General features: G+C 46.4%; 7 protein-coding genes and 1 long non-coding RNA gene across 11 annotated transcripts; 4 read left to right on the top strand and 4 right to left on the bottom strand.

Annotated features, from left to right (window-relative positions):
* Positions 1 to 4,062: 4,062 nt before the first annotated feature.
* On the bottom strand, positions 4,063 to 4,296 carry LOC149362696 (uncharacterized). The gene has a single exon (XM_089569792.1). The coding sequence runs from the start codon at positions 4,294 to 4,296 to the stop codon at positions 4,063 to 4,065; it is 234 nt and encodes a 77-aa protein (XP_089425918.1).
* A 17,328-nt stretch (positions 4,297 to 21,624) lies between these two features.
* On the top strand, positions 21,625 to 41,171 carry LOC149362697 (uncharacterized). Its single transcript, XM_089573174.1, has 4 exons — positions 21,625 to 21,757; positions 31,146 to 31,621; positions 34,813 to 34,987; positions 35,547 to 41,171. Exons 2-4 carry the CDS (start codon positions 31,146 to 31,148, stop codon positions 35,871 to 35,873), a joined length of 978 nt encoding a protein of 325 aa, XP_089429300.1. The 5' UTR covers positions 21,625 to 21,757; the 3' UTR covers positions 35,874 to 41,171.
* On the bottom strand, positions 36,419 to 45,821 carry LOC149362698 (BEN domain-containing protein 5-like). 2 transcript variants are annotated; one of them, XM_089573176.1, is made up of 6 exons: positions 45,520 to 45,821; positions 44,684 to 44,763; positions 43,353 to 43,536; positions 41,341 to 42,947; positions 38,750 to 38,975; positions 36,419 to 36,593 (listed from the first exon to the last, which is right to left on the bottom strand). In XM_089573176.1, the coding sequence occupies exons 1-4, from the start codon at positions 45,524 to 45,526 to the stop codon at positions 42,790 to 42,792; spliced, it is 429 nt and encodes a 142-aa protein (XP_089429302.1). In that variant the 5' UTR covers positions 45,527 to 45,821; the 3' UTR covers positions 36,419 to 36,593; positions 38,750 to 38,975; positions 41,341 to 42,789. The 2 variants fall into 2 exon arrangements, with proteins under 2 accessions (XP_089429302.1, XP_089429301.1); XM_089573175.1 differs by lacking the exons at positions 43,353 to 43,536; positions 44,684 to 44,763; positions 45,520 to 45,821 and having other exon boundaries at positions 41,341 to 42,779.
* Positions 45,822 to 49,247: 3,426 nt separating this feature from the next.
* On the top strand, positions 49,248 to 67,955 carry LOC149362699 (uncharacterized). The gene is made up of 3 exons (XR_016289040.1): positions 49,248 to 49,502; positions 62,762 to 63,823; positions 65,125 to 67,955. It is a non-coding gene; the product is annotated as an uncharacterized LOC149362699 (long non-coding RNA).
* LOC149362700 (uncharacterized) lies at positions 49,704 to 59,231 on the top strand. Its single transcript, XM_089573170.1, has 3 exons — positions 49,704 to 55,549; positions 56,135 to 56,252; positions 56,607 to 59,231. Exons 1-3 carry the CDS (start codon positions 54,446 to 54,448, stop codon positions 57,872 to 57,874), a joined length of 2,490 nt encoding a protein of 829 aa, XP_089429296.1. The 5' UTR covers positions 49,704 to 54,445; the 3' UTR covers positions 57,875 to 59,231.
* LOC149362701 (BEN domain-containing protein 5-like) lies at positions 49,974 to 54,609 on the bottom strand. Of its 2 annotated transcripts, none has more exons than XM_089573173.1 (13): positions 53,819 to 54,609; positions 53,629 to 53,759; positions 53,427 to 53,537; positions 53,081 to 53,333; positions 52,929 to 52,970; positions 52,593 to 52,631; positions 52,468 to 52,512; positions 52,320 to 52,358; positions 52,195 to 52,236; positions 52,008 to 52,094; positions 51,884 to 51,921; positions 51,104 to 51,323; positions 49,974 to 50,625 (listed from the first exon to the last, which is right to left on the bottom strand). In XM_089573173.1, exons 1-13 carry the CDS (start codon positions 54,009 to 54,011, stop codon positions 50,495 to 50,497), a joined length of 1,371 nt encoding a protein of 456 aa, XP_089429299.1. In that variant the 5' UTR covers positions 54,012 to 54,609; the 3' UTR covers positions 49,974 to 50,494. The 2 variants fall into 2 exon arrangements, with proteins under 2 accessions (XP_089429299.1, XP_089429298.1); XM_089573172.1 differs by having other exon boundaries at positions 52,195 to 52,239.
* Positions 67,956 to 91,934: 23,979 nt separating the features above from the next.
* Positions 91,935 to 103,321, top strand: LOC149362702 (uncharacterized). 2 transcript variants are annotated; one of them, XM_089569794.1, is made up of 4 exons: positions 91,935 to 92,045; positions 93,839 to 94,314; positions 98,611 to 98,719; positions 100,946 to 103,321. In XM_089569794.1, the coding sequence occupies exons 2-4, from the start codon at positions 93,839 to 93,841 to the stop codon at positions 101,321 to 101,323; spliced, it is 963 nt and encodes a 320-aa protein (XP_089425920.1). In that variant the 5' UTR covers positions 91,935 to 92,045; the 3' UTR covers positions 101,324 to 103,321. The 2 variants fall into 2 exon arrangements, with proteins under 2 accessions (XP_089425920.1, XP_089425919.1); XM_089569793.1 differs by having other exon boundaries at positions 98,611 to 98,809; positions 100,946 to 103,320.
* Positions 103,322 to 108,781: 5,460 nt separating this feature from the next.
* On the bottom strand, positions 108,782 to 118,233 carry LOC149362703 (uncharacterized). Its single transcript, XM_089568357.1, has 5 exons — positions 118,005 to 118,233; positions 116,889 to 117,069; positions 111,276 to 111,419; positions 110,492 to 110,601; positions 108,782 to 109,057 (listed from the first exon to the last, which is right to left on the bottom strand). The coding sequence occupies exons 1-5, from the start codon at positions 118,134 to 118,136 to the stop codon at positions 108,782 to 108,784; spliced, it is 843 nt and encodes a 280-aa protein (XP_089424483.1). The 5' UTR covers positions 118,137 to 118,233.
* Positions 118,234 to 120,832: the final 2,599 nt, after the last annotated feature.

The following is a 120,832-nucleotide window of genomic DNA, read 5'->3' on the forward strand; positions in this document are numbered from 1 at the left end:
GGCATGTGACCACAGGATAGTGCCGCAATCATTGTGCGCTAGAAACCAAGCCAGATACGCGCACAAGGCTGCGGCTTCAGTCGTGGCGCGTTCAGCAGATTCCGGAAAATATTAATCGCTCCCTCGGAAACGTTCGCCCATCCTAGATCTGCAATTTAGGTTCAATGAACTGGTGGTCAACTATGTGCGTGTTTAAACGTCAAGGAGTTGCTCGTCCGTTGCCACAACTTGACGAAGAAATGGAATATGGTTGCGAAACATCGTGTTTTTTTCTTTTTGCGAAAACTTGGTTGGCGTTCATATCTCTATTAAATTTGCAAACGAAATATGAAGCAGACCTCTGTCGAACGTTTACTTTTTAATCGCTTAGTTAGGATTAAACGAGACGCTGCACATGAATAGTTTCGATGCTTTGCTTTGCTTCGCTTCGCTCGCGATTTATTTAAATCGCGATGACAGGTAGAGTGATGACAGGTAGAGTGAGGGGAATCCCCTTCTCCACGTTTAGAGGAAATTAAGGAAAGGGAAAGTGCGAGAGAGAAAATAGAGAGGGTTGTAGTCCTCGGGTAGTCTAGTGGATTGGCAGGTTCTGGAAAAGAATCCCCGGCGTCCTAGGTACGTCCAGTCCAGCCTGAAGATTAACAGTAAGATCAAATCGTTTGTTGTGAATTGGATGACTGAAAAAGCGAATAGAATTATACATGCACAGTTTTTGGTGGTTTGATTACAGATGAATTTTGAGCATGAGCAGAGAGAAGATGGAATTCAGAAAGATTTTAGGACCGCAGCCGTTTAGTATATAAAACGAAGCTTTAAATGGCGGAGAGCACATTCCTGTTGCTGTGCCCAAGGGAAAAGACAATCCCAGCAGATAAACTCACACCGAACTGTCGAAACGGATGTTCTAGCAGGCGCCTCTGTAAAGAAGAGAAGCGGCGGCAGGACAACAAAAGATGAAGAGTGGTTTCAGGTTCAGCAGAGAACGGCACCATGGGGATACCGCCAGACCAGATCTATGGAGGAGAAGTTCGTGATGCCTTGCATTTTATGGCACGTACGCAATTTAGGACATCATGCGCCCAGCTCAAGCTATGGAAAGATTGTTTTCTGCAAAATGTTATGGAAATATAACTAACGATGGTGTAGAGGGCCTGGAACACTGGTTTGTATAAGCTAGTGATGAAATAAATAAATTTTATGAAAGGCTAATATTAAAAGCTTTAAAGAAGGTCGGGTAACCTCAGCAGCAAAGAAGACATGTGAAAGAAACCTTAAGCTTGCGCGATCGTAATTCTTTACTGCATCAAGCGAACAAACGATGATGGCAGTCGAGAGAGGAAGTAAGTACTGAGGCAGAGAATTCTTTTAATAAGGCATACATGCGAAATCTGGTCGTGTCAGCACCAGAAGTGTCAGCACTGACAGCATGGGGCCTAGAGGCACAGAAGGAAGGTAGAACAGTTTGCAAGAGTTCAGTGAGGGAGGTCTCACTTCAGGTGGGTTCAGGTAATCAAATAAAGTTCGCCGATTACCGGACTTAGAAATTCGCAGTCTGACAAGATCGTACTTCTCCTTTTCATGAGATACGGTGCGTTTAAATGCAGCTGCAATGAATTTAAAATACGTCCAGCATTCGGGGCACTGATTCCGTAGAAGCTTCTTCCAGACTGCTTTCCGGCGCCTGCAATCCTGTGTGTACTGCGCATTACACCAGATAGATGGCGATGTGCATTTATTTACTTGAACCAAAAACGCTGATTTCTTTCGAGATCCGTACAAAATTGAGCAAACGTGGATGGCCTTGTGCCCATAGTTTGAAATTAGACAACGCGTGAAGATATGATTTGAAGGCGTTTTCAAAGAATTTCTGAGTAATGAAGTGCCCCGGTGGCCGTTGGGAGTGGTAAATTGGCACGCAACCTGGAAACTGATCGGAAGGTGATCGCTGTTCGTGGCACAGTCAGCATGCATCAAGGAAGAAAGTTACCATGTATGAAACAATGATATGAAATCATGTATACCATCTGCACCGTCGGCTGAGTTTAACAAATAGCGGTGCATTTAGTAAAGCAACTGTATTACACCTAATTACTGTTGTTGACTGCTAATGGCATTACATTGCTTCTGACTGCCGTTTTCACGACGAATAATTTTTTAATACTCTTATCTGCGCTCAGGCCCACAGATTTTTGTGAAAGTTTCTGCTCGTAGTGAAAAGGCAATGTTTGCAGCGGCACACAGTTGATCTGGTCAAGTTAGAATGAAGTGGAAACCGCTCCGTGATAATGGAGCAACTCAGTGTAATGTGAAAAAATATCTAGTGACTACGGCGGACATTATTGCGCAGGACGGCCAAAAGGCGATCTAGGCGCTTGAGTGCGAATCCAATCGAATATTGCCTGATTTCACTACGCGAATGAGAGTTCACTATTTTCGTCTAGAGCCATCGGCCGATAAAGCAGCTATACGCATTAGCTACTGCTGCCCCGTCCCGGTGACCTGTCACAAATGGGGCAACTGGTTGGGTAATTTAATGGAGCTGAGCCATCCGACTCCTGTTACTGGACACAGCTCTGAGTTGCTTGCGCGCGCTGTTTGGCTTGCAAAGGACGCTTACGTTGCTTGCAAATAAATTCATGCCTGAAGGTGAGCGCATCTTTGTTTCACTTCAGAGAAGCCACCAAAAGTGCATAAGAACCCTTAAAAACTGGGGGATATATTCTGCATAGGTCATAAGACGGACTCTTCACGCGCTGCCCTCCGCAGCATATGAGTGAAGACCTGATGATGAATTTTTAAGGCAGAAGGGTATATATGGCCAAAGGGCGCCATGGCACAAGGTTTAGTCTTCTACTCACGGTGAGGTCAAAGACCCAGTAGAAGACCTCGGAATAATTTTTGGTAGCTGCGTTTCTTGAATATGCCCCGAAAATCTAGTACTGGGGTGTTCACACATCCAGCCTCTACTGAAATTCGGTCGACGCGGCAGAGATCGAATCTCCGAACAAATTTACACATTTACACAAGCGGTCGCAGGTGTTTCAACCCAGGCATGAGAGACCGGCAAAGCCCATTTGGTTTATGGTTTATGGGGGCTTAATGTCTCAAAGCAACTAAGGCTATGAGGGACGACGTAGTGAAGGGCTCCGGAAATTTCGACCACCTTGCACTGTCATCGCACAGTACACGAGCCTCTAGAATTTTGCCTCCATCGAAATTCGACCGCCGCGGCCGGGATCGAACCCGCGTCTTTTGGGTCAGCAGCCGAAAACCATAACCAGTGAGCCACCGCGGCGGCGTCAAAGCCCATTGTCGGCAGCTTCACGTCAGGCCAAATTTCTTTATTCTGTCAGTCCATCGCGATCAATAACGTTCCTTAACAGATAGCCAGGAGGTGAAATTCGTCAAAGCCCATTTAACCTCCTGGCTATCTGTTAAGGAACGTTATTGGACGCGATGGACTGACAGAATAGAGAAATTTGGCCTGACGTGAAGCTGCCGACAAGCAGCGTGGCGCGGCACGAACAGAAGGTAAGGAAAGATACAAAGAAAGAAAGAGGCGTAACGCTGGTTCTCTTGAAGCAAGGCCATGGACCACACTTCTGAAGATGTCCAGTGCAGTGCTCGTTGGGCGCTTTCTGACGCTACACTTCACGGACGTAAATTGGTCGGCATGACGCACTAACAGCCGCGAGAGCACCGGTTAGGCGCTACGAGTCGATGACACCGATGCAGTCGTCGATCCCTGGAGCAAGTCCCAAACTCCCCAAACCGCCGCAGCTAGGTCTAACGCAAACAATCGCCACTAGGCAATCAAAACAGGTCCGCACCATTTCGCTTTCAGCACGCCATTGTCATGAAGCAGTATTCTTCAGAATGGCCCCGCTTGCGTTCTTCAGGCGCTGGTCAGCAGCCAGTTAGTCCTCACCAAAGGCGGTCGACCGGGAAAGCGTTGCATGGCCATCGCGTGTCCAGGGTACAAGCTTGTAGGTTGAGGCTTCGACGAGGCGACGACGCATTAGGCCTAGCAGCAGAGGCGGCGGACGGGGTCGGCGCTTTTGGCTACTTGCATCGGGAGTGCCGCCTTGGTAGACCGGAAGAGCCGGTCTTGGCGGAGAGTCGCCCGAAGCCGCACTTTCGGCGCCTCAGCGAGTCCAGGATCACGGTGGCTGGGCTCCAGGGGTTGGCGCCCGTGTTGGTCGTTCCGCGGTCCTCGCGCATACGTTCCTTGAAGTCTCCCAGCTTCCTGTCCAGCTTGTAGCTGAACAGTGTGAGCACCCGGTTCATGGAAGACATGGCGCTCGCTGGGCTGCTGCTTCGCCTCGAGCGAGCGCTCTTGCCTTCGTCTTCGTCAAATGGGTCGCGTTTTCCTCATAGGCATGTGTTATGGTTTGGAGGTCCAACGAGGGCGGAAGAAATTAAGGACTCTCGAAAAGAAAGAGAAAAGAGAGGAAGATACAGCGAGATCAAATAGCATTCCCTGATGTTGGCCTTACATTCCCATTACGTATTCTGTTTGCCCAGGACGGGCATCTTATAACGGACAAGCTAAGGAGTCAGGGACATTGTGACAAAGGAATTCAGGCAAAACCATTTGTCGTTAATATTTCTAGATCAAGTTTGTAATCATGCATTTATGCTTAAAGGTATTGTAAGCTTCGTCGGACGACCACGCCAGACTACTAGATGCCTATGGCATGTTGAAGAAAGGACTAGCTTAAACAGAACACATCTTGAAAGTGATACCAACAAAACACATCCACTGAAATTACAAATAAGCGAATAATCCAAAAAGAACTTATTTGCATTCTTTTTCAGTGGCTGTGACGGTGTTAATGGGAAATTTCGAGTGGAGAGGAAAATGGACTGCACGTGTGGAATATGTTTTCAAAGCATCTGGATGAAACAAAAATCAAAAACTCCAAGGAAATCAATGCAATAGATGCGGAGGGATATGCGTTAGCCATGCGATTCTGGTTGTGCGACCGATTTCTTTTGATGAACCGAATTCCCTCACCGCTGTTGGACCGAGCCCTGTGGAAAAAGCAGGAGTTGAGTCCTCAAACGCTGACAACGTCCAACAGATGGCAGTGTGCGGAGCACGTGACAGTGGCGTGGCGTCCAGCACGCGGCAAGAGATCACGCCATCCGCATGAGACATGGCTGCGGGCAATGGTTGAGCGATGACCTTTGCGGAATAGGCTCAATAGGGGTCACTGCGCTGCTCCCTATGTCTTCTCTCCCCATCTCCTTATCTACATTTTTTCCACAGTCCCTCATAACCTGAGTCGCTTTGGAAGGTGAAACACCATAAACCATCTTCTTCAACAACCCACTCTGGCTTCGCTTTCTGCGCGACACTGCCCCTCTCTCTCCTCTACGCCACTCTCCTCCTTGCTCACCTACAGAGAGTGCAGTTTCCAACAGAGCGTTTTGCTAGTTTGCTAGGGCAGATTGAGGGTGAGAATGATAACGTGATGATAAGGATGATAAGGCGAAGTATGTATGGGCGTCGAAAGAGAAAGTGCCTTTTGTTAAGGTAACACTTTAACAAAAGGCACTTTCTCTTACTTCTTCTCTTACTTCTTAGTACTTCTTCGAAACTAAAGCTTTCTTTTGATTTTACAGTTATAAATTCTCTTCCCTTTATCCCGGATTGGCACGACTTTGAGTAGGCAGCGTGCTCTCCCTCACAGTTTGTACAGTGTAGCACATCGTCATCGCACTTTTCAGAAGGGTGATCCTTCGAAGCTCGTTTCGCGCACGTATGGCGGCCGCGGCAGCTCTGTGAGCCGTGGCCAAACTTCTGGTAACTGAAACGTCTCCGGTGGTTAGGAAGTAGTGTCTAACATTTACCTTCAGGTATATTTTGGTGCTCAATTTGAGGATCAGGTGTTTTGTATCTATTTATTTGCTATCCGTAGCGATGTTAACGCGACAGCGTTAAAGGCCGTGTCGCCAGAATATATGATGTCGGCATTGTGAGCGAAAAATCACGGGCAGCTGGTCCCCAGAGAGCAACCTAGGAGGCAGGGAGGCCGCCTAGGTCACGTGACCTTGCTGCGTCATCACAACCTGTCCCCCATATAATCGAAAACTTCCCACCGTGGGCAGTTTGCTCCCCGCTCGGGAAGAGAAACGTGGGCCGCGTAAAGCCCACCAATTGGAGCACCTGTCATTGCAGGGCAGTGGAGAATCGCCTAACCGCTACACCACTGCGCCAGAAGGGGTTATGAGGATTCCCAAGAATGTACGAATGTAAACTAGAGAATGACCGTCATCTACGGGGATTAACCCATTACGCTATCGCGTCATATATCTTTAAGGCGGAGCTTAAGCGTCGCCTCCAATTTAGATCCCGTGCACATCTACATGGAGAGTCTAAAAATCCATGAGCCGTGACTGAGACAGGGAAGTCCCGAAAGTGTTTACATTTTTTGGAATTCGGGGCACTGCCACGGAGTTCGAGCAATATGTTGCCACTGGCCATTTTGGATACCTTATATCCAGCGCCAACGCAATCAGTTATACACTTAATACTAATAACGGAGATAGGATTACAGTTTGTTTTCCTTCGCCTTCACTGTGGATAATGTGGAACATGGAAAATGTTACCTTCCTTTGTAGCGTAAACTACGCTACGCGGCTCCGAGCCGAGTTTTGCGTGAGTGTGCGCCGCCCATTATGCGCATGCGCAAGAGCCGCGTGACGTCACGAGAGGCGCAGGTGCGCGCTCCTCTCTGACGCGTGACCTTTAGCCGGAGCCGTGTTGACGACAGTTGCGCCGCGTGCTACTGCACGTGCGCGAAGAGGGTGCGCCGCGTGTATATAATGCGCTCGGCGGAGAAAATACGGTCGCGCTCGACATGGAAGCTAAGGAGAGTCGAGCCGCTGCCCAACGGCGCAGAAGGCTGGAAAATTTAAATCCTTCCGATCCCGAGGTTGTCGACTGGCAGTTGGCCGTCGAGCAGTGGAAGAGCGATCGAGCCAAGGTGAAACGTGCGGCCAAAACACCGGAGCGCTTTACGCTGCGTATATCCAGGCAAAGCATAGCTAAGCCACTGCCAATTTTTTTTTAGAAAAAGTCAGCTGCGTCGTTCCGCACTCTTAAGAGAGGGCGATGATGTGGGGAAAAATTAGGAGCATCGTTAGAAGCCATAAAATGTCATCCCCGTTGGCCTAGGCGTTGCCGGCAGAGCAAACGAGCGGCACAGCGTAGGATGAAATAGAGCGAATGCGAAGCGCAACGAAGGATAAAAGTGCGGAGATAGCGAAGAAAGGGCGAGGAGGAAAGCGCAGGCAGAGGGTACGGTGGTAGATAACGGTACCCGCGGCGGCGACGAGATGGCGTTAGCGCGCCGTCGTCCGTTCGCCCGATTGGAGACTCAGCCAGCTCAGCGGCGGCGGACCGCTGTACAGTGGCTATCAAATATGAGGGTGATCGCTCCAGCGGCGACCGAGGCAAGGAACAGCGCCATGTTACGTCATCACCTTCCATGGCGAGGTGAACATCAGAATAGCTTCCCTCTCTCTCTTCGCTGTTCCTTGAGCTGCGGTCACTCCCTTTTAGCAAGTCCCAAATTTCGTTGTTTTTTTATGCGAAGCATACTACTTTAGCTACCACTTCAGCCCTTCACCGTGGTTATGCGCCTCCAAATCACGTGATATGTGACGTCACACCACGTGACACGATGACGTCACGACAGTAGAGAAACGGGGGCCCACCTCGCGCCGTCGCTGTGGTTGTGCGCCTCCAAATCACGTGACACGATGATGCCACACCACGTGACACGCTGACGTCACGGCAGTGGAGAAACGGGGGCGCACCTCGGCCTCCAAATCACGTGACACGATGATGCCACACCACGTGACACGCTGACGTCACGGCAGTGGAGAAACGGGGGCGCACCTCGCGCCGTCGCTGTGGTTGTGCGCCTCCAAATCACGTGACACATGACGTCACACCACGTGACACAATGACGTCACGACAGATGAGAGACGGGGCTCAAACTTGTGCCGTCGCTGCGGTTGCACGCCGTGTGAATCACGTGGTATGGTGACGTCACACTCCCGCGCATTTCGAACGCGCGTTCACACTCGGTGTAGGTGAAACGCTCGCTCCACCGGGCAGGCGGACGCGGCTTCCGTGGCAATCCAGGCGCTCACCCAACGCGCGTCTCGGGGTTAGTCGGCGTTCCGCTGTAGCCATGCCGTTGTCTTCCCCCACGACGAAGGCTTCTAGTGGTTGTACTAAATTAACCAAGTATTCAACCAAGGAAAGCCATGTATTACCAAGCCTAGCCATCAATATGCTTCGCATCTGACTAGGCTTAACCTTAGCTAAGCCTCAGCCATTTTTTTTTACGCGTCAGCAGACAGATACGCACGTGTCGCAATCTTGTGTATACTGTTAGACCGGACGCAATCAATTGGAAGTTAATCGTGCGAGCGTCAACCTATGCTAGAAAAAGCCACCTTGCGCGGCATTTTCATTGCCATGCTTCAGTGCTTCATTCAACAGCCGAAGGGCGAGGGAAGCTATCATAATTCCGCATTTGTGTGGTAAAAATGTACCACGCGAAGACTTAAAGATTCGTCACCCTTCGTGAGATAACCTTCAAACTCATTCATTATCAGCCACGATATGAGGCAACGACGCGGACACATGATTTCTATGAAAGCGAACAAGCACAGAAAAAAGGTGGCGAGGTAGTCATAGGGCTGACGGTTGTAGCCCGGAAGAGCCTACGAGGGAAAGAAGGCAGCGCAATCTTTATCGTCGCAGTTCCGATATCGGCCGCTATGCAGCTTGAAAGGCCCGCCGGTCGATGCTCGCGCGATCACCTTCAAATTGATCGCGACTGTACGCTGGTCAAGCCGAAACTCATAGACGCCTTCGTTCGGCACTGTATGTTCCGTATCTGGTCCCCTATGGACTGAATACCGCATCGGCTGCGCTCAAAACTCGCGTTATCGAGTACTGTAACCGTCGGCCAGTTTTAAACTGCAACTTGACCGTCCCAGTTGCCCGCTAATGTCTCTAGGATGCGTGGTGTTATAGCGCTGCGGCAAGCATGCTGCCGCTAATGCTGCAACTCAATCTTCAAAACAAAGCTCTTCTGCTTTGTTGTTCACTTATTTGATTCACGGTGGTTGTAAAGCGCGGCTAATCGGAGGATGAGGGGGTATAAGAGGAAAGACAGGGAGGTTAACCGAAAGAATAATCGGTAAATAATAGTCGGAAAAAATATGAAAAGTCGCGCGCACAATCGCACCCGCTGTGACGCAAAGCGATAATGCAATGTCTGTGAAGGTAAATCAGTCGAAAATTATGAAGTGATGCAACCTTCCGCCTTACACCCATTCTAATTACCATCTTTTCGAAGCATTAAAAAACCTCAGTGTGGTTAGCGTTTCCCTAACATTCGCGAATTGTAAACGTTGTCCGTGCCTGGGAGTCTTCCACTCCCAATCTTGGGTGTGCTTCCAGGAAGACCTAGCGAGGCTCCCGCACCATGTTGTAGCAAAAGTCCTCTGTTCTCCATGACGGTTGCGCTGAGAAAGTAAACCTTCCGACAGATGTGTAACACTTTTTTGTATTGAAAAAAATATCAAATCAACATGACGCTTCCCTAGCAGTGGACGACAGTGCACGAGTACGATTCGTTGGGTTTCTTAGACTGTTGTCCATATCTTCCAAACTGATAACAGGGCGTGAAATTCGCAGCGAGCCATGCACCTGCACTGTTCTCTTTGGTGGCACTCCAAGAATGCAGCCGGAGTGAAGTGGTTGATAAATCACAAAGATAAACCCTTGGCGACCGGCACGGAAGGCATGTATACGACACAGTTACCGCGCACCTTCTGTGAACGCCTCGGATTGAGGAGGTAGAAGGCAACGATTGGCCTAGTCGCTTTAGTCGCTTGAGTGGTTATGGCTAAACCAAAGCTACGGCTGAACCATAATATGGCTAAGCCACACCTATAACATCTTTGCTTGATACGTACCGCTAACACGGAATGCATAGCTCTGCAATTTTTTTTAAATCGTGTTTATTGCCTCAGGCCCTACAAAGTAAGTGGTTATAAGAATAAAACATTTGTGGCTCTGTGACCTACCATAATTGATTTCTAGTCATGCCCAGCGTTGCAAAACAATCGCACCCGTAGCGGTGGCGTTGATAACAGCCGAGCTAGAGAAGGCGAAGGCCGTCATGTGACAAACATCGCGTGTTTCCTCTCGTAATAGCATCGTCCCGTGCTCTATTCATTTCATGGAATAGCTATCGTGCCTATCATTTCTTCGTAACTCTCCTCTCCTTGGAGCGCAAAACGAGCCCAAGACAGAGTCCTCCCACGGGAGTTATCAAAATCGTCTCCAAATAAGCCCGCATGGTAATGTCAAAGTCATTCGGAAGATATTGCACACGAATTCGCTAAGCGAAGCCAGAAAGATTTGCAATAAAATACCAAAGTCTTTCAATGAACGTTTCATATATCTTATCAAAAGAGACACAAGAAATCGTTTACAAATGTTACTGAAGAGGACACGAAGCACTTCTCTTCTCAGAGACACCCTTACGGAACATCATATACGTACCACATGGATGGTCACTAAGATTCAGTAAATGTTTTGTGCGGATACGCATGTCCATTTACACGATTAAGAAGCGTGCGGATGCGAAATATTTGTTGGCGTTATAAAGAAAAGTTTCGTGCCATACTCTTGTGTGCGGCGCCGATATATATGCCAGGCAGTAAATATTCGCATCAGGCAGTAAAGTTTGTACCTCACATCGAACATATTGTCACCGGCAATGTTTTACTGCTTTTCAGATGAACACGTCGACTCGGGGCAGTAGCTACAAACTGTGGGGATTCCCCGAGCTTTTGTCTTGGTCGCCGTCGCCTTTAGGGAGAATCTGCCCCAAACTAAAGTGTGCCGACTGTGCGGCGTCGTACCATCGGTGATAAACCTATTGCCATGCAGGCACGGCGTGTGCGACTTTTGCAAGACACTGGCCCTTAAAGGTACTTCAAAATCTCCTATAGACTGAGAAAAATTCAAGAAAGCGGATTGTGGAAAATTCGAATGCTCGCTAGGAGACCTGACTGAAAGGAAGTGCACTGCCCGAACAACGGCGGGATCCGCAATGGCTGCACTTCCAGTGGGAAACTGCTCTACCTCTCGAAGCATCTTCCAGATACTGCATGCATGCCCAAGTGCAATGCCCTCAGTGTGGAGAAGGCTTCACGCGAAGAAGTATAACTGCCCACCATTCAAGATGCGAAGGCATGTACTCGCGAAGGTGAGATACATTCCCATGTTTATCGATAAAGGGAAATCTGTGTGAGAAACGAAGGCATCAGTTTATTAACGATAACTGTTCTGGCTAAGAGAAAAGGGAAGCATTCCGAACTAGGAGACATGAAATGATCACATATTGGGTAAGTTGATTACAGAACGGTTTGCAAAGAACGCTTAGGGAGGGGTTACAACCGCAGAATTTTCCATGAAACGAAACAGTGTTGCGGGTGCATATTGTTATTCACCTGATTATTTCACCCGATTGTCTGGCGACCAGTCCAAGCGGGTGTGTGATCAGATAGTTCTAAAAAAGTATCTGGAAAGGAAAAAGAAACTACTGTATTGTCACGAGTACTCGTCCCGTAACTAGCATTAGTTTTTTTGGCCTACAGTTTTATTAATAAACAGTATCATGATAGAAGACACCTTATACCTCTGAAAGAAGCCTTTTGGTATCCTAGACTGCGCTGAATCACTTCATCAATTCTTGAATTGCTTTTCTAAATATTGTTACGTGACGGCAAGCGATGAAGAAAGGACTGCATGACCGATGGCGATGATATGATTTAATGTCTGCGAGCATAGCACGAGCGCTCCTGCCCATGCCACTGCCCGCTTCGTCGTCTTCTAGTCCGTCACATGACTCGGGGCCAAGAAGCGATCGTCCCGATCGCGCGAACTAGAAGAATGCCACAGACTATGACAAGCACGACGTGACGAAGGTCGTGGCAGAACGTATGAACAGAGAAGAGAAGATGAAGGGCTTGCCGTCACGATGATGATCGCGTGAAGCCAGGTCCACGAAGACTGAGGAGCCACCGGTTTCTGGAAGGCAACGTCGAGGCCCGTGGACACACCCAACGGCAGGGGCTGGGGTACTTGTTTCTCGTGTGAGTGTCGGTGGTCAATGGGTTCTCTGGTCAGTGGCGGTGGTTTCGGTTCAGTGGGGTCGTAGGTCGTTGGGTCTTCTAGGTTCTCATGTGGGCGGTGAGTGGGGTCACAGGGCAGTTGCGGCGGTCATTGTGTCGTCTTGTCTTCTGGTCGGGGCTTGGGGCGGGGCGGTGAAGAGCGGCGGCGTCGGGGCATACCTGGCAGGCTGGGGAAGCGCCGGAAGGTGCGAAGCCGTGAGCTCTCCGCAGAGGACTTCGGTGTACAGCAGGCTCCTAAGCTCCGGGACCGGGATGAAGAAGGTACCCCGCACCTCCACCAAATGTTACGTGGCGGCAAGCGATGAAGAAAGGACTGCATGACCGATGGCGATGATATGATTTAATGTCTGCGAGCCTAGCACGAGCGCTCCTGCCCATGCCACTGCCCGCTTCGTCGTCTTCTTGTCCGTCACGATATCTTGCTTCGAGTCGAATGGGAGCCGCATTCGCGTTCTCGCTCGAGGTGCTGGTGCCCTCATTTCTTATTTTGCCTCGAAGAGAAAAGGCCACGAATTGGAAACACTGCGACTTTTAGGGTCACAAAGGCGACCACAGCTTTTGACGCGAAAGTGTTAAGGAACTCGTAAAGCGGAAAAGATGGCGTGGCCGTCGTCATAGCCGGCGTAGCCGCAGCCGAAAGCTGCCGCGGCTAATGGATGAAAAATCCCAGCAGCACCCGAGGCGGAGACCTTGCGCAGCAGCTCCGCCACCGCGCGGAACCGGAAGCCTCTATCTCCTCTCCCCGCGCGCGGCTACCGATACTTTTATTGCGTAAGCAATACTGCGCCAGGTTTCCAGCCGTCGCGTAGCTCCTGGCGGTGGCCGAGGTCAAACAGGTGGAGCGCCGTTGCCATAGCAACCATTTCAGCCGCGCTCCACCAGGCGGCAGGTCCATCGCTGCGCCGCCGCCGCTGCCGCGCGCCTAGTCGCGTGCTCTCGACGCGTAGGTCGGAATGTGGAGAGAGGAGAGAGGAAGCGGGAGGAAAACGGGGAATAAATAAGCGCGTTCGCCTCGGGCAAAACAGTTGCTGCTTGCTTACGCAACTTGCCCGGTTTAACCAAAGCTAAACCTCATCTAATCCTTTTCGAAGATGTTATTTTATTTTAGGCGTTTTTATTTTTTCATGGTGATGCATGAAATTTCGTAGGAGTCCCTAAGGTGTTTCTGTAGCCTCTACTGACTATTGATTGAATTCTATATTTGAAATGCAGTCCAAGTACTTTGATGCTCGGAGGAAGCAGCCAGCGACAATGTGGCGAAGTGCGCAGGAGGCCCAGTCCATATGAACGCTTTTTCCGCTATCAGCGCAGCAGGGCTGAAAGACTCTTGACGCTGGGTTTCCAAACAATAGACGAAGATAACTGCTCTTCATGCTAAGCCGAGGATTGTTTCCCGCTCTCTGGATATGCGTAATCTGTACTGATAAGTACCAAAGCACACTCCGAGGTTCATTCGGAAACTATAGGTTGGTCAAATGTTTAGGGGAATCCCCCAAGGTGGAGTAGATTTGTAATAAGGGAGTAATTACTCATTGGCATCCACCCAAGCGCAGCCATACGGCTGCAAAGGAAAGCTATACAGCTTTCTCAGAAACTTCGTAGTTAAAGAAAAATTCGTCCTGGTCCGGGGTTCGAACCCGGAACCACTGACACACCGGAGCAGTCGCTCTACCAATTGAGCTAACCGGGACGGCAAGCTTATGGTAGGGCGAGAGCGAATTGATCAGTAACTCGAAGTGGGAAAAGTGTTGGTCAAATGTTTAGGGGAATCCCCCAAGCTGAGAAAGCTGTATAGCTTTCCTTTGCAGCCGTATGGCTGCGCTTGGGTGGATGCCAATGAGTAATTACTCCCTTATTACAAATCTACTCCACCTTGGGGGATTCCCCTAAACATTTGACCAACACTTTTCCCACTTCGAGTTACTGATCAATTCGCTCTCGCCCTACCATAAGCTTGCCGTCCCGGTTAGCTCAATTGGTAGAGCGACTGCTCCGGTGTGGCGGTGGTTCCGGGTTCGAACCCCGGACCAGGACGAATTTTTCTTTAACTACGAAGTTTCTGAGAAAGCTGTATAGCTTTCCTTTGCAGCCGTATGGCTGCGCTTGGGTGGATGCCAATGAGTAATTACTCCCTTATTACAAATCTACTCCACCTTGGGGGATTCCCCTAAACATTTGACCAACACTTTTCCCACTTCGAGTTACTGATCAATTCGCTCTCGCCCTACCATAAGCTTGCCGTCCCGGTTAGCTCAATTGGTAGAGCGACTGCTCCGGTGTGGCGGTGGTTCCGGGTTCGAACCCCGGACCAGGACGAATTTTTCTTTAACTACGAAGTTTCTGAGAAAGCTGTATAGCTTTCCTTTGCAGCCGTATGGCTGCGCTTGGGTGGATGCCAATGAGTAATTACTCCCTTATTACAAATCTACTCCACCTTGGGGGATTCCCCTAAACATTTGACCAACACTTTTCCCACTTCGAGTTACTAATCAATTCGCTCTCGCCCTACCATAAGCTTGCCGTCCCGGTTACCTCAATTGGTAGAGCGACTGCTCCGGTGTGGCGGTGGTTCCGGGTTCGAACCCCGGACCAGGACGAATTTTTCTTTAACTACGAAGTTTCTGAGAAAGCTGTATAGCTTTCCTTTGCAGCCGTATGGCTGCGCTTGGGTGGATGCCAATGAGTAATTACTCCCTTATTACAAATCTACTCCACCTTGGGGGATTCCCCTAAACATTTGACCAACACTTTTCCCACTTCGAGTTACTGATCAATTCGCTCTCGCCCTACCATAAGCTTGCCGCCCCGGTTAGCTCAATTGGTAGAGCGACTGCTCCGGTGTGGCGGTGGTTCCGGGTTCGAACCCCGGACCAGGACGAATTTTTCTTTAACTACGAAGTTTCTGAGAAAGCTGTATAGCTTTCCTTTGCAGCCGTATGGCTGCGCTCGGGTGGACGTCAATGAGTAATTACTCCCTTATTAGAAATCTACTCCACCTTGGGGGATTCCCCTAAAACATTTGGTCAACACTGTTCCCACTTCGAGTTACTGATCAATTCGCTCTCGCCCTACCATAAGCTTGCCGTCCCGGTTAGCTCAATTGGTAGAGCGACTGCTCCGGTGTGGCGGTGGTTCCGGGTTCGAACCCCGGACCAGGACGAATTTTTCTTTAACTATGAAGTTTCTGAGAAAGCTGTATAGCTTTCCTTTGCAGCCGTATGGCTGCGCTTGGGTGGATGCCAATGAGTAATTACTCCCTTATTACAAATCTACTCCACCTTGGGGGATTCCCCTAAACATTTGACCAACACTTTTCCCACTTCGAGTTACTAATCAATTCGCTCTCGCCCTACCATAAGCTTGCCGTCCCGGTTAGCTCAATTGGTAGAGCGACTGCTCCGGTGTGGCGGTGGTTCCGGGTTCGAACCCCGGACCAGGACGAATTTTTCTTTAACTACGAAGTTTTTGAGAAAACTGTATAGCTTTCCTTTGCAGCCGTATGGCTGCGCTTGGGTGGATGCCAATGAGTAATTACTCCCTTATTGGAAACTATAGGTGCATTATACAAAGCCTTTTTCGTTGTAGCGTAAAAAAGGAGGCTAAATCAAATGAGCAAAGTGCAGGGGAACGGCAGCTCTTAGAAGGAAGCAAATGGCCTCTCAAAGCTACATACTCGGATACAGCTTGTCTGCTTTGAAGCTCCGCCCATATTCAGTACAGCCGCACAGAACTCCTGTACGACAAAAAAAAAATAGTCCGTTGTTAAATATTTTCTTGTTACGCAAACGAAGCTAATCACAAGAAAAAAAAATATAAGCTCTAAACATATGACACCTGCTTTGTTTAATAAAGCCAAACATAAAAAAGATGATTCCGTTGATTTCGTGATTGGCTAACGGAGTAATACAGGACGCCACGGACCGTTGCCCGGTATTAACAATGGCTGTTTTTTAAAGTTGCATCCTACTATAGATGGCACTTCAACGTGAAATCCTTTTCGTGAATCTCACACCGCCTAAGCTTTGTCTCGAGGTCGCGGTCTGTTTAGCCGACCTGTCCTGAAAGTTAAAGAGCATATATCTTCGCCATGTTGGTATCAGCGGAACCTTACCTTAACTCAACATCTTGTGGACATTGCTTAAGCCCCGACATCTAATAAACAAAAATGGGCCAGTTTCATGTTAGCAGTGTAGTCATGATGCGAATGGCCCTGTGCGGTTTATTGCCGATACCAAGATAAACCAAGCGATGGCTGCTATCACTTCAAGATGACCAGGAAACCTTTACTTCCGACCACCCTCCGAGTATTTACATGGCCGAAAAAAATATATATTTTTAGTGCAATTGTTTTTTACAAATTGTTGAACGCACTGATTTAAGCTTTATTTCGAAGTAGTCAGTTTTTAATTTGCTCACCTGCATGAAAGAGGTCATGGATAGTGAGGATGGCATTATAGTGCCCTGGAAGACAGCGCGGAAATATTTAAAAAAAAAATGAAGTACAGCAGCGAAATCTCTTCTGACGCGAGAGCATTAAAGCTCCCGTTGTGCAGAAAATCCAGCGTGGTCGTCGTCCGCGTTGTTAGCGAAAAATCCCCGGAGAAGCAACCTGGGTGGGCCACCCAAGTCACGTGACCTCTTGCGTCATTAAAAACAGCCCACCGCATTGTGAGCGAACTGACAACAGTGGCAGGTGCAGTTAAAATAATGACTGGTGGCCCGGAACGAGCAGTCATGGTGGTGCAGTATTTAGAATTTCGAAAACGCAATTACCCTCGCCGCTGTGGCTCGACAAAGCTTGGCAGCATCGTGCGAAAATACATGCGCTTTTCAAAGCATACAGGAAAAGCAACCCCTCTAGTGCATGTAACTAGACGAAAAAGCCAAGTTTTCTCGAGCCACATCGCCAAGGGTAATCACGTTTTTGAAAATCTAAAAACTGATATGGCTATTATTAACGACCGGCTAGAGATATCTAATTGCAACCAGGCGCCCAACTCTAACAGTTCAAGTTAATTATTAGAAATTAGTTAACCAAATTAATACCTAAGATGATTCAGTGGTTTTCTGATCTCCGCCAACACTGGTTATACTAGGCCGCGAAAGCCATATTTTCACCTCAAAAAGCCTATTTCTGAAAATTTTTAAAAGTGTTTGCTGAAACACCCGCTACATTATTACATATGCGTAGTTTCAGCATCCTGCTATAAATAGAAGTGGGTCAGGAGAAATATCTAATGGAAACCTTTCGTATGTTTGCCGTGAGGTCAGCCGCTCACCGGAAGCGGGAAATGCGGGTTTTTCACTGCGGACCAATCAAGTGCGCGATCGCGTCTCACTTCCTCCCGCCACTTCCTTCCTCCTGTCGCCGCTTGACGTTCCGACAACATGACGGCGCCCGTCGAAGCGGGGCTTCTCGCTTCTCCACCAATCCGTCGTTGCCGCTACACTCTGGCTCAGGATCAGGGCAAGCGAAAGCCGCACGAAGCCATTGCTTTGTCTAAAGCTGCCACCACCTCGAAGTTTTAGCGATGAAACACGCCAAGTTTTCAGAATACTTCGAAATTTTCAGAGCTGGTAGGCTTCGCCGGTACGCGATGTTTGACGTCAGAAGCGCGGGAACTTCAAACAAGTTCCGATTTGGGCCCAGAAAGGAATCACAAAGAATAATGTGTCCTCTTTGTCGCCATTGAATAAAGATTGGCTTAATGGTAAACGCTAGTCTGTTTCTTTCAGCATTTTACTCAGTGCATAAAGTCACGCCGTTTCTAGCAACACTAAAATCAGAGCGGAGGCGGCCGGATGGCGGGTGCAGCACGGCGACAGCACGCCGGTGTTGCGCCACACCGGTATTGGCCACGCGAAATTCGTCGTGCAAGTTCTCTCCGTGTGGTACGGCCCTAACCCAGATGTCGAATGAATGGCCTTACAGAGGCCTGTGGGCCGACCCACATGGGGAGAACTTTTACGACTAACTCCGCGCAGCCAGCACTAGCGCGGCGGATCGCCGGCGTGCCGTCGCACTATTGCACCAGCCCTCTGGCCGCCGCCGCCATGATCTCAGTGTTGCTAGAAATGGCGTGATTTTGTGTACTCAGTAAAATGCTGAAAAGAACAGACTTGCATTTACCATTAAGCCATTATGGATTCAGTGGCAACAAAGAGGACGCATTATTCCTTGTGACCTCTTTTTGGACCAAAATCGTTAACCAGGTTATAGAGGCGGACGGAAGACAGGTCAGACGCGGTTGCTTCCTGATTGTTACGCGCTGACAACTCGCATTGGCCGCTTCCGGCGAGCGACTCGCAGCCCGGCGAACAGATCTAGTCCGGCTTGATTGACGGCGATCAGCCACCAGGCGGTCGTTGGCAAGTTTTTCGGAAAAAAACCCACACCATTCATAATCGATCGGCCTTAATGACATCGCACATTATGCCAAACGACCGCAGCGGTGCACTAGCCGTTTGAGCATCCAGTTCGCATGCGGGAGGTGCGAGGTTCGATCCCCAGTGCCGCCGGGTACCCACCAGTGATACAACGGGCACCAGCTTTCCTCTGCCTGGTGCTCGGCTTCTATAGGGTGAAATGCTTGGGAAATGGGCCTTTGACCCCACCTTGCGAAGACGAAAATACCTTTGTGCTATGCGCTTTTTGGCCACAGATGCCCTTGCGCCATAAAATCATCATCATCATCATCATCATTATCACATTATGCTAAACAATTAACATGGGGCTCCACCGCACGCGTGTTGCCTCCGGTAGTTGGCAAACATCGAAAATGCATCTTCGGATTTCAGAGATGCTTGTACTTGAAAGGACTACTTCCATGGCTTGTCTCCAAAATCAGACTGCCATAACAAGCCCAGATATGACTCAGACATTACTGAACAGTTAAATGACAGCGCAGTTTAGATTAATGAGCGTGCAACACCGACACCGACATTTATTTTATCATTGCATAGTTACCCCCATATTGCATAGCGACAAATGCAAAGCATTCAACAAAAATGTGCGAGAAATTTTGAATAGTTTTTAAGTGTACTATACCTATGTGTTTATACAGCAACATTCACAAATTTTTTTCACTATCCTGCGTCAGATCATGCCTGCGGCTCACACATTCTTCACTCATGATACAAAGATAGTACTGCAATAAACATCAATATTACACCTGTTGCCTTTGCTGTACGAGGTCAAAAAGGCGCACTCTACCTCACGGGAAACTGTCATAGAAAGTAAATTTATTTTTCGTGCACGTGAGGTGATTTCCCTTGAAATGGCTCTGCTGCCACGGTGTCTCGCAAACTGCAACCGCTATTCGTAAAGGCAAACTCAACTCCAGTTTCCAAAACAGAGTTCACGCCCGGGTTCGTCAGTAGCTGCCCTTATGACGAAAGAACCCAGCCATTAGAGGTGTAGCTCAGTTTCTTTGAGCTACCGGTCTTCCGCCGTTGTTTACACATCTATAAGTTAGTCTTCTTTCTTTGATAATACGTGCTAACGGTTCAAGAAACCGCATTACAAAAGTATATGGTAATCCCCAGCGTGCGATGACGATTATATGGCAGCAACAGCCGGCAAGATCATAAGGCCCATTTCAAACTCTGACGTAAGGTCGAGCAATATTTTTCACCTCGGGAGGTCAGTAACTGGATTGTGACCTGCGGCAGTCACTGCCCGACAGTTGCACGCTAAGCATCGGTTTCTATTTGCTTCTTTAATCGGCTTCCGTATCGCTTTTGAAATAAGGTGTCACAGTTAAGCTGAACTTCAGCATGATAACAAAACGTGTGCAGTATGATAAAATAATCTTATAAAATGCAAGACAACAAAAGAGACGAGAGAGTCACTTCTTTATTTACTTAACAAAGACTTGCAGGAGGTGCGCCGAGTGGAAGCTCCTTTCGGCCCGGGAAGAAGAAGACGACACTTCGCTCTGCGCCACGGCTGTGCTGGTGGTGGTGCGTGGCTGTGGGATGAACCATGATGCCTTGGTGTGCCTGCGTGCTCATCAATGACGCGGCCGTTCTACGAGGAAGGATTTGGCCAGGTCCTAGATTAAGTCTCTAGGTCAGATTAATGTGAATTTCAGGGCGCGTTTGGCTGAGGTATGTCGTTTACCGATCTGGGTGGAGGGCACTTCAGCGCTTAAAACCGGTTTAAAATGCGGTGCTTTATCTAGAAGCCCGTATCCCTGATCTTAATTCCCGTTTCCAACGTATGGCGGTGCGTACTTTCCTCAGGTTCTTTGACCCAGGCCCCGGCATCAATACTCCCAATACTCCCGATGTCTGAGGTGTCAATAATGCTTCTGCTATGCAGACCCCCCCCCCCCCCCCCCCCCCCCATAAATTTATATTTATGCAGACGCGGGTCACAAACCTTTGTGACAGATGCGGAGAAGTTGATCGACAGAGCATATTCTTCTCTCTTGCGTGCGTTCGCACTCCAAAGAAACTTATCTGGAGGACCCTCTTTCGAGATTAGGGCTCCCTGTGAACTCTCAGTTCTTCTCTGGTTCGGTTAAACTAGTCAAACCGAGAAAGAAGGTCTCTTAATGTTCGCCCCGAAGTGCGCCGCAATTTCCGTAGAATGTTTGACAGAGTTTACCTAGAAAGGGAGCTCAAAGCATTTCATACTTTGCACCAAGGCTTATTTATAAGGATATTTAGGCGCGTGAGCAGAGTTCGAGCCAAATTTTCAGGCTTATTGCATTGCAAGAGCCTTGATTTCGTATGGGAAATGCGGAACGATATTTTTTTTAGAAGTTAGAGAACCTTATTGTTGGGGAATGCATTTCAATCTAATTACACTTCAGTAAGGAGGCGCAAACTTGAACGTCTCGGCAGAAGGAGATACAAGGTTTCCTCTGAAAAAGGTGCCGCTTTCGGACTTTTTTTTCTGACACCGGAAAGCTGGAAGAGCTGTGTGGCAGTGAAGGCATCCAACAGCTATATATTCTGAGGTGCTCCAATGTTCGCCGCCTATTCGGGAACCACTTCACTCTGGAAGGATACAGATGAGACGCGTACTGAATAGAGAGGGGAGTGCAACTTAGACACACGTCCTTGGATTTATCGAAGTTGTGTTTGAAACAAGGCTGGGATTCACTTTTAAGAATATAAGCAATTTATCCACCTTCAGACTCATATGTGCGTTTATTTGATCCCCGCGGATAGTTCGCACTGATACACCTTGAGCACAGCCTGCCTACGCCTCAACGTGTGTCAGACGCTTCATTTCACTCTGATATCGACATCAGCGTGTAGAGAGGAGAAAAAACCAACATGGGCGGCGCTGGGAAAGATAAGGCTCACTGATATAGTTTTATCTCAGCGTTTCTGACGTCTTATTCACGGCTCTGTTCGAATATGACTGATAGCGAATGACTGGTCAGCTAATGATTGGCTTGTTCTTTGCGAAATTTGCTCTTGTCTCACCGGAGCAGGATATGAGACACTTACGGTCAGACGAGAAGTTTCTGTTTCTCACTGGCTGCGGACCTTTGCGGACACAAAAGTGAGTATCAATTTCGTCGCAGAGGTACTTCGGGAAGAGATGTTTGCGCGAAGTCGCAGTGAAGGCTGCTGGCACCTACAATGTAAACGGGCTCTTTCGGAACTCCCAGGCCGAATCCATAAGAATTATTTCGTTGTCGTTAGCTACTTCGTCCACGTTAGCTGAATTCATGTGGTAGCCCGAAAATTGTGTTGTGTTGGGTTTAATGGCACATAGGCATGTAAGGCCATCAGGCACCAAGAACAAGGTATAGGAAATGTTTTCTGTGGGATTTAATAAACATGCGGAAAGTCATCAGTGGTGCAAAAGGGCCTAAGAAGTTTAACTACCCAGTAATAACGTAAAAAACGAGATTTAAAAATGGCTGATGGTAAAAGCTTCAAAAAAAAAAAAAAGGTCAGGCAGCCTCGGCTATACTTGGCTGGGCAAGGATGTCGAAGATCCCAACCGATCAAATAAAAGCCTCAGCCTTCTTCTCAGGACTCAGAAAGTGGCTGAGCTGTATCAAGCAGTAAAGCGAGCCAGTGGTTCAATATTTACAGTTTTTCAAGTACGCCTGCTTCTTTTAAAAAGCTAGAAATATAAGGTATGTTAACAATGGCATTATCATCTAAGAGCAGTGCTGGATGAAAAGGAATGCATTCATTGTAGAATTGACTAAAGTAATTTTTTTTAGTTTTTGAAATTTAAAACAAGAGAGAAAAATATGGTTAACCGTAAGTTCGTCTGCGCATTCTTCGCAAACAGGTTTGTCTTGTTTGGTTAGTAGGCAGTTGTGCGTTAGGTGCGTGTGGCCTATTCGGAGACGGCATAGGATCACTTCCTTGAAACGTTCCTGGTGCACACAAGACTTAAATTCACGTAAAACCGGTTTTACCAAGTGTAGTTTATTATTTACTTCACTGTTCCAAGCCGACTGCCGTTTTCTCTTTAGTTTCCTGTTTACTAATTTCATTCAATCATTAAAAAGTATATCTACTTTTTTTATTTCCATGCCCCGAGCTTTAGCAGCCCACCAATCCGCTCTCTCGTTGCCTTTTATTCCGACATGACTCGGGACCCAGCAAAGTTTTATGTTTTGTCCTCGAGCTGTTGCTGTTAGTATGTTGTGTATGATGTCACCAAGTATAGGATTGATTGCGTTTCCAGAAAGGAGAGCTGTAAGTACACTTGAGGAGTCTATGTAAATAATACTGTTAGGGAGGTTCTCGTTTACTATTTTTTCTATGGCCACACAGATTGCGTAACTTTGTGCAGTGAAGATGGATGCGCTCTGTGGAAGTCGCACTGTTTTCTCCGAATTTCCTTGTACCACTGCGCTTCCTACGTAGACGTCCGTTTTTGAACCATCAGTCTAAAAGTCCGTAAAACTGCGGTGTTTTGCTTCCTGCGCAAGGAATTCTGGTAATATATGTTGTTGTGGGGTTCGTTTTTCATTAAACTGCGTAAGAGTGAGATCATACATTTCAGGAAAATTGTGCCATTGAGGCAGTGGATCTCGTCTTCGAGCAATGGCAGGTAATGTGTCTAGTACACTGAGGTATTGGCAGAACTCTTCAAAACGCAGGAGGAGTGGCCTTATAGCTAGCGGTTTGTTGTTAAACACTGTTCTTGATGGGCACTTTGCGACTATGGGGTAACATAGATATTTGGGCAGCAAGCGGATTTTTAAAATGTACGAGCATGTGAGCATGGTTCTTCGGTCTGTAAATGATGGCTGGTTGGTTTCTACATAAAGACTGTTAATGGGTGACGTCCTGTATGCACGAGTGGAAAGACGCAAACCTAAGTTATGTACTGGATCCAGTCGATTAAGGTATGATGGTCTCGCTGACCCATACACTATACATCCATAATCAAGGATAGAGCGTACTACAGAGCGGTAAATTTTTATAAGGCATGTCATGCCGGCACCCCAATGTTTTCATGACAGTACGTTGAGTATGTTGAGGGATCGGGAGGCTTTCTTTTTCAGTGAATTTATATGAGTCAGGAAAGTTAGTTTTTTGTCAAAGGTTACGCCTTGGAATTTGTGTTCGTATTTTACGGGTAGGTGTGTTTTGTTCAGGTGTATGAGTGGGTCGGCTTGTAGGCCTCGTTTGAGAGAGAACATTACTGCCACTGTTTTCTGAGGAGAGAACTGGAATACGTTTTGTCTGCCCACGCCGCTGTTTTATTTACTGCCAGTTGTACTTGTCTCTCGCATGTTGATATGTTTGTTCACGTGCAGGCTATTGGAAGATCGACAACATAAACTGAGTGCATTATTTGTTTTGGGATTATTTTTGCTGAGGAATTGATTTTTACGACAAAGGGAGCTGTACTTGAAACACATCCCTATCCCATTCTTCTGAACAAAGTTCTTTGACAGTGTTGAACCTAGGCGTACATGAAAGGAATGGTTGGATAGACAATCGCTTAGGCAATTCAGAATAGTTCCGCGGATGCCAGGTTCTGCTAGATCGCAGAGTATCCCGAACCTCCAAGTTGTGTCATATGCCTTTTCAAAATCGAAAAGGACAGCAAGCAAGCCAGTGCTGTTTATGTATGACAGCTTCCCGGACAGTATTTTCGAGGTGAACTAAATGGTCTGTTGTTGACCATGCCTTTCTATAACCACTCCGGGACATGAACGTTTGAGTGCAGTAGGGCCGTGCGGGGTCCCAAGGACCGACGTGTCCAAAATTCCCTTGTTCCAAATAAAGTTTTCATCATCATCATCATCATCATCATCTATAACCACACTGATGAATGTCAAGGAGCTCACGAGAATCAAGCACAAGGGTTGGCCGGATATTCAGAATACTTTCAAAAGACTTGGCAAGGCAGCTGGTAAGAGCTATCGGTCTATAACTAAAGGGGGATGTAGGCTGTTTTCCGGCTTGCAGGATCGGTAATATTATGGCTTTCTTCCAAGCATCTGGAATTTTTCCTAGCGTCCGAATTTTGCTAAAAAATTTCAAAAGAGCTTTTACAGAAGGTTTGGAAAGATGTGCCAGCATTTGGTAATGTATTTCTTCAGGGCCGGGAGCAGTCTGCTTGCCAGCAGATAAAACTCTGTTTATTTCTTTGATTGTAATTAAGCTATTGAATGGTTCATTTGCGCAACTGCTTGTTGGAAGTGTGTTTTTTTTTTCAGCTGTATTTTCATATTTTAAATATGATTCAGTGTAGTGCGCAGAACTGGAAACTCTTGAGAAATATTCGCCTAGGATGTTTCCTTGTTCCTCCATACTTATCTGTCTATCAGGAGGGAAGTTGCCATTTAATTTATGGACTTGCTCCCACATTTTTTTGGATTTAATTGAACTGTTTATGGATGTTACACAGTTTTTCCAGGACGCTTTCTCACTATTTCGACGGATACGCCGTGCATTTGTTCTTGCTTTTTTTAAAATTAATAAGGTTCTCGTGCGGTGAATACCTGCGAAACATTCCCCAGGCTTTATTCTGCTTCTTTTTGGCCTCTACATTCTTTGTTACACCACTCTTTGTGGTGGTGTCGAACCACTGCCGAGGATTGAGAAATAGCAAGACGTGCCGCACCAATGATAGAAGATTTAAACGCTTCGTTCAGTTCATCCATACTGAGATTATCTGTAAACAGTTGATCAAGAGAGGCCCTTTCTCGATATAGCTCCCAGTTAGCTGCGTGTAGCTTTCAACGACGTGGCTTACTTGGGATGATTCATGGTGGTGATGATAAGTTAATTACCATGGGAAGGTGATCACTTCCGAAGGAATTATTCAGAACGTCCTATTTAAAATCGATAAAAACAGACGGTGAACTAAAGGAAAGGTCTATGCAGCTCATTTTTTCAGAGCTTGGAGAACAGTACGTGGGTTTTCCTGTATTGAGCAGGCAGATATTGTTGGACAGAATAAAATCCTCTAGAATATGACCGCTAGTATTTGTTTCTAAACTTCCCTAAAAACCAGAATGGGCATTAAAATCTCCAACAACTAGGTATTTCTCTGGTAATCACATAATGAACAAGGGAGGGGAACACCTCAGGTTCCTTGAGCCAACGTTTCGACAAGGGGACTTGTCTTCGTCTGGGCAAAGCGTTCATCATTGGCAGGGATTAAATAGGGCCTTCGCTCCGAGGAGGAAGGCCCCAGGGGTGGGAAGGAAAGTGGTGTGAGAGGGGATGCGTGTCAGGAAGGGGAGGGAGGTGAATCTTGATTCGTTAAGCTGCAATAGCTGTTTAAAAAGTGCTTCGAGATCATGTAGTGTGACTGTTAGGTGTTGTTCGAGGTATATAGAACATATTGTTATTGTTTTGAAATGTACAACAGTGACTACAACAGCTTCAAATATAGTTTTATGTTTCACTTCGTGGGTCGCAACACCACTGTGTACAATATTAGCGACACCTCCCGAGAGCCGACTTGAGTGCTCTCTATCACAGCGGAAGACTTTATATTTTTTCAAATATTCTTATGTTGAGGTCCTAAGTTTGTTTCCTGTAAGCATAGAGCTACAGGAGAGAATGAGTTTAAGAGGTCCTTTACATCGCTGTAATTATTCAACAGACCTCGGCAGTTCCAATGAATTAGGAATGCCATTTTTACTACTTTGGGGGGAAAGGGTCAAAGACCTCCTAGGCTTCTGGTTTATTACGGCCTGTAATTTGAGTTTTGGGTATTTTGGCACGCTCAAGTGAGCTATGCCGCGTTGCATTGTGGATGTGCTGGGGGATGTGTCCATGGCCTCACGGGAGGCGCTGGAGTGCCGCGAAGAAGCCGTGGCTGTGCGAGATGCAGACCTCCCCAGACTGGGGGATGTCTTTGGGGCTGCCGACTCGCGGGCGGGCAAGCCCTTTACAAGAAATGGCAGGAGAGCTTTCGCCGCGTCTGCCGGGGCCGCAGATGGCCCTGCCGCAGGTTCACTGTGCGTGGCCTGGGCAGGTGCCAATAGCCGGTGTGGTGCCCCGCCGCGTCGCACCACATAGGCGAATTTTGTTTTTTCACTGAAGGAGAACGTGCCAGTGATATGTGAAAGTCGTTGACGCGCTTGTCTGAATTAACTGTTTTCCTTCGTTTTGAGAGTGAACCCTTCTTTTTCGTTTTTCCATGTTGGGCAAGACCTTGAGTAAGCGGCGTGATCTCCTTAACAGTTGGCGCAGCACGGTGCTGCTTCACAGTTCTCTGAGATGTGCTCATGTGAGGCGCATTTCGCGCATGTTTTGCGGCCACGGCAGCTATGTGAGCCATGACCGCATCGCTGGCAGTTGTAGCACCGTCGCGGGTTTTGGATGTAATGGCGGACATTTATATTTAGGTAGCCAACCTCTATTGCTTCTGGGAGTGTACTAGAGTTGAAAGTGAGGACTAGATGCTTGGTTGGTATTTCTTTGTTGTCATTCCTGATTTTGATGCGGTAGACATTGATGACATTTTGGTCCTTGAGACCCTCCAGCATTTCTTGTCCAGTTAGTTTCAGGAAGTCGGCTTCACAGATTACACCTCGGACTGTGTTCAGGGATCTATGTGCAGCTATTGCCACTGCGGTTTCCCCAATTGACGTTATGGTAGATAGTTTTGAATATTGGGTACTGTCTTTAAGCTCCAGCGGAAGGTCACCACCAGGCATTTTTTTAGCGTGTAGCCCGTCCCCAAGGAATCGGTCGGGCTTTTTGCAACCAAGAGTGGGGATATTGTTCTGGTAGTTATTTCTCTCTTCACAGTGCACAATATGGAATTTTGGGAAAATTTCTTGGGATTTCTGGATGTACTGGGCTGTCACATCGGTCCGAATTCTTTTCTGAGAGCGATCATTTTGTTGGAAAGGGGGAGCCACAAAAAATGTGTATTGTTCAGCCACGGTGCCAGCCACCCACCATGGAGTCCAACAAGGGGACGGGACAGGAACTTGCAAGCAAGTTCTGCCCACGCCAGCTGTACATCGCAACTATAACCAAATATGACTCAACTCAGGGTAGTTGGCCACACAAGGTTAACCCTAGCCGCAAAGAAAAGAGGAAAAACTAAGAAGTGAACAGAAGACAGGAGAGTTGTAAGAAAGAGATAGGAAAGTGAAAGATAGAGGGGAGGACAGGAAAAGGCGACTGCCAAATTCCCCCGGTCGGGTCAGGCCGGAGGTCCCGTCTACAGGAAGCTGGGGCCAAAGTGGTGTGTTGCCTCCGCCAAGGGGCCTTAAAGGTCCAAATGCTCGGAATTTGCTCAACCACCAGGATCCCTTTTCCCCGGACACAGCGGTGCCACGCACGTCTAAGCCCGGATGCTCGGGTCCGTGGTGGCGCATTGCTCACCATCATCCCCCTGCGGGGATGTCCCTGCGGATGCTCGGGAACCCGTGGTGTCGTCACTCACAAACGTCTGCATGATGCAGACGCCCCCCTGCGGGGAGGTAGCACGAAAGTATTGAAGCAAGAGTTACAGTGTAATTGCATATCACGTTTTGGGAAGAGTCAGATCTTAGATGGACAATTAACTTGCTGCGGTTCACTTCAGTAATTTATTTCGTTTAACGCCTACTACAAAAATGCAACACATATGCGCTTGACAATAAATTTTGCATCATTTGTTAAAACGTGACCCAGTGTAACGGAGGTATCGCCGTGGTGTGCACCTAACTGTTGTCCGATAGTATCTGTAGCTGTCTGAAGCCGTTTCACTCAAGCTCTTCTTAAGTACAAGGATTCTAAGAGCAGGAATTGTAGGTCACTTCTCATAGCACTGGCGGCCGAGGTTTAACGACTGGAGATGTTGGTGACAAAATATTGGTCACAGTGTAGATAAATATGGGTTCTCAGAGACTTGCTGAGCTCAGTGAAAATGTTTTGTATCGGAAGCGTTTCGCAAGTTTAACGGAAAGTTAGCGGTGCCTTGAAATTACGGGAAACGCCCTTAAAACGCTTTGAGTCTGAAATCTGTCTAAAACATCCATTTGCTCGGCTGGCAGGTTGAAGGTCTTTCTCCCTCCTCGCTTGCTTTTTATGCACACGGCAGGTTGAAGCGTAATTATAGCGCTGTAGCTTACCTCTGTATCGTGTTAGCGTGCGCTCTTTTATGGGCAATCACGAAACAGGTCTAACGATGAGCCGCTTTTCTGGTCGACAAGCACTCAGTGCGACCGAAAAAAATATGATGAATAAATTAAGCTGTTGGTTGTCGAAGATTACTAAAGGTTTAACTTGTTTCGCTGCCGTAATCAGTCAATAATTACCAGGATATGCACGTGGGCAAAGAGCAGGCAATGGGAACGATCGCTATGGCTCTCGGCACTAATTGCAGGCCAACGTAGCTAATAAGAGAGACACTTAATCCAGCAAGAGAGATATTTCTGAGTGGGGTCACTGTGAAATAAATGAAACCACAGTGATTTGCTCCAGTATTTTTATAGCGAAAGCAATACTACGCCAGGTGTCGCCTCTTCGCGGTACCGCAGCCTACCCTTCAAGGTCGGTGGTCGGTCATGTGACTACTGACGTCATACCGAAGCGAGAGATGGGGCACCAAGTCGGCTCTTCAGCGCGCCGCAGCTAGAACTTCGCGGCCGAACGACAGTTGGCGGTCGGTCATATGACTACTGACGTCATACCAGAGCGAGAGATGGGGCACCAAATCGGCTCTTCAGAGGGCCGCAGCTAGAACTTCGCGGCCGGTCGACCACAAGCGAACGGTGCCAAGCGATTGACGTCATACAAGTTGCAAGAGCTTGCAGGCCTTGCTGCGGTGATGGATTTGTGTTGCAGCGTGTGGTATGACGTCATCCACAGACATCCAGGCGCTATCGGGTGTAGAGAAAAGTAGCGCCTGCTAGCCGGTTCTTCGGTATAGCTATGGAAGACATCGGACGCGAGTCAGATTCTTGTGTTGTGTTACCGTTTACACCACTAAATATGGCCTTTCATTTCGTGGGTACACACGGACATTAGCAATGTGCACCACCCATAAGCGAAACGCATTGCGTAGCCAAGGAGATATTGCTTTCGCAATTACCTAGGCTTAACAAAAGCTAAGCCCCAGCAATTTTTTTCACTGCCAATTGATTTCATTTCACCAAAAAAAAAACACATTTGCCATCGCATTGATCGTCGTCACAAGGTTGGTATCGTAAAATGTCATACCCAAGCTGATATTCACTCATTCCTTCCCAGGACATATTTCGAGTAGAACGCCTATCGCAACCCTACGCAACCAGTGAAGGTACAATGTCAGCCGTAAAATCATTAACCGAATTGAAGTAATTTAATTTGAATCAATTAATAGAATTAATTTGGATACCTTAACTCACTTCACTCATTTCAATTGCCACTTGCCATTGTGGGCAGGTGCCTAATGAAAGAAGGAAATCTTCGTTTTCACATTTAGAGAGGGTGGGAGGCCCTAAGGAGCCGACGGGAGACCTTGGGAGTTTATGGCGAGAGGGATGAAGGCGCAACCGGAATGAGGCTGCCACGGGAAGAACACAGAGGGTGGCTACCGTGGAAAGGGGAGCTTATGGCGAAGGCGGAGGAATGCGCGACTTGGAGTTTGCTCCAGAGTAGAATGCAGGAAAAATATGGCCGCGCCGAAGCTATAACAGGTTTCGCTGATTGAGGGGCTAAGCCAGTAAGCGTAGCTCCAGAATTTTTTTTTAATTGCGTTTTGTTGCCTCAGCCCAACAAATAAGTGGTTATATGAATGAAACAACTATTATGCCTCTGTGACCTAAAGTGATTTATATCCAGCCATGAACAGCGTTGCAAAACAATGGAACCCCGCAGCGGTGGCACTGATAACAATCGAGATAGGAAAGGCGGAGGCAATCATGTGACAAATGTCGCATTTTCCTTCTGGAAATATCATTCTCCAGGGCATTTCCACGCAAAAGCTACCGCGCCCGTTCTTTTTCATAACCCTCCTCTCCTGGGAGTGCGAAGGGCACCCATGACCGAGTGCTCCACAGGAGTTATCGAAGTCCTCTCCAAAGAAGCTCCCACAGTAATGTCAAAGTGATTCGGAAGAATACTGCACAGTCTGTTGCAAGGGGAGCCAGAAATATTGCGAAGTAAATGCCAGATTTATTTCCATGAACGTTCCGTGTTGATTAACGAAAGAGCCTCAAGGATTCTTTCACAAATATTACCGAAAAGGAAACGAGCAGTTCCCACATGCACCATTACAGAACATTATATTCGTGTCACAATGGAAGTCCCTAAGATGCACAAAATATTTTGCGCGCACATATGTATCCCTTTACTCGACCAATAAGCATGTGAATGCGAAATATTCGTTGGCGTTCTTACGAAAAGTTTCGTGACATACTCTTGTGTGCGGCGCCTATATATATACCAGGCAGTAAATATTCACATCAGGCAGTAAAGTTTGTACCTCACATCGAACATATTGTCACCAGCAATGTTTTTCTGCTTTTCAGATGACTACGTCGGCTCGGGGCAGTAGCTACAAACTGTCTGGATTCAACGAGCTTTTGTCTTGGTGCACCGTCGCCTTTAGGGAGAATCTGCCCCAGACTAAAGTGTGCCGACTGTGCGGCGTCGTACCATCGGTGATAAACCTTTTGCCATGCGGACACGGCGTGTGCGACTTTTGCAAGACACTGGCCCTTAAGGGTACTTCAAAATGTCCCATAGACGGAGAAAAATTCAAGGAAGCGGACGTCGGGAAACTCGAATGCTCGCTACGAGACCTGACTGAACGGGAAGTGTACTGCCCTAACAACGGCAGGAACCGTACTAACTGCACTTTCAGTGGGAAACTGCTCTACCTCTCGAAGCATCTTTCAGAGGACTGCATGCATGCCCAAGTGCATTGCCCTAAATGTGGAGAAGGCTTCACGCGAACAAGTATAACTGCCCACCATTCAAGATGCGAAGGCATGAACTCGCGAAGGTGAGATTTATTGCCCTGTTTATCGATAGAGGGAAATCTTTCTGAGGGACGAAGACATCAGCTTATTAACGATAACTGTAGAATACTTTCCAAAGAACACATAGAGAAGGTTATAACCGCAGGATTTCCTTTGAAATGAAACAAAGGGCTGCGGTTGCACATTTTTATTGACTTGTCCAAACGGGTGTTTGATTAGTTATTTCTGTAAAAATATATCGACAGAAAAAAAAACTCTAATACACGAACACGAGGACTGGCCCTGCAACGAACAATAGTGTTTTGGACAACTGTTTCGTAAATAAAAAATATCATATCAAAAGCTGCCAGATACAGATAAAAACGTTTAATATAGACTGCGCACCGTCATTTTATCAATTCTTAAATTTAAAAATTTTCTTGCTCCGAGGCAAGCGGCAGTCATTCGCGTTCTCACTCGAAGGGCTGAATTGAAAATCTCATATGATGCCTCTATGGGGAATGGCAAAGAACTGAAAACACTAAGACTTTTAGAGTCACGGAAATGACTGCAGCTTTTCGAACATATCCGTAATTTTCGCGCAAAACCGACATGATATGCTTGCGGTGAAGTCCTGTCATCAGTTGTTCCCGGAAAAATTGTGTTCATTCACACCAGCTAGAGAGGGGCAGGGTTTGAATCAATCACCTCAACATTCTAAATGGTCTAACAGCATCAAAACGCTGCCCATGTCGTCTGGTGCATTGTTTGCCGATTGAGTCCGAGAAAGCGAGACAAGAGGTGACGCAACCGGAGAGTGTGACATATCAGTATGGGACCCCTCAAGGGACAGTTCTCAAGTACCGCTGCATATGCAGGTGCATTAGCTAGAGCCCTGGCATAAAGCGTTGTCATCTTGGCTTGCGAACAGAGCTTGGCACTGCAGTTATCCAGTGAGGATGCTGTTCAATACTTCAGTTGCGACCGGCGACTTCTGTGCCGTGCGCAGAGAAGCGGTTTTCTGCCGCGGCTTGTACCGGGGCCACAAAAGTACAAGAAAGTTCTAATTACGAAGGGGGCGCGCATAATCGGAAAGTTCGAACAGCGAATCAAGTGTCCTCTTACTCGATTATTCGAACGAATCAAAGAGTGCGTGTTCAAAATTATTCGAAACGAATCGAATGTGTTTATATGTTTTTGAACAACTTTCGAATAATTAACGCGAGGTTAGAATCAGGTTAATTATTTTTTTTCGGTTAATGTGTCAAAAACTTGAGAAATACCGACGCCACGTATGATCTGATGCTATCAATATACGCGAAATGAAGGGTTCAGCAAAGCAACAGCGTCCATTTGTATGGCGACATTTATAATATTCATACATGACCTTTTAGACTGGACAACGCGGCAGCATATGCCAACTTCAGCAAACTCTGCCTTTATGCCTGATCTCGTAGGTCATGGCTCATACGTAGCTGTTACCCGCCTTATTTCTTGAGATATGGCTGTAGTTTATTGTTCTGCGCCATAAATGTAAAAAAGTTATTCTCCGATAAGTACAACTTGGAAGTCATAGACTTAATACGAGTATGCACACATCATGTCGCCTACTCTTAGTGGAGATGAATGTTGCTATTTTTTTACAGCTATAGCTTTAACTCAATTATAGCATCATACCACAGTTCACCACCTGCCGCATCAATGTGTCGCGCGATTGCTCGTTTTGTGCGAATATTCGCAGAAGTAGCGAAAATTAGTATACATATTCATTCAACCACTATTCTAGTCGGCTTTAGGTACGCTATTCCTATTCGATTCGGTTCGAAAAAAGTACTTTTCGCACACCCCTATTATAATGGAAATTAGAATGAAACTACGATTTTGTGATGTCAGAAGCACCGAGTAAGATAGAGATATTAGACGCGTTTAGCTCGTCCCTGCCTACATCGGTTGATGTCGCCTAAGAGATTAGCACTCCTCTACGGTACCGAAATGGTTGAAGAGGTTGGGATTACGCTCGCTAATCTTGTGTCTGTTCAACTGTTTTCCTTCCTGCCAACCTTATTCTTTACCACTTGATAAATGAACCTTTCTTCGTGTCCATTTTATATAAGTATGCAAACCAAACTAAACCAAAATGAGGCAAAAAAATGTCTTTGACGAGATGACTGCACTTCAAGTGAGGATGGTGTGAAAGTATTTTCTTGTCTATATTCGAAGCAAGATTCTGTGCCATGTGTGTTCGTTGTGGTAACCACAACTCTGATCTATTTGAACAATATCATGGCAGGAGGTTGCGGTGAATATGAGGTTTACTCGCATCTAAAAACTCCTGTGTTTTTTTCCTAACATAGTAGCAGGTGCCCTTTCGTGGTGGAGTTCAATGTAAATAAGGCTGAGGCATACGAGGTACACGCGGGCGCTATTAAAAGGAATGCTTTCGCATCAAATTTGCTTTTGTTATCAAGGAGGACAAGAAAATATTTGTGGCACATCTTACGCAAATGTACGCAAACGGAACACGTAGCTAATCCTCCGAGCGCTCTGGAGTTCGAACTCACATCATACCAGGAGTGAATTAAGGACAGTAGGCTACGGGAGCATTTTGTAATGTTAGCTGCACAATCCATGATTGATTATGCTCCAAACAGCAATCTTAGAAGCAGCGTACGCTTTGACGCTCGCATGCAGACATATTCTGTAGCCCGTAATAATATCGTATGGTCGCTGGTTTCCAACAGATTGTTTTTCCTGGGAAGAAGAGACTTCTCACAATACCTACACGCCTGTCTGACTGATCATGCCATTTCAATATCAATTTTCCAGCGACTGCACCTCTTCGCGAAAAATCTCACCATGCCATAAAGAAATTTAGCAGCAGGTGTTTTACGTCACAAAACTGAGAGCCAGGAAATTTTGAGGGCGATCGGATCAAAACACCGGAGATGCTTATCCACCTAGCTCAAAGGAGGGAAACTAATTAGGTTTCTTGTGCATTAAGCAGAGTTTATATATTGATACTTTTTAATTTGTTAACACATATGATAAACGACGTCTGAATGGGTCCGGGAAACAGACGTTTTTATTTTGTCTCGCCAATGCACGTAATTTCGCGGGAGTTTCTGAAGTTCTTTCGCTGCCTCTACTGGCTGTCAGCAACAGTAAAGCTGTTTTTATTGACTGTTGGATTTCCATGAATCTTTAGTTCTAAGTTTCGTTTCTCTTTGAAACGCAGTGCGAGTACATCAATGCCTGGAAGGCCCAGTCCATATCAACGCCCTTCCGATTATCAGTGGAACGCTACTGAAGGCCGCCGTGCGCAGGGTTTCGAAACAATGGAGCAAGATAACGGTTCTCCATGCGAAGTCGAAGATCATTTCTCGCAACCTGAATATGCCGGACCACCAGCGGTAAGCACGAAAGAGAGTGACTCCGTGCATAAGCCGCGCTTCTTTCAATTAGAACAGTTGTATTATACTAAAAAAAGAACATTATTTTTAGTTGTGGCGTGAAAAATGTGGTAGGGTTTTAACGTAACCAAACTGAGTAAACGTGCCAAAGCGTGTGTTTGGCCTGGTTGGCTTACGGTTTTGCTTTGCTGGTTCGTCGACACATCTGGCGACGATATTACCCTCAAGTTGAGCTCTGATCGAGGTTTAGCTGATCCGATGTGCTCGCGCTGCAGACGAAAGTCGATAAAGAGGACGATGTACAATGCACAGTGCTATAATGGGTCGCAGTTTAACACGAGACGTGATCGGCTACGGCGATAGCGTTTAGTATCCTCCTGCAGTGGCCAGGGAAGCTGATCTCGGGTTAGAACCCAGTCGTGGCAATATTTATTTTGTTTTTACATGGGCTGTTGCTCTTTTACGCTTTGCCAAGGACACCTTCAAGTTGAAGCTTCACACAAACTCGGTGAGGCGCACGAAATTAGTCCTCAACTTCCTCCTCGATCGGTTTTCGCAGGCGCAGCATCCACCACCGATGGAACTCGAGCGCGGGGCGGACAACACCTCCCAGTCGAAAAAAACACCAGCCCGTATCTGGTCTTTACACCAGACCGGAAATTCAGACACGGGTTCTGGTGTGACCCGGCCTGGTGTGACCCGGCCTGGTGTGACCCGGCCTGGTGTGACCCGGCCTGGTGTGACCCGGCCTGGTGTGACCCGGCCTGGTGTGTCCCGGTCTGGTGTGTCCCGGTCTGGTGTTACCGGGTCTGGTGTGACCCGGGCTGATGTTTTTGGTGTGACCCGGTCTGGTGTTTTTGGTGTGACCCGGTCTGGTGTTTTCTGATGAGATTTAATTTGGTGCCGTGCTGACCGGGTTAGGAGCCTTCGGGAACAATTTGCCTGTTTCACGATATGTGCCGCCCGCTGTGGAGCATAACGAGCATACCTGGTACCGAGAAAACAGGTTGAAAAGAAGCGCACGTGGGTGAAGCAGGCAAGGTGTGGCTCCACAAGACGCCAACTTCACACGTGAGGAGGCAAGTGTGAGCTCGACAGCTGCCCTCTTCTGTCTTTGGTACTGTTGCTGATATAAACTGCACAAGTACAGTTAAACCACCAGCTTCTGCAATGCTTGCGCAGTTGTTCACTATCACTGGAGAGCTCAAAGAGAAGAGTTGTGTGTACGCAGAGTGGCCGTGAGCAAAACGCAAATTCAATGTGCTTTGATAGCGATGCAGTGCATTAGGATACACATAACAGCATGCATACACCAGCACTCAATTTTTACACTTACCAATAGAAATTTTAGGGAAAGAAAATGAAACAAAATTTGCACGCATACGCCAATACTTAATTCGTATGATTGCCAAAAGAAATTGCAAGGGCATGTAGAAAAGAAAAAAGAAACAAAATTTATTCTGATTCGCTTAGCTCTTTGAAGCAGCGGGCCTCTTTCGGCGAAGTTCGCAAGTTTTCTGTGATAGCCACAGTCTTATGCTTTTTTCAGCTTTCGTGGCTGCTTCGTCCGTCACTCCCCGACTGCGGGCATAATGCCTGAAGAACACTGAAAGAAAATCATGCATAAGAGTTAAAAATAGCGCAAGCTTTGTTATTATTCCGGCTTCGGCAGAATTGTTGTTGTAGAACCAATTTCCAGGACATACAGTAAGTCTTAGCCTGACAATTAGCTCAGCACTACAAAAACTGCCGCATCTACTTGTAACGCCACGGCTTGTTGTAACAAAGAACAGTATGCTACATGATAAGTAAATTCATTCGCCTGATCATATCAAAGGGACACAGAGGACAACCTCATCCAGCTTTAGTTCTTTGTAAAAATTAATTGTATGGCTTTGGGGCCATGTTGATGTTGCAGAGTCATTCATTGCTGCGAAAATTGGGTTAGAAAATGAACCCATAGTTCGATTCACACATGAAAAGGGCCAAATCCTGGTGTGAGACCGTCCATGTTTCAACACCTGTAACACAATTAGGGCACAAAGCCGTAGCTCTGACGATGCACAATGCCATTCCTTCTGCTCTTAGTAAGTGTAGAAGCATGTGCAATCTCAACAGAACAGTGCAGCAGTAATGGGGAGCAAATTTAAGCGAAACACCCACACAGCACATCGAAAGAAAGTTGTAAATGAGCCTAGAATTAAGCCTAGAACACTTCTGCCTAATATGAGTAATAGTGCAACAAGGTGTTCTGATTCTGGGTAAATCTCAGCAGATATGTAAACAAATCACTTTCTCCACTCTAGAAAGGTTGCACAAAGCTATGTTGCCAAATCTTGTGCATGTGCAAAGGCCATGAGTGCCAATACTGCAAGCACGACAGCTGCTGTGACACTTTGCACTGCCGACATCATCAAAATGAGCATGTCGCCTTAATATTCACGCCAAGTGTAAAGCAGAAAAATGACTAAGGTCATCAGAAAAAAGCGTTTGTCAATTGTAAGAATGCAGGCAGTGCCCAGTGCCCTAGCACATGCATACATGGTATGGTCCTGAACACAAAGCCAAAGAACACCAAGTAAGGGCTCAGTTGCATTACTATGCATGCGAAGTGTACAACAGGTCGAACTGCGTACATTTCCTGAGAATATGTTTGTGCTAAACCATCCCATAATTAGTGCCTTTGCTAAGGCAATAAGATGAAACAATAACAAAAAAGGACAGGAAGATACATAAGAATGATACCATCAGCGTTTGCATTAAAGGTGCACTAAAGAAGAATCTGAACTCATACTTTTACCGATGGAACTCGTTCTACACATTCCGAACGTTCTTAGAAACTGCGAATTATCTCCCTGTGCAGTCGGTTTCTCTAGTTTAAATCGAATTAAACACCCGGTTCCTGCCTTTCTTTTTTAATTCCCCCGCAGACAGTGGGAGGAGTCGACTAATCTTTCAACCAGTCCTGTGGTGGCTTGCCGCTCTGCCATCGGCGGAGCGATACGGAGTGATTGGCGAAAACAGAGTCCACGCGTATTTTTATTTCTGTGGGCCTAATTTGCAGCTATGTAGTCTCTGAATAGATCTATTTATCCACGGAAATGTAAAAAAAAGCAAAATAAAAACGAAAGCAAAGCCGCCATGTGACTGCCAGCAAGGCACTCCATGCGTTGGCTGACTCCTCCCCGACTGCGGAGAATTAAAAAAAAAAGGCGGGAGCCAGACATTAATCACATTTAAATGAGGAAAATCAGCGCCACAGGGCAATAATTCAAAGTTTCTAAGAATGCTTGGAACGTGTAGATCGCGTTCCCGTGGCAAAAAGACGAGTTCTGATTCCTCTTCAGTGCACATTTAAAGGTTTTAAAAATGCGCAGCTCTTAAGAACCTAACTTTTTAGCTCAACATTGTCATGTGACAACAGCTTATTTTAGCATCACAAAACAAGTTATGTTCTTTGGTTGTTGCCACAGATGTGGAGGGCTCATGTCATACACTCATCTAGCAGCTCAGCTCTGTAGGAAGTTCTTAGCTCTACCAAATGCTTCTCATTGTGCCTGTCAAGTAGCTAACTGCACATGAATTCTCATGCACAACCAAAAGCCATGCAATGAATTGATCCATTCTAATATGAGTCAAATAGTGTTTGATAATTATTACCTTCTCATGAGCTATTGCCAAGGTCGAGATAGCCTCCTTTCATATGTTAATTCAATATGACAATATGCACATGTGCTAACCCCAGTAGAATACAATAATTACCCCTTATCGTCTCCACCTTCAGTGCCGTCAATGGCTTCTGCGGTGCCTTGTCCCCACCCTCTGCCAGGAATCTGTTGGACAGCGTTCCTGTGAAGCTGCGCTGAGCCAGCACTTCTGTTGACCACAATGTGGTTGCCGCTCTTTTGACAAACAGTGAATCTTTTGGCAGCGCCATGGGAGTATCGTACGCCTCTTTCGATATTTCGTGGCCACTGTCCAGGTGTACCTGCAGGAAAAGGAAAAATGGCATGCCGAACTGAAAGGGACGTACATAATGTACTAATTATCATTGTTTACCGAGTGCATTCTGACTTAAAACTAAGTGTTAGCACTTGCCACAGCACCAAGGTCAAAATCATTTAAAACTTGAAAATAACTGCAGAACTTAAGCGTGGACATTAACAGTGCAATGGGCATTTAGAGGCACTTCTTAACAGCAGTGGAGTATCAAAGGTAACTGCATGCAGTGCTTGCAACTGGCTAATGCTAATCTCAATTCATGTTTGGAATGCTATCGGCAAATAATTTCAGAAAAATGGCTCTACCTTGCTGGACATAGCCAATTAGTATGTGCGCACAGTAACAAATGCTAAAAAAAGAACAGCACACAAAAAAGCCGTGCTGTTTGTGCTTCACATGATATGGTGCCCCTTGTAGAGTGGAATGGTCACGAAATTTCTATAGCAACCAGATGCCCTTCTCAAGACATGTCATGATGACTAAGCAATGCGAAAGACCACCCTCAAAGACAAGCTACCCTTCCGACACGCTGGCCTCTCATGCTTCACCCTCATGCCTCCCCTTTTGCTGTCATTGTGGGGCACATGGCTGCAACACAGGCTCTTCTACTGCTCAGCCTGCACTGACCCCTAACATCTCATTGATGTGCTAGCTGCCAGTGCTCTTTTTAAAAGCAGCACTAAGCATGATCATATGGAAAAATTTTAGTGATCATTAATACTACATGGGCTACCTTTGTGGACCAAACTGAACCTGTAAAGTAACTGCACAAACCGCAAGAAATAAGCATCTGACTGTTCAAGCCTGACCAAAACTAGTCCCATATACCTGTCGTTAAACCACCAAAATAAAATGCATATAGCTTACTGAATTTTAAAAGCACTGGTAATGATGAAGGACAGAAGTGAACGGGACAAGCACTTCTCCTCTGTCCTTACTCGTGCATTCAAAGTTCAGTGTGCTAAACCAACTGGCCTAATAGACAAATTTTGTAAAGCGTCTAGCTTGTTTACTACGCATGACAATGCTAAGAAAGAGAGCACAGCTGAAAAGCATACACCAAAATATAAGACACCCACATGCATCATCATCAGCCTGATTGCGCCCACTGCAGGGCAAAGGCCTCTCCCATGTCTCTCCAATTGACCCTGTCCTTTTGCCAGTTGCGGCCACCGTATCCCCGCAAACTTCTTGATCTCATCCACCCACCTAACTTTCTGCCGCACCCTGCTACGCTTGCCTTCTCTTGGTATCCACTCCGTTCACCTCACTTCACTTCACTTTATTACCTTAAAGACCCCCAGTTAGGGGGTATTACATAAGGGGTGGGTACAAATAGAATTAAATTTTGTGTACAAAGATGTTATTCATTAAATATGGCGGTTATACAATTCAAAAATGAGAATGGACAGGTGGTTGCAGCGACGTCGTGTGGAAGGCCGTTCTAGTGTTTGGCTGAGCGAGGAAAGAATGATGCAGCAAACGTTGTGGTATGAGTCTGTGGACGGGAAACTTGCAGCGGATGACCAAGGCGGAGTGAAATACATGCTGGAGGGCTAATGTAGGGTGGAATACGCAATGAGCTGTAAAAAAACTTCTGAAATAAACACATACTGGCGATGCGACGACGACAGGCAAGGTTTGTTAGGCTGAACTCCGCTTTTAAAGATCACATGCTGATATCATATGAATAACATGAATGAATGAATCTAGTGGCTCGGTTCTGTAGCGATTCTAGTGATGTTAACAAATAGATTTGGTTAGGGCTCCAAATGGGGGATGCATATTCTAGTTTTGTTCGAACCAGGGACTTGTAGGCAAGAAGCTTAACGTTTGGCGGTGCATGACGCAAATGACGTTTCAGGAAACCAAGGGTTTTGTTAGCTGATGATAGAATGTTAGTGACATGCGCATTCCAGCTTAGATCTTGGCTTAAGGCTACACCCAAGTATTTATAGGAGTTGGTTAATTGTACTGCGACGCCAGAGATTATCTAAGGGAATAAAAGGGCAGATATAACAATTACATGTAGAGGTGAAATTCGTTTCATGAGCGTCTAGTAAATTTTCGCAGCAGGACAAATGTTGCTCGATTTGGATGGTGACCTTTTTTTTCTGTTTCTTTTTTTTCTTTCATTCTATAATCTGTGTTTCTTGAATAAAAATTTACAGATGCAAGTGAATGCTGGTGCCACGTCTTATTTATGCCGCTATAGCCAGTATAGACAAGTATCAACTTGCTAAACATTCAACACCGGTGAATAAATATATGTGCATGCTACCCCCACTGATGCAACAGCAAGCAGTTCTCAAAGTCACATTTTATAAGACATGAAATTTAGGTGCTTTCACCTTTCCACTGTCTGTCAGAGTACAAACACCCTGGACTGGTCGTGGTTCTGCTGGAGGCGGTCCAGCAGGCACTGCTGGAAGGTGTACTTCTGGAGATGACATCAGAGATGCCTCACCTCCTTCCAAAGCTGGCATGTCTGCACGCAATACGGCACAACACAAGCTTGATATTTACCTAGTAGAGATTAAGCCACAATTCAGACTAGTGCAGTAGGAACAACATTTCATACAATTTACGCTGAAATCAATACCCTCAGCCTCGAAGCATATCAAATAAATAATTAGATTATTCTTTTGTTATGCAGACATGAAATATGGAATCAATTTTATCCATACTTATGGCAAGACAGCTAGCTACCCCTTAGTACATGCGTTTAATGCATAACAAAGAAAAGCAAAATGCAGTTATTTCTGGTGGTGAACTTCATCATCCTGCCTATGCCCAAACCAGGTTAAAAGCACTACCCACTGACCCCCAATTTAGTATTGGGCCAGCTACAGCCATCCTACAGCCCACAGATTTCCTAATCTCGTCTGCAATGTTTACCTTTTTTTGGAATCTATTTCATAAGTAGTAATGGACCATTCACCACCTGTCCTCCATACCATATACTACCGCATTACTCTCTTCCTGTCTCTTAATGTTACACGCACTGCGCTGTCCTGAGGTTAATTTCAAGCCTTCTCAACATGGCTGCTGCCCGTACCGATGAATTTCCCATTAGCGTCATGAATAGTGATTTAAAAACAACATTCTCGTATGCTTCCTTTGGTTTCAATGACTGTTGGCTACCTTCTTATTTATGCTGTAACGAGTAACGAGCTCCTCATTTCTATACCCTTCCCTGTTCGTTCCGTCATTAGGTTATCCTTGCAGCTTGAAAAACGGGCTATAAACTTGCTGCGAACTGAAAAAAATGTGCCCAGTGGTAGGTTAAGGACTCTGCAACAATGTCACTGGCAATTACAGATAGTGGGCATGGTTTATTGGTTTACTGGGGTTTACTGGTGCCCAAGGCAACTCAGGCTATGAGGGACGCCGTAGTGGAGGGCTCCGGAAATTTCGACCACCTGGGGCTCTTTAACGTGCACTGACATCGCACAGTACACGGGCCTCTGGAATTTCTCCTCCATCGAAATTCGGCCGCCGCGGCCGGGATCGAACCTGCGTTTTTTGGGTCAGCAGCCGAGCGCCGTAATCACTGAGCCACCGCGGCAGGGCACAGATAATAGACATGATTCCGGAGTGCTGCTGATGACTTTCCATACCTTCCTCAGCTGATAAGCACGCATTGCGTACTTCAGATGACATCTAGAAGTGTGTGATGAGAGGCTAGTTGGTAAGACATACTGAAGACACAAAACTACGCAGGAAGCAGGACACAGAAAAGAAGCAGACAGGACGAGCGTAGACTAACAACTGATTTATTGGTCGAAAACAACCTTCCTTCAAAAGCAACGCATGCCAGCAGATGACAGCAGCGTGGGCCCTTCCAGTGACAGGGTGGGGTGGCACTGTTGTGGTAACGGTGTCACCGCCCTTGGAGGGGTGTCTTCAGCGGCATTCTCAACGAGTGCAATGCTAGCCACATTGGTCACTTCAGCAGCTGTTGACAAAAACGTTTGCTGTTTTAGGCTTCCCGTTTAGCAAGTTCATTTTTTCTTGTTTCATCATACTTTCTCATCTTTTTGTTTTTGGTCTTTTTAGGTAATTTATCTAAGCTCCACTAAGAACATGAACATATGCAGCTAAAGTTCACATTTCCACTGTGATGCAGACGTTAGGATCATTAAAGCCATGGAGTAAGGGGAAACCTGCATTTCTACAACCAATGCGGAATGTAATAAACATGCAAAATTTTTAACACTTGCTTTCCCAAAAAGAAGTCCTTTTTATAATGCACTTGTGTATTTTTAACACACTGGAGCTTACAAGAAAAAAGTAATAACTTACAGGCTGTAGCAAGCGGTATCCAGATTAAGAAGTAGGCATACTGCCATACAAGACGAACCTGGAGCTGAGAGGCATTTCAGAAGCTGCTCCTGCAGCTTCATGTTTAACTGCCACAGCTTCGAATTTTCTTTCTTGAGGACTTCCAGCTCCTCTTTTAGCGCATTGCTTTCTCTGAGTGCCACAATGTCCTCATTGGCACTTCTTTTCGCAGCCATTCTCAACTTCTTCACCTTTTTCGTTGACTAGAATTAAAGCATAGGCATAACCAATATAAATGCAGCAAATGTGTATCATGCACAAGTCATCATGCACTTCGTATATAATCAGCATACTGGCATTCGTTTGACCATTGCAAGGAGATTCACCCACTTGCCACAAGTACACTAGGCGTTTCCTCATCCATAACACGGTACTGTTGGCCGCAAAAGTTTGCAGGATCTGTGATGCGTGGCGGGGCGAAGCAAAACAACATTGCTGCGTGATCTGCCATAACAGAGCATAGTATCCAGGCTCATGTGAACCTCAACACCACGCTCTGTGATGGCAGATGGCACAGCAATGCAGTTTTGCAGATCCTGCAAGCTTTTGCGCTTGACAGTTCATGCTCTTGATACATGTTAGGAATAATAGCAATGCCAGGAGTGCATATGACTGTATATATGACTGCATTAAGCCTAAGAACCTGCAGCAAGTTCCTGTCCAGAGGTCTCTTTGAAAAGATTCAGCAGTGCTTCGATGTGACTTTGAAGCTGGCATTGTCAATGTCAAGTCCTTCACGACTCTGAGCTAAAGCCGCTTCTTACTTGGTCGCTCTTTACAACAGCAACTTAAATGGTACATCAGAGCAAACAGCTATATCATACAATTCTTTGCATATGAATTTCCAAGTTTAGATGCATGAACTAAACAAATACCAGGAAAATGCACTACATCACTCATATAAGCACATATAAGCTTTTCCTACAACTGCACGCTCTGTTTACCATGGCTGTGATTATACATGCGCCCGCATGGCAACATGCTGCTTGCTCTAAGACTTGCACATGTTTCAATAATTCAACACTAGCCAACACTTCCACAAAATATAAAAAAGGAGTAAACATATTCAGAATGACCAGGGAGATAGCAAAGGGCCCAGCAGTGGCATTAATGAAAATTGCTTATACATGGGTTGCACCGAAATCATAGCTGTTGCCATGCTTGAGATTAGATGCATACCAGAAACCTGCAAATTTTTCTAATCCATTTTTCATTACCTGCCCCAATCTGCACTGCAGAAGCTCTCTGTTAGACTCTGTATTGTGGCACCCATGACATCGCATGAAACCCATGTATACATACTACCAACATGACAATTCCTGAACGGAACATGCAGTTTCCAACACGCACATTTTCTGGTGGCCCCTGCCGCTTCAGTTTTGCACGCTGTGCCTTATCTGCTAAGAACATGTCCATATCTTCTTTGGACTCTGAAATAAATTTGTTGAAATAAATTTGAATGAACACTTGTTTCTCGTAGTAACGACCAGGCCACACAACACTCATGCTGATACATCTCAGTGCTCGCACTCATATGCTTGTGTTTTCACCAAGTGTCCAGTGTCCACATAATTACACTCGCACGCTGCAGTGTTTTTCTCAAGCATCCACATAATTAATGTTCAGCCTGGTGGTACTGATCAGCTAACATTTTTAAAAGCAAGGAAAAGATGAGAAGACAACATTAGTGCAAGGAATGCAGCATATAAATAGCTGACATTGCTGTGCAGTGTATTTCATAATACTGCAACACCAGATAGGCAAATACTGCAAAGCTTTACAGTGTATGTAAACACACAGAATTAAAAATAAAACAGGTCTAACCATTCTGCCGTCTCCCCGAAACCACGGCAAATTAATGGGCACGGGATTTCGGTACATCAAACATGCAGTACACTTGGAGCGCACAAGCGATAAAAAGAAAGTGATAGAGGGCGAAAAATGTTCGAGAAACAACGCACACAACGTGTGGTTGGGCTAGTCGGTGCAGATTCGACAACATGAAAGAGAAAACAGCGCTGACACAGGACATGAAAGGGCACCCTTCGTTTTGAATCGTGTGCCCCGAGCAAACCCATGTGAGCAGAGAGGCGGCATATGCCTGCCGACATGTTTTGCAGCAATGGTTCATGGCACAGGGATAAAAAAAAAACTTTCATCAGGGTCTTCAGGACCGTTCTCCTTACCTGACATGTGGAGTACTTTGGCGTCGTAATACCCTCCACTGGTTCTTTCGTCGCCTTCCCAAAATACGCTGTAAATTTCCCCGGCGCTAAAATCGTCCACATCGGCCGGGCGGAACCCTTTCACATGACGAGATTTCGCGATTTTCTTTACATTGTCTCCAAAAATTTCACGTAGACGTAATACTATAGTGCCTAGAATATATTCTAGGCACTATAGTAATACTCCATTGATTTGTCCGGGCAGCCCCACTGGAGATTAACGCTGCCAAAACTTGGCCAAAACAAACGACGGAGGTCCACGCGCGAGCCTCCATGATGCGCCCACGTCGCCTAGGCTTGCCGGATAGCTCATTATTTAGGCTGCTAGGGGTGGCGCTGTAATCTCGTCAGATACGCAAAGAATTCCGTAAGACTTCTATCCGCGCACAAAACAGCATATTACGATATGTTCGCTCTAATTCTTTCTGTGATCTTAGGTTAACAGGTACTGTAAGACATTATCATCACCATTTCCCTTTATTATCTGGAAATGTGTAGAAAGACAGAACAAGGTCTACCTTGGACAGAAGCTTCACACGCTCCTGTCGGCCACCAACGCCCCGTGTGTCCGCTTCACGATTTCGGGTGAAATCAAACCGCAAAATAAGCTATTTAATGTATTGGTCACTTATTCGGCGATTGCTTCTTTGCCGGCTGGTGTTTCGTGATGAAAATGGAGACAGGGCGGACTTTCGTCTCGGGCGCCCATTCCAGCTTGAAAAGCACTTTTTCGGTTGAATTTCTTCCTGGAGTGACATTCTCTCCCTGGCACTGGGAGAGTTCGAGATGGGGTGAACTGGAAGTGTAAATTTTTCAGAAAAAATTATGCCAGATGTACATGATTTCCGGTGAATGGCATTTTGCAGCTGGATATACATGCGATTCTAGTTGGAATCGACCGGTTTCCAGGTGGATGGGCATGATTTCCAGATAAATAATCACGCTGATAACGGAATCTCAATCCCAGGCAGCCCAAAGCGCCACGTCCAGCGCGAATATTGAGAATAGTGGTCGCAGAATGAACACGTCGACCATATTTATAGGCCGCTGTGTAGGGCACTGCAAAAAATTCACTGCCAGCTTCACACCATAGAGTAATTATAGCAGTATATAGACTGCAATGAACCAGAATGTATCACATATAGTTCTTGCTGTCACATTCGAAGCTATACATAGCTTGCACCGACGTCACATCCGGTGGCCGTCGGTAGCGAGTCGGCCATGCTGCCGAACCACTGCCAGACCGCCTCTAGCTTTCCGCTGCCTATGTTAGCTCGCAACGTGTCGGTTCTCGTCCATCCGTAGATTCAGCATGGCTCTGTGTGCCACCCTTGGCTGCTACGACCGTAGCGGCAGCTCCAGGCGAAAGAAGAAGCCGTTTAACGCGAACTTCATCTGCATTCGTAAGATAATCGTAGGCATGGAAGTGCGAGCGCTCCATGACACAGTACGAATCTGCGCGAGCTGTGGCTGGCTCGCATTAAGCGCGATGATTTGGACCCCGACAACCCAAATTTAATTGTGTGCGGAGTGCACTTTGTGACAGGTAAGAGGCTTGTGTCGTCAACTTAATGTTTACGATGTAGCGAACCACGACGGCCGCGCCTTACGCCGCCTAGGCCGATCGCTGCCGGAGCGCCGCCGACGACGAAGCGTCGCTGAAAGACGAAGTGCCGCCGGCCGCCGCTCTGCACGAGATCGCTTGGGTTGGACTGGCCGTCTTCTGCGCTGCCCGCCGTTCTGCTCGCCGTTTTGTGTCGCCCGCTGCCAACACCACGCCTTGTACCATTTGTGCAGAAACCCCCTTTCAACGAAAACGTGGGAAGCAATGGCTACACTCTTGAATGTTGCTGTTTTGATTAACGCCATCCAATTTGTCTGAAAACACAAACCCAGACTGGGTCCCGTGTCGCTGCATCCTAGCTACAGCACTAGGCAAGCCTTTTCGGATCGCCACGACCGCAGCGAGCAATGACTGCAGAGAAAGCGGCGTGCCGAGGCCGAGCTTTTCGTCTCGTTGCTTGCGCATCGCAGACAGGCTTCACACCCACCTGCTGTAGAAATCATTGTGTGGCCTCATTGATTCGAAGGCTTTCATTTCTCCCAACTTCACAAAGCTGGAAGGAGTACACGATATCCCGTGGGCCACTTCGAGGAACACATCAACGCCCATCGTCGCGTCGACTCCCGGTCGCAGCGTGTACGGATCTGTATCGTCGCAAATTTTCACTTTGTCTGCGTAGCGTACACGCGCCGATCGAATAAATTCAGACCAGTAGCCTGCACTGAATGGTTCATTCGTCTCTGGAGTAGGCATCGCACTCTAAAGATCAGAAAATAATCCAAAGTGTCCGAGGAGTGGTCCGGCATCGCAGGGCAGACGGGCGAGGACGGCTGAATGGTTCGGCAGCATGGCCGCAAGCGCTTGATGGAGGCGGAAGTGACGACACGTGCAACCTATGAAAAAGGAACTGCGCGCATTATGCAACTCAAAATGTGGTGGAAATAATCCAGTTAGACTGAGAAAAGCTTCTTTGGTAAAAAAAAAAAAGCTTCGCGATCATTTTATGCGAACAGCTAAGAATAATAAACCGTACGTATGACAAACCCAGAAACTCAGGCATGATTTAAGTAGAAATATGGCGCTCTTTAACCCCCCCCCCCCCCCCCCCCCAGCCAATAAAAAAGATTACGTAGGAAGGCCATGCCGAACTCCACTTTTTCGGCGAAAAATATCCAAGAAGTATACGCATGTGAAATGAGCCCTCGCTCGTAAATTACAGGCCCCTCAAATAGTGTATCTTTCTGTGGTCGCTTAATTTTACTGCCCATGATATTTCTTCACTTTTACCAGTTAACAGCAACTGAAACAAAGATCTCAGTAAAGGAAGCCAAAATAAATGGTACAGGTCGCGGAAGCAAAAGGGATGGACATCTCTGATTACAATTAAAGGAAAGCTGCTGTGGTGGTTACAGTAGTATATGCATCTAATTGTGTGCAATGTCTTGATTGTAATGATGCGCAAGACATATTTGCTCTACATGGATTATTCCGTCGTGTTCTCTTACGAGCGCTAAATAATTATAATCAAATTTCTTTCTCGTGCTATTTCGGTTTCAACAGCCTATAGCGATGGCTGTGACGCCAACGTGTGTTTATAGCTAACAAGGCAAGAGCGGGGCCTAAAGCTGGTCCTTCATAGTGCAGATATCGCGCTTACTGATACTGATAACTGTTGCTATTCTGTGCATGTGCTGTTTGTGTCAGTTGTCTTACACCGTGGTCTGCACTGTGCTTATGGTTCACAGGTCACGGGAGACATGAAAAAACTGCGATACGTTGATTAGTCGTTTTACTTCGCTACAATGCAGTCTGCTTCAAGAATCGGAATGACAACGAATCTAGAAGCAGAGATTATATTGTAGTTTTTTCATGTCTCGCGCTTCTTGACCTATAAGCCACTTTGACGGTACAGTCATCGTTCGGCTGTTAAAAACCGAAACCGAAACAGCATGACAAAACATTTCCCTGCTCACAGATCTACAGTATCTACCGCGAAGAAAGAAGAACTGTGAAAAACGGTCATTTACGCTTGTATTAATGAAAAAAAAAGGTATTGTTTTGAGAGTTCAGTGGTGCAAAGTGGCGGCGTGATGGTTACGTAACTGTGGAGGCCGAGACCGCGCGCCAATAGCGCAGTCTATTTTTCCATGGTGCGCTCCTTCGTGCCTCGCCTTCGTTGAGTGCGTCTGTTAATCTGTGTCTCCTTTTTGGTACTCGGTTCGAAGGCTTTCTTTTACCAGCAGGCCGTGCACTTTATCGCAGCATGCCTCCTGAAAAACGGTAAATTGCTTATCTTGAGCCCGGTGCGTCGTCAGCAAAAGTTCCGCGGCAAACCGTGTGGAGCCAGCGGCAAAGGGAACCGTCGAATGAAGTTTCACAGGTGAGCCGTTGCGCATGGCACGTTTCCAAATACGCCCGCTACCCCCCAATTTCTCCCCGTACTCCTGGGCTGTACCTTGGGCTTCTACGAAAAAAAATAAAAAATCGATGAGCAGAGGCAAGTAAGCCTGTTCCTAGCGTGTCGTGGGGCCCGCACCGAATCGAGGCGAGTGCATATTTGAGGGATGGGGGCAGTGGTGAATAGGTGAGGCGTGTTTCCGAAGTGAATGAAAACAACCATGGAAGAATCGTCTGCCAGCTTTTTCCGGTAACAAATTTCTCCCATGCACTGCCTTCTGCATAGCAAATGCCCTGTATTCGTGCATCGTTTATTCGCTAATCTATTTGTGCTGCGACATTGCGTATTGCACCGTAAGATCAGCGCGTGCTGTGTATGAACGCGTCCTGAGCGCAGAAAATGACAATTACGAAAGGTACGAGTGTTTTCTCGAGTGTATGCACGGCAGTCCCCAGGTGAAAATTTTCTGCTGGTTTCCTTCTGGTTTACTACTGGTTCCAGTAGTACTGGTTTATTAGCACATTCCCAGCAGCTACTGGAACCAGCAGCTACTGGAACCAGCGGCTACTGGAACCAGCAGCTACTGGAACCAGCAGCTACTGGGACCCGTAGGTGATGGAACCAGTAGCTGAAACCAGTAGCTACTGGTTCCAGCAGAAGGTTGCAGGAAGTCGGCAGAACTGTTACTCGTCAATATGGAGAAGGTGTCCAAGCGACAAGCTGGTGTCTGCACGAGCTCAAATGCATGTTCTGGTACACTTTTCAGCAAATTTCGAGTGAAGTGTGAAATCATGATTGCTATCTTGGTTGCACCATTCTAAGCAGTAAACCGGCTTATCGCGTGGCTTGGCATCATTGTGCTACGCTGACAGCGCCCACATGAATCTTGCTCTAGCACAGTCATAGTTTTTCACATTTTAATCGGCTTGCGCAGCTCTGACTAATACAACCACCAAAAAAAAATTTTGCAGTTTTCAAAATTTCATCTGCTTGCGCAGCTTGGATTTCAACAGGTCTTGAATTTTTTCGGTTAAGATTCTTGTCAAGTTCTTTTCGGTTTCTTCAACACTGATAGACTTCTGTAATCCCCAGTGCTTGAGTGTTTCTAAAAAGAGACAAAAGTCAATTTCAAGCATTACAAAAAAATAGTAGTTGTTACAGCAACGAGACTGCCAATTGTACAGCCGGATCTTGGCAGTGAGCCACAAAAGCTACAACAATGGTCAGGAATGCACATGGCTTGTCAGCTTTACAAAAGCCACCAGGGCAAGTTGTCCTGTATTCCATAGGCCTCAGTGTTGTTTCTGTGCACCAGAATATTGTACGAACACAGCGGCCTGTAATGTAACACATTCAAATTTATCTGCATGCAGAGGCTTGAGGTGAAGAGGTATACGTTTTTCGTAATTCCAGTAATACTAAGTACAACGACATCTGTGTTCACCTAATATATATAAACAGATCTTTGGCGACATGCTATGCCAAAAGCTAGATCCCGCCACTGCATTTCTGTTCATGCTGCGAAAAGATAACTTATGGCATGCAACAGTACAGGCAACAGAAAGTGTTCATGCCAGCTGTACCTGAAACGACAAGAAGTTTCTCAGGCGTCAGGGGTTGTTTTGGGAGCTCTCCCAACGCTCTCTTTCTGGAGCAAGCTGTCCCAGTGACGCTCCTTGTAATTAGGACATCATTTCCCCATATGGCTTGTGCAGTGTCTTTAACAACCAGCGTTGGTTTTTTGTTTTTAAGTATTTTTTCGGCACAAATGCCGCTTATGACAATTCCTTTTGTCAAATGGAACTGTGAAAAGAGGAAAATAATGGAGGAATTTCAATAACACCTTGTTTGAGATCGTGAAAAAAAAGCACCCAAATAAATAAAAGAAGTACACTGTGATAGCAGATGCCTTCAACATGCATGAATTCAAGAACAGAAAATGCTGAGGATCAATAACTGTACCATAAGCAACAATGAAAAATGAAAACTAGTGCATGTTACTTCTGGTGAGTGTACAGCAAAACTAAGAAACTGTTTGGCCAATGTCACTTCATACCATTATTAGGGCAGAGCACATGAATATGTGCTCCTTGCTATTGCAACACATAAAAAGGATGAATGTGTTCTGGCCATGCTGCTGTTCTTTTTTGCCTAACAGGCACGAACTCAAATTGCAAACTTGAGCATGCCTGGAAAGGCCCTCGCTTTTGTAACATAAAAATAGTAAACATACTACAGACAACAGGCTTTTGGAGTCAGTTGCATTATTTAAAATCCACTGAGTATGTATGTCCCAACAGAAAAAAAATGGTAAGCATGAAAAGTAGCCGACTTATTTAACTTATTAGCATAGTATTACTCACGGAACCGTCTTCCATGTAGGTGAAATCTCCAGTTGGAGCTACAAGTGAGGGAAAAATAAGAATCCTTGTCATGACATACACAAAACGAAGTATATAATGTTTGAGATATCAGTGTACTGCTTACCTGGACGTGTAAGGAGGTGCTGCTGCTGCTGCTCTCTATGGTTCAGAGTGCACTCCTCTGCTTCTGTAGCAGCAGATAGGCATGGTGCTGCACAACATTAAGGAATATTAAAATACGTGACCTGGGAGCATACACTGCTTTAATTGAAAACAAATTTACTGTCAATGAAAATAGAACTGCTACTTACAGGGAACAGATTTGCTGGGGGCTGTCTTGAGGATCTCCAATGCTGCTAAAGTTAGAAAGATATACTGATAACTGTAGCTCCAGTTTTGAAATGCAGGGAATTAGATGAAGAACCAAAGTACTCACGCCCAACCAAGTCTTCCGTGGCAGCCGTCACTGAAGGTGCTGCAACAAAAATGGGTTGGGAGCAACAGTAAATGTTATAAATCTGAGAGCATACATTGCTTTAAGTGAAAACAAATTTACTGTAAATGAAGACAGAACTGCTACTTACAGGGAACACGTTCGCTGGGGGCCGTGTCGAGGACCTCCAATGGTGCTAAAGTTCGAAAGATATACTGATAACTGTAGCTCCAGTTTTGAAATGCAGGGAATTAGATGAAGAACCAAAGTACTTACGCCCAGCCAGGTCTTCAATGGCAGCCGTCACTGAAGGTGCTGCAACAAAAACGGGTTGGGAGCAACAGTAAATGTTATGAACAGGTTTCATCCACGTCACAGTTTGCTGCCTGAAACCTCAAGCCTGTCAGATTTGCACACTTTGCACTGTGCAGCAAGTGCACCAGGTATAGCCAAACCTCTCATAGCACTTGCTTAGCACATACTATTGGGAAAGTCGGTTTGACAAAAAAAAATGACTTCATGAAGCAGGGGGAAAGTTGCATCATGGCACCTGTGATGCAACCCATGCACAGTTTCCAAATCATCACATGAAGTGCCAACGGGGGAACAAACCTGTAGTCATGCCTCGACTGCAACCCTTGTCTTGTTGTTCGACTGTATAGGAAAAACAATAATAAACAAATTTAAGAAAAGCGCATGAGCTGTCATGTTGAAACATCTTACGGTCAGCAAAAATATTAATGCAAAGCAAAATGCATTCTTACGTGCAAAAATTTTACTTTCCAGGCACCTTTGCAGGCCTGCAACTTGTGCTTTTAAAAACACATTGTCTTCCTGCAGTTCCTGGGCGCGAGATTTCCAATAATCTCTTTCTCTCTCGAGCTCGCCTTCCTGCAGCTCCTGGGCACGTCCTTTCCAGGCTTCCTTCAGCTTTTTCATTTTGATCAACTCACTCTTGGCACATAAGTCATCACTGTCTGATGAGCTCAAAGAAGAGTATCTTTTCCTTGGATGTAACTGCATTATGTAATGTTTAGGAGAGTTTTTGATGTCAGTACTTTTTTTTGTAACCCAAAGTGCTAAATTCTAAAGAAACACAACCACCCTTACCTGAGCTCCAGGTTTCTGCAGCTGTGCTTTTTTGTGCGCGCCTTCAAGATTTTTTTTCAAAATCTCCTCATAAAGGACTTTCTTCGCGTTGCCTTTGTCGTTCTTTTGTCTCTGAAAGAATAGGAAAGCACGGAAAACAATTTAAATGCGGCAATCCTGAAAGTTCCCATAAAAGTTTGCCAAAACAGCTAGTTGTGGCAACCTTTTTTTCAGCCCTTTTTTTTTTCGCTTGCGTCTCCTCGTCGTCGTCTGATTCTTCTTGCAAGGAATCGCGTATCTTCGGGATTATTACTCTCTTTGCCCGCATTTTTTCGTGGGCGTCGTTTTCGCTCTCTGTAAGAAATGAGAATTTATGGATTGGCACTATAACATTACAGAGGACTGACACATACCTGCCAGCAACAAAACTTGAGTGTTGTACAGTCCGCTGTTTGTATCGTCAACTGGGTCCCGCCAATAAGCAGAATATACGGCGCGGTTGTCGTAATCACTACTGTTTTTTGGTGTGAAGTCTTCAATGTCATGCACGGGAATCACGTGCAGGCGATTGTCGCGGTCACTGAGAAAACGCACAACGGCGAACATGGTGCCCAGTACTGCACAAAGAAGGTCTTGAAAAATCGCACAACGTGCACCAGACAGTTCAAGCGCGCAACCACGCTACTCCCGAAAGCACAATAACAGCCCATAGTGGCCAGTGTACCCGACCGGCCCGGCGTCGCGGCTGATTCTGGCAGATTTCCGAACAAAATAACTAATAAGTAAATAATAATTCTTAGAAACAAATAATTATAAATATGACTCGCTTATTTTGACTGAACGCATAAGTATTAGTTAATCAAGCACTTATTTTGAAATTGATACGCGTCTATTGTGGGCAATATGTCTCCTTCGGTAGCCTGCAATCCAACCTCATCCAGTCCAATCCAAGACTTTTATGGTGTGGGGAGCTGCCGGCAGTTCGAGCCAGCATTTGCATCGTGAGTTCAAGGTTTGCATAGAACTGCACTGGAGAGAGTATGGGCCGTAGGAAGGAATACCTCAACCCAGGCAGCGCCTCCTCCATCCCATATTCAACGAAAACTTATCTTCAGAGATCAGCCCGGCGCGCGCAGGAGTCACATGCATCGCAGCAGGCCACCGACGTTACTCAACCACACAGCAGTGTCGCCGACCATGCGGAGGCTTCGATAACAACTCCACATAGTGACGCGCAGCTGCCAACACAGACACAACTTATGCAGGATGCAGAGAGTACGACTGAAGGCCACTTGCACGCTGGTTCGGCGGATGAAGTGATGTCAACGTCAACTTGTGACGACCCACAGCCTCCCATCGACGCAGAAGTGCCGCAGGAAGATTGTAGCTTTTCTGCTGACGATTTGCTGGCATTGACGGCGAACTTTGTGTTGGAGTTTGGCCTTCCGTGGAAGGGAGTCGAAGCCCTCCAAAGGTTAATAATGCACGTGCTTGCTCGGCACGATATACCAGCGACGAAATATCGCTTCAAAAAGAGTGTCGGGGCTGAAATTAAAGCTGCCCGTTTCCACTTCTACTGTGGAAACTGCATGAAACTTCTTGCCGAGACCACTGGCGATCTTGCCGATAGAAATGCAGTGCGAGTAACATGCTCTGTGTGCGGGCGTGACTACAGCGGCCAGCAGATGCTTCAGGATGGGCACTTTTTTATAACACTGCCCATTGTGAAGTTGCTTTCATCTTTATTGTCTGAAAATGATATTTCCAGTGCGCTTTATCAGCGACTTGATATCATAAAGGAGAGTTTGTCTGTCGAGAAGGAAGAGATGGCAGACATAATAGATGGCTCCCTCTACAGAGAGCTTAGGCACAAATTGGCATCCAAAAATGACCTCACCCTCACTATTAACACAGACGGAAGCCCGGTCTTCAAATCGTCAAAATTTTCTGTGTGGCCAATTCAGATGACAGTGAATGAACTACCAGCACATATTAGACACAAAAATGTGCTTGTATCTGCACTCTGGTACGGCCAGACGCATCCTGACATGACACTGCTACTAAATACATTTGTGGAACAAATGGATGGTTTGTCAACCGACGGCATCACATGGACGGCAGGCAACGAAACTGTGCACTCAAAGGTAATTTTTTTCTGCTATTATAGAAACTGTTTGAGCAGGAGAGCTTCAGACCATTCTGGTTTGTAAATGCTGCATTGAGATGGAGTGCATAGACTAACTGTAACTTGAAAGGGTGTGTTGCTGGGCTAGCTGGTTTCTTCATTCAGCAGAGAATCCACTGTTTTCGGAAACAGACACAGGGGAGAATGACACGCACAACTATTGATAGTTCAGCGCAGATAATGAGGGTGCAAGTTGAGCAGCTTGTTATTCCTGCTAATTCAAGCCATCACCACTGCACCTGAGCAACTCTATGGTTTGAAGTTCTCATACAGTGCAATTCATAACGCTATTTGTGTAGAGTTGATAATGTTGCCAGCCAATACATGTAGTGCGCAATCATATTGCAGTTGATTAAAGGCAGAGTACATAGACAGGATTGCAGCAAGAGTGACAAATCAGAAAAGTACATCAAATGTTCCGTTTGTATTTAAAGGTGCCTTGATGTTGTTATAGCACGTAGAATAATCTATAGCATTTGGTGCAAATTGGCTATCTTGTGATTTTTTTTTAGCATGGAAATAAATGTTGTGCTTGCTTACGCAGGTACACTGCTTCAGCTGCTGTGCTGACGCACCTGCGCGGGCGGCCATGCAGCACTTGACCCAGTTCAATGGCTACTATGGCTGTGGATGGTGTTTGCACCCTGGGGCATCTGTGGATGGTTAGTGAAGATAACAAAGCTAAGAATGCAGAGTCTGCTTTTTGATAAGACGTGTTGAGGCAGATTTTTGGCTTTTCTTTAAGAACCTTTCCTTTAAAGACCTACTTTAGTGTACAGTGTATTTGGCCTTGCCACTTCTCAGCACTGGGGCAAAATTGTACCGTATTTGGAGCAGCAATATCATATTTCAAGATAACTGCACATTGTCAGTTTTTTAAAATGTATTGTAGAAGTGATTCTCAGAAATACTTCTGTGAACAAATGTGCGAATATTTTGAAGCACTGAACTGTGCAAGACCTTTATAAAGTTAAAAATTTGTGTGGTTTTCATTTTTTTCTTACTATGCCAAACAGGAACCGTCAAGTACCTCGTCAACACTGTTGTGCCTGACAGGACTGCTGAAGACACAAAGACAACGATGATCGAGGTTGCTACAACTGGACGACCTGTTCAGGGTGTAAAAGGCCTAACACCTTTAATTAATCTCTCACACTTTAATATAATCTGGGGCTTTACCCCAGATTATATGCATTGTGTGTTGCTGGGTGTGTCGCGGCAGTTAACTGAGAACTGGCTCTCCGATGTAGGTGAGCAGCACTACATTGGAGCACCAGAAACAGTGGCAGCCATAGATGGGCGTTTGTGCGCTATAAAGCCACATGGTTGTGTTCCACGTCTTCCGCGCTCAGTTTTGCTGAGGAAGTACTGGAAAGCCTCAGAGTGGCAACAGTGGCTTTTGTATTTTGCATTGCCATGTTTGGAAGGCATCCTTCTACGGCGATACCTTAAGCATTTTGCATTACTTGTTAAGGGTATTGCCCTTCTTCTGCAGGACACAGTGACCTTGGTTGACATAGCTGAAAGCACAAACTGCCTTGTAAAGTTTGTTGTAGATATGCAGTTTCTATATGGAGAAAAACAGATGACTTTCAATGTGCATCAGCTGTTGCACATTCCTCAGAGTGCTGTGCACCAAGGACCACTTTGGGCACATTCTTGTTTTGCATTTGAGTCCAACATTGGTCAACTTAAGCAGCTAGTCACATCAGCAAAAGGTGCCCCGCTGCAGATTGTAGAGCGCCTCATGATGGCCAGCAACTTCAGGAGTCTGAAGGCCTTAGCTAGCCCTCGCACTTTGAAGTTTTTGGCAAAAGCTGGCCAATCAAATAGTAAAGGTGCTTTACTTCTCAGCAGGCCCCGAGCTGCGTCTGACCAACTGCTTCGCCTTGTTCAAGACCAAGTTGGCAACATCATAAGTGGCCCTGTTGTGGAACATGACCGAGTTATTGTGTCTCCAGGTCTTGTGTTTCACAGTGAGCAATACTCAAGGCCAAACAAGACAAACAGCACAGCCTTGCAGACATACTTGGGAACCTGTCTAAAAATAAAGCACATTGTTTCCTTCAAGGACATGACTGGCAATATAAGGATTTTTGTACTTTCGAATAAATTCTTGTCCCGTCGTGCATTCAGTACAGAGCACATAATGACATCTGAGGATGCGAATTCCCAACAACTAGTGGAACTTTTTACTAATGTTACCCCATGCAACTATATAGAATTCAATGGAAAGTTTTTTTTTGTAAGAATTTCTTTGAAAATGCTCTCTGTCGGTTGTTAATAGGACAGTGAGAGCAACTGTTTTCTACTTGAATTTTACTTTCATTTCTTCTTTTGCTGTTTGTTCTGCACCAGAAATGATTTCACCTCTTGGAGATTGCTTGCAGTACATTTTTGACCAACTGCGGTTGATTTGTGGGTCCTACGCTTGGCATATGCAGGCATTCTGTAACATCATAGCCCATAACATGATTTCAAGTCTGGTCTGATAACAGCCAGAAGTGCATCCACTTCTAAAAATATGGAACTGATGCTACCACAGTGTCTATACTTTCACTAATATAACTTTTTATCTTGACAAAAATACTTTCCTGTTGTTGTTTTGCTTGGACTTAAATGTCCCAGAGTCACATGGCCTGTAATGGACATCTTTGTGGAGAACTCCACATTAATTTTCACCACCTGGGGCTCTTTAACATGCATTCACAATGCACAGTACATCTGTTCTTGCATTTCGCCTCCATCAATCCCATTTCCTCGGGCGTAACAGTCGAGTGATCTAAACAATGAGCCACTGAATTGGAGAAAATGCATCTGCTGTGGTATTATATTGAATCCTGGCTATAAAAGCCTCATTTCGGTGGAAAGAAAATGTGGAAATGCCTGTGCATTTTTTTCATTTTCATTGGTGCGTGTTAGCACTGGACGGTCAAAATTCATCTGAAACTGTATTCTACCAATTCCTTTTTTGCTTTTTTTCTTCTCAATTGTTTTGCTGTATTCAAGTCTGTAATGCTATAGCAACAGTGTGTTGAAAATTTATTTGCATGTAATGATTTCAGCTGAGCAGAGCAATTTATGCAGCATCAGTTGTGTGTAGGTAGCATTACCATAAATGCCTCTCCTGTTATGTCTGGTAAATTCTGGTCATGGAATAGCACTGTGTTTTTTCACGCTCAGGTGCAGTGTAATTTACTTGTGCAAGTATTTTCAAATGCTGCCTTATTGAGAATAATTTGCTTAGCTCCAAGTTGCTAAAACTCGCCATTTAATCTTCTAGCCACTCACGGACCTCTACTCTATATGGCTGACAGCCAGATGTTCCAAGAGTCACTAGTAAGACACTGTTGCCACTCTGCAGAGTTGCTACTTTAGGACCAAGTGATTGTTTCTTTGTGCTTTGTTTCTGCTCAGTTGTTCTTTTATTATGATAGTTATATGCATCAATGCATGCTTTTTGTATTCATCATTGTGTCGACATATATAGGTTGTATAGTGTACCAATACTTTTTTAGAGGAAATTAGCAATGACATTTTCAGTGTGCATAAAATTTCTGCTGTCAATTTTTGAGTGCCTCTCGAATCGACAATAAATTGCATGCATGTGAATTGTGTGCAAAGCTTGACATTTCACATTATCTATGCTCAGCTTCAGTTTGGCCTCCAGAGGTAATACTTTTTTTGTGCATAAATGTGTGCAGTACAAGTTCTAATATGCACATTTCCAAACTTTGTTCTTGAGTTGTATTTCACCATGCCACATCCTATCCTGAATGAAGCGCACAGAGTTCAAAAGCAGTAGGTCCTTAGCTAGAAACAGCAGATCCAAACACCAAGAGTGAATAGTTCGACTAGTTAACTCATTGCTTGTTTACATTTAAAAAAACAGTGAAAATAAGACAAGAACTTAAGACGCACCTCCGAAGAATTGACCCGGGCTCTTGTGCCATCATCCTTGCGCTGTTTCTTTCCTTGAAAAATCTAAACTAGTTTACTTCCTTCTGTGACCAACAGTCAATTGAAAACCAGTAAGTCATCAAATGGGACCATCAAAGAAACACAAAACCACTGAGTGCACTGCTGGTTCCAGCAGCATCTGAGGAGGAAACCAGTGAGTGTCCTGCTGGGACCATTACAGCCAGCAGGCTGCCTGCTGGGACCAGCAGAAAACCAGTGAACACCTTGCTGGTACCAGTAGAGAACCATCAGATGACTTGCTGGTTCCATCAGAACCAGCAGGAAACCAGCAAGTTACTTGCTGGTTCCATCAGAACCAGCAGGAAACCAGCAAAAAATTTTCACCTGGGTCGGCTGTGTGCGCGAAATAGTTTAACGCGTTGGTCGTTATATGTTTTTTTTTTGCTGCATCACGAAGGCAACGAAGGCTGAGCTTGCACAGTTTAGCAAACGATTGATGTATTTGCCTCAAAGCGTGTAAAAGCTGCCAGTGGGCTAGCACATACATGCAACCGTGCGCGCAGCGCGTCTCAACACGTCCCACTGCGTACGCATAGGAAGCATCCGACCGTTTACATTATTGTGGTTGTACAGCTGCAACGGAAAAAGAATGGCACAAGTGAATCATGACCGGAGCGAAAAAATCGCGACACGCGGCGCTATTGTTGCCGAGTACGCCGATAGCGAGAGTGCCAGGAACATTCCATTTCCTAAAGTGGGGGTGGCCGGCAGAAAGCAGCCCACCTAGACATTCGCCCATCAGAAATGCAACATCTTAAACGAATGCCTGTAGATGCACGTCTTATCAGCCAAACCATGAGCTAAGGCGGCTAAGCACATAATTTCGTTTTATTTTTTTTTTTGCGCTGGCGTGGCGAGCAACGTTATCTTTATCACCGTTTTCCTTTAAAAGTGGGCTGGGGAAGCACTGTCAAAAATAATGTGTGGCAGCGCCTGCTTTCGGATGGGCTGCTTTCTGTCGGCCACCCCCACTCTGGAAAGTGGAATGTGCCAGGTACTCTCGCTATCTGCGCATACGGCTACAATAGCGCCGCGTCTCGCAATTTTTCCGCTCCGGTCATGAGTCACTTGTGCTAATCGTTTTCCGTTGCAGCTGTACTTCATGCGAGTACACGCTACGAAGCAGAACAGAGTCGACGTCTGGTTGGTCTTGCGATGATGCAATACAATCAGCGGTGTTGCAGTGGAAATAAATTAGTGTTAGAAGCGAATTAACACAGCGACTGCCGTGAAGAAAGCAAGCAGGGGGAGAAATTTGGAACCGGAAGTAGCTGTAGCAGACGACTTTTCCATGAGCCTCTGCGCTGACTCTGGAAACGCACCTCACCCATTGAAAGGGGACAATCTATCCCCCTCCATAAGCCTGAAATTTTGCATAGGAAAAATTTGCTTATCCCAATTTTCCGAAGAAAAAAAAAATCTCCAAGCAGTACACAGTTCAAATGGTTTGCCCTCCCCCCCCTTACACACACACACACACACACACACACACACACACACACACACACACACACACACACACACACACACACACACACACACACACACACACACACACACACACACACACACACACACACACACACACACACACACACACACACACACACACACACACACACACACACACACACACACACACACACACACACACACACACACACACACACACACACACACACACACACACACACACACACACACACACACACACACACACACACACACACACACACACACACACACACACACACACACACACACACACACACACACACACACTGATGTACTACCCTACTGCCCTTTGCCCCAGAATGAATCTAAATTTTCGTGTAAATGTTGAGGTGTTCAGAGGCAAACTTTGAATTCAAGCGAAGCCACATAGATATGTGCACGTAGACTTGCTGTGGTGACTATGTGTTTAGGTGCTTGGCAGTTGAGCCCGAAAATGCATGTTTGGTTTCTTGCGTGCCCTTTTGATAGTTTAAGGTTAGCTGCCTGTGAACCAGGCAGATGCGGTATTATGAGAAAATGTATTATTTTATTTGCCTATGTTTCCTGCCCACTCAGTTGTGCTAATGCTTGTTCTATGCATGGGCTCATGCCGCTGTTGAGCAACTCTCTTTTTAAAAATATTAGCATCTCTTGTTGTCTGCCTTGTGTGACTGTTGTGAAATCATACTCAACGAAACTGGCAATGCTGAACTGTAAGGCGGCTTGTCGCACTTTCACTCTTGGTCCTACCTTTTTAACACTTTCCGATATAAAATTTAAAGGAGTGTAGATACCAAATTTTGGTTGCCTATGTTTTCTTGTTTGTAATGGTGCGTTAGGCATTACTATACATGGAGCACCATGAGGTATCTGGCTACAGCTGCCAAATAATAATCAAATTTCATCTCTCACCTGATTCGGCTTCTGTTACAAAAGCAGTGTGATGGCTACGATGTCAGGTCAGTATAGGTCACATGAGGCATGAAGACAGCTGCAATATAATCGCTGCTGCTTCACTCATTGCGATTCTGCTGCTGTGGTGGCTCAGTTGTTATGGTTCTCGACTGTTGACTTGAAAAGCGGGGGTTAAGTCCCAGCCACTATGATCACATTTCAGTGGAGTTGAAATGCTAGAGTCTCATGTGATGCGCGATGTCAGTACACATTCGAGAACCCCAGGTGTGGGTGAAATTATCCGGAGCCCTCCACTTTGGGATCCCTCATAGCCGGGGTCGCTTTAGGACGCCACAACTCCCATGAACCATGCACCAAACCCATTGCCATTCCAGCTCTTGCGGCAAGCTGTCTTTAGCATCACAGTGAATTAAAATTATGAAGCAGTGATTATGTTGCACTTTTTATTTGTGTCTCACGTGACTTATACTGACCTTTCACATTGTAGCCATTACTTGACTGTTGAAGCTGAAACAGGTGAGATACGAAATTCGATTATAAATTATTTATTGATTGTAGGTAAATGTCACATGGTGGTCCATGTATACTATCTCTTATGGATCATTATAAAGAAAAAAACATAAACCTGTGATGGAAATATTAAAATGTGAAGGGAATCGGAATGATGTTCATGCGGAATGATACCAACTCGGGGTATACATGAACAGGTTGCAGTCATTCACTTCGATACTGATGTTTTTTTCTTCTGTTGCTGATGTAGTCTTTCCAATGTTTTTTGTAGCAAGCTGAAGATGAGGTGCATGACAACGCCTCTACAAGTCATCCCAACTTGGATGATAAGCCCTGCATCTTGATGACAGCATTTCTGATGCACAACTGCCAAGGCTTGATGAGGACACCAATGGGCTTGACAACCATGTGCTAGAGGACCCCGATGAAGACTTGTCGGAATTTATCAGAGTGAACTCCGAGTCGAGACTTCCACACAGAACACTACCCACCTGCAGGCGATGCTGCTTGTATTAACATTATTAACATTTGTTGTTGCTGCTGGCCTTCCTTGGACACAAGTGGACAGCTTGTTGAAGCTGTTGAATGCATTTCTTGGCCAGAACGTCTTCCCATCGACAAAATATGGCTTTAGGAAGTTATGGGATTTGCACAAATCAAGGATGGTGGAAGTCCATACATACTGACCAACGTGTGAGTGCCTGACATCAAGCTGCGGCCTAGATTTCCAGCACTGCACTAATTGTGCAGCCACAATGACTATGGCACAGCTGGTGAAAAAAAGGAAGCTTTTTCATAACTGTCGACCTCAAGCATCAGCTACAGTGTCTCTTAATGAAGTTTGGGGATATAGTTGGCGCAAACCTCCAGAAACTGACAGCTGAAACTCATCAGGGAGCTTATAAGGATATCACAGATGGCCAACTGTACAGAAAGGTCCGCCGTGAAAGGAACATTAATTGGAGTGACCTGACTGTTACTGCTAACAGCGATGGATCGGCAGTGTTTAATTCGAGCAAAGGGTCAGTCTGGTCAATTCAAGTAGCGCTTAATGAGCTCCCTCTTCCCTATCGTTGGAAGAACATCCTCATTGGCGTCATTTGGTTTGCCAAAGGTCACCCACCTACTCGCCTCTACTTGAAGACATTTGTTGAGAAATTCCACACTATGGGCAGCTTCACGTGGTCATTTGCCAGCAAAGTTGTGCAGTCAACAGTGAATGTGTTGTGCTTTTGTGTTGACTCGCCAGCTCGCGCTTCACTGCTGAATGCTAAGCAATACAACGGATACTATGGCTGTTCTTGGTGCCTTCAAAAAGAAACGCTTGTTGATGGTAAGAATTGTTTCAGTCATATTACAAGCTTTGCCTCTTCTGCTTTCTGCACACTGTACAGCTCTAAGAACATAATTTTGTTGCTTAAATGCATTCACATGCAACAAGCAACATACTCGTATCCCATGTGGTTGGTGTTAACTGTTACCAGGTATAAAAATACTGGTTCATATCAGTTTGAACAAGGTTGTGTTCTAATACAAAAACAACTTGGTGTTGCAGCAACTTGGTGATGGAGGGCCATGATGATGACGTGACAATCTGTGCTTCCCCATAAAAGCAGTGAAAGAAATTTCACTTGGGAAGGATTATCACCCATATGGGGGAGAGAGAGACTCGAAGATGGTATGGCAGAGAAAGGGATGGCAAAGTTGCTTGATTGTGACAGCTGTAACTCTGCTGCTTAGTCTTTTAAAGAAATTTTTCTATTCACATATTCCAGAGATGGAGCCTGACAAGTGCCAGGGTATAGCAGTTTTCGACCATAGGGATCACAGGTCTTCTAAAACTCCTCATAAGTATTCTGAAACAAAAGGCTGTTGTGGGGTGCTTAGTTTACTCTCTAGCAGGCATAATGACAAAGGAAGGACATTTTGCGCGTTGGTGAGCAGTCACATTTAGCTTTCTGTTTACTGTGAGAAATATGTGCAGATATGCACAGGGCACTTATTTCTAGCTACGAGGAGATTGGGTGCTGTTAATTATGTGAGCAAATGTGTGCGGTCTGTTTAAACTCTTGTGATAAGTTTATTGTCTGGTGATCCAAGACGTACGAGGTGTGAAGACTGGAATCACAGTTGTCACCTGTGGTGCACATGTATGGATTCAGAATGGAAAAAATTGTCACTTGGAAGTTCTATCTTACACAAGCACTCTTGTAAACGTTTGTACCTCTTCCTGCAGAAGCTATGCACATTAAAGGTCAGGAAGATTGACTGTGCAGGTCAGATTCCATAGTGATCCTAATAATCCAGAGCTTTTCATTAGCATCTCCCGTAGCCTAGGTCTACCTCTTGGAAGTTGGGTTCTGCAGTGAAAAATAGGGCATGCAAGCTCCACATGTTGACCTATTGCCCATTTACATATTCTGAGTGTAACATGAAAAGCCTAATTTTGTAAAATGGGCTTGTGCATTGATTACAGGTAGATGTGGTACCATTGCATGTAGTTTAAGTTATTGTAGTATTTCATAACCATCACTTACATGTGCATTCATACTCTCCTGTCTGTTCTTTAGCATGTATTTCTTTGTTTATTATGCATAGTACTATGACAAATTTATCTGTCATTTCTTTTTTCAGGCACCCTGAAATATATCATGGAGGGGCGAGATATGGTCGAGCGATGCCATGACACTGTGTACAGTACAATGAAACTTGCAGCCAGGCGAGACTGTCCTGTGGATGGTATGAACGGCTTGTCAGCCGTCGCAACCCTCAGCACATTGGACCTGTCGTGGGGCTTTCCACCGGACTACATGCACTGCGTACTGGAAGGTGTCACATCGCACCAAATGGAACTTTGGCTGTGTTCACCAGGAAGTGCCTGGCACATTGGGAATCATGTTAGGGAGTTGAATGACCGCCTATTGAAAATTCGGCCACCAATTTCACCAGATTGCCAAGACTGGTAACTGAGCGCTCGTTTTGGAAAGCTACAGAGTGGAGATATTGCCTTCTTTATTACAGTGCACCTTGCCTCTTCAATATGCTCCCGCAGAGATATTTGACGCATTTCTGCCTTCTTGCACAGAGTTTATTTTTACTCTTACAAGCAAGTGTTGAAGAGACAGATATTTTTTGTGCCGAAAAGCTTCTTGTGCAGTTTGTTGAGCAGATGCCAATTCTCTATGGTGAACACACCCTGACATTCAATGTGCACCAACTTGTGCACCTTGCAAAATCTGTGCGCATGACTGGGCCACTGTGGGCAACCTCTACCTTCCCATTTGAAGGAGGGAATGGTGACATTCTCAAGCTGGTTTCTGCAGCGAAAGGTGTTCCACATCAAATAGCAGAGCGCTTCATCATGCGAGAGGTGCAGAAGTCCCTGAAGCGTCTGGTGCTACTGCCACCCTACCTGAACAAGCAGCAAAAGCTGATCTCGGGGAAGCAAGGCAATAAGCTCCAGTTAGGAGTATTAGGTTCGCCATTGCAGCCTGGCAGTCTTGAATGCCGTATTCTGGATTTGATCAGCCAGGCCATTGGTGCTGTGCCCAGTATGAGTGAATACCTCAGAGCACGTATTAAAGGGTTCACTGTACATAGTGCCAATTACAACAAGACCGAGAAAACGTGCTCTGAATATATTCTAACAGATGATGGCAAGTTCTTGCGAGTGATCAAAATCTTTTTAGTGGAAAACAGTATCTTCTTACTCTGCCAAGAACTAATTACCGAGGAAAGCTTTATGCCTTTCATGTTCACTGCTGAACACCCTCCGACTGATGTTGGGTTGTGTCTAATTTGTGAGCAGAAAGTTATTTCACCTTGTGTGCTTGTGGCACAGAGCGACCAGTCACATATTGTGAAGGTGCCCAATCTCTATGAAAGTGATTAGGAACAGATGCCAGGGACAAATTTAAATTGGCTTATAGCCAATCCCTGCGATGCTGCGTATGACCAGAAGTTTTCTATGTTGTCCGTCTAGAGCCCAATTATGCATGCTGAAGGACACTGTTCCCACAGTGTTTTTTTTTGCACAGTCCATTTTATTTGTTTGTAGTCTTATGTTTTAAAGCATTGGGTCGATGCTTCTTTGAAAGGGGAGAAATTCTGTTAACCTTTGTAGTGTTTCTTTATTCTTCAGTGTTGCCGGTGCGCCGCTTTATTGCTTTGGCTGTGATGCAAGACGCGACCAGATTTATCTCGATTGATCGCATCCAGGCGGAGCCGCTTCTACGTTATTCCAGAATGTTCTAGTAACTTTGCACGCTTTATGTCGAAAGTTCGCTATCAGCTCTAAATTCAGCATGGCCAAGAGCGGCAGGCATTCTGTCCGACCGCAGAGTTCGCCTGTTGCTACGCCGCCGCGGAGTCATTCAGTTCTTTGCTTGTGCAAGTCAGCACAAAAAGAGTTTCGGTTAGAAGCAATTTTCGCTGTCTTCTTGCTCTCCGTACTGCAGTCACCACTCTGTGACAATATTTGCCTCAGTTGTATGGAAGGTGTGCACCTTTTGCTGCATATGTCATTTGAAGTTTATTTCCTTGTGCTGTTCTCGATTATTGTGAAACATCTCTGCATCTCTGTGTTGCACTGTTATAGGTCATTGTATATAGAAGAAGCATTCTGTCTAATGTCCAGTGTGTAGTCCTGCTTGTAATTACTAAAGTTGAGTGTGGCTTGTAATCGCATTTTTCATATGCCATATTTGGCCTAAGGTTCAAATGTACGTGTTTTGGTTTATGTGAGATTGTTAGTTTGTTATCTGAGGTTTGTTAAAATAGCGCTTCATTTGTAGTGTAAATAAAGAATTATGATGTTTGATATATAATTTTCACACATGTTTATGAAAACATGTTAGGAGGTTACCTTAATTATCATTCTACTCAACATTGTTTCACAGAGGCGATTAGATCTAGAAGGGCGACGTTCTGCTGCATACGTTCAGCTTGAATTGGTATGTTGAGGCATTTGCATCAGCACATAACATCCAGTGAAGCAAAGTAAGGGAATGCTTAAGCATGAAACACTTCTGCCCTTCGCTTTACCTGAAAAATGGTTGGTATAGTTCTATACTGCACTTTGTGATCAGTGCGACGCGCGTTAGACAAGAAGTCCAGATTAGGATAGATGCACTCTGCCAATATTTGTCTTTGCTGTGTATGCCCCCAAACTGAAGTAAACTAAATTAGGTACTGCAGTGTAGTTGTATACGTTTACAACAGCACACTAACTTCCTGTGTGTGTCAGCCAGAATGTGGTTCATTGGTGTCCAAACCTTAATGCCTATTCAAAGTGTTTTGCATGCCAAAATTAACCAATCCACTCTTAAGTGCAATTGACGACCAAAACAGTGTGCACACCACAACCCATGCAGTCTGGTGTATGCACTACAGCACACTAACACTGCACGCTGTGGGTACCAAAATACACCAATCAAGTGTGGTGTGCATGCTACAACACACCAACGCTTTCTGGTGTGCACGTTACAACACGCCAACCCGTTGTGGTGTGCCCGCTGCAGCACACCAACCCAGTGTGGTGTGCACACTACAACACACCAGCCCAGTCTGGTGTGCGCACTACGACACACCAAACCGGGCTGGTGTGCACACTAAGACACACCAAACCGGGCTGGTGTGCACGTACAACACACCAAAACGATCTGGTGTGCACACTACAACACACCAGCCCGGTCTGGTGTTAACATCAGAACACACTACAGAAGCTGGTGTTCACACTAGGAAACACCAGAACACACCAAGCCATCCTCGTGTTACAGCTGTTCGTGTTACAGCTGTAACACGAAACTAAGTTTGTGGAATGTGTGAAAGGTGTGGTGTACAGAATTCCCCTCATGTGCGGACGTCACTACGTGGGCCAAACTTCAGCGTGCTTGAATGAGAGGCTCAGACAGCACCGCTGCTCGCTGGGAAGCGACCGAGGAAATCTAGCAAATCATTGCAGTCAGTGCAAAGATTGCCACCCATTGTTCCACCTTACGGCTGTGTTAGAGAACAGTCAAAACGAATTGGAGAGACTGCGCATGGAAGCGGAATATATAAATGAAGACCGTGAGAAGTGTATCAGCGACTATGCCACCTGGCAGCTTCGAGGAAATCACTAGTCAAAGTTTCGCTCCGGTCTCACTTCTTGCAGACTTGACAGTACTCCAGACATAGATGAGATGGTCTATTCGTTCCAGGAAAAAGGAAGGGGGAGGGTTGCAAGAAGACGTAAGAAAATGTTGCTTTTTTCTCGCCACTAGGCAAGATATTTGTGAAACCCTAAACATGGAAATTTTGCGGTAGGCTTTCTTACTCAAGTAGGTGGGGATAATAAATATAACTTGAACACATTACGGAAGACATGAGGCAGAGGTTTGGAAACATTCTTGGAAAAGTAAACTTTTGTGAAGCGGACGTACCCGAAGTACATATGCGCACTTTCCCGTTCGGCAACTTCTTTTAAAATCGTCATCAAGCAAACCTTTCAGGTCAGTACGCTGTTTACCGAACTGGATCTAAGGGCCTAGCCTTTCTCTTTTGGTTTGGAAAAACGATATGCATGTCGACACTCTGTCACAATAAAGATCACTTTTACTATCTTCGCTGATTCAAGCCCGAGGGTGCCTTGTTGCGAGACTGCAAAGCACAAACACTGGCCACGAGGATCGAATTTACAGTCCTGAAAATCAGTATTAGGGAACTAGTGTGAGCCACCACACAATGAATCAAATACCACAGCGATCGTCGCAGCGGCGGCCAGGTTGAGCTTCAGTGGTTAAGTACACCTACCACCGTACGACAAGTAGACAAGGTTACAACGGACAACGGCGACGGACAACGGGCGCCAAAGAGCTGCGCTCTAAAAAGAGGTGCCGTAGTGGAAGGCTCCGGAATTATTTCGACCACCTGGGGATCTTTAATGTGCATTGACGTCGCACAGCACACGGGGGCATTTTGCGTTTCTCCTTCACCAAAACGCGGCCGCCGCGGCCGTGTTCGGACCCCGCAACGCCGGCTCAGTAACCGAAAGCCCTAACTACTGAGGCACTGCGGTGGGTGCAGCACTGCGCAGAAAAAAAAAGCAAAAATTTAGGACACAGGTTAAAATGCCCGTGAAAGTAGACGGCTAAGGTAATGTCGACATCAATGCCGTGAAGAGTCGTGACCATGACCCAATCCCCTTCGAAGTGACTGTGATAGTGCTTCATGGGGGTAGGGGTAAGGGTAGGGCTGGGGGACCGGTGTCCGCTTCTTTCTCTAGGTAGGGTGGTCCTGAGATCGGCTTGGCGAAGTAACGGCCAGGCCCTTCTACCTTGAAGTACTGAAGAAAACCCGCCAGAGCCGGAGTGCGTCCGATGGTCCGATGTTCGATAGCGGATCCATCCATTCCTGCAGGGTGCCAGGTAAGTGCCCACCCAAGGACTGAAGCGCTCCCTTCCGCACTTCGTCAAAGGGAGGGCAACGCCACAGAAGATGTTCGGCCGTGCCTCTGGCCGGGCATGCCGGCCACTGAGGGGCCTGGTATGAGTGTGGGTTTATGAGGTAAAACTTTGCTGGGGACAGAGGCTGACCCGTCTGGACTTGGCGAAGAAGTACCCGCCTTTGCCCTTCGAAACGTGCTAAGTGGGCGGCGATATAGATGCTCAGGGTCGGGGCAGTGCTGCAGAACGCAGCGGCTATAGCATTGTGCGCGCTGCCAGTCTGGACCCTATCCATAGGAGGCGACAACGATTGTACAATTCCGCAGGGGCCCAAGAAGCGGAAACGAGTGTGGATCCAGGCAAAGGTGCGTAAAGAGCTGCAGCGCGTGCTGCCTGGTATGCCCTTTCGTTCCCAGTAATTCCTGGCAGGAGACGAGAGTGGCTCTAAATTGTCAATGTTGTAGACTAATGTCCGCAGTATGTGACAGCCAGCCGCCATTGGGGAGAAACAGACATGCTGGGCTTGCAATTGCTGCTCTGCCACATTCTGCAGGGCATTGATTTTGCTGTATGCGTGTAGGTCCACAACTGGGCAATACTGCGGCAGTCTAGTAACCAGGCGCATCGCCTTACGATTAATTCCCTCAGTCTGAAGGCGTCGGCTCGTGTTACGCCGCATGTACGAATATTCGGGCAGGATTTTTGATGTTATGAGTGCCAAAGCTATCTTACGGAGCCCCACGTTTTTGATTCCCCACCCACGCGCAGAGACGCGGCGCATGAAGTTCAAAGCCTGATGGCAACTAAGCACGTGCTATAAGCCAGCTTTTGGCTCCTCCATCCTCCTCAATAAGCATGCCGAGTATACGGATTCTTTGTTTCCGGCAAATAACTGAGTCCCCTAGATGGCTCGCTGCAGCGGACCGTTTATGACAGCCATGTATTCGGTTTTTTCCGGGGAGGTTTTCATGCCACACTCCTTGGTGTAGTCGTGCACGGCATTGAGGCCTGTCTGTAGGGCTAGTTCTTGCTCCACTGGGAACCTCAAATCGGTCCACAGCGTGATATAGTCCATACACGGAAAAATTAAGACCGGATATCGACGTTAGCTTTGGCGGGAGACATGTTATAGCAATGCTAAAAAGAGCCGGCGAAAAAACAGAGCCTTGGGGGACGTCGTTTTGGTCACATTGCCATTCAGCCTGAGTATCCCCAACCAATACTGAGAAACTTCTGTCCGCAAGAAAAGCTTTCACGAAGCAGTAGAGGTTCCCTCGTATCCCGACTTCCTGGAGCCGGTGAAGTACGTATGGTAGACTGTGGCACGGAACCAAACGCCTTTTTTTATATCTACCCCAACAGCCACCCGGAGCTGTGCGCAGCTAGGTTAAACGAGAATGTCGTTATGATGCCTTATCAGAATATCTTGCGGGCAGAGCCCTCGACTAACACCTAATTTCACTGGGGACAAGACGCTGTATTTGTCATTCAAATCTTCTTATAACCATACATTCCATGACCTTACAAAGGCTGGACGTTAGCGTTATCGAACTGAGGTCTTGCAATTTCCGACTTGGATTGCCAGGTTTTCGAATTGGTATCACCACTTATTCTTTCCAGGCAGGTTGAAGATCACTAACGGTCCAGTATTCGTTGCCCTCTTTCAGCAGGGCAAGTTTATTTGACCTGGGAAGGTTCAGAAGAGTGGAATAGCCTACACCATTCGGCCCAGAAGTGCTTTTATGGTTGAGTCATACAAGGCTGCCCCCAGTTCATCGAATGTAAAGGGAATGCCGTAATCTCTCCATGTATCTGATAGGGGGTCCGCGGGCACGGCACCCAGATTTTCGAAATGTGGATAAAAAGGCCTTCCCTGCCTATAAAGTTAACTCAGCCTGGAGACGTTCAATTTCAGGGCAATGTCCTGAAAAGAGGAAATCGGCCTTCTACTCCCTACGATAGTTCTAAATATGTGCCAGGCCTTCGACAAGTTAACTGCTGTATTGACTGAATGACCTAGCAGCTGCCAGTCTTGGAGAGCGAGGTGCATAGGGGTGCAACCTCTTGAGTAATCCGGGTGAAAGTGCGCCTACGATTGGATGTCCGGCGAGACCGGCGATATGCCTTGAGAGCACGAAGCCTACGATTGCACAGAGTCAGAAGGTGGGAGTCCGGCTTCGAGGCATCGATTCTGACTGAAGGCTTCGTTGTAGCTTTTCTTCTTGGCATCCTTGGTCTGAGTAATTAGCTCGGCTAATCCTGTGGGAACGTTCACCTCACCAGTCATCCTCCCATGATACGTTTACTGCTGTATTGACTGAATGACACAGCAGCTGCTAGTCTTGGAGAGCGAGGTGCACAGAGGTGCAACCTCTTCAGTAATCCGAGTGAAAGCGCGCCTACGATTGGATGTCCGGCGAGACCAGTAATATGCCTTGAGAGCACGAAGCCTACGCTTACACAGAGTCAGAAGGTGGGAGTCCGGCTTCGAGGCATCGATTCTGACTGAAGGCTTCGTTGTAGCTTTTCTTCTTGGCATCCTTGGTCTGAGTAATTAGCTCGGCTAATCCTGTGGGAACGTTCACCTCACCAGTCATCCTCCCATGATACGTGCTCCTCGACTCGATGGCGTTGTTGCCGCTGTAGTGATTTTGGCCGTCGAGGGACCCATGGCACCTCCACGAGATAGTGAACAAGCTGCCCATGACATCATCAGCCCGTGACCATAGAATCTCACTGGGATAGCAAAAAAGTGTCAGGTCTGAAGAAATTTCTTTACCACTGGTCTGGCCAAGTTGATAGCGCGAGGTCGTTGGCGATATCCAGTTTGGCTTTGGCAATGTGCTGCCATAGGTGTTTTCCCCTAGCATCTGAGTGATGATGTCCCCAGCTCGTATGCGAGGCGTTAATCCGCCCCCCCCCCGCCCACCGCCTATGACGCGATCCACGGGATATATCCTTCAAAAGTTTCCAAAAAAGATATATCCACTCGATATGTCACAGTACCGAACAATCTGGCACAAACCAAATAAACAAATGCTTCTTGGTCACCATCTAAGGTAAGGCGCACTTCCGATACCTCCTGCGTCTGCAACACCGCGCGGAAGTATCAAGCTTGGAAGGGGTAGCGCGCGACAAAACAACAACGCATGCTTGACCATTGGCTACTGGAGCCTCAGATCGCAATCCTGGCCCAGGACGTCGGTGCTTTATGGAAATGATGCAGTAAGGTTTGTACCCTATTATATTTGGCCTATTAGTGGTGGTGTCCTGAAGTAGGATAGCTAGAGAAATCGTCGGCTTGATGGACTGTCTCCTCTGAAGTTCTACTTGTTTGATTCCCAGGCAGTTTCATTGCAAGAACCATATAGGAGAGTCCGAAGCAAAAATGTCATGAGGTTTCGAGCTAATGCCCACCGCCATTATTACAGTGGAAAATGCGCGGAATTGAAGATGATGAGTGCCCAATTCCGGGCTCTTGATTCGGAGAGACACGTGGCATTCCTAAGAGTGGAAGCATGTGCTTGATCACCTCGACTGTAACCAGTTCGTTCATATGCTTGAGCTGGTCTCCATCTAAGTGTATCGTGCGCGAGCGATCTTTCGCAAGATGTGTTCCTGTTCCGTGTTGTGTAGCACAGAGAGTTCCAGCATAAGCCTGATGTATCTATGCTTCCTTTGATGCCGTCGCAGGTTGCTCACAAGATGTCGTTAGGAATTAAGGAGCGGAAATCTTTAGACTATTGCTCTCACGCTGCGTGCACCGTTTGTACGCATCTTGCCCTTTAGTTTCATGTTCTCTGCCTCGTGTGTCCGCTAACGGTTGAATTTGTATTTGGGAGAAGTCCTCGTTAATAAGCACAATTGGCTCCGAGGATGCCTGCTGTGTATTGGCAGGGCTCTTATGCGCAGTCGACAACGTGTCGTTGCCACGTAAAAGGTCGGCTTGTTGCTTGCGCTCCTTTCGTCACGATACTCGGATACGGCGGACAGCGCCGTTCCTCAGAGTTTCCCCCCAATCAATACTGAGAAACTTCTGTCCGCAAGAAAAGCTTTCACGAAGCAGTAGAGGTTCCCTCGTATCCCGACTTCCTGGAGCCGGTGAAGTACGTATGGTAGACTGTGGCACGGAACCAAACGCCTTTTTTTATATCTACCCCAACAGCCACCCGGAGCTGTGCGCAGCTAGGTTAAACGAGAATGTCGTTATGATGCCTTATCAGAATATCTTGCGGGCAGAGCCCTCGACTAAAACCTAATTTCACTGGGGACAAGACGCTGTATTTGTCATTCAAATCTTCTTATAACCATACATTCCATGACCTTACAAAGGCTGGACGTTAGCGTTATCGAACTGAGGTCTTGCAATTTCCGACTTGGATTGCCAGGTTTTCGAATTGGTATCACCACTTATTCTTTCCAGGCAGGTTGAAGATCACTAACGGTCCAGTATTCGTTGCCCTCTTTCAGCAGGGCAAGTTTATTTGACCTGGGAAGGTTCAGAAGAGTGGAATAGCCTACACCATTCGGCCCAGAAGTGCTTTTATGGTTGAGTCATACAAGGCTGCCCCCAGTTCATCGAATGTAAAGGGAATGCCGTAATCTCTCCATGTATCTGATAGGGGGTCCGCGGGCACGGCACCCAGATTTTCGAAATGTGGATAAAAAGGCCTTCCCTGCCTATAAAGTTAACTCAGCCTGGAGACGTTCAATTTCAGGGCAATGTCCTGAAAAGAGGAAATCGGCCTTCTACTCCCTACGATAGTTCTAAATATGTGCCAGGCCTTCGACAAGTTAACTGCTGTATTGACTGAATGACCTAGCAGCTGCCAGTCTTGGAGAGCGAGGTGCATAGGGGTGCAACCTCTTGAGTAATCCGGGTGAAAGTGCGCCTACGATTGGATGTCCGGCGAGACCGGCGATATGCCTTGAGAGCACGAAGCCTACGATTGCACAGAGTCAGAAGGTGGGAGTCCGGCTTCGAGGCATCGATTCTGACTGAAGGCTTCGTTGTAGCTTTTCTTCTTGGCATCCTTGGTCTGAGTAATTAGCTCGGCTAATCCTGTGGGAACGTTCACCTCACCAGTCATCCTCCCATGATACGTTTACTGCTGTATTGACTGAATGACACAGCAGCTGCTAGTCTTGGAGAGCGAGGTGCACAGAGGTGCAACCTCTTCAGTAATCCGAGTGAAAGCGCGCCTACGATTGGATGTCCGGCGAGACCAGTAATATGCCTTGAGAGCACGAAGCCTACGCTTACACAGAGTCAGAAGGTGGGAGTCCGGCTTCGAGGCATCGATTCTGACTGAAGGCTTCGTTGTAGCTTTTCTTCTTGGCATCCTTGGTCTGAGTAATTAGCTCGGCTAATCCTGTGGGAACGTTCACCTCACCAGTCATCCTCCCATGATACGTGCTCCTCGACTCGATGGCGTTGTTGCCGCTGTAGTGATTTTGGCCGTCGAGGGACCCATGGCACCTCCACGAGATAGTGAACAAGCTGCCCATGACATCATCAGCCCGTGACCATAGAATCTCACTGGGATAGCAAAAAAGTGTCAGGTCTGAAGAAATTTCTTTACCACTGGTCTGGCCAAGTTGATAGCGCGAGGTCGTTGGCGATATCCAGTTTGGCTTTGGCAATGTGCTGCCATAGGTGTTTTCCCCTAGCATCTGAGTGATGATGTCCCCAGCTCGTATGCGAGGCGTTAATCCGCCCCCCCCCCCCGCCCACCGCCTATGACGCGATCCACGGGATATATCCTTCAAAAGTTTCCAAAAAAGATATATCCACTCGATATGTCACAGTACCGAACAATCTGGCACAAACCAAATAAACAAATGCTTCTTGGTCACCATCTAAGGTAAGGCGCACTTCCGATACCTCCTGCGTCTGCAACACCGCGCGGAAGTATCAAGCTTGGAAGGGGTAGCGCGCGACAAAACAACAACGCATGCTTGACCATTGGCTACTGGAGCCTCAGATCGCAATCCTGGCCCAGGACGTCGGTGCTTTATGGAAATGATGCAGTAAGGTTTGTACCCTATTATATTTGGCCTATTAGTGGTGGTGTCCTGAAGTAGGATAGCTAGAGAAATCGTCGGCTTGATGGACTGTCTCCTCTGAAGTTCTACTTGTTTGATTCCCAGGCAGTTTCATTGCAAGAACCATATAGGAGAGTCCGAAGCAAAAATGTCATGAGGTTTCGAGCTAATGCCCACCGCCATTATTACAGTGGAAAATGCGCGGAATTGAAGATGATGAGTGCCCAATTCCGGGCTCTTGATTCGGAGAGACACGTGGCATTCCTAAGAGTGGAAGCATGTGCTTGATCACCTCGACTGTAACCAGTTCGTTCATATGCTTGAGCTGGTCTCCATCTAAGTGTATCGTGCGCGAGCGATCTTTCGCAAGATGTGTTCCTGTTCCGTGTTGTGTAGCACAGAGAGTTCCAGCATAAGCCTGATGTATCTATGCTTCCTTTGATGCCGTCGCAGGTTGCTCACAAGATGTCGTTAGGAATTAAGGAGCGGAAATCTTTAGACTATTGCTCTCACGCTGCGTGCACCGTTTGTACGCATCTTGCCCTTTAGTTTCATGTTCTCTGCCTCGTGTGTCCGCTAACGGTTGAATTTGTATTTGGGAGAAGTCCTCGTTAATAAGCACAATTGGCTCCGAGGATGCCTGCTGTGTATTGGCAGGGCTCTTATGCGCAGTCGACAACGTGTCGTTGCCACGTAAAAGGTCGGCTTGTTGCTTGCGCTCCTTTCGTCACGATACTCGGATACGGCGGACAGCGCCGTTCCTCAGAGTTTCCCCCCAATCAATACTGAGAAACTTCTGTCCGCAAGAAAAGCTTTCACGAAGCAGTAGAGGTTCCCTCGTATCCCGACTTCCTGGAGCCGGTGAAGTACGTATGGTAGACTGTGGCACGGAACCAAACGCCTTTTTTTATATCTACCCCAACAGCCACCCGGAGCTGTGCGCAGCTAGGTTAAACGAGAATGTCGTTATGATGCCTTATCAGAATATCTTGCGGGCAGAGCCCTCGACTAAAACCTAATTTCACTGGGGACAAGACGCTGTATTTGTCATTCAAATCTTCTTATAACCATACATTCCATGACCTTACAAAGGCTGGACGTTAGCGTTATCGAACTGAGGTCTTGCAATTTCCGACTTGGATTGCCAGGTTTTCGAATTGGTATCACCACTTATTCTTTCCAGGCAGGTTGAAGATCACTAACGGTCCAGTATTCGTTGCCCTCTTTCAGCAGGGCAAGTTTATTTGACCTGGGAAGGTTCAGAAGAGTGGAATAGCCTACACCATTCGGCCCAGAAGTGCTTTTATGGTTGAGTCATACAAGGCTGCCCCCAGTTCATCGAATGTAAAGGGAATGCCGTAATCTCTCAATGTATCTGATAGGGGGTCCGCGGGCACGGCACCCAGATTTTCGAAATGTGGATAAAAAGGCCTTCCCTGCCTATAAAGTTAACTCAGCCTGGAGACGTTCAATTTCAGGGCAATGTCCTGAAAAGAGGAAATCGGCCTTCTACTCCCTACGATAGTTCTAAATATGTGCCAGGCCTTCGACAAGTTAACTGCTGTATTGACTGAATGACCTAGCAGCTGCCAGTCTTGGAGAGCGAGGTGCATAGGGGTGCAACCTCTTGAGTAATCCGGGTGAAAGTGCGCCTACGATTGGATGTCCGGCGAGACCGGCGATATGCCTTGAGAGCACGAAGCCTACGATTGCACAGAGTCAGAAGGTGGGAGTCCGGCTTCGAGGCATCGATTCTGACTGAAGGCTTCGTTGTAGCTTTTCTTCTTGGCATCCTTGGTCTGAGTAATTAGCTCGGCTAATCCTGTGGGAACGTTCACCTCACCAGTCATCCTCCCATGATACGTTTACTGCTGTATTGACTGAATGACACAGCAGCTGCTAGTCTTGGAGAGCGAGGTGCACAGAGGTGCAACCTCTTCAGTAATCCGAGTGAAAGCGCGCCTACGATTGGATGTCCGGCGAGACCAGTAATATGCCTTGAGAGCACGAAGCCTACGCTTACACAGAGTCAGAAGGTGGGAGTCCGGCTTCGAGGCATCGATTCTGACTGAAGGCTTCGTTGTAGCTTTTCTTCTTGGCATCCTTGGTCTGAGTAATTAGCTCGGCTAATCCTGTGGGAACGTTCACCTCACCAGTCATCCTCCCATGATACGTGCTCCTCGACTCGATGGCGTTGTTGCCGCTGTAGTGATTTTGGCCGTCGAGGGACCCATGGCACCTCCACGAGATAGTGAACAAGCTGCCCATGACATCATCAGCCCGTGACCATAGAATCTCACTGGGATAGCAAAAAAGTGTCAGGTCTGAAGAAATTTCTTTACCACTGGTCTGGCCAAGTTGATAGCGCGAGGTCGTTGGCGATATCCAGTTTGGCTTTGGCAATGTGCTGCCATAGGTGTTTTCCCCTAGCATCTGAGTGATGATGTCCCCAGCTCGTATGCGAGGCGTTAATCCGCCCCCCCCCCCCCCCCCGCCCACCGCCTATGACGCGATCCACGGGATATATCCTTCAAAAGTTTCCAAAAAAGATATATCCACTCGATATGTCACAGTACCGAACAATCTGGCACAAACCAAATAAACAAATGCTTCTTGGTCACCATCTAAGGTAAGGCGCACTTCCGATACCTCCTGCGTCTGCAACACCGCGCGGAAGTATCAAGCTTGGAAGGGGTAGCGCGCGACAAAACAACAACGCATGCTTGACCATTGGCTACTGGAGCCTCAGATCGCAATCCTGGCCCAGGACGTCGGTGCTTTATGGAAATGATGCAGTAAGGTTTGTACCCTATTATATTTGGCCTATTAGTGGTGGTGTCCTGAAGTAGGATAGCTAGAGAAATCGTCGGCTTGATGGACTGTCTCCTCTGAAGTTCTACTTGTTTGATTCCCAGGCAGTTTCATTGCAAGAACCATATAGGAGAGTCCGAAGCAAAAATGTCATGAGGTTTCGAGCTAATGCCCACCGCCATTATTACAGTGGAAAATGCGCGGAATTGAAGATGATGAGTGCCCAATTCCGGGCTCTTGATTCGGAGAGACACGTGGCATTCCTAAGAGTGGAAGCATGTGCTTGATCACCTCGACTGTAACCAGTTCGTTCATATGCTTGAGCTGGTCTCCATCTAAGTGTATCGTGCGCGAGCGATCTTTCGCAAGATGTGTTCCTGTTCCGTGTTGTGTAGCACAGAGAGTTCCAGCATAAGCCTGATGTATCTATGCTTCCTTTGATGCCGTCGCAGGTTGCTCACAAGATGTCGTTAGGAATTAAGGAGCGGAAATCTTTAGACTATTGCTCTCACGCTGCGTGCACCGTTTGTACGCATCTTGCCCTTTAGTTTCATGTTCTCTGCCTCGTGTGTCCGCTAACGGTTGAATTTGTATTTGGGAGAAGTCCTCGTTAATAAGCACAATTGGCTCCGAGGATGGCTGCTGTGTATTGGCAGGGCTCTTATGCGCAGTCGACAACGTGTCGTTGCCACGTAAAAGGTCGGCTTGTTGCTTGCGCTCCTTTCGTCACGATACTCGGATACGGCGGACAGCGCCGTTCCTCAGAGTTTTGGCGGCTTGTGGCCAAGTAGGGCACTCCGGGTCTGTGGTTATGTGGTGACTTGCAATTTTGGCATAGTGGTTCTATTGACAAACCTCGAGGTTGCCATGTGCGGGGTGATCGCAGAACGAGGATGAACGTTGGTACACTTGTGGATACGAATTTGTCCTGTACTTGATTCTGGGAGAGATCTCACATGCGACAGATTTCGGGTGATAAGGTGTTACCGAAAGGAGTATGCTATATAGATTTATTTAGCAGGGAAGACTGGAGCTCTCAAACGTCAATAGAGCTGCTCCGCTCTTGCCCATGGACCTGGCGTTAATTATCTTGCACGAGTAGTACTTGAGGTTGGCCATGAGCTGTTCACTTGTTAGACAGCTGGCACAATATATGACACCGCATCTGGCCAGGGCGAATAGCGTCAGAAGCCTGTATCGGTGTCGCCTTTGCAGAAATTAAGAGACTGTAGTCCGAGAAGATGCTCCCTTGGCGTGCGTATGTGATATGTCGAATGCAAACTGTCAGCTTCATTCAAAAAGCCGTACTTGAAACCCTGAGTGGAAATCAATTTTTTGAAGCACCGTGATCGAAAATGCGCATCTGCGTAGCGAGCATTTATAGCTGTGTGCGAGCGGCCAAATTGTACGCCATGTCGTTTGTTCACAAAGCGAGCATTTTCATGAGCTATCTGGGAAGGGCCTAACCCCATCTTAGATTGCTTGGGAAATTTCAAAAATGGAGAAGTGCAAGATCCTACCTGAGAAGGGTTAGTTCCAGGCATGTTTTCCGTGGAAAGAATTGAGAAGGGAATGGAGACTGCTATCGCCGCAACCACTTGGCTGGAATCCTCATCCGTCATGCTTGCGTCGGCATCAAGCGCAGCGACAGATTGCGCCACGTTATCTGTGCTGCTGCGGAACGATGTTGTCTCGGCGTCTTGCCGAAGCTACCCGGGAGCCATATTGGTGGCAATGGTGGTAGGCGTATTCGATGTATCGAGATGCTTTCCTGGGATAGTCTTCGACGCAGACGCGTTGATATCGTTGTCCGCAGGTGGCGAAGAACACGATGGTGGTGGTCCATCCATTTTTGGGAGCACAACCCAAAACTTCAGGGCCAAAAAGCTTCAAAAAGTCGGAGCGATGCGAAAGTGCGCCTTGTCAAGACGGCTGCTTGCAGCGCCACCGAGAAGCCTGTTTATTAGGCTCACCTGTGCCCGTAACGAATTGAATGACTCGGCTCCGGCGAAAGCAACAAGCGTGCTCGGCGGCCGTCAAACAGAATGCCTGCAGTTCTTGGCCACGCTTAAATTTAAAGATCATAGCGGACTTTCCAGATAAGGCCGGCAAAGTTACAACGCTCTGGAAGAACGTAGAATTGGCTCCGCCTGGATGCCATCAACCACGATAAATCGGGTTGCGTCTTGCATCACAAAGCTGTGATGCCGCGCGCTGGCAGCTTTGAAGAATGAACAAAAGTAGAACGATTCGCGGCATTACTCCCCTCTGAAAGAAGCATCGACCCGACGCTTTAAAACAAATAAGGTGACTAGAAGAAAATCAAACAGACTTGCCGAAATAAACACCGAGGGTGGAAACACAGCGTCCTTTAGTGCGCATAATAGGGCTTGAGACGGACAACGTGGACAACTTCTGGCCGTACACGGCATCGTTGGGATGCAGTCATTTCCTCAGGGTCGTTTTTCGTTCTGAGGTCTTTTCTAGTTTATAAAAGCTATGTTTTCGGTTACTGCTGTATCTGTGTGTGGTACTTATCTATGCAGGCCGACTTCTATTTTTCCTCAGTGTCCCTTTAACTATCTCGAAGTTTTGTGGACCACTCAGCCATCTTATTCTTCGCCGCCTTCAACGGAAGCCACGCAATTTTCGGACCTCTACAACTAATCTAGGGTTAGATACAGACAAGGTACAAATGATCCCTTCTGCTCAATTTCTGTATTAATACACCACGTCTTAGAGTGCTTAAAATAATTAAAACAATCTTGTATTGAAAATGCGCCAACATTGGCGCTATTAAGAAATAACAGTGTGCATTTATTATTGGTATTATCAATTAATAATGCTGCCGAGCGAGTTGACTCCAAGCAGGGGTCCATAAAAAACAGGAAGTGTTCGAAATGAAGGCAGCTAAACTATCTGGGAATGACATTCCTATGCGTATCATCACATCTGATGCGAAACCAACATAGTTAAATGAACAAATCAGACGCTTGTCTAAAAGAAAAGAACACCGCATACTTAGAAAGTCATTTTGCACGGAATACATTTTTTAAACTTTACGAACGTTTTTGATAGAGTGTCTAATAAATTGGTCTTTCATGTGTTAATAACCTGAATCTCCATCCTAATGTCTTCTGATAGACTGAGTCTCTCCTTTTTAAGCACTAGAAATTTTTATTTGCTAATGCCGTTAGTTATCGCATACGTACTATGAGCGGTGCCACAAAGCTCCATCCTTGGACTAGTCAAATTATTAATTTACATTAATGATTTTCATCTAGTGTACATTCTACCGTCCATCCTTTTGAGGCGAGTGTGGAATTTTTCGCGAAATATGTGACGAAAACAACATTCACAATTTCCAGTCAGAGCTTACCCTTGTCTCTAGCGGGTACAGAACGCGGAAAATAAAATTCAAGATTAATAAACTTAAGTTGATGCGCTTTTCCTGTCCTAACATTATCCGCTCATAGCCACAACCCCCTCTTACATTCAGTGGAGGCTGCTGTACGTTCCCCCTCTCATCCTGGACCTTTTAGGCGCACCTTAGCTCCTACGTCCGTCATTCCCGAAGTCACCAGACAGACAACCCCCATCCCTTCGCCTAGCATCCTCTCTTCCTGCGGGCACCGGCAGCGCGATCCCATCGTCTTCAGCGGCGACGACAGCCACAATGTCGACGACTGGTCGTCGTCATACGAGCGTGTCAGCGCCTACAACAAATGGGACGATGCCTCCAAGCTCGGTAACGTTTTATTCTATCTCACCGACGTGGTTCCGAAATCTTGAGGCTGACTTGCCTACCTAGTCTTCCTTCAAGACTAATCCTTCCTTCCTTCAAGAGGTAATCGGCCACCCAACTGTGCGCAAACTGCGCGCCGAAAAAGGCCTCAGCGCTCGCGCTCAGTACCCCCCCCCCCCCCCCCCAACGAAAGTTTCATGAGTTATATCATAATCCTTTAATGTTTTCATGATCATGAAACTTCTCCGTAACGCTATGGCAGAGCTTCACATGATGACCGCGCCTTCCACAAGACAGCGCTAAGAGTCCTTTGGGGGCATCGACGCGAGCAAGCGAGCTTCTGTATGGCCGTAAAACTACAGGTAAAATGGGACGCTGGCAGTGGGGCAGCAATTATTCTTTTCTGATTTCGCCTTTGATCGCAAACGTGACACGCAAGACTGCTGTACTCTTCAGTGTGCATATGGCTTGCAGTGCAAGAGCACTACTGCACGGGGCAAATCAAACCAAGAGTCTTGTGGCGTTCCTAGCTTTGAGGGTGCAGAAATAAAATAAATATTGCCGCGGCTGGGTTTCGAATCCGCGGCGGCGCAAACAGATAAGCTTAACCTCGATGATAGCTTAACCCCAGTCTAATATCGTCGCCAGACGTGCCGACGACCCATCGAAGCAAAACCATGAGCCCACAGGGCTAAACACATGCGTTCACATGTCTACTCAGTTTAACTACTTTAAGTTCCTCCCACTTTTTAATTCGCACATGTTGCGTGCTTCCTATTTTTGCTCATCTCTTACTTACTGCGTGGCCGCTCACAGCTTTTTTCTTGCTAGCACATGAGTAATGAACAAATTTTTGTTTAATTTCCTTGCACTCACCAGCGCCTCTGTCGTCACAGCGTGGCAAAGTGTAAATAAATGGCTTATGTAACAAGACTCTTCAGCAGCTGGCTTTTCCACCTCCGGAAGTGTCAGCAAAAAAAAAAGACATTTGAAATAGCCCCATCAAACTGCCAGTTATTCGTAATGTGTTCGCTTCTGTAGCACGCACTCCGGTTCTTAAAATTCCGCCATACCGTCTTATTTTCAGCATTAGTGAGATTGCAGAATTTTCCGCAAGGTAAGCGCCAGCTGTCTAAGCAGTCTTATGCACTTCGATGAAAGCAAGGACTTGGTGGAGACAGCCGCAACCTATACACGTATAAATATCTCACTGGACGCTACGCTAGATCTTCCAGAGTGACATTGAAGGAAAGTTGCGGTGATAATGAATGCGTATGCTGGACCCATGTACAAAAATTTCTGTTTTCAAATCCAATGTAAGAGCATTAATTATTACAGTCGCTCGCAATGTTTACTAGCGGCCGCCGTCGATCTCACGCAGTTTTTAGTGTCGCGATGTTGCAGCCAAGCATTCAGATGATAACCGGTAAAGTAGTGTCCATGAAAAGCCCAAATACCGGTCACCCGTAATGCACAAATACCAAGGGAATGTGAGCCTGCTGGCCGGAAAACAGCTACTGCGAACCATTCGTGACCCCCTCCCCGTCCTCCGACAGCTGCGCCCCCAGAGGCGCCCGCTGTCCCTATAAAACTTTGGCCGGAGTTTCGTGACCAGACAAAAACATTAAAGAACTATGGCTATATAGAAGATATTTTCGAACTGTGCAAGCGCATCAACCCATCGATGCCTGAGGCCGATGAAATTAACATCCTAAAGGGTACCTCCGACGGCGCGTTCCATATGTTGCTCTCTTATAATCAGCAAACTTTGCCAAAGCTATGACGTCCGCCAGAAGCAGATGGTTTCTGCTCACCCTTCCGGCATATACGTCGAGTCCCTTCTTGCGCCGGCAGTGTGCACTCTCACTTCTCACCCGACCTCACTGCTTCCCGAGACCAAGGCCTTTATACGGGAAGAGGTGGCACGCCAACTGCCTGTGTCTGGAGATCCTGCGCCCTCCCTTGACCCCACGCTTCCACTTGCGATTCATGAGCAGTCCTCCGGCATTTTGACCTCCAGCTCTCGACTTCCACCAGTGATCGCGCCCACTCACTTACGCTGGTGTGGTCGCCAGATCACTGGGCCCCGATGTCTACGTCTCCAACCCTCCCATCGCACCACTTCCAGCACTGCCGGCCCCTACCCGTCGTTACCCGCCACCCCGCCGCGCCGTCGTGAACCGTGGCGCACCCAGGACAGGCGCCCCATTTGTTATGCCTGTGGCTTGACGGGTAATGTCGCACAGCTTTGTCGCCAACACCCGTCGAGTTTCCAGGATGGTGCACACTGGTACCGCTATGTCCTTGCGCCTCGTTGTCTAACCATTTCCAATTTTTGTGGTAGCTAGAGGAGTTCTGCAATGGAGCTTCTTTCGCGCTTCTTTTTGCCGAGCAGAAGAGGCAGCTAGCCCAGCCGTTCCTCGCTCACCAACGAGGTGTTGTAGTCATGCACCGCATCGCCCAGCTTTGCGATTCCGATGGCCTCGCGTGGACTTCTTAGATCTATAGGTGCACCCCCGTAAGAGTGAATTCCGCATGTTGCGCTGGGTAAGAAAAATTCAGAGAAAAAAAAGAAAAAAGAGAAGAAAAATTCAGCGCTTAACATTTATGTTCCTTCTTAAAAATAACCTTCTTGCTCTAACTCCTGATCCGTACATAACACTACTTACGGCACGCCGAACACGACATCGACACGATGACTCTCTAACGCCATACAACACCAGAACTAATGTTTTTAAATATTCTTTTTTTTCCTCGCACGATAACAGATTGGAACAACTTACCTCTGCCTCTTCTAACCAGCATTGATTCAATTGAAACCTTGAATTGCTCTTGAATATTTTTCTTGTCTGCTTTTTGGTTGCCCAAACTGATCGTGTTTTTGCCTTGCTACAAGTTTGACATTTCATTTTTGCATATTTCATTCATTGACTTACTTCTGTTTGTTTATGTTTGACTGTCCCAAATGAGGAGCTCGGTTTGCATTTCGTTTAGTCCTTGTTTTGCTCATGTTCTATTGCCCAAAGAACAAGTGTTTTGAAATTATTATTTGCTATCTTCGTTCTGTACACTTATGTCATTTGTATGCCCCTCCTGCTTGGGCCGTAAAGGCCTGCAGTATTGAATAAATAAGTAAAAAAATAAATAAATAACGGGATATGCGCGTCTGTAGATGGCGCAGTCCACTTTCACGGGGAAGCTGTGCTTCCTTACAGACTTTGCTTTCGTGTTTTGTTTTTTTTTTGTAAGTTTGCACACCTCTCTTTTTTCCGACCAGCTTTCATGATTAAAATAACCTGTGTGCTTCAACGACTTGAGGTACCGTGGTATGTTTGGCTTGGGCACAGTTGAAAGCTTGGCGTGGTTGCAGAACTGCCGAACACAAACATGCAGCGAAAAACTATTTCTTCATGCTTCGTGTGATGAATGGAATTAGTTTGTTCATACAATAGATTTGAAATCTTCGGGTTGTCGAAAAGGTCACACGAATGATGTTTAACAAAGTTTTGCAACAATGTAATGGCGCACTGGAAAAATAAATATACGCAGTGGATGTGGTTGTACGCACACTGGCTAAATCTTGCATTGCAGAGATATTGATCGACGAAGCAGTGTGTATCAAAAATGTCACTCGTAAACATTTGTCAAGTTGAGCATGTTACTGGCACATGATATCAGATCAAGTCGCTTATTTTCGACATTGTGCTTGTTGATAGCCAACCTGACAAAAAGCTGTTAGCACAGCTTTTGGCCAGGGAGTCACTTCGGCAGCACTGATGTTAAGAATGATGCAGTACAGTGCACTACTAACAATATAAGTACTGTATCAAATAATTCACAACGATCTAGATTAGGGAAAAAATGCAAAGTATCGTATGCACTCCAGGTTTTCAACCCTGTATGTGATATAAGCAAGACGCAATGAAAGTTGTTTATTCAAGAAAGCGGACTGTGGAAAATTCGAATGCTCGCTAGGAGACCTGACTGAACGGAAGTGTACTGCCCGAACAATGGCGGGAACCGCAATGGCTGCACTTCCAGTGGGAAACTGCTCTACCTCCCGAAGCATCTTTCAGAGGACTGCATGCATGCCCAAGTGCAATGTCCTCAGTGTGGAGAAGGCTTCACGCGAAGAAGTATAACTGCCCACCATTCAAGATGCCAAGGCATGTACTCACGAAGGTAAGACATGTTGCCATGCTTATCGATAGAGGGAAATCTTTGTGAGAAACGAAGGCATCAGTTTATTATCGATAACTGTTCTGGCTAAGAGAAAAGGGAAGCATTCCGAACTAGGAGACATAAAATGATCACATATTGGGTAAGTTGATTACACAACGGTTTGCAAAGAACGCTTAGAGAGGGGTTACAACCGCGGAATTTGCCATGAAACGAAACAGTTTTGCGGGTGCATATTTTTATTCACCTGATTATTTCACCCGATTGTCTGGCGACCAGTCCAAGCGGGTCTGTGATCAGATAGTTCTAAAAAAGTATCTGGAAAGGAAAAAGAAACTACTGTATTGTCACGAGTACTCGTCCTGTAACGAGCATTAGTTTTTTTGGCCTACAGTTTTATAAAGACACAGTATCATGATAGACGACACCTGATACCTTTGAAAGAAGCCTTTTGGTATCCTAGACTGCACTGAATCACTTCATCAATTTTTGAATTGCTTTTCTAAATATCTTGCTTCGAGTAAAATGGGAGCCGCATTCGCATTCTCGCTCGAGGTGCTGATGCCTTAATCTCTTATTTTGCCTCGAAGAGAAAAAGCCACGAATTGGAAACACTGAGACTTTTAGGGTCACGAAGGCGATCCCAGCTTTTGACGCGAAAGTGTTAAGGATCTCGTAAAGCGGAAAAGATGGCGTGGCCGTCGTCATAGCCGGCGTAGCCGCAGCCGAAAGCTGCCGCGGCTAATGGATGAAAAATCCCAGGAGCACCCGAGGCGGAGACCTTGCGCAGCAGCTCCGCCACCGCGCGGAACCGGAAGCCTCTATCTCCTCTCCCCGCGCGCGGCTGCCGATACTTTTATTGCGTAAGCAATACTGCGCCAGGTTGCCAGCCGTCGCGTAGCTCCTGGCGGTGGCCGAGGTCAAACAGGTGGAGCGCCGTTGCCATAGCAACCATTTCAGCCGCGCTCCACCAGGCGGCAGGACCATCGCTGCGCCGCCGCCGCTGCCGCGTGCCTAGTCGCGTGCTCTCGACGCGTAGGTCGGAATGTGGAGAGAGGAGAGAGGAAGCGGGAGGAAAACGGGGAATAAATAAGCGCGTTCGCCTCGGGCAAAACAGTTGCTGCTTGCTTACGCAACTTGCCCGGTTTAACCAAAGCTAAACCTCATCTAATCCTTTTCGAAGATGTTATTTTATTTTAGGCGTTTTTATTTTTTCATGGTGATGCATGAAATTTCGTAGGAGTCCCTAAGGTGTTTCTGTAGCCTCTACTGACTCTTGATTGAATTCTATATTTGAAATGCAGTCCAAGTACTTTGATGCTCGGAGGAAGCAGCCAGCGACAATGTGGCGAAGTGCGCAGGAGGCCCAGTCTATATGAACGCTTTTTCCGCTATCAGCGCAGCAGGGCTGAAAGACTCTTGACGCTGGGTTTCCAAACAATAGACGAATATAACTGCTCTTCATGCTAAGCCGAGGATTGTTTCCCGCTCTCTGGATATGCGTAATCTGTACTGATAAGTACCAAAGCACACACCGAGGTTCATTCGGAAACTATAGGTGCATTATACAAAGCCTTTTTCGACCAAATGTTTTAGGGGAATTCCCCAAGGTGGAGTAGATTTCTAATAAGGGAGTAATTACTCATTGACGTCCACCCGAGCGCAGCCATACGGCTACAAAGGAACGCTATACAACTTTCTCAGAAACTTCGTAGTTAAAGAAAAATTCGTCCTGGTCCGGGGTTCGAACCCGGGACCACCGCTACACCGGAGCAGTCGCTCTACCAATTGAGCTAACCGGGACGGCAAGCTTATGGTAGGGCGAGAGCGAATTGATCAATAACTCGAAGTGGGAACAGTGTTGACCAAATGTTTTAGGGGAATCCCCCAAGGTGGGATTCCCCTAAAATGCTGAGTAAAATGCTCAGTAAAATGCTGAAAAGAACAGACTTGCATTTACCATTAAGCCATTATAGATTCAGTGGCAACAAAGAGGACGCATTATTCCTTGTGACCTCTTTTTCGACCAAAACCGTTAACCAGGTTGTAGAGGCGGACGGAAGACAGGCCAGACGCGGTTGCTTCCTGATTGTTACGCGCTGACAACTCGCATTGGCCGCTTCCGGCGAGCGACTCGCAGCCCGGCGAACATATCTAGTCCGGCTTGATTGACGGCGAACAGCCGCCAGGCGGTCGTTGGCAAGTTTTTCGGGAAAAAACCCACACCATTCATAATCGATCGGCCTTAATGACATCACACATTATGCCAAACGACCGCAGCGGTGCACTAGCCGTTTGAGCATCCAGTTCGCATGCGGGAGGTGCGAGGTTCGATCCCCAGTGCCGCCGGGTACCCACCAGTGACACAACGGGCACCAGCTTTCCTCTGCCTGGTGCTCGGCTTCTATAGGGTGAAATGCTTGGGAAATGGGCCTTTGACCCCACCTTGCGAAGACGAAAATACCTTTGTGCTATGCGCTTTTTGGCCACAGATGCCCTTGCGCCATAAAATCATCATCATCATCATCATCATTATCACATTATGCTAAACAATTAACATGGGGCTCCACCGCACGCGTGTTGCCTCCGGTAGTTGGCAAACATCGGAAATGCATCTACGGATTTCAGAGATGCTTGTACTTGAAATGACTACTTCCATGGCTTGTCTCCAAAATCAGACTGCCATAACAAGCCCAGATATGACTCAGACATTACTGAACAGTTAAATGACAGCGCAGTTTAGATTAATGAGCGTGCAACACCGACACCGACATTTATTTTATCATTGCATAGTTACCCCCATATTGCATAGCGACAAATGCAAAGCATTCAACAAAAATGTGCGAGAAATTTTGAATAGTTTTTAAGTGTACTATACCTATGTGTTTATACAGCAACATTCACAAATTTTTTTCACTATCCTGCGTCAGATCATGCCCGCGGCTCACACATTCTTCACTCATGATACAAAGATAGTACTGCAATAAACATCAATATTACACCTGTAGCCTTTGCTGTACGAGGTCAAAAAGGCGCACTCTACCTCACGGGAAACTGTCATAGAAAGTAAATTTATTTTTCGTGCACGTGAGGTGATTTTCCTTGAAATGGCTCTGCTGCCACGGTGCCTCGCAAACTGCAACCGCTATTCGTAAAGGCAAACTCAACTCCAGTTTCCAAAACAGAGTTCACGCCCGGGTTCGTCAGTAGCTGCCCTTATGACGAAAGAACCCAGCCATTAGAGGTGTAGCTCAGTTTCCTTGAGCTACCGGTCTTCCGCCGTTGTTTACACATCTATAAGTTAGTCTTCTTTCTTTGATAATACGTGCTAACGGTTCAAGAAACCGCATTACAAAAGTATATGGTAATCACCAGCGTGCGATGACGATTATATGGCAGCAACAGCCGGCAAGATCATAAGGCCCATTTCAAACTCTGACGTAAGGTCGAGCAATATTTTTCACCTCGGGAGGTCAGTAACTGGATTGTGACCTGCGGCAGTCACTGCCCGATAGTTGCACGCTAAGCATCGGTTTCTATTTGCTTCTTTAATCGGCTTCCGTATCGCTTTTGAAATAAGGTGTCACAGTTAAGCTGAACTTCAGCATGATAACAAAACGTGTGCAGTATGATAAAATAATCTTATAAAATGCAAGACAACAAAAGAGACGAGAGAGTCACTTCTTTATTTACTTAACAAAGACTTGCAGGAGGTGCGCCGGGTGGAAGCTGCTTTCGGCCCGGGAAGAAGAAGACGACACTTCGCTCTGCGCCACGGCTGTGCTGGTGGTGGTGCGTGGCTGTGGGATGAACCATGATGCCTTGGTGTGCCTGCGTGCTCATCAATGACGCGGCCGTTCTACGAGGAACGATTTGGCCAGGTCCTAGATTAAGTCTCTAGGTCAGATTAATGTGAATTTCAGGGCGCGTTTGGCTGAGGTATGTCGTTTACCGATCCGGGTGGAGGGCACGTCAGCGCTTAAAACCGGTTTAAAATGCGGTGCTTTATCTAGAAGCCCGTATCCCTGATCTTAATTCCCGTTTCCAACGTATGGCGGTGCGTACTTTCCTCAGGTTCTTTGACCCGGGCCCCGGCATCAATACTCCCAATACTCCCGATGTCTGAGGTGTCAATAATGCTTCTGCTATGCAGAACCCCCCCCCCCCCCACCCCACCCCATAAATTTGTATTTATGCAGACGCGGGTCACAAACCTTTGTGACAGATGCGGAGAAGTTGATCGACAGAGCATATTCTTCTCTCTTGCGTGCGGTTCGCACTCCAAAGAAACTTATCTGGAGGACCCCCTTTCGAGATTAGGGCTCCCTGTGAACTCTCAGTTCTTCTCTGGTTCGGTTAAACTAGTCAAACCGAGAAAGAAGGTCTCTTAATGTTCGCCCCGAAGTGCGCCGCAATTTTCGTAGAATGTTTGACTGAGTTTACCTAGAAAGGGAGCTCAAAGCATTTCATACTTTGCACCAAGGCTTATTTATAAGGATATTTAGGCGCGTGAGCAGAGTTCGAGCCAAATTTTCAGGCTTATTGCATTGCAAGAGCCTTGATTTCGTATGGTAAATGCGGAACGATATGTTTTTTAGAAGTTAGAGAACCTTATTGTTGGGAATGCATTTCAATCTAAGTACACTTCAGTAAGGAGAGGCAAACTTGAACGTCTCGACAGAAGGAGATACAAGGTTTCCTCTGAAAAAGGTGCTGCTTTCGGACTTTTTTTTCTGACACCGGAAAGCTGGAAGAGCTGTGTGGCAGTGAAGGCATCCAACAGCTATATATTCTGAGGTGCTCCAATGTTCGCCGCCTATTCGGGAACCACTTCACTCTGGAAGGATACGGATGAGACGCGTACTGAATAGAGAGGGGAGTGCAACTTAGACATACGTCCTTGGATTCATCGAAGTTGTGTTTGAAACAAGGCTGGGATTCACTTTTAAGAATATAAGCAATTTATCCACCTTCAGACTCATATGTGCGTTTATTTGATCCCCACGGATAGTTCGCACTGGTACACCTTGAGCACAACCTGCCTACGCCTCAACGGGTGTCAGACGCTTCATTTCACTCTGATATCGACATCAGCGTGTAGAGAGGAGAAAAAACCAACATGGGCGGCGCTGGGAAAGATAAGGCTCACTGATATAGTTTTATCTCAGCGTTTCTGACGTCTTATTCACGGCTTTGTTCGAATATGAATGATAGCGAATGACTGGTCAGCTAATGATTGGCTTGTTCTTTGCGAAATTTGCTCTTGTCTCACCGGAGCAGGATATGAGACACTTACGGTCAGACGAGAAGTTTCTGTTTCTCACTGGCTGCGGACCTTTGCGGACACAAAAGTGAGTATCAATTTCGTCGCAGAGGTACTTCGGGAAGAGATGCTTGCGCGAAGTCGCAGTGAAGGCTGGTGGCACCTACAATGTAAACGGGCTCTTTCGGAACTCCCAGGCCGAATTCATAAAAATTATTTCGTTGTCGTTAGCTACTCCGTCCACGTTAGCTGAATTCATGTGGTAGCCCGAAAATTGTGTTGTGTTGGGTTTAATGGCACATAGGCATGTAAGGCCATCAGGCACCAAGAACAAGGTATAGGAAATGTTTTCTGTGGGATTTAATAAAAATGCGGAAAGTGATCAGTGGTGCAAAAGGGCCTAAAAAGTTTAACTACCCAGTAATAACGGACAAAACGAGATTTAAAAATGGCTGATGGTAAAAGCTTTAAAAAAAAAGGTCAGGCAGCTTCGGCTATACTTGGCTGGGCAAGGATATCGAAGATCCCAACCAATCAAATAAAAGCCTCAGCCTTCTTCTCAGGAATGAGCAAGTGGCTGAGGTGTATCATGCAGTAAAGCTAGCCAGTGGTTCAATATTTACAGTTTTTCAAGTACGCCTGCTTCTTTTAAAAAGCTAGAAATATAAGGTATGTTAACAATGACATTGCCATCTAAGAGCAGTGCTGGATGAAAAGGAATGCATCATTGTAAAATTGACTCAGGTACTTTTTTTTAGTTTTTCAAATTTAACACAAGCGATTAAAATATGGTTAACCGTAAGTTCGTCTCCGCATTCGTCGCAAACAGGTTTGTCTTGTTTGGTTAGTAGGCAGTTGTGCGTAAGATGCGTGTGGCCTATTCGGAGACGGCATAGGATCACTTCCTTTAAACGTTCCTGGTGCACGCAAGATAATACTATTATTTCTTACGAGCTCAATGACTCCCATCGAATCTAGCACATTGTCGCAGAATGGCAGCGCCCGTAGAGTTTGCGCCTGAAACTAACAAAGAAAAAAAAAACAGCGGGTTCTCCATGCGACACCTACCGCTCCTTCGCTCGCTTTAAAAATGCTGCCACTCGGAGCACTCAGAGCTACAAAGCTAGAATACTGAAGGGCGCACTTTGGGTTTTGCGCAACAATTACTGCACCGTACTGTCTCTCATAAACTCTTCGTCACAACGAGTGCAGCGCATTTTGAGTGTCCGTGAGAGCAATTGAGAACTGTATTCTAAAATCTCACCGTTTTGAGCCATGCTTACAAGCTGACGGTGTCGTAAAAAACAACGCTACTGCCCTGCATTCTATCATTTAATCTGTAACACCAACTGTAAAAGCTTAATTACTAGGTGAATGATTTTGATTTATTTTAAAACAATAATGGAACTTATTTGAGTTAATTTTATTTAATTAAACTCAATTCTATGTACACCGACCGAGATGTGCGTGCGGCAAAGCGCAGAGGCGGGAGAGGGAATGTATGACCGGAAGGAGCGAGAAAAGGTGGAAGGTGGCCAAATGGCTTGGGAGGCTATGGCAAGAGCGGATCAATGCTCAACCGGAAGGCGGCTGCAACGGGATGACCACGGAGGGTGGCTACCGTAGAAAGAGGAGATTCAAACACTTCTACCACAAGGGATTGTGAGAACCATGCTGCGCTTCTGGACTTCCCGCCATTCTCACGCGCACTATCACGGTGTCCAGCTGGCAGTTGCAGTGATTTTCTTTTTAATTAATGTTTATTCCACGTTATCACCTGAACGCGACCATTGGCGCTGTCGCGCTAATATTCGCAACAGGCAAATGTAGGAAACGCATATCTGAAGTTTTGTCGCCTACGATTTTTTTCCTGCATTCCAGATGGCTACGTCGACTCGGGGAAGTAGCTACAAACTGTCGGGATTCCATCAGTTTTCGTCATGGTGCCCCATCTCCTTTAAGGAGAGTCTGCCAAGCATCAGAATTTGCAGACTGTGCGGCGTCGTACCATCGGTGCTGAACCTCTTACCATGCAGGCACGGCGTGTGTGACTTTTGCAAGTCACTGGCCTTGAAGGGTACTCGAAAATGCCCCATAGACGGAGAAAGATTGAAGGAAACAGATGTTAGAAAACTCGAATGCTCGCTAAGAGAGCTAACTGAACGGGACGTGTACTGCCCGAACAATGGCGGGACCCGCACTGGCTGCTATTTCAGTGGAAAACTGCGCGATCTCCCGAAACATCTTTCAGAGGACTGCATGCATGTCCAAGTGCAATGCCCTCAGTGTGGAGAAGACTTCAAGAGAAGGGGCATAATTTTCCACCATTCAAGATGCGAAGGCATGGACTCGCGAAGGTGAGCTACATTAACAAGTTCAGAGGCAGAGAGAATTAACTCAGTAGAGAAAATTTCAGTTAAGGAGCATTGCCAACAGTAGTTTAACAATCATTGTTCTCGCCTAGAGAAAATTAATTTATTGCGAATGATGAGACACATACTGCTCACATATTGCGTAAGTTAATTATAGGATAGTCGTGATAGAATGACTTGCAAGCAACTCCAAGAAAGAGATTTCGTCCGGGCGACTTTCTATAAGATTTTTTCACGTCATTGTTTGCCGATTAGCCCAAGTGGATGTGTGTTTAAAAGTTTCCAAAACAGTATCTAAAAAAAACTGCACTGCATGAATATCAGGACTGGCCCAATAAAGCGCATTAGTGTTTTGACCGACTGTCTAATAAATAAAAAAAGTATAATTTTAGAAGACACCGCAGAACTTTGAACTAACTGTTTACTATTCTACTCTGCGATCGGTCGTTTTGTCAACTTCTATGTGTTTTTTGTCAGTTCGTCACTTAGGGTTAAGCGGCGGTGAATCGTGCTCTCACTCGTGTCCATATCTCATATTATGCTCCTAAGAGGAACAACAGGGCAGAAAACTGAGCTAGTTGGTATACATTCATTGTATACCGTTCATTGTATACCGTTCCTGCCGTTCCTAAGAGGAACGGCAGCACATCGAATAAACAAACCTTTAGTTAAATCGCGAAGATGACTACGGCTCTTTTATTATGTCCGCCATTTTTCTCCAAAAGCGGCATGCGTTGCTTGCGTCGCAATCATTTCAGAAGCTGTGGCTTCAAAAATTGTGTTCATTCACGCCAAGTAGAGAGGGTCATGGTTTTTATCATGGACCTCTTCGTTTGAAATGATCTGATCGCATCAGAACGCTGTCGGCATTGGCTAGTGCATTGTTTATCTGTATTGTTAAAGAAAAGTAGTCAAGAAGTGGTTGCAGTGGACAGTGTGACAAATCAGTGTGGGAGCACTCAGTGGCAGATTCTAAAGTACCGCTGCATGTGTCGGTGCAATTCAACTTATGCCCTGGCTTAATGAAGCGTGATCATTTTCGGATTGAGAACAGGCCTCGGCGGTGCAAACTTTCGTTTCACTACCAGTGTTGCAGCCGGCGACCTGCGTGCCCAGAGCTGATAGCCAGTTTTCAATCCCCGCTGATGAGACCACTAATGTACAAAAAAACGCAAGAACTGAAATTAGAGACGAAATAACCTGTTTTGAAGGTTCGAAGTTTTTTGCAAGATGGAGAACTGTGACACCCGGAGCTGCTCATTGTCTAAATCGGTCGATCTCACTCACAAAAAATTAGCACTTGTGCGCAAGTGTGAGTATAGATTCCTATCACTAAGGTCTCCTCAGAAGCCGAAGTGTCGCCGCCGTTCAGTAGTGCGCGTTGCGTGCGCGATCGCGTCTATTTAACGTACCTTAACACGTGCGCTGAAATTCTGTTTTACCCAGCATCACAATCATCCAGAAAATGTTTTCATGTATGGGATACTAGGACTCGAAAACGGGTTTTTGTCGATTATAACCACTACACAGCGACGGCTTCTCACGCAGAGCATTGCGTTTTGCGGTCGTCCATGTGAGACCAGTAAGTGAACGCCCCTCTCTAGAAATCTTGAAAGCATTTCAAACAAGGCTGAAATAAATTACTGCTGTTACTTTCCTAGCAACGGAGGAAACTCGTTCAAAATCTTACTTTATTTTCCGTCACGGACAAAAGGAAAGAGTGCGAGCGCTGTGGTTGCTCATTCAACCGAATCGATACCTACGTCTTACATACATTAAGGTGACAGATGCCTAACTGCTAAGCGACGATTTTCGAAGGCGTAAAATATTATAGCTTCTTTCTTTTAAAACGACTGCAACCAAAAGAGAGTTGCACTGCCTACAAATATCGAATAAATATGGGCAGCAGATTTATTATTTACGTAGCTCGAGGGCCATTTAACGTATCATTTTGATGAAATTCCCATCGTAGATTAGGAAATACTTCACTTTTCTGACCTTGTTTCAAGGCGCACGTAGTAGCTCATGTTAGTTGATGGTTTGTTTTATCAGTGCAGTTTAAAAGCAGTATTTCTTTATTGCTGCTCGTATAGAACCTGAACATTTTCTCTCCACGAAGAGTTGCGCATATTTTTTGCACCGATATTGATTCCTGCTGAAGGATCACCAGCGCACCTGACTGTTAGTGGCGTTTGGCACTGTTCATGTAGCGTGCGCATTATTTGATTAGTTCAAAGAGATCTGCGAGCAGCCGTTAGTTTGATATGGGCGACCGCCATTTAAGTGTGTTGTTAACATGGTAGCTGCAGAATAACTATTCTGTGGACAAAAGTTGCCCAAATTGGAAGTTCGAGTTGTGCCTGCCTTCCTGTTGCCAGCGATGGCTTGCATGCCTGTAGTCACCGCCACTGATGCTGAAGGCCTCCACTGCTTTGAGCATTAACGGAAGAGTGTCGGCAAACAGCCTGCACGCGATCCATAGCGACAGTCTATAGACAGCCGGCGATCGTGTACTCACATGACTTCGTGGACCTTCGCCTATAGGCTGTCTTTTAGGCGCGCCTTGGTATATACGATGTCTAGAGAGCCTTACATTGTTATTTCGATCACATTTCCTATTAAAATGGTGCTTTTGTAGACGTAAGCAGATCCTATCGAGAGTACTTTGACTATTACAAGCTGAGGCCTTCATGACTGCAATTCGCAGTGATACGAACGATGTTTGCTTTAGTTGAAGAAGTTCGGATATGCAACATCAGGCTGAATATTTTTGAGGTTCCCAGCATATGTTATCTTTACCCCTTTTCCTTAAGGAACATCCTCTGGTGTTCAGAAGAACCTAGCTGAATGTCCAAGAGACGGAGCAACCGAGAAATGTACCGAGAATCGGGCTTATTTGAAACAGTTATCGGAGAATGCCGTGGAGGATAATGTAATAGCACAGACGCAACGCTTGGAAGACGCATGGTAACAGCATTCGAAATTAGTGCTAAGTTATTCTATCAACAAAAAACATATTCCAAAGATTGTCTGGACCAAAGGGCCATCATTTTATTGTTTAGAAAGAACTGAAGCTTAGAAGAAACTAATGGTAGTTGTAAAAAGAAAAAAGAAGTGTCTTTGATGTGAGTGCACCTAAATTCAGGATGGTGCAAAAGTGTTTTCTTGAGCCTATTCACAGAAAAATTTTATGCCTTCCCTGATGGCAGAAGTAACCACAACCCTGATCTATTTGTAAGCGTCACGGGGGGCGCTTCTGGTGAATATCGGTTATACGCGCAGCTAAAAGCCATCTTTTTTTCTTTAGTAGGTGTCATTAGGTGCTCAATTTCAATGTAAAAAAAGGCTAAGGCATACGAGGTACACGAGGGCGGTATTAAAAGAAATTCTTTCACGCAAGGCTTTTATTCTTGAAGTTGTGGGCAACATAACCGTTTGTTGCACATCTTACGCAAATGTGAGCAAAGCGAACCTGCGGCTCTTTCCCCAAGCACGCTGGAGTTAGAATCGATATCTTAGTACAGTCGAATTCAGCTCACATTGTGGCTAAGGAGTTTTCTGAAGTTAAGTACAGAATGCAATCGATGAAATTGCTCCAAACAGTAAGCTTACAAGTGTACACTTCGACGCACGTGGACAGACAGACATTGTCAACTGGAACAACATCACCTTGTTCCCGGTTTATATCATCATGGGTATTTTGAAAAAAAAAACGCCTAAATTGCCTGTCTGACAGACAGCGGTATTATTATAGCAATTTCCCAGCCATTGCGGCGCTATGTACAAAATTTGCACACATCTATAATAAATTTACCAGTATGGATTTCGTGTCATCCAGATGAGAACCACAGAGAGAGAGAGAAATGAACGGAGAGGCAGGGAGGTTAACCAGGCGATGTACAGTTGGCTACCCTACACTTGGGGAGGGGAACAAAGGGGAAAAACGGAAAAAGAGCGGCAATGAAATGAGTTATTCAAGTGTCCATCGACCACTTCATTTACTATAGACAGAAAAAACCCGGAATGCTTTCGCAGCAAGCTGATAAAAGCCAAGCTAATGAGCTCTGTTGTTCATTCAATAGACTATTTGTATTGACAGTTACCAATTTGCTAACACAAGTGCTAAGTTGCGTCTGGATGAGAAAGTTTCTTTTGTCTCGGCGATGCATGGATTTTTGCGGCAGCCGTTTTTTTGCCTCTGCTTGTTGTTAGCAAAAGTAATATTGTTTTTACTGTCTGTAGGGTTGGCACCAATGTTTAATGTAATTTTTTTTTCTACAGTATGTCGACGCTCGGAGGAAGCGGCCAGCGACAGAGTGGCAAAATGCGCAGAAAGCCCTATGAACGCCCTTTCGACCCTCAATGCAGCACTGCTCAAGGACGCCGTACGGTACGCTTCGAAACAACGGATCAAGAAAACGGCTCTCCACGGCAAGCCGGGGAAAAATTCTTCCTCCCTAAATCTGGAGGACCCTTTCCGGTAAACACCAAACAGAGCGACTCTGTACACAAGCCGATATCCTCTGTGTAACGACTTATGTATTTACACTGATGATGACTATTCTTTTAGTTGCAGCATGAAAAAGAGGGTAAATGAAGGGAAGTATGTTGAGCAGGACGGAAGATAAGTTAGAGGGGAGAAAATGAACTCACAAAAGCTCGACGGCTCTTCAACGTGAAATGCATTTCGCGAATCATGCGCCGTCCAAACCGTACGTTTTGAGTTGGATATGTGTTTAGCCTAGATGTCCCGAATTTTCACGAGCCTTTATCTTCAACATCTTGATAACGCCGCTGAATCTAACGTAATTGAGCATCTTGAGGTCCTAGTTGATGCGCCGACATGTAAATAATACATAATCGCCAGGGAATATTAACAGTATAGTAACGATGCAAATTGATTTGTAGCTCATGACAAGATAAACCTAGCAGGGGTTGCGAGCTTGTCAAGATGTCTGAGTAGAGCTCCCAGGTTTCACATCATTGCAGAAAGTATTTTTACAACCATTTTTATTGGCGAATAGTTTGGTCACACTCATCAAAGCTGCAAACGGAGCGTGGAATTATTTGCTGTGAGAGAATGATTCCAAACATAATCATCGCCTCATTTCACTCGCTACACCCATTGCTTCCTGCCTTCAAAGAGACTAGGGGTCTAAATCCGGGCGAATGCCACCGCAAGATTGTAAAGTTGCTGTTCCGTGTTTTGTTGCTAAGCATAAAGAGCGAACATCATCGCCAAACAATTGACTTATTTATCTAATTGCGTTCTACCTTGCTCATCATTCTCTGTAGACGTCTTTTGTCCCCTCGACTGATCACAGGTGGCCGTCTGTTGAACGTCCGCTGGATTACCAATGTTTTAGGAAGATAACAAAAACCAGCTAGAGAAATGATGAGCAACCCTTCGGGAATGGAGGAGCGATTCGGGCTGTCAACCTGAAACCCCAGAGGCGTGGGTTGAAATACTCCTTACACTCGCAATTTTATCCGGTGCGCTTTATTCTGCGAGTTTTTAATGGTGTAGACGGACCAACGGAAATTAGTGTGCGGACAAAGGGGGTGAAAATGTAGCCATTAAATGCATTCCTCCTTTAAAAATTCAGAGGTCACTTAAGGCTGCTCAAGAGCTGTGAAGGCAAAAGCAACATAACCGTTTGTTGCACATTTACGGAAATGTGAGCAAATGTGTGTCATCGTGAGCGTTCGGCATGGACACAGGTTTGCACTGAAAAATGAAACGGAGGCACGACTCCAAACGCTGATTCCACAAACGCTGAATCCACAAAGGTCCGACTGCAACACTCCGACACACGGTTCGAATACTTGTCATGAGCTAGCCACCGCCCTGGCTACGAAGAGTATGCTATATGGGACTAGAAATCGTATCACCCCCCCCGGAACGCTGTTCGATGAACGGTTGCGGCACAATTTTAATACGAAAATTGGTTTTCAGGAAAAGAAATGACCCACCAATTCTCTGAAATCTCGGTGGACACCACAACCACGCCTTAAAGAAAGATGTATAGTTTTTAAAGGCATACAACTGAAGGTATATATGTCGTCGGTTCAAATACCTATCGCAAGCTAGCCTGCAGCTTGGCGGGCTTGTTAGCTATATGCAAAGAGAAATCGTGTGACACTACCCGGAATGCTGTACGACCAACGCTGTACGACCAACAGCTGCGCACACTCTTGGCAGGAATGTAGTAGTCGGAACATTGGGGACAGCCAGTGGGGTGTATATAAGATGGATAAAATTTATGGGATTGTGCTGGGATTTTCTGTACCCTCTGAGTACACACACTAACACACTCCGCGACTTTTCTCGTTTTCGTAATGGGGTTGGTAAAGCCTTCGCCTTAATAACAACACATGGCTTCTTGTGTGCTACCTTTTAAGCCCGGTGGCTGTGGCTAAGCTCATATTTAGGGCCGAAATTGGAACCTAGTGTTAAAATGCAAGTTGGTATTTTTAATACGAACGATTTTGTGGCTTGTTTTCTTTCTCGGGTCCAGACTGAATATCTAGTAATACCTTATTAGTTCCCCACTGAACTCATAAATTGTGGCGCCCGCAATTTGTTATAAATTTCCTCTTCGATGGGTTTTCTCAGGTCCAGCATCCACTACCGATGGAACCCGAACGCAGGGCGGACAGCACCTGTAACATGAACCACGAAATTCAATTTGTGGATTGTGTAAAAGGTGTGGTGTACAGAATTCCTCTGATGTGCGGATATCACTACGTGGGTGAGACTTCAGAGTGCTTGAATGAGAGCCTCAGGCGGCTGCGTTGCTTACTAGGAACCGGCGTCGGAAATCTAGCGAAGCATTGTAGTCGGTGCACAGATTGCCAGCCTTTGTTCCACCTTACGGCTGTGTTAGAAAATTTTTCGAACCAGTCGGAGCGATTGGTCTTGGAAGCAGAATACGTAAATGAAGAAGGTGAGAAGTGTATCAGCGACCGCCATATCGGCACTTCGAGGACATGAAGAGCCAAGGTTCTCGATGCTGTCGTATCTCCCATAAACTTGGCAGTACTCCAAATATCGATCATATATTGTTGCTAGGAAAAAGTAAAGGAGGGGGTGTGCGAGAAGGCGTAAGAAAATGTTGCTTTTTGTGGCTACTGGGTAAAGTAACTTGTCAAACCCTTAACGCACACGTGATCACAAACAGCTTCCTTACTCGAGCATATTGCGCCAGTAAACATAATTTGAGCACTTTGCCGAAGAACTGAGCCAGGAGTTTAACATGCTTGACACAAGTAAAATTTTGCATAGCTGGTCGAGAGTGAAAATGCGCAGGCGTCAGGAAATTGATGGATGTAAAATACTGCTGAGTCTCTTCTTAGACCTAATCAAGTCGTTTCACACCTTGGACGGTGCATCAACTCAAAACTGACGATAATGGGATTTATTGGGCTGCATTATTTGTTATTCTCTTATTATTTCACCAGAAAGACGAGGTGGCTAGAATACAGAATGGGAATAGCCCTTTACTGCCACTTAATTTTGGTACACTTCAGTATTCAATTCTGGGCATTTTGTTTGTTTAGTCGATATATATAAGATTTTTACCAACTGCCACTTAATTCCACAATTCTTCAGTATGCTGTTGACACTAAACTGGTGATGTGAGCTTACAACCACAGCAACACTGCTTCTTTAATCCAAAAATATGTGAAAAAAAGTTTGGACTTGTCTGACCGGAATTATATTTTTGTTCATAAATAAAATACACAACTGATGTTCTTCCCATCTCTCACAAGAAAATCGAGCCCCCTGAGGATCTTTACATGCGGCAGAAAATTGTGAGGATTGCTCTTGCAGTAGTGTGAGTTATTACACAAAGGTCACATATCAAGGAATGCGTTTTAACGAGTTACTGTCCTGGACTCACCGCATTGAATTTATCGCGTAGAAACTAAGAACTGTTTGTACGGTTATATGCAAACTAAGACCAGTATGTAATTTACAGTTACAGTTGACGATTTATGAAACATTTGGAGAGTCAGTGTTGCAGTACGGATTGGCAGTGCAGGGATGGGCCTTCAGTTGTAAACTTAATGTGTTAAATAGGATATTGCAAGAAATTTCAGTGAATGTTGCATATGGCACCAGAAATTGCGGGTTAAAGTAAAGTACAAACAATGAAGAGATTTCGAATTCTTAACGTGCATATGTTGCTAGAAAAATTTGTTTTGAACAAGTATTTCTTTTCAAATTCTTTCAAAAATAAGGCTTAAAACAGCGTTACGTAGTTGTTGTTAAACATTTGTTCTACCATGAGTGTCTTTCCAGGTGAAATGACTCGAGCTTATTATATTCCATTCAATTTTAATCAAATGTCCATTGAAACAGCGCTAGTCTCAACATGGAAGGCAAGAAAATTAGTGGAAGTGTGTGTTAATGGCCTAACAATTTAATTCAGTGTTTTTGCTCTGATCAAGAGGTTTGTTTGGTTAACTGTATGTTTTTGAATTGAGAGGTTGAAAGCACCACACTTATTTGGGTTTTCTCCTTTATACCTGCACTTATGTGCACCCCAACAGCACTATTTACTGTGCGGTAGTGTTGCAACTGAATGAACATTTGTAATTATTGAAATCCACCCCTTCTGTTTATTTTTTTCCTCCGCAGATGTGCGATGTGCACTGTGCTGATGGTTGTGTATTCATTTATAATGCAGAATTTATTTGCTGTTGTCGTTTCACCGGGCTGCTGTCTTGCAAAAAAGTATGAATTATTCACTTGTAGATTGTAATCGTATGATAATAAATAAAACAGATCAATGTTCAAAGTTTCCTGTTCATCTCCGTCCAGTCCCAAATCGTCATCAAGCAAACACGGCCAGTCGCTAGGCTAACTACCGGATTGTATATAGACAGCCGTAAAGCCTAGCATTTCTCTCTTGGTCTGGTAACACGCTAAGCATGTAGAAGCACTCATAAAATAAACAGTAGTTTGTTTTTCTTCGCTGTTTCGAGTGCCAGGTTGCCTTCATCCCATACTGCAGAGTACAAGTGCGACTAGCGACGAGGATGCGGTTGACCGACCATACAATCTGACAAGGCAGCATCGAGGAACGACACTAAATTACCACACGAAGAAAATAACACAGCCAACGTCGCAGCGGCCAGAGTGAGCATGATTCGCCTGTGACACCTAGAACCGCCCGACGAGCCGACCGATAATAGGCCGTCGTTCAAGGAAAGACTTGTAAGTCGCCGAAGATGATGAGGTGCGCACTTGTTTCAGCTTTGTCGGTTTCAAAACATATGCTCATCCTGAAGTCGGTCTCGGCGCCATAATTGCCGTCGACCAACTCGTTTGGCGCACTGAAGAACTTCCTGAAAGGACACTTGGTGCCGCAGACCTCATTTATGGCGGAACCTACAAAAGTGTACAAGCTTTCCGCAACGACACAACGAAAGCATCGCGAAATTAATCGCAAAACTGCGAAATCGGGCTACGACGTGCGACTTCGAAAACTTCCTCGACCAGGCACCACGCGATCGTTTTATGTGCGGCCTTAAACGCGAAGATACTCAGCGAGCCATGTTTACAGGAGGAAAGAAGCCGACGCTCACAAGTGTGGTGGAGAAAGCGCTCGCCATGGAAGCCTGAACCAAGAGCACCGTCCAAGCGCAAGCAGCGGAAGGATCGGTTTCTAATGTATACGAGGCTGAAGCAAAGAGAGGCACGTACAATAGCCGGGAAACTAATTGTCCATCGACGGCTGCCTGTTCCAGCTGCGGTTCCCCAGTTACTTGGGCAGAGGCTGCCCGCATATATGCATGCGTCAAGTGCCAGAATAATGGGTGCATGCAACGAGTGTGTCACAGTGCTGCGCAGGGCAAACAAAAATCAAAGCAGAAAGTTCGAATGCACGTGGAAGTAACCGACGAAGGTATTATAGACAGGAACGTCGTGAAGGGTCGTGACCACGACCCAACGAGACTGCGGACAAGAGGCCACTATCACTGGAAACAGACGCCGGTGCTGTGCTGTGATCATTCCGCTACAGCCGTTTAAGAAGACGTACAGCAGCAAGAATCGCTCACCGATTGCACTCAGGTTCTGTGCGTACGCGGCAGCACTCGTTGTTGCTGAGAGAAGATGCGCGCGCGGAAGGCTTACCCTTCTGCTATTCAAACAGCCGTCGAAGCTGAGCTGCAACAACTCGAAAGACATGGAACTTAAACTAAGACTACGAGAGAGTTCGAGACAGCGGTGGCATCGTTAGATCAGACAGGCGCCGGTGTTAGCTTGGATTACAGGGCAACCGGCACATGATTCCAAGGGCTGAAGACCTTCTTGCCGCTGTTGCAGGAGGCCAGCAGTTCTCGAAACAACTCTCTGCCGGTCCTTCCAGGAGGTGCTGATGGTAGAAGAACGTAATAAGTACGCCATCTTCTGCATTAAGAAGTAGTTGGACTTCTGTATTTTTATTTTTTGAAAATTCGGCGGTCTTTTTTGGTGCTTATTTAAGAACGCAGGTCTCGGTATTTTTTTTTAGCTAAATATATTTCCTACGAATGGACTACCGAAGTACCCCTGCGCTGTCGAATGTTTATCTTGGCGTTTTGTCCGTCTGAGCATTCGGAGTTACGAGTAATTAACATCGAAATCATCATTAACTACTGCCAAAGAACAGAAAGCAGTGCTCTGTATGTAGAAATATACGCTGTCGCAACAGAAAGGCTAACGTAAGTTAAATGATAGACAGATTGTTTGTAAAACATTTTATTCGTGGGAAAGTGCATGGCTCCAAGATGTAGCGTTAATTAAACGGTCAAGAGTACACAGCCCTCGAAGGCTTTGCCAGCCCATTCAACCGCCAGAACTTCCGTTCTGCGGTCTTGCGACGAACAAAAAGAACATTTAAATGTAATTGCGGGGGTGTTCAACGAAAAAGTGGTGCATCATTTGGACTGCGTGCTGACGACCGCGATGGAGCGGCTGCTTTGCCGTCCAAGTAGCCAAAACATCACACCTTTTTTTTGACACTTCGGCTTCGTTTCGCGTTTTCTTACGTGAAATGTAGTCCACTTTACTTGACCAAGTAACTGCCCTAACCGGGTAATGACAGCAATCAGCGCTGCGCTAGTAGACAACTTTTGGCAACAGTGTGGAATTTCTCCGTCTGTAGAGGCAAGTAAGGTAGCGGAACAATATATCTAAATGCCGCCGCGGTGGCTCAGCGGTTACGGTGCTCGGCTGCTGTCCCGAAAGACGCGGGTTCGATCCCGGCCGCGGCGGCTAGAATTTCTTTGGAGGAGAAATTCTAGAGGCCCGTGTACTGTGCGATGTCAGTGCACGTTAAAGAACCCCAGGTGGTTCAAATTTCCGGAGCCCTCCACTACGGCGTCTCTCATAGCCGCTTTGGGACGTTAAACCCCATAAACCAAACCAAACCAATATCTCTAAATTTGCAATTGAGCTACGTAATCCAATTTTACATCGCGTCATAGCGCTCCTGCCTTCCACACGTTATGAATTCTCTCCTATGACGAGTGTAACACCTACTGGATAGCCGGCTAGCTGTGGCGCGCATGCCAAAAATACTAACCTTTTTCCGTTAAAATAACATCACATTCGGCGCACTTTTATCGGTTTTTCTTGCTTTAAACCGAAAACCACAACCCCTACCGTAGTCTTGTGTGCGTTGCAATTTCGATTCTGACTAGTTGTTGGTTCTTGGAAACACAAGACTCATGCACATCGTCCCGCCCACGGCATGCTGGATGTGTGCGCTGGCGAAGGAAGCCTGTGATGTGACCGAGTGATGTAGCAGCCTTTTGTAATCCTGTCTAATCAGAATAAACGTTCTCGGAGTGCTACAAATGGCGCCGAGGATAAAAATGTAAAGTCATCGATCGTCACCATCCATCTGGATCATTGTAGAACGATCATCACCACTACTAGCCTCGCCGAAAGCTGAACACGTCACCATGTACGTACAGTGTTTGCCAAAAATAACCGGGCACAGGTGGTTTGTCTCTTAGCCGCGTAGCCAAGCACTTATGGCATCCCTTAAGCTCCGAATCTGTGTAAAGTAAGCTGAGCCCTCGTCCTCACGTTCTAACACATTTCAGTCTTTGCGAGTGCCGTAAGGGCTCCGTTACACGGTTGAGAAACAAAAACCTGTTGCTCGATTACTTTTGGCAAAAGGGGTACATGCGGCCTCCATATCAGAGTTCACAGACCATGAAGACGCCGCATCTGCTGGTCCTCGCTGGCGCACGTAGGCTGCACATTTTGGAAACTTGCTTAGCACATGCAACTTCAAAGATCCGGAAGATACAAGGTCACAGCTATTTCATTTGGCTGACGACGAATTCCGCTGTATGACGCGGTTCCCGCGACAGGCGTCGCTGCCGTTTCATCTACGAACACCGCAGCCCTGAACCAGTCCCCACAGCAGTGCCACAGCTGACTCACCATTTTGACCCATAAGACAGGCCCGCTCTTTAGGGAGCGGGTTGAGTTAAGATTATCGGCCCCCAAGCGCAACGTCACGCTGCATTGCCGTGATTGCCAAGAATGCTCGTGTGAGCCAGACCTGCGTCACTGCAAGGTCCTGAAGATTCTCAGGGTACAATTCACGCGAGAAATTATAGAAGCCTTCGCAATCGGCAAAAGAGGCGCAGATTATGTTAGTGCTGCCTCTGTTAGTTTGCTCGCTAAAGAGATAGACTTCTTAGATAGCTGCTAACCTTTGACTAGCGCCGATGCGGTTCTTTGATTTCTGTTTGTGTATGAAACCTTCATGTTGCCATAAAGTCTTGTTAGTTGCGCTCGTGGTGCGTCTCCTTTCTGTCGCCCCGTTTCTTGCCCTAGCTGTTTTCTGAAATTCCTCTACAACTTGTACAGTCGTACAAGTATTTACGCATAAGAATCACTAGGGATCTTGGAGTATGTATGTTACTAACATATCATCAGCGAGCAGGATGTTAGGATTCTTAAAACGTGATTTGCATCATGCTACCTAACATGTAAAGTTAGCCTACAAATCATTCGTCACGTCTAAACAAGAATTTGCGTGGCCCAATTGGAATATTCAAGCTTATTTTGTTAATGCTCTGGAAACTGTTCAAGATAGCATTGCTGGTTTCATTCATTCATCGTATTCCTATGACACCAGTGTTACCACCTTAAAATCAGCATCTGAATTCTCATACTTATCGCTCCGTCGTCGCATTGCCAGCCAATCTTTATCGAGGCGAAAGCCTTTAATGCCTCATACTATCGTTAGCAGCCGTGTCGGCAGATGTGTACGCGTTTCGGCGTCACTACTTAAAACTGTGTCGAAGCTGGGAATCGAACCAGGACAGGGCCTTTCGCATTTGAAGTGGAGACTCCGGCATGAAGGCTCAGGGTTTGAGCATGAATAAAGGCGCATGATAACAATAAGAAAAGAAGCAAAAATAAAAAAGAAAATAAACAATAGTAAAAAATAGAAACAGTGCGCCAGGAAATGCTTTCGCATCGCAGCACTTTAGAGAGGCAAAGTGCCCCCTGAATTTTTTTCCCAATTTTTCACAGCTCTATGCGCATCGCACCTTATTATCTTCCCTCCGCTCGCATGTCACGCAGCACCAGCCATCAGCTTCAAGTTGCCCGTCATCGTTGTGGCACTGTCAAGTTTTCAATTTCCTTTTTCTCTCGCACAGCTGCAGACCGGAACGGCTTTCCAAACAACTTTGCTATCACGTGCTCATCACAGTTTGTTGAAAATGTAAAAAAGTGTGCTATTCTAACTGTTTTTTTTTAAATCTTGCCACCCCTTATGTAGCACCCCTTACTAGGGTTTTAAGGTAATGAAATGAATGAATGAATTGAACAAGAATGTTAGAACAATGAACTTCACCAGACAAGGACAGAATCATAGCAACTCAGAAATCTACTACAATAAGAAACCTGCTTCCACTTCATGCATACCTCATTTAACATTGGCTAATCGAATCCAGAAGCAATCAATGCGCGGGCACGATGTGGCGCATAATGCCGGCGAAGCAACGCTATAGACTTACACTTCCTCTTTGTAAAAGTACACGCATGTAAAACGCGCATGGTACATTGCTTAATACTCATCACGGTGAGCGGCCTGTTCCGACATCTCTTTGTAAAGAACAGACCTCTCGCCAGGCAGGATAAAAATAACTAATCCGTAAAGGGATCTCCGTGGAAAGCGGCCGCTTTTCGAGCGTGTTCCTTGATGGACGTTGAATGCCAGCCACAGCGCTTATATCATTGTGATGTTGCACTTGAAACACTCAGTTTTCATTACCCTAAAGGCGAATTTTGTTTTGTTCGAGTGGGTGTTTATGCTTAAAATTGTAATGCAAAAACCTAAGACGATAGTTTCATGTATAGCGGCGCTGCAAATAACCTATTTAAACAACCCATGTATGTGTGGTCGATAGAAGGCGAAAATGCCGGCAGCTACAACCCCGGCGGGATGGGAACTTCTTCCTCGGCGTCCTTCTTCCTGATGGAGGCGAAGAGGGGGTTGCGGTACGCCCGCGACAGGGACCGCTTGGCCCGCGCCGTGGGACTGAGCGCCGCCGGCTGCTGCCCGTCGACGTCGGGCGTCACGGCGTCGCTCTGCAGCTCGCTGATGCCGGGCGTGTTCTCTACGCTGGCGCTTCCGCGGCGTCTCGAAGTGATCAGGCTGGTCGGCGGCGCCAAATCCGAGTCCGTGCGCTCCTCCAGCATCGCCTGTTGCAGCGACAAAAGAAAAGAAATGCTTTTTATTGCGTAAGCAATACTGCGTCAGGTTTCGAGCCATCGCACAGCTCCCGGCGTTGGCCGAGGTCAAACAGATGGAGCGCTGTTGCCATAGCAAACGTTTAAGCCGCGCTCCACCAGGCGGCAGGACCGACGCTGCACCGCCGCCGCTGCCGCGCTCCTAGTCGCGCGCTCTCGACGCATGTGTCGGAATGTGGAGAGAGGAAGCGGTAGGGAAACGGGGAATAAATACGCGGGTTCGTCTCGGGCAAAACAGTTGCTGCTTGCTTACGCAACTTGCCCCGTTTAACCAGAGCTAAACCTCAGCTACTTTTTGGTTCAAGCTGATAACTAGGCTAAATTGTTCTACGCAGTGTGAGCTATCGTGGCAGCCAATGGAAGCGAGAATATTGTGCAGCCCGTGTACAGCCACGGCCAGAATAATGCGGAGTACAGGGTGACGTCATCAAGCGGACTAAGGACGCACGCAGCAAGCCGAACATTGCCATTTCAGAGAATCATACACTGTCGTTCGTCTTAGGCTGACCTTAGGGCGGCGTCTATTTTCCCGACTACATTTCTACCAAAATTATGAGCAACCGTTTATCGTATAGCGTTGCGGGTGAAGTCACGGGATTTCTCGTTGCATATAGCTGACATGTGCTAGTCAAGTGGAGGCTGGCTTGCGACAGGGATTCTAAATGGCTATATACACCTTCAACTGCATGCATCCAGAGACTTACCCCTTAATGCGCGGTTGAGGTGTCCACCGAGGTGTGAAACAATTACTGCGCCATTTCCTTTCCACACAATTTCTAATTTTCAATTTTATTTTGTAATTGACATTGTTCATAATATTATATTGCGAGCCATTTGGTGCGGAATACAATTTGTTGTAACTGGTAACTATTGGTGGCGACAAAATAACAATTATTTCTTATTAATAATATTATCCCGGGATGAGCACTGTGTGCTCTTTTTTTAAAATAAAGGTCCTGTTATTTTATCGCTCACTTGGAAGTACTTCATCTCGACAGTGTTGCTGAGCAGTTGGAAGTGATGCACAATTACTGTTTGGCTGTTCCAAAGTCACGGAAATTATCAATAGGGCAGCTCTGGCATGGCAATGCCCATTTCCTCTAAATTAGCAGGTGTGTGAGTATTTTTTTTAAGTGCAGTTATTGCTAGAAAAACTTAATTTTCTGTAATGCTCCTTCTGGACTACATGCATTTCAGGGACTAAATGCAAAACAGTCCGTGTATATTGATAATTCAGCAGAGGCTCAAGAACCACGTGTAATCTAAAATTAGTCTGCCGTGCCACGAAGCCAACAGTGAAGCCCTGGCACAAAATTTCATCATCCATTAAAGGATGCTTCTCGACCGCGTTACGGGACCGCGTTAATGAACGCAGACTGTACCGACCTTCTTTGTGGCGAGGGCGCTTCGTACGCAGCAGTAGAGGACCAGGAGCCACGTGACGACGAACTGTATGGTGCCCGTGGCGATCAAGATGAGCGAACTGAGGGGCATCACTGCGGAGAAAGCACGAATCCCGCTGTAAACAGCTGTGCTTAGTGGTGACCTTCTTTCTGCATTGCTAAAGCATCTGTCAGCGTAATCGGACCCGTACTGTGCAGAAAGACGCATTTATGATGCATTTCCAGGATTGCTGAGAAGTCTCAATCAAGTCACTATTTAGAATCAAAATCATTCCCAAGGATTAAACAAAGAACAATAATAAGGATTAGGGAATTGGTAAAATTAAATAAAGAGCAGCGTTTTATTACGCATTGGGAAAAGGTATTACCTGCAAATAGTACCTATATCTGCGTTTCCAAACTTCATCTCCCCGTGGGCGAGCTGGTGTTTAAGTGAATGGCCTTCGACTCAGGTTGAAACGCATGTTCCTTCAGTCATAGTCATGGGAATTTAAATGGCTGCTCAATTACCTCATGGTGATTAACCGGAGTAAAATGGTAGGACCGTTGGCTCTGCCCACTTAACAAACAATAACCCTCAGCTCCTCGCCTGTCTCTATCCATATAGAATGCGCGAATGTCAGCTATCATGTGATCATTGAGACATGCGTCAAATGAGAGCCTAGTGAAGAACAGGCATACTGCTGCTTCCAACAATTCAAAGCCTTTGGGTTATGTGGCAGATCGGATGCATCGAACTCATTCCACCAAGGACACTGCATACTCACGGCACATGGAATTTCCCAGCTGCTCCTCATCGCTATTGTCCCCGCAGTTGTTGACGTTGTCGCACTGATAATGCTTGTAAATGCAGCGTCCGCCGGAGACGCACTGGAATTCATGCGGACCGCAGCCACCGTCTCGTGCGGACGCTGTCGTGAACGAGAACGCAAGAAGCGGGGTAATTTTGGACAACCAAAACACAAATAAACGTACACTATAGTAAGCCCAGGACACGTGCACGTTCAAATGCTTTAATTTAAATGCGAAGTGCACACTGCCAGCATTGCACAGTGACCACCACAAATTAATTCTCACATAAATACACGGAACCACACAAAATTTTCGAGTCCATTTTGCTATAAGAATTTTTTTATTCGTGGCACTGACGGCCTACACATGTAAAAACAATTTGGGACATCGAGACGCTAGCGCGGTCGCCGTTAGCTACTCTTAGCATGACGTCTCAATTAAACTCAGCAAACTCATGTATCGAATATCAAATTACAAAATAAGAACCGCTCACTCATAGCCGTTCAGCGCGTATACAAGTAATTTTTCTTCTGCCTTGCTCTTAAATATAAGCATCCAAATTCTACTGGGAACAATCATCAATACATTTAAAAGTTACAAGACAATGGCTATGGATGGCCATAAAATTATGTCGTTAATTTTTTTTTGTTTTTCTTGCGAGATTGTAGCGACACTCCTAGCAAATTCACTAATATGAGAAGGTCATTGCGCTTAGTTTTTCGGTAAGCGATGAGCAACTTTGCATGTGCGCGTACAGGCTCAAGTTGAAACGCTAGACGAACATGCTCAGATGAAAGCAGGACAGTGACTCTGGAAATAGTTCAGTCCCCCTCCGTCGAACATTCGTGCGTCGCGCAGAAGTGAGAAAAGAACCTAGCATGAGCCGATGGCAAGAGCCCTACACGAATAGGAAAGAGACAATATATCTACAAAATCGCTCTATCATTCCTCGCCACGGCAGCGATGTCACACACTGCCACAGATACCATTCCATGAGACCAAGAATGGCAGCGAAATAAGCTGCCGTTAGGGAATTCGGTATCCCTATGTTTCAGTAAAGAATATTTTTTGATACTACGGCAAGTTTCGCTCCATATCGGAAGTCGGCGAGACACCCCACTCTGCACTTTGTTGTTAATTGCGCATTTGTGGCTATTCTTCGACCGGAGTGGTATGATGACGCATTATTTTAATTGTCCTCGTCTCTTGGACGTGGCAGTTTAGTGACGCTCAGTGTACGTGAGAACAAAGCAGTAATGCGGCCCGTCTGGCCAAGCAGTCTGCACGCACTAGCTATGGCGGCTTCCTCCTCGCTGTCCTGCTGGTTTCACATGCGGTACACTTTAAGTGAGGATGGCATCCGACAAATAGCGGGAACAAAAAAATTATAGACGATCAATGCTACTTTATGCAAAACAGTATGCATTCGCATCAGTGCCACCCTCCTGACGCAACAGCCGCTGCCGCTGACGGGTACAGACTATGCGAGCGGGTGACGTGACCGAATTTATCAATCGCCGTGTGACCTGTCGTGCCCGGGCTCCCCTCTCCCGATTCAATCCTGCAATCAATAGTGTGAAACGCACCATCCCCTCTTTGAACCCTCCCCAACCTGCTTCCGTCTCCTCCCGCCCTCCCTTCTTCTTCTCTCATCCACTTTCACTCTCCCTCCTCTTCCCTGAGCCTGCCAACCAAGGCTTCGGAAGGACGGACGGACAGACTTTTCAAGCACGGAGGCTCTAATGCTAACGCAGTAATGAAATCAGAAGAATAACAAACAAACCAACAGGCGTTTTCGGAGTCCTGAAAATGAGTACTGGTGACTGAGACATGGCGCTGTACCCTCGTGCCTGTCGTGCAAAGATCGACAATTCCCGCTCGTACCGACTTTTCCCGCATTGATCTTACAGGTACACTGAGGGCATACTGAAGGTAGCCTGCGTGAATTTATTACCACATTCTGAAGACAAAGCTTCTAGATTCAATGAAAACGGGCTAAAAATAACAATCACCATCACAATTATCACAGCCACCATCTTCATCACCACTCTTACTAAATCCATTGCAGGACAAAGGCCAGTACCATATCCGTCCACCCTTTCCTGCGTCAGGCGTGGCCTCCGTAACCCTGGAAGCTTTTTAATCTCATCCGCCCACCTAACAACCCGAATGACACACATTCACAGTTACGACAAGCGGCATGGTAGCTCGATATCGCCACCCTGTGAAAAATTGAAAATTGTTTTTTGAGGATAGGAAATGGCGCCGTAGTTGCCTCACATATCGGTGGACACTCGCTCCGCGCCGTAAGGGAACGGAGGAAGGTGGGAGTGAAAGAATGGACAGAGAAAGAGGTGCCATAACGGAGGTCCCCGTAATAATTTCAACCACCTGGAGGTCTTAACATGCACTTACATCAAACGGCCGGCGCGGTCGGGTTCGAACACAAGAACTTCCGCTCGGAAGCCGAGCGCCCTAACCACTGAGCCCCCTCGGCAGGTAAAAAAAAAATTGAAACTGAGGTGTTTTCTAGTCGGCTCTGGAGTACTGCATTACTCATCAAAGCGTGATCAGAAATGTTAACCTTCTCCACTCAACACACAGTTCTTACGGTTTGGTACTGCATGTTCGGATGGGGGCGGGGCGAGAGGGGGGGGGGGGGGGGTATTGTGTGACAAGGCTGCAGCGTCGTGTAGTCCACCGATCGACAACGAATACCCAGTTTCCTAGACTTTTCATTTCAAGGTGCAATAATTGATGTAGATGTCCCTTAGAACCAGAGTACAGAATTTTTCTTTCTCTTTATTTTTTAGCGTCAATCTATCTTCTAGTGGGCAGGGTACAAAGCAATGTGTGTGCTGATCGTCGTCTTCAAGCTTGTCACGTGTCCTTTTTTGAGCTAAGATTCTCTATGCTTGACCAAGTAGCCTAACGGTTTGCTCAGTCGTTCGCTTCGATTCAGGCTTTTGCACCAATGAAAATTACAAGTAAAAGCAGCAAAATATAATTCTTTTGTTTTTCTGAGAGGGTACAAGTGCACTGGCACCACGCAGCTACACGCAAATTTACAACTAGTCGACACTGCAGCAGCGTACTACTTCCCACAGTCTGCGTATACAAGATAATCGCTGGGGTAATAGCTTTAGCGTAGCCGGACAGCCGTACGGTAAATGCGGTAACGCGCTGCCGTTGCTACCGTTGCCAGGCTTGCAAGCCACACTTGCCGTACGGTAGCTGTTGCCGTGGTTACTGTGTTTACCATACGGTGGAGCTGAACCTCTCTAATACCAGGCACGAAGACAGACAAGGCCAAGCAATACAAGGCAGACAAGGCAATTGCGCCACCTGGCAATACTAGGTGGCAATATTTACGCCGCAATGTCTGTTATAAAGTTAAGCATCGTAACCCGCTGATCAGACAGGCGCACCACGGAACCACGGGCAGATATAGCTGATATGATTTAGCCATGACGAAAAAAAAAAAAAAAGAAATGAGTTTCAAATACGTAATTATGCCTGGCCATGTCCCTGACGCGGGCGGTGTTGCGGTATCACTGCGGACAAGCTAGAATTTGCAAATTAGCAGAACAAGGCCGGTTTGGCCTATGTGGAGAAGTCCTGAGCGAGGCCGGGACGGATCAGATAAAATAGAGTCAGCAAATCAGGGCCGGTTCGGCCCGGCTTAGCCTCAGGCAGTTGGCCCATGCTACGCTAAGCTCTACGCAGCCTAATTGAAGCGGCACCATGCTGCGGTCTGTCCAGGCGGCGAACCGAACTCTCCAATAGCTTTACGAGAGGCTACATTTCAGAGCGTACGGTTGCGCCAGTTGGTTATTATATTGAAATATACCTGCGCTTAAAAGACACGGACTGAAAGATAGAGACACACACACATAGCGCTGGCGGGTGTGTCTCTATCTTTCAGTCCGTGTCTTTTAAGCGCAGGTATATTTCAATATGGCAAACCAACTCGCCCAACAAACCACTCTGGTTATTATAATACGCATGTCGAACAGCGTGAGTTAAGGTATAGGGGAAAGACTAGCGACTCAGGCGGTGGTTTCATGACTAGTAGAAAAGTGTCACTAGATTTTCGTTAAAGTAAGACTTTCTGAATTAACTATATAAAGGACTCCAAAAGAGTAGGAGAAACACTTAATTCTAGGTCAGTACTGGGTTGGGTTGGGTTTAGTGGCGCATGAGCAACTAAGGCTACCAGGCGCCAAGATCAAGGTATGGAAAAATTGTTTTATGCAGAATTTTATTTTTTAAAAAGTGTCTAGCAATGATGGTGTAAATGGCTTAAAATGATATTGTTACGCGGCGGCAATCCCGATGAAGACAGGACTACATGACATATGGCAATGGAATGGTTTAATGGCGGCGGGCCTAGCACGAACGCTCTGTGCCGCGTCGCTGCCCACTTTGTCGTCTTCTAGACCGTGACAATACTTCCCACTACACAGTGATGACAGAAAAGGAACTTATAAATGGGCAATAGTACAAGATTTAAAGAACGTCGGGTAAACTCAGCGGCCATGCTTGGCTGGGGAAGGACCTCGAGGATCCAAAATCAATCAAATAAAAACCTCAGCCTTCTTCTCAGGAAAGAGAAAGCGGCTGAGGTGTATCAAAAAATCAAGTGAGTAAGTGGGTTCTGGATCAGTACTAAAACCCTGTGAAAAAGAGCACTTGTTCCGCTGAAGCCGATTGATCATACTTCATTCCAAGTGCAGCCAAGCACTCTGGAGGAAGGTGGAGGGTAAGGGAAATAAGGGCAGGTAACGCCAGCGTTGCATGAATTTCTTAACAGTGCAGACAGTAACCTGGGTCACGCCCTCCGCAGTTGAGCATTATCGGCATGAGGAGGCTGTTAGTCTGCACTCTGCGGCGGATGTATGCCTGTTCCGTGTTGAGAACCGGATGCGACTGAGCGAAGGTGGCATGGTTTTTCTTGATGTTCTCTTAGCGTACGGCTATTTTCTCTTTCTGTATTACGGCATCTCGTATTTATATACCGTTGTGCATGCACCTGGAATGGAGGGAATCGAGAGGATGGAAGCTGGGTACTGAGGTGACTCCGGACGATGCACTGCTCTGCGTTACATTGACAAAGGTGGCAAAAATATACACAGAGCACGAACAGTGCCCCGGTGCTAAGCGGCCATCAAGGGTCTCAGCACTGCTACCATGAAGACTATTAGTTACGTATGAATGACATATCGTTTGCAATATTTTTTTTATTGAAAGCACAGTTTTAACTTGATTTTCCACTGAGAATGGCAATGTTGCACAATCCGTGAGCAACTTGGCGTGCTGGTCACTCGCTGCGTGCGCGCGGTCAGACTCCTGGGTAGGAAACATGTTATTTCGTGCGAATGACTTTCACCTTTCTTTCTGTTTTTTGCTACAACTATTCATTCCTCGCATATGGCAAAGATACGAGGAGTAAACGCAGAGGGAAGTGATCAGCAGACTTTCTAGTCATGGTGCTCAGACTGCGCGTGGCGGGTCATGACATATGAGATTCGATAATCAGTACATGGTATGAACATTGCCGTAAAACATTTTGTGCGTGCCGAGCGCACCTTCGGTGAAGCTGGTGACGACCACGACCAGTGTGTACCCGTCGAAGAAGGTGGAAAGAGGTGTGCGGGAGTGCAGCCTCAGCTGCAGCGACTGTGACGTGGCGAAGTAGCTGTGCTCGCCGGAAAACACCCGCCCGCATCGCTCGTCCTTGTCGCTCGGGATGTGGAACTTGGTCACGATCTGCGCGCACGGAACGCCTCACACGTGGTTTCGGTTTCGGGCTAACAGAATACGAGGTGTCTCACGTAAATGGAACAATGTTGCAATTTGACCTGTGGTTAATTTGTAGAGAATAAAACTGAACGTTTTAATTTCTCGCGAACGATCAGTGTCAAAAAAGAAACAGCTGGTGAAGTAATATGATCGCTCTGTCTAAGCGATATTTTCCACCTTACTGAGTTCCAAACAGACCGAAATGTCTTAAAGAGGAAGTGCCAACTTGCCTTATCGCCTTCCTATATAGCACTTGCTATTTATATTCAAACAAAAATTTCTTCCCTCTGATAAGGACCATAGAAGTCCGCAAAAGATCAACAATTAGGTCTACAGAGATAGACATAGCCAATTATTTTTACACTGTCACAACAGACTTACAAAACAATTCAACGTCGAAGAGAGTCTAATGATCGAGAGACTGCTTGTTTTATTTATTTTATAAGGGTCATATAACGCTGGTAACCCAGGATTACTTCGCATGACCGATAAAGTCTGTCGGCACGACTATATCGAAAGACGTGCTGCGAAGGTCAGAGTTTTGAGAAATGTTGTTTACTGAATTCGCTGGCTAACATGAAAAAACAACGGCAGCTGAGATATGCAGATCTATAGGTTTCCCGGTAAACAAAATCATCATTAGGTGTTGCGCCCTCTAAGAAGAAGCTGCCAGTTCTCTAATTACACAACTGTGTACCAGCGTCTTAAAGGTCTCAGGCTATTGTTCTCATCAATTACAAGTGCCCAAAAACGACGCGGCAAGAAGCTATCTAACCTACGAGAAGCCACTTCAAAAATACACGTCCACAATGTATAAGCAAGCGCATATGTTCATGCTGGATGTCAATCCATTCCAGTGCTTTTCCCTGCTGTCAAGCAAGGACTACCATCAGTCTACGTACATTGACGTAGTCGATGCAGGAACGGTTCAGCACCCCAGAGCGCAGGTTCATCTCGACGAGAGACACAATCAGGCCAGCCGTGCCCTTGGTCGACAGGTCGATGGAGCAGCCGTCCTTGATGCCGCCTCGCATGTCGCGGAACTGGGTGGCTGTCACGATGGCCGCCGACTTGCTCTGAGAAGTGTTGCGCAGATCCTTCTTGTTCTCCTTGTTGTCGCAGAAGTCGTTCAGAGACACTGCGGGGCGTCACAGCCGAAGGGGGCACGGCTTATTGCGAAAAGACGACCACCTTTTGTTTGCAGTCCCATTTCATAGATTTGAACTGGTTTTTTGCCGCTAATCAGTGGAGTGCATTCGCCTTAACATCACATCGGTTGGGTTTGCGGAGGACTTACAACTCTCTACTATGGCCGCATTTGAGATAAACTAGACGGCTCATGTTTTGTACGCCTTTTGAGTTTTCCTTCAAGAGCACGAGTCCCTTTTAAATCTGTTAGTACTCCCCTCTTGGAAAGGTCTCAATATTCAATGCACCCTGAGAGCCGGCTGTAAACGTTAGTCCCCTCGTGTACTCAATAAATTCTTCTTTGTTGCGTGCCCTCCGTCTGCACATCCACAATAGTAAGTCTAATGGCAATACGCGGCTTCATTTTGTCTTATCTAGTGAGACTTGTAGTAAGAATACAGAGCCTTAAAAGCCATGAGTACACCCTTACCAACGACCTCAATCCAGCACGTTGCCTGACGTCGTACACAATGGGTACAGGGAAATCTGTAAGAATACCATGACTAAACGTTCAGTACGGGACACGTTCCAAAGTTAGTGTGGTTGCATACTATGCTCAGGAATTTTCTAAGCACCGATCCGATCGGAGCGCGATCCTTGAAAATATTAGAACGCACAAAAATTAGAGGGGCTGCTTAAGCTCCACCTTCAGGTTATAATGCGATAGTTTAAAGGGTTAATACCCGTATATGCGGAATTGGTCATTCTCTACATTCATAGGCCCCTGAAAGTCCTTAATACCACTTCTGGCGCAGTTGTGCAGCGGTTGAGCGATGCGCAACTGACCTGCGATGGCAGGCGCTGCCACCGATGGGGCTTGTGCGGCCCAGGCTGCCCACACCGAGCAACCTCCAGCGACCACTCAATAATTTAACTGCTAACAACCACGGTGCGCAGTTTGCTCACTATCCGATGGGCAGGTTGCAATGAAGCCACAAGGTTACGTGACCTAGGTGGTCAAAATTCCTCCTAGGTTGCTTCTGTGGGGATTTCTCGTTTTCTTTTTCGCTCATGGTCAGTGACGCCGACGACGAGGCCGGCTTCTTTTCAACACGAGCTCCTTAACGTTATCGCGTTAATACACCGACTAATTTTCAGGGTCTTTTGCAGGCACTACAGGCACTGTCCATTGCCAACCTTCACGGTTTCCGCCCGATTCTGTTCTCCTGGCGCTGTCTTCCAGCGGGTGGCCACATGTTGGGGTAGGGCTTGGAATGAGTGCCGACGGACAGGTTCTAAGCTATTCCCACATGGTAGCTCTCTTAACAAGCCATGCTCATTAAGCACTCACCCAGTTCGTAGTAGCCCGGGTTGAGTGGACTGACGGACCCTTCGGCAAGCGGGAGCACAAGAACCGCGACCAAGACCAATGGCGGCATCTTCTTCTTCCCTCTCGATCCGTGAAGTGGTTTGAGGTGATAGGACTCATGAAGATGATGGTGGTTATGCTGTTGGCCTTAAAGTTTGTCCGGTAATGGCGAGCCTGACGAGGCCTATTTACACGTACTGGTTGCTACAACGGCCTGTTCCAACACCGCCAGCGGCGTCGACACGACCACAAAAGACTACGCATATCCGCGACAACCATTCCTAACGAATCCAGTCGTGGCTGAGGCCACGCTCATTTCATGTAGTTGCGATAGTTTTAAACCTCTGAACTAAAGTGGCTGTTTGGGCTTGTTGGTCAGTGATCATGGTTAAAGAATGCAGCGCGAAAAGACACGGACAAAAGAAGAAGTGGACAGGAGTGGCACTGACTTCAAACGGTACAATTTTCCTTTTGAGTAAGAAAGAGAGGATCCTGGCCTTGCAAGTAGAGATCGCGATAAGATTAACGCAGGTTATGGCGGCATCATGCTTGCTCGAGGTAGATAGAAAAGAGCCCAATGTAGAAGAAATCTTATGAACTAAAGAGGCTGTTTGGGCTTGTTGGTCAGTGATCATGGTTAAAGAATGCAGCGCGAAAAGACACGCACAAACGAAGAAGTGGACAGGACTGGCGCTGACTTCAAACGGTACAATCTTCCTTTCGAGAAAGAAGGAGAGGATCCTGGCCTTGCAAGTAGAGATCGCGATAAGATTTACGCAGGATATGGAGGCACCTTGCTTGCTCGAAGTAGATAGAAAAGAGCCCAATGTTGAAGAAATCTGATGAACTAAAGTGGCTGTTTGGGCTTGTTGGTCAGTGATCATGGTTGGGCTCTTTGGGCTCTTTTCTATCTACCTCGAGCAAGCAAGATGCCGCCATAACCTGCGTGAATCTTATCGTGATCTCTACTTACAAGGCCAGGATCCTCTCCTTCTTTCTCAAAAGTAAAATTGTACCGTTTGAAGTCAGCGCCAGTCCTGTCCACTTCTTCGTTTGTCCGTGTCTTTTCGCGCTGCATTCTTTAACCATGTTAAACCTCTGATCATGCTACTGCATAGCTTTGTGTGCCGCGTAGTGTAGCCACTCCCCGGCGCAGTGTCGACTGGGGGGGCCACATCCCTTCGTTGAAACAAAGATCTGCCTTTTCTCGTTCGCATACAACCATTCAGGTCA

The sequence above is a fragment of the Amblyomma mixtum genome, chromosome 2 (assembly GCF_055824585.1).
Source record: "Amblyomma mixtum isolate Tamu chromosome 2, ASM5582458v1, whole genome shotgun sequence".
NCBI classification, from domain to species: Eukaryota; Metazoa; Arthropoda; class Arachnida; order Ixodida; family Ixodidae; genus Amblyomma; species Amblyomma mixtum.

Excerpts from the sequence above, each read along its gene's own strand:
- LOC149362696 (XM_089569792.1), bottom strand. The coding sequence starts at position 4,296 with ATGTCTTCCATGAACCGGGTGCTCACACTGTTCAGCTACAAGCTGGAC.
- LOC149362697 (XM_089573174.1), top strand. The coding sequence starts at position 31,146 with ATGACTACGTCGGCTCGGGGCAGTAGCTACAAACTGTCTGGATTCAAC. Across the intron at positions 31,622-34,812 it reads GAAGGCATGAACTCGCGAAG|TGCGAGTACATCAATGCCTG; the intron begins GTGAGATTTATT and ends TTTGAAACGCAG. Across the intron at positions 34,988-35,546 it reads AATATGCCGGACCACCAGCG|GCGCAGCATCCACCACCGAT; the intron begins GTAAGCACGAAA and ends CGGTTTTCGCAG.
- LOC149362698 (XM_089573175.1), bottom strand. The coding sequence starts at position 41,475 with ATGCCAGCTTTGGAAGGAGGTGAGGCATCTCTGATGTCATCTCCAGAA. Across the intron at positions 38,976-41,340 it reads CTCTGACAGACAGTGGAAAG|GTACACCTGGACAGTGGCCA; the intron begins GTGAAAGCACCT and ends CTTTTCCTGCAG. Across the intron at positions 36,594-38,749 it reads GAAGGTGGAGACGATAAGGG|TGTTCTTCAGGCATTATGCC; the intron begins GTAATTATTGTA and ends ATTTTCTTTCAG.
- LOC149362701 (XM_089573172.1), bottom strand. The coding sequence starts at position 54,011 with ATGTTCGCCGTTGTGCGTTTTCTCAGTGACCGCGACAATCGCCTGCAC. Across the intron at positions 52,971-53,080 it reads GGAAAGTAAAATTTTTGCAC|TCGAACAACAAGACAAGGGT; the intron begins GTAAGAATGCAT and ends TTTCCTATACAG. Across the intron at positions 51,922-52,007 it reads GCACCTCCTTACACGTCCAG|CTCCAACTGGAGATTTCACC; the intron begins GTAAGCAGTACA and ends CCTCACTTGTAG.
- LOC149362700 (XM_089573170.1), top strand. The coding sequence starts at position 54,446 with ATGGGCCGTAGGAAGGAATACCTCAACCCAGGCAGCGCCTCCTCCATC. Across the intron at positions 55,550-56,134 it reads ACGAAACTGTGCACTCAAAG|GTACACTGCTTCAGCTGCTG; the intron begins GTAATTTTTTTC and ends TTGCTTACGCAG. Across the intron at positions 56,253-56,606 it reads CCCTGGGGCATCTGTGGATG|GAACCGTCAAGTACCTCGTC; the intron begins GTTAGTGAAGAT and ends TATGCCAAACAG.
- LOC149362702 (XM_089569793.1), top strand. The coding sequence starts at position 93,839 with ATGGCTACGTCGACTCGGGGAAGTAGCTACAAACTGTCGGGATTCCAT. Across the intron at positions 94,315-98,610 it reads GAAGGCATGGACTCGCGAAG|TATGTCGACGCTCGGAGGAA; the intron begins GTGAGCTACATT and ends TTTTTTCTACAG. Across the intron at positions 98,810-100,945 it reads AATCTGGAGGACCCTTTCCG|GTCCAGCATCCACTACCGAT; the intron begins GTAAACACCAAA and ends GGGTTTTCTCAG.
- LOC149362703 (XM_089568357.1), bottom strand. The coding sequence starts at position 118,136 with ATGCGAGGCGGCATCAAGGACGGCTGCTCCATCGACCTGTCGACCAAG. Across the intron at positions 111,420-116,888 it reads CGTCACCAGCTTCACCGAAG|CGTCCGCACGAGACGGTGGC; the intron begins GTGCGCTCGGCA and ends CGTTCACGACAG. Across the intron at positions 110,602-111,275 it reads GCTGGGAAATTCCATGTGCC|TGATGCCCCTCAGTTCGCTC; the intron begins GTGAGTATGCAG and ends CTTTCTCCGCAG.